Source organism: Homalodisca vitripennis, chromosome X (genome assembly GCF_021130785.1).
Source record: "Homalodisca vitripennis isolate AUS2020 chromosome X, UT_GWSS_2.1, whole genome shotgun sequence".
NCBI classification, from domain to species: domain Eukaryota; kingdom Metazoa; phylum Arthropoda; class Insecta; order Hemiptera; family Cicadellidae; genus Homalodisca; species Homalodisca vitripennis.
This window is the reverse complement of record NC_060215.1, coordinates 155,761,034-155,905,212: the sequence shown is the minus strand read 5'-3', so window position 1 is coordinate 155,905,212 and position 144,179 is coordinate 155,761,034. Positions and strand designations below refer to the sequence as shown.

The 144,179-nt window shown below is 37.4% G+C and overlaps 2 protein-coding genes across 2 annotated transcripts; one reads left to right on the top strand and one right to left on the bottom strand.

Annotated features, from left to right (window-relative positions):
* The first annotated feature begins 33,057 nt into the window (after positions 1-33,057).
* LOC124369684 (proline-rich receptor-like protein kinase PERK8) lies at positions 33,058-34,601 on the top strand. The gene is made up of 2 exons (XM_046827737.1): positions 33,058-33,127; positions 34,246-34,601. Exons 1-2 carry the CDS (start codon positions 33,058-33,060, stop codon positions 34,599-34,601), a joined length of 426 nt encoding a protein of 141 aa, XP_046683693.1.
* Positions 34,602-80,619: 46,018 nt separating this feature from the next.
* On the bottom strand, positions 80,620-123,617 carry LOC124370045 (aminopeptidase N). The gene is made up of 17 exons (XM_046828364.1): positions 123,344-123,617; positions 117,146-117,262; positions 105,527-105,762; positions 103,676-103,837; positions 102,229-102,522; positions 100,836-101,019; positions 98,795-98,951; positions 97,607-97,688; positions 96,134-96,317; positions 92,694-92,886; positions 92,196-92,279; positions 90,678-90,874; positions 89,427-89,626; positions 87,442-87,609; positions 85,955-86,098; positions 83,727-83,808; positions 80,620-81,697 (listed from the first exon to the last, which is right to left on the bottom strand). Exons 1-17 carry the CDS (start codon positions 123,602-123,604, stop codon positions 81,551-81,553), a joined length of 2,892 nt encoding a protein of 963 aa, XP_046684320.1. The 5' UTR covers positions 123,605-123,617; the 3' UTR covers positions 80,620-81,550.
* Between the last annotated feature and the right edge of the window lie 20,562 nt (positions 123,618-144,179).

The following is a 144,179-nucleotide window of genomic DNA, read 5'->3' as shown; positions in this document are numbered from 1 at the left end:
GTATGCAATGATAGTAAAGTGCATTCGAGCGTGTGTTACTGCATGTGAGCGTCGCGCGTCGCCAGTATTACTTGGTCTGCAAAGTGCTTGCAGTATACAGTAATTATAAAAAACCTGTAAACAAACTAATTATTACCTTTTGTTTAGCTGGTACAATAACTTCAAACACATTAGTTTTGGTTTAAGGAGTAATCAATTACACTTTTTTTTCTCCATCATAAATGTTATGAATATTTTCATAATATTACTATACCTCGTACGATTTTCAATATAAAAAATAGAACTAAAGAACTTAAATAAGGAATCATATCACACTGTATATTAATAAATAATAAAAATTAACGCATAAATTAATAGAACATTTATAATATTAAGTTAAACATATAACTGTTGTAAAAACGATTCTATATTATTATGTTATCAACCATACTTTTTAATGTCCAATAAAAAGGACTATAAAAGTTAAACAGTTTCAAAATTCACGCTTTATTGTTAAAAAAAATTGTTTTGAAAATTTAATACACGATAACAATATTAAGAAATAAATCTACTATATTAAAAACTATAACACATTTTTGCCTAATCGAAATATAAATATGTATAACCTCTTAAATTGTAAAAAGTATATTAAAACGTTTTAGTTGTAGGCTATAAATTTATAAAACTTATTTTTTAAAATTTGGCAGTCAAATTAGCATTACATAATGATAATTGTTTTGAAAATTTAATACAAGATAACAATATTAAGAAATAAATCTACTATATTAAAAACTATAACACATTTTTACTTTATCGAAATATAAATATGTATAACCTCTTAAAATGTAAAAAGTATATAAACACATTTTAGTTTTAGGCTATAAATTTATAAAACATATCGTTAAAAATTTGGCAGTAAAATTAGCATTGCATAATGAATATTTTTACAAATAAATTTGAACATCTGTAGTGGTCCAGTGTTTAAAAAAATAAACACGAGACAAAACAAACAATAATCTAAACTGATTATTCACGCTTTTTAATATAAAGAATTAAAACTAAAGAAATTGCTCATCTGTTTTATTTGTTCCATGTGTTAAAGGAAGAACCATCTATTTTTGAGACAGTTTTAGAGTTCTGAATCCCGTCGACTTGCAAATCGCCATATTCAGGACCATTTTGCTTATACTACTCCTTTATATAAGTGGTGGATTCCCTCGCAGGACAAAACAGTAAGGCGGCATCCTAACTGAACAGCAAGGGCGACGCGACGGACACTACTGTCGTATGTGTCCATACATAGCGGCGCTACGTCATCTGACGAAAACTCAGGGAGATGTGTTGGATACCGATCTGGCGGCGCCCCCCTTTGTTTTTGGAATATTTCATATATGAATGCCAAACAAACGCTGAACATAGCTAAAAAAAAAAACGATTAGAATATGTTTCAATGTATATTTTGAAATGGGTACTGCCAGCTTCATACAGCTGATGACTGCTCATGCCGGGGACTGTTTGGTTAATCCATTGATCGTTGGCTCAACGACCTTACTGGAAGAAATGCAATTTGTGCAACGACCTACTTTATAAATATTCAGAGGTTCGATTACTCACCTGGCTCGTTGGCCCAACGACCCTATTTGTTCCAGTTCTGTAAATTGTAAAAATATGGTCGTTGGCCCAACGAACCTTATCGTTTTTATTTACTGGCATAGGTTCGTTGGACCATGAATTGATATTAAGCAAGGAGACGGTTCGATTACTCCACTGATCGTTGGCCCAACGACTCTCCTGGAAGAAATGGTTTTTGTACAGAGGGTCGTTGGCCCAACTACCTATTTTACAGACGTATAGAGGTGTGATTACTCCACTGGTTCATTGGCCCAACGACCCTATTTGTTTCATTTCTGTAAATTGTAAATACAGGGTCGTTGGTCCAACGAACCTTATACTTTTATTTACTGGTATAGGTTCGTTGGGCCAACGATCAGTGGTGTAATTGGATTAATATGAATTAATATTAAGCAATAATAATTGAAGGGGGTCGTTGGGCCAGCGAACCTAAATTAAACGAATTCTACGATTTTCAACAGAGGGCCGATTACACCACCAGGCGTTGGCCCAACGACAGAGGGTCGATTAGTCCACTACTTAATTCTCCGTTAACCAGCCTCCTTATGCCAGGAGGCAAGGCGGGACTGCTGCGACCGGAGAGATAGGCACAGGAAATAACGGTAATAGGATTCTGATCGAACTATTCAATCTGTTTTAATAATAAATATACAGTAGAATATGTATTTATCCCTTCCATTATTGTAGATAGTATTACACACAATCAAAATTAGCTCGGAATTTCTAGCCATGGAATCAAGTAGAGCCAGTACTCTAGCACAACACGAAATTGACAAAAAAACGTCTCTTACAGTCTCAATAAACTTAACACTTGGCGGTCCATTGCAGTTTTCCCAACGAAATAAAACATTACTTATAAATGAATACATGGAATCAAGTAGAGATGGCTATCACAAAACGAAATTGACAAAAAAAACGTCTCTTACAGTCTCAATAAACTTAACACTTGGCGGTCTATTGCAGTGTTCCCAACGAAATAAAACATTACTTATAAATGAATACATGGAATCAAGTAGAGATGGCTATCACAAAACGAAATTGACAAAAAAAACGTCTCTTACAGTCTTAATAACCTTAACACTTAGCGGTCCATTGCAGTGTTCCCAACGAAATAAAACATTACTTATAAATGAATACTAATTCTAAAATACACTTAACAGTAAAACATTTACAAACCCAAGAAATTAAGTATTCTACAATACAATTAATACATTTTTGTATATAAAAAGAATTTAAGATACATTGGTACAAAATATAAAATATAGGCCTAAAAGAATAAATGCATACAGGTTTCATAAATAAACCTTTGTGTCTTCTTTTTTAGTAGCTATCTTTTACTACTGAGTAAAACATGTCATCTACGAGAAACTCACGGAGCCACTTCCTGAAGATTGTTATTGATGGTTCATTGTAAGGTGTAGTGGGAGTCTGCCCATATAGCCAGGTGATTTTTCGTAAGAAGAAGTATTATGAAGTGGAAGGATCATATTATTTCTATGTCTTGTAAGGTAGGATGATTGAGTGTGAAAGCTTTGGGGGAAACTGGGAGGGTTCTGTTTTACAAATGATAGTGTTTAAAAGATAGGTGCATGGGAGCGGAAGAACGTTTTAATTTGTAAAAAAAGAGGTTTGCATGATGATCTATTTGAGGCATTAGCAATTATACGAATTATTTTTTTTTTTTTATTTTAAAAATGTTATGACTATGGTGGGTAGATCCCAAACCATACTATCATACAAAAGAGAAGATGATAATATACATAGACGTGATAAACCATCAAAATTACGTCCAGGTCTACGATTTTTGATAATGTGAGAATAGCATAGTGGGCTCTATTTAAGGTGTTTGAAAGTCTTCTTACGTGAACTCCCCAGGTGACACTGCCCTCGATCTGGAGGCCCAGAAACTTTCCTATCGGAGTAGTGTTGAGTAGTGGCTGGAGGTAGGAATCATCCGCTCTAGCGCTTTTTTGATAGTTGGAATTAAAAAAATAAATGCGAACGTTTCTTCTGTATTTAGAAGCAAGCCATTATTGCTGAACTACTCTTTCATTTTTGTAATTTCTTATGAAAGATTATGAAGTAGTTGCATCCTAAGAGAATTCTTAATAACGCTGGTGGTATCAACAGCGTATGAAATAAGAGTACAGTTTGATAGACAGAGACATCTCAACGATCCAGTCTTTTCCAGATTTCTCTCTTATACCGGAATGAGATAGGAGGTAGGAAGGATTTTATTGAAGACCGTAATAGGGTTCGCAGTCTTACGAATTTTCTTTAGCGGGATATAAGGCAACCTCAACTATGACACTGGAAAAAGCTTAGACCTAAAGTAGATAACAAGAGTCGGAAGTAGTTAGTAGCTTTTTAGACTGAAGTAGATTTTCGAGAGCCCATACTACTAACTTACAAAACCTAGGTTGCCATCTACAAATTTATAAAAGCAGGACACTTGTACAAGGGAAATTGGTATTCCGAAAATTAACTAAACAATAAGTGAACATATAATGCGTTATAAGTGGAATTCCCAAAAACTTAGGAATCTATACAGCTGCTTGCACGAAAAGATGCTTTGTAGTTATCATGTTTATCCACTTTGGTCCTACTGAGTTATAGTGGGATTCAAAACAAAATAGGGTAGTACGACAGTGAAAGTGGCCTGGGGGGGGGGGTGGCTGCTGTTGTCTGAGTGAATGGGATCCCGCATTCCACCGGGCTGTCGACCCTTGTTGCCAAATCTCCCTTCGACCCTCAGTGTCACGGTAGCCTTGGTGGAGTGATTGTCTAGTGGTGTGTGCGTGTTGTGTTTGTTCTACTATTTCAGTTCTCCCTTCTTCCGACCAACAGTCTTTTCAAAACTCAACTCTTTTGATACGAATGTCTGAAAACGCTGCTAGTCGTAAGATAAGAGTGCGACCTTGTAAAAATTGTCCAAAACAAAACACTCCGTATCGAAAGTTCGTTGCGGGCACAATCTCGACGGCTTGTTTGTTTAGTAAAATACTATTTTGTGCGAGAGCGTGATAACAAAGTGACCTTACTTCCAGTGTATAAAGTTATGGCGAGAGCCGCTATGGCGTCGGGTATCAAAAGTACAGTTACGAAAATATGTCAAGAAAGAGATAGATCAGTTGCTAACGGTAAGTCGCCAAGGTTTCGTCCTCCTACTTAAAACATGCCAAAGGAGAAGCGTGCTGTCAGTCTAGAGGCTTTCCAGATGAGTGCTATACGACGTCATGTCATGTCTTTCATTATGTTTTAAGGAAGGAGCACCATTAAGATATCATATCATTAAGAGAGGCTGATTTATTCATAGGCAGTAAATTTGTTACAAGGTGGGTAGGTTTGTTATCTGTTACAGTAGTCCCTGCGTGATCAGTTGTCACAGTAGTGACTGAGTTTCCTGAGCTCGGAGCAGTTCTGTACTGTGTTAGATTGTTGTCATTCATTGTCACCACGAGGCAACATCGCCCATGGACAAAGTATCTGTTACAGTAGTCCCTGCGTGATCAGTTGTCACAGTAATGACTGAGTTTCCTGAGCTCTGAGCAGTTCTGTACTGTGTTAGATTGTTGTCATTCATTGTCACCACGAGGCAACATCGCCCATGGACAAGTATCTGTTACAGTAGTCTCTGCGTGATCAGTTGTCACAGTAGTGACTGAGTTTCCTGAGCTCTGAGCAGTTCTGTACTGTGTTAGATTGTTGTCATTCATTGTCACCACGAGGCAACACCGGCCATGGACAAAGTATCTGTTACAGTAGTCCCTGCGTGATCAGTTGTCACAGTAGTGACTGAGTTTCCTGAGCTCTGAGCAGTTCTGTACTGTGTTAGATTGTTGTCATTCATTGTCACCACGAGGCAACATCGCCCATGGACAAAGTATCTGTTACAGTAGTCCCTGCGTGATCAGTTGTCACAGTACTGACTGAGTTTCCTGAGCTCTGAGCAGTTCTGTACTGTGTTAGATTGTTGTCATTCATTGTCACCACGAGGCAACATCGCCCATGGACAAAGTATCTGTTACAGTAGTCCCTGCGTGATCAGTTGTCACAGTAGTGACTGAGTTTCCTGAGCTCTGAGCAGTTCTGTACTGTGTTAGATTGTTGTCATTCATTGTCACCACGAGGCAACACCGGCCATGGACAAAGTATCTGTTACAGTAGTCCCTGCGTGATCAGTTGTCACAGTAGTGACTGAGTTTCCTGAGCTCTGAGCAGTTCTGTACTGTGTTAGATTGTTGTCATTCATTGTCACCACGAGGCAACATCGCCCATGGACAAAGTATCTGTTACAGTAGATACTTGTGATCAGTTGTCACAGTACTGACTGAGTTTCCTGAGCTCTGAGCAGTTCTGTACTGTGTTAGATTGTTGTCATTCATTGTCACCACGAGGCAACATCGCCCATGGACAAGTATCTGTTACAGTAGTCCCTGCGTGATCAGTTGTCACAGTAGTGACTGAGTTTCCTGAGCTCTGAGCAGTTCTGTACTGTGTTAGATTGTTGTCATTCATTGTCACCACGAGGCAACATCGCCCATGGACAAAGTATCTGTTACAGTAGTCCCTGCGTGATCAGTTGTCACAGTACTGACTGAGTTTCCTGAGCTCTGAGCAGTTCTGTACTGTGTTAGATTGTTGTCATTCATTGTCACCACGAGGCAACACCGGCCATGGACAAGTATGTGTTACAGTAGTCCCTGCGTGATCAGTTGTCACAGTAGTGACTGAGTTTCCTGAGCTCGGAGCAGTTCTGTACTGTGTTAGATTGTTGTCATTCATTGTCACCACGAGGCAACATCGCCCATGGACAAAGTATCTGTTACAGTAGTCCCTACGTGATCAGTTGTCACAGTAGTGACTGAGTTTCCTGAGCTCTGAGCAGTTCTGTACTGTGTTAGATTGTTGTCATTCATTGTCACCACGAGGCAACATCGCCCATGGACAAAGTATCTGTTACAGTAGTTCCTGCGTGATCAGTTGTCACAGTACTGACTGAGTTTCCTGAGCTCTGAGCAGTTCTGTACTGTGTTAGATTGTTGTCATTCATTGTCACCACGAGGCAACACCGGCCATGGACAAGTATGTGTTACAGTAGTCCCTGCGTGATCAGTTGTCACAGTAGTGACTGAGTTTCCTGAGCTCTGAGCAGTTCTGTACTGTGTTAGATTGTTGTCATTCATTGTCACCACGAGGCAACACCGGCCATGGACAAGTATGTGTTACAGTAGTCCCTGCGTGATCAGTTGTCACAGTAGTGACTGAGTTTCCTGAGCTCTGAGCAGTTCTGTACTGTGTTAGATTGTTGTCATTCATTGTCACCACGAGGCAACACCGGCCATGGACAAAGTATCTGTTACTTGTCGGTGAGGCAACACCGGCCATGGACAAGTATGTGTTACAGTAGTCCCTGCGTGATCAGTTGTCACAGTAGTGACTGAGTTTCCTGAGCTCTGAGCAGTTCTGTACTGTGTTAGATTGTTGTCATTCATTGTCACCACGAGGCAACACCGGCCATGGACAAGTATGTGTTACAGTAGTCCCTGCGTGATCAGTTGTCACAGTAGTGACTGAGTTTCCTGAGCTCTGAGCAGTTCTGTACTGTGTTAGATTGTTGTCATTCATTGTCACCACGAGGCAACACCGGCCATGGACAAGTATGTGTTACAGTAGTCCCTGCGTGATCAGTTGTCACAGTAGTGACTGAGTTTCCTGAGCTCTGAGCAGTTCTGTACTGTGTTAGATTGTTGTCATTCATTGTCACCACGAGGCAACACCGGCCATGGACAAAGTATCTGTTACTTGTCGGTGAGGCAACACCGGCCATGGACAAGTATGTGTTACAGTAGTCCCTGCGTGATCAGTTGTCACAGTAGTGACTGAGTTTCCTGAGCTCGGAGCAGTTCTGTACTGTGTTAGATTGTTGTCATTCATTGTCACCACGAGGCAACACCGGCCATGGACAAGTATGTGTTACAGTAGTCCCTGCGTGATCAGTTGTCACAGTAGTGACTGAGTTTCCTGAGCTCTGAGCAGTTCTGTACTGTGTTAGATTGTTGTCATTCATTGTCACCACGAGGCAACAACGGCCATGGACAAGTATGTGTTACAGTAGTCCCTGCGTGATCAGTTGTCACAGTAGTGACTGAGTTTCCTGAGCTCTGAGCAGTTCTGTACTGTGTTAGATTGTTGTCATTCATTTGTCACCACGAGGTAACAACGGCCAGGGCGCGGTCTGGCGATTTGCGCGTTAAAACTACCAGTTACCGGTAAATTAACAAAACCTGCTCAATTTAATCTCTGATGAAAATAAAACGTTTTAAATATTAGTTTATAAAATTACTCGCTCAAAGCAAACGACTCTTTTTGACTCGCTCCATAACGTGACCAGTGCCGAATTTTGTGAACCACTCTGCAAGAATAAAATATAAGATGGCAATTTAATAACAACTTTATTTTCATACTATTACAAATTCTTGTATAAACATTTGGTCTAAATCGGATCAGAAGCTGTGTTCAAAGTCGCAGTTTGGTTGAAAAGCGCTAAAACCGATGTATTTTCATTGTTATCGATATAAAAAGTGAAAGTCATTTTTAGTGTTAAAGTTAACTCCCGGTATTGTAGCCGATTTTCTAACATATATATATATATATATATATATATATATATATATATATACTTTTTGATCCGAGAGTAGATATCAAGATTTAGCTTTGGTTTTTTTTTATTTCAACTGAAGTATTTTGTACAATATTTGGTTAATTTTTTAATTAAATTTCGTTTTAGATCAATATACTTCATATAAACTGTATTTGTCTCTGAATATTATAATTATCCCTGCACATGTGTAAACTTCATAGTGATTAGTGGGAGAGTAGTTTTTCTGTAAACTAATCACTCTACACAGATCTTTGCCCTCCTTTTTTTAAATTCAGAAGTACTATAAAATAACGATCCTAGAACCTAATATTTCAAAATTTTCTCAAGGGAGAGCCCCCGAATCCCGACTACCCGGTGTTTTGGACACCCCCCATAGAACATTAATGGGTACGCCACTGACTTATTACCCCACGATAACCACATCCACCGCTTTATACAATAGATGAAATGGCCGCATCAGAATTCCGCCATATATCTGCCATTTCAACACAATTGAATTGATTTGGGCACAAATTAAAGGATATGTAGCCGAACATAATGAAAAATTTACAATTACAGAAAACACGAAACTTACAAAAGAAGCATTAGAAAATGTTATATCAAATGATTGGGAAAACGCTGTTAAACATACAAAACCAGTTATTGAAGAAACGTGAAAAAATGAAGGCATCATGGAAGAAGTCGATGATGGCGAACACATGGACTAATGGTGGAGCGGCTTCGTGATTATGAAGATGAGTGTATAATTTTGGGATATTCTGGAGAAGTGAATGTCAGTTATAACTGCAGTGATGTTGACTTGCGTGAGGTACCAGCCTTATCCCCCTGCGAGGAACACAGAGAAATACATTTTCAGAATTTTCATATTTCTTAAAAATATGGTAAGTAAAAGCGTATTTTCATTCACTACATGAACTCGTTCTTTAAATGATAAAATGTGTTTTAAATTACCGCTATATTTAAATCGTAACCGCTAAAAACTATCCAAAATACCTTGTGCAGTTGTAGGTTTCGGACATATTTTGGATGATAACATTATATTTAGTAGCGGACACCCATGATAATAAATAATGTAAATATCAATTGTTATTTTTGTTACAAATCTGCATGTTACTACTTGCATGTAATTATTTAATTATGTGCTGTTAATTTTAAATCTAGTACAAACATTATTTACGTGTATTAAAAAAGAAATATTTAACATATTTACATACTTAACAGGTTATCTTGAATAGCTTTACTATCAAAATATAAATAAATTTAAATTTAACATATTTGGTGACAGTATATTTGGTTAATTGTATATATTGAGCTGGATGGGCAATAATACGCGTTATGTCGAGATTTGTAGATGACGAAAGTTGTTGATAAAGTGTGAATCGGTGGTCGATGTGAGGGACTTCAAAACTAAATTCATGAGGGAAAAATGAAAGTGGCGGGTATAAATTTAGACTGGTACACCGAAACATCAGAAGTTGTTATAAACACGTTGATTAATTTTTATTATTGTTACGATTTATGGAACTTAAGATGCATTGTGTGGGTTCAGCTGCTACGGATCATACATTGGTCTGAACCAGAACGATGGAGTTGTTATTTATATTGACAGTACAATATCAGTCTCTACCTGTAAACAGTTGCTCGTGGGCGGGGTAGCCACAGGTTTGGCTCTAACCTTTGACTGGGCCGGCCTGGCTTGTCTTACTCGCTGTTTACCGAAGCCCTAGAGTTCCAGTTTGCTGCAATTCGTTGAGGGGATTAGTGGATTTTGTAGTTCTAGTATACAGGATAATGTTTTTCGTATTTTGACAGGTGATACGAATTGTGATACTCTTAATCCGACTTCAGATTCTCTGGAAGAAAAGTATCATGACGTATTACATGAGGCAGGTTTCGTGAACTGCATCAATGTGGTTACGCGTCCACTTTACATCTCGTTTAGTCATTGCTCTATGAAACTCAAAAATCATATTTATATTAGTTCATGTGTCCTGGAATTAGCCGTTACTGACCACTTCACTCTTTGTCTTGATATCGCATGTACAAAACCATGGGCGTCATTTCAGCTTTTTAACTGGGGTGGCAAGATCTACTGGGGGGTATGGAATACCCCCCAGGTGGAGGGGGGTCCGGGGCCCTCCCCCGGAAAATTGTAAGAAACTGGCTTTAAATTTGTTAGTATTTTAAGCTTTTTCAAGCTATTTTTACAAAAATTTTACTGCTAACAACTTAGCCTAAAACAATAATTTTTAATGAATTGAGTTATTAACTAAACCACAAGGTCCACAAGTGAGGTAATTATTGTTCACACACAACTCAAAAGTGTGCCCAATTTTAATTTATGTGTGCCCAGCCCGTTTGTTTTTTATAAAAGGAAAAATCAAGTAAACATGATCAAACAAATTTCACTTTATTCTATGTAACCAGACTGCATCCACAAGTTAGTTTTAAACAAAATGAAGCCTTCTCTTCTGGCTTGAATTGAAGTCATCAATTACTTTTGAAATGTCTATTTCTACACTCCTTTCAATAGCCAAAAGGGCTAACGAAGACAACCTCTCCTGGCCAATAGAGTTTCTAGTATATGTCTTTAACCGCCGTAAGCATGAAAAGGATCTCTCACACGATGCCGAGTTCATTGGAATTGTATAGTACAAACGAAAAAGTTCAAAAAGCATAGGGAACACACTTTTCAAAGATGTTTGTACAAAAACGTCAGCTCTTTCTTGGATACTTTTGCTTCTTGATTCCTCCGTTCTGTTAAAACAGTTTAGTTCAGACAGAAGAATGTCATAGTCTAAACTATAGTATTTACACACATACTGTACACTGGCTGTGTCTATATCACTTCCACCTAGAACTTTGCTTAAGTGGTTAAGTACATCTAGGTTGTTTTCTTGAAGCCTGGCCTCTATCTCCTCGCTTAGGATATCAATAACTGGCCAGAGGATTGAAACTTTGTAGTACTGTTGTACAGATTCAAATGGAGCTTTACTCCCACCCCCGATTTTTGAGGGAATTTTGCCCTTTCTTGGCAACTCGGCAGCTCTAAACCCGCACGTGTCAGCAATTTCTGTGCAGTGATTGAACAACTTGGTGAAAAACTCATCTGTTCTGAAGGATTGCAAAACTTCAAGTGTGCTGTTTTTTACAGATTTCACAACTTCATAGGTCACACTGCTTGACTGAAGGGTCTTTGACAGTATGTCACATTGTGTTAGAACTCTCCTGAGTAATAGAAGGTCAAATACAAAGTTGAAGTCCTCCATATTTTTCAACAAAGCATTGGCTTGTCCACCACTGTCAGGGTCTGTTTCAGAAATCTCTCGTAGTGTCGTAAGAGTGGCATCAAAATTATCTAACAAAGAACGCACTGCTTCGACACGGCAAGCCCATCTGGTATCACTCAAAGACTTCAATGTTGCTGTTCCACCACTAAAGCTTTTTGCACTTTTTTGAATGTTTTCAAAAACAGCATGTCTTTTAGTTGATTTCTCAATGAAGTTGTAAAGACTTTGAAGCACAAAGAAGGTGTTTCTTATTGAATTCACGCTTGTGCAACAGCTTACAATGCACAAGTTCAATATATGTGCATTGCAGTGAATGTACATTGCCATGGGGGCTTCTTGTATAATTCTAGCTGCCACTCCTTTGTAGGGACCCCTCATGTTCGAAGCCCCATCATAGCACTGAGCACGCAGATGTTTAATATTCAAGTCCAGTGAAATCAAAACGTCCTTAAGTACATTTGCCAGTGTATCGCCATCAGTTCTTCTAGCACGGTAAAACCCCACAAACGACTCATGAACTTCTAGTTTATCATTAACATGTCTCAAGACAATAGCTACTTGCTCGTGCTTTGCTATGTCTTGGGTCTCATCAGCTATAATGGCAAAAACATTTGCATCTTTAACTTCTTTGGCAATGTGCAACTTAATTTGTTCCCCAATTATGGACAGAAGCTCATTCTGGAAAGTCGCTGAAGTATATTGAAAATTTTTGCGATGCTCTACAAAGAATTTGTTTACTAAACTATTATCTTTGGAACGAAGCCTCATCAGCTCCAAAAAGTTTCCTCTGTTTTTTGAATCTGTAGATTCGTCATGACCTCTTAGAGCAATAGATTGTCTCCCACAAAATATCAGGGATTCACACAAAGCCTCTAAGTACAATCTGTTTTCTTGTACTTCTTCTGAATACTTTTGATTTACTTTTTCAATAACAGTGCCACTTTTGTCGGCTTCTCTTAAAGAACTGAGTTTAGTGTTACTACTTCGATGCGAGTTACTCTTTTCATGATTCTCAAATACTTTTACAGCTTTCTTCCATTTGGAAAACCCACTGAGTGTAAATACATTTTCTGCATTTTTTTCTTCTGGGCTGTAAAACGAACGGCAGGCAAAACAGAACGCTTTGTCAGTTAGAGGACTGTATTCCAGCCAAGGATACAGTTTATACCACTCTGGCCTAAATTTCCTACCATCCGTTTTAGGGAAATTTAATTCTCGTGGTTGGAATGAGCCTTCCCTAAAAAACGCCTTAGCCAAACCTGGGCCATGAGCAGGATCACGTTTATTAATTACAGTGATTGTCAATTGGTCAGATGAACTAGAGGAACAGCTAGGACTCTGCACTTCATCTGTAGGAGTAGTTGTGGTATCTTCATTTGTAGTTGTGGTTGTTAACTGAGCCGATGACGAATCTAAAACGTCTACTACAGCCGGTTCTGGTTCATGTTCCAAAACAACTCCTTCTGGTAGTTCATCTTCTAACCGTTTCTTTTTGTTTGCTGGGCCTGAGCTAAAGTAGGACAGCAACGAACTCTGCCCTTTTTTGTTCTTCTGAGCCTGAAAAAACCCCATTAAGAATAGCAAAAGAACATTTAAATAATGGCAAAATGCTACTAGAACACAGAGTCCTAAACCTAAAATTAATACAAGTCTAATATAACATGCATAGGCTTTGCACAATTTTTTTGATTTTGGGCGCTATTGTGTGTGACACTATTTCTCATCTCTTTGTTTTGACATCGTACCATTTGATAGGGGATTGAAAGGGCAACAAAAAAGATGCCCTGACATTTGACTTCAAGTTTATGGTTTTCATACAATTTAGGTTAAGAAATTTTAAATGGCAATCATTTTGAAACTAATGATTGAATTAAATTGGTAATTCTTCTGAATATGGATATTGTATTAGATAAAAACCATGCCAAGTTTGAGTTAAATCGGTCAAAACATTCTCGAGATATAAATAAAAATTTAATAAAACAAAATGGTAGATATCTCAAAAACGGTGTTTTTAAGAAAACCATTATTCTTCATTTTTACTTTATTTTGATTTATCTACCAAAGTTTTGTTTTGTAATTTTGGGAAATTTTGTGTAAAATTTGTATCGGAATAAAACACAGCCTAACAGCCAATGAGTAAAACAGTCATACTTTTTATTTGCATACTGTAAACTGTACTTAAGAAGCTGTAGGCGTACACGAAAACCCAAGTCTGCCTACATTACCAGGTTTCGAAATAGTTTAAAATTTGCTATTAATCTGGTATTTTTATTACACATAATCTTTTTTTTGCCTAAAGATAAAGTTCATTTAGTGCCTTACTCTACGAGTTGATTGTAAAACATGTATTTTAAATAATTGCAAGACCATAAAAGATCTGGATGTTTACTAATTATTTTGTATGACCTTTTTAGTCATTGGCTCTTCGACACAAACGTCTGCAGCCTGACAGCCACGGCATTGCAAAAACAGCTGTCAAACACAGGAAGGCGGGAGTTATTTAAAATGACAGTAACATAACCTAATTAGAGGTATAAGCTGAAATTACTTAATTTCAGGTGATTGGATGGTATCGTTGTTATTTTTACATATATAGGTTAAAGTAGTGTTGCGTTAAATGTGAGGTTATATGACATCGGTAAAAGCATTTAGGTGGCCAAACAAACAAAAATAAACCTAGTATTCCATACCGTACTATAAAACAAGCTACTTCCCTTATATATGCAAAAACTTCTCCTATACCAACCAATTACACCTATAAAATGTTTAAACAACTAAAACCATAACCGTAACAATGCAGAACTAACTGGCAGAACTAATAAAGTTAGAAGTTGAGGTTATGTTTTTTGGGGGCCATTTATTGAAATCTAGTCAGTAAAAAGATTTTCTATTTTTCAGCATTAGGCCTAGTTGGATGTAAACAAAGATGGGGAAACTCCAGAAACTGACCAACACCTAAGTTTAACCTACGAAATAAGAAATAACTGAACTAAACTTACCATCTCTTAGTCCATGCAATCATACGACGGTTCACTTGAAATGTAATTCACATCGTACTGCAACTGCACTAATCGAATACATCTACTGAGGAGTAAGGTTAAAGTAGGCAGGCGACACGACAGACGTTGTCTGCTTCTAGCTGTAAAGACAATATACTACAACAGGTGCCCTGTTGCCAAATCTCCCTCGCCAACTGTGTATTACAGAGTTGCCGTTTCCAGACGGCAGACGAGAAGCAGCCTACATTGCTCATTCTCGCTCTTCACGCATTTAATGTTCCTTATTTCATTTCGTAAATTCTACTACACCAATATTTCATTTTAAGTTTATGATTTACAAGTTTTTAAAAGACGTGCTATCTTTCTGTGCTAAACTAAGCAAAATTAATGGAGAATTGATAAAGTTAAAAGGTTCCCTATTGGTAGACTTGTATTTTCCAGTTTTAAGTAAGTTATATGTAAATTATTTAGACATTTACTTCAAAATTCTGGGGTGGCAAAATACCGGGCTCCACAATTCTGGGGTGGCAACTGCCACCCCTTGCCACCCCCAAATTACGCCTATGTACAAAACGTATCAAACCTAATAGTAATGAATTATTTTGTAAATCTCATAATTGGTATAGAAGACGTAACAGTTTGATGGAACAGAATTGGGAAGAAGTTCTAAGTTCATAATGTATAAACCGATGTGCAAATAAATTTGTAGGGAAAATACAAGATATAATGCAATCTAACTCAGAAAACTTTAAAACATCAGCGAACAATTTTAGGATAAAGCCATGAGTTACTCTGGACTGTAAAATCAATTCGAAATCGGGATAAAATTTGTAAAAGACTCAAGAGAGATCCATACAATCTTCAATTAAAAAACTACTTTGTACGATATAGAAACTTTCTACATTCGCTAATAAAAAGAGCCAAATTTAATTATTATAAAAACAAAATCAATAACGCATCGGGTAACGCTAGAAAATTTTGGGATGTAGTAAACGAGGTAGCGGGAAGACCTGGAGCGGTTCCCGATCGAGGCTTTTGGTGATAGCGGCAAATATGCCGCCCCCACACATCAAAATAATCAGCCAATCTTTCAATCAGTATTTTGCTTCTGTAGGGGGGCAGCTGGCTGGTGCTATAGCACCGCGTGGGGTTACCGAAGTGGATGAAGCGGACTACGCCGTGGAATCAGTGTTCACAATGATAGTTGTTTCTCAATAGGAGGTTTTTAATGTCGTTAAATCTTTGAGAGAAAGATCTGTGCAGGGCTGGCTGATATACCAACAAAGTTACTCCAGGATTCAATTTATTATCTAGTAGAACCACTGATGCATATAATAAATATCAGTATTCGTACTGGAAAATTTCCTGATATTTTTAAAATCGCAAAAGTAATTCCAATATTCAAATCTGGAGCGAAAACAGTAATGAGTAACTTTAGGCCAATATCTTTATTAGCAAATATAGGTAACATTATGGAGAAATGTGTTTAAAATTCAAGTTTTGGAGTATTTAGAACGTGAACACTGAGTGAGTTGTACAGTTAAAAAAGTACGTGTTCAGCAAGATGATGATTACAAGGAGTCTATTTATTTTCAGACTGCAGCAGAAGAAGATATGCACGAGAACAATGCGACGTGGACGCGACAACGTGCCCTTGCTAACCGTAGTTGCTGATGGCTGCTGCTCTAACAGATCGTACCGCACTAACTACAACCCCACTATCTGGAGTGGTAAGTATTAAAATTATCTTTAATAATTAGTTAAGTTTATTCTAGTTCGTTCTTATTTTGCGACGAATGAAAACATTTTTAGGAGAATGGTGGCGCAACAGTTTCTGGTTAGATATTATTTAAATACGTGTTTTAGTTATAGCCTGAAAATGGCTTCTCTGGAGACAAGAAAACCGAAACCGTTTTATCACGAGAGGTAAACACGTATACAGTATAATATTGATTTAACAATTTTTTTCAGTTTGTTATATTTTATCAAACAAATTTCCATTTTGATCATTCGTTATAAATGAGTCCAATAATTTGTTTATACTATTTTATTTGTTCCATTGTAGGCGGCCATGTTTGTTTATCATACTAAGAAAGTACCCCTGTGCACACGCATCGAACAAGGAGACATACCACCAGCTCACACGTTTCCTGAACTGTACAGACAGCTCTAGTAGCATGGAGTCATGCAGTATCGTCGAGGGATTCATCCAAAGTGTAGAAATATATGGAGTGCAAGACTTATTGCTGATGGTGACAGCAGCGTTTACTGTAAAATAATTGAGAACCGCACATACACGGACTTGACTGTGGTTAAAGTGGACTGTCGAAATAATCTTGTACGGAGTTACTGTACAAAGGTTAGAGAAATAGCAACTACAGGTATTCGACACACAAACAATGATTTGAGGAGCCCGTATTGCTATAAGTTCTTGGTAGTAGGTTGATGAGCTGTATGATTGCCGTGACCAAAGCGGTCTCATAGAGAAGAGAACATGTAAAAAGAAACAGAAAAAATTGCATTCCTAAGAAAGGATGTAGTCAACGGACCAAGCCATGTATTTGGCGAACATGGAAATTGTGAGCCGTATTTTTGTACCGGAATGCCAAAAAAAGGAGAAAAAATCATATACCTGAGATGAGAAGAACTGGACTTTATTTCCAAATCATGGAAGCAGTAGATATTCTTATGAGATCTGCTCACCATCTCATTGTAGACGTCGACAGCAATACGGTAGAACACTATACTTCGTGTGTCGCTATGTTTACTGGTGGGAAGAGAACAAATCTTATTCAACAGAATGCAAATAAAATAAGATGTGCCACAGCTGTAGTTAGGCACAACACTGGTACTCCATTCTACAAACTCCATGAAGTCATGGTGAGCTCAAGTCCTGGTATATATGCAAAGAAATACGAGTCGTCTGTGAAAAGGGAAGCTGAACGTGGTTGTAACGGACAGACCAAACGACAAAAAGTACGAAGGTCACTGCAGCTATCTGCGCCCACGTAATCAAATTACAAGGATTACGGGCCAAATGCTACATGATAAAGGTTAAAACAATATATTTCAAAACCAAGAAAAAAATTAAGATGAAAAAAGGCATTGGAGTGAGCCACAGTGATGCAAAGAGCTAGTGATAATGAGTGGCTAGAAGAAAGAAGAGCCAGGCTTACCGCTTCAAACTTTGGACTTGTGTGCAGAAGGAGAGCTCACTCAAGCTGTATACCAGTAGTGAAACAACTTTTGTACACTGATGTCGACTGTGCGTCAACAAGGATGGTTCTGAGGCGATGCCTTCTGATAAAAACTCGACTACGAAACCGGATTCCATTGTCAAGCCTGGTCAGGCCCGATCGAGGGTGTGTTTGTTGATATTGCTGCTACGTCACATTTGAAACAATGGGACATTGACAGGTGCAAAACCACCGAGGAGCCCTTCCGTACCCTGTTCTAAAAATACAATATACTGTATTTAGCTTTCGTTTCTTGTACGTAGTCCAACACTCGCCGCACCTGTGGAGCGGGTCAGTCGACAACGAAATCTTAACTGGATGGAGTTTTCATAGTTTTGTTTCGGTCGTTGTTCTTGTTTTATTTTTTATTAGACTATTTGCATTGGTTAGTAGTTTTAATGTCTGTAATTATGTAATATGATTATACCATTGTAATTGTACAGTAATATTTATTACTGTCCTTCCCTGAATGCGTCCACTTAGCATTAAGTCCATATTGCTGAAGCATGTCTGACTGTGAAACCGATGCCTTATTAGCATTATTAGGTGTAGATGAAGCTCTGAATTCCGCTTGTCGTCCTAGAAAAATAAATGCGAGTAGACAAAAATGACAAGAATAGGTAGGGAGGAGTCAAGGTACATGCGCAGTACACGAAGCTGCTGTCCGCATGGCGCATGCTGACACCGACAGGCCTGCTACACGCTTCATGCTCATCTCGTGTGCATGTTACCAAACACTCCGTTGTTTTTCAGCATGCTTTTAGCTGCTTGCACACTACGTTTGAACCGTATTACAAGAGCAACTTCCAGCTACATGTTCATATCAGCATGTAGAGCTACAAGGTGCTACGTGTCATAACTGCCTTCACATTTCAAAATCTAATAGGTGCTAATGGCTAACCCTACGGACCAATGACTAATGGACTTAATACGGTTTTTTAATCGATGAAAACAATACACTCAAAAATTACAAAACGTATAATTGTTTTATTTCTAACGAATAAAGAACATGACATGTTTGCAACAAAATCTTTAAGGCAAATCTTTGGCTTTAGTAGAAAAATGAGACAGAGAGGACTTTCATATGGCTAAAAATTCATCCCGTTTTTTCGTAACCTCCACGAAACTGATTGGGGTCGATCCTAACACGGTGGCTTCAGTTTTGTTCTCAATTACGGACTGCACTTGGATCTCGAGTCTGGTGGTTGACGAGTCTGGACCTGAAACAAACTTAAAGTTATTTTTAAGCTGCACAAATTGTAAAGTACAATTTACAATTTTTATCTATTTAGGCCTAAGAGTTGTTAATGGCTGTGCTGATTAGGACTATGGGATTAGTTGGGACCGACACAATCAAGCTGACCATGCATGATACAATACGCACAATTGCGCGTACACACGTTGCTAAGATTTTTACTGCGATTTTTAATGGAATGAGAATTAACAATAAAACTGCTCGTTCTTATATATTCCAAAAATACTAATTGAACTTTCCCCGTATGCTTCAGCGACCAATTCACAACACAGAACACCGAATAAAAGCCACTATCATAACACCAATCCACACATCCCAAGAACCATTGGGATATAAGCAACAAAAATGGCGGTCATATCTGCGGATCAAAAGTTCTCTAGTGATCAGTTATAAGTATGAGTGCAGAGGGTTCATGACTGGTACAATTACCATCTTCTGCACGGGAAGACAGTTTGTAAGCCATTGCTCTCCTCAAAATCTCCACAAGAGTAACCTGAGTAGACGGTTACAAATCATGCACAGGTATAAATGGAAATATCCACGAGGGACTGGATGAAATGAGATTTATCTTTATATTTTCACAAAGGCTATTTATACACGTCTCATTAGCTGATCCCGCAATAAGTTCATTGATCCAGGAGGGTTACTTTGTTTATGAGTGATCTAAGCACGGGAATGAACCGATCAGAAATGTCTCTGGCCAGTATGGGCTTCGGTACTTAACACTTCTGCCGCAATAAAGAAAAATGGCCCTCGAGATAGTACCTAAATTTAAACTCAGATTAGGTAATACAAACTTAGAAATTAAAGATAATGCACTAATTGTAGAGAATTGCCATTTGTTTATTTATAGAACGCTTCCATTACCCCAATAGGATTGTAACACATATAGAGACTTTAGTATGACACCAAAGTCGTATATCTTCATCTAGAGTGTTAGTTAAAGCAGTTTTGCGTGACACTATGCACTAGACAGACCGTGTCGCTGCGACTGTGGCCCGGGGTTGGTATAATACCAAAGTTGTATATCTTCATCTAGAGTGTTAGTTAAAGCAGTTTTGCGTGACACTATGCACTAGACAGACCGTGTCGCTGCGACTGTGGCCCGGGGTTGGTATAATACCAAAGTTGTATATCTTCATCTAGAGTGTTAGTTAAAGCAGTTTTGCGTGACACTATGCACTAGACAGACCGTGTCGCTGCGACTGTGGCCCGGGGTTGGTATAATACCAAAGTTGTATATCTTCATCTAGAGTGTTAGTTAAAGCAGTTTTGCGTGACACTATGCACTAGACAGACCGTGTCGCTGCGACTGTGGCCCGGGGTTGGTATAATACCAAAGTTGTATATCTTCATCTAGAGTGTTAGTTAAAGCAGTTTTGCGTGACACTATGCACTAGACAGACCGTGTCGCTGCGACTGTGGCCCGGGGTTGGTATAATACCAAAGTTGTATATCTTCATCTAGAGTGTTAGTTAAAGCAGTTTTGCGTGACACTATGCACTAGACAGACCGTGTCGCTGCGACTGTGGCCCGGGTTGGTATAATACCAAAGTTGTATATCTTCATCTAGAGTGTTAGTTAAAGCAGTTTTGCGTGACACTATGCACTAGACAGACCGTGTCGCTGCGACTGTGGCCCGGGGTTGGTATAATACCAAAGTTGTATATCTTCATCTAGAGTGTTAGTTAAAGCAGTTTTGCGTGACACTATGCACTAGACAGACCGTGTCGCTGCGACTGTGGCCCGGGGTTGGTATAATACCAAAGTTGTATATCTTCATCTAGAGTGTTAGTTAAAGCAGTTTTGCGTGACACTATGCACTAGACAGACCGTGTCGCTGCGACTGTGGCCCGGGGTTGGTATAATACCAAAGTTGTATATCTTCATCTAGAGTGTTAGTTAAAGCAGTTTTGCGTGACACTATGCACTAGACAGACCGTGTCGCTGCGACTGTGGCCCAGGGTCCAGCCGCTTGTCAGCCGCCGGTCTGCCCGCTAGTTCTTCTCTCGCCGGCTCGGGGAGGCGATAGTACATCTCCTCGTATATCTTGCCCAGGTAGTCATCTGCGTGATATGTTACGTGACGAACTCCTCCACTGCTCGAGTGCAGCTCTGGACTGAGGACAGATTACAGATGATTAGTAACGAGCCTCCATCTGTGCTACTGCAGAGGATGTTGGATCCTCCAGTCAAAGTGCTGCCCTTCCATACTTATTCGGAGGCAGTAACAATCAGCTCACCATTGCGACGAGATGACACATTAACTTCACTCCCAGCTACAACTCAGCAAAACAACTGTCTTTTTGTAAATTACGTACAGATAATGAAAAAAATAAAATGCATTTTCCGTTGTGCATGACAATGCACAGTCTGCCACTAATAAAATTGATGAGCTAATCCTTATGGCAGAAGAGCTGCATCCTGACATATTTATTGTTCCTGAGCATAGTTTCACGGCTGATACTATCAGTATGTTTTGAATTGACAATTACGAATTGGCTAACTCCTATCACTATTATAAAAGGGATGTTGTGGCAAGTTTTGTAAAACCGTAATTGAAATTCCGACCATTTAGGGTATATTACAGCTGTGATTTGGATTTTGAAGTAGGGGGCATAAAAGTTTATGTAAATTCCGAGGACGAAATTATATTAATTGGCTTACATTTGTGTCAACAGATTAAATCCTTCAATCCGGAATGGAAACATGATTCAATATGCTGAAGACACGACTCTCTGTATTAGATCAAAAACAAAACACGATATTGATATGAAGTCGTTTATTGAGCTGAATTCATGCAATGAGCATTTTTCAAGAATCTATTTGAAAATGAACATTTCAAAATCAAACGTGATGGATTTCTGCCGTAGGCAACTAGAGGAAGAGTATCCACCCGCGGTGATGGTGGATGACGTTCTATTGGAAGAGGATGAATCCACAAAGTTCCTTGATATATGCCTTGGTCGAGGTTTTACACGGGACTATTATATATCGAAAGCATCTGCTCAAGAGTTGCTTTCGGGATTTATGCCCTGCGAAAAATTCCAGATCTTGATCTATGGATGCATTGACAACGGCCTGTTTGATATATGCTTACATGCAGACTTATCTTACGGTTTGAGATCATGGGGCAGCTGTTCTAAATATACATTTTAAAGAGTATTTAGAGCGCAAAAGAAAGCTGTCAGAATTCTTTAAAAATTGAATTTTAGAGAGTCGTAAAAATCTGTCTTCAGGGAGCTTGAAGTTTTAACTAAACCTGTCTCTATATTCTCGAGGTCGCTTTGTATTGTCGTTTCAAATGGGAATTGGTCCAGCGCAGAGACGTCCAACAATACGAGACGAGAGGCAGGGACAACTTCAGAAATGAGCAACACAGAATGACAGTGTGATACATATAAATAATCCCAAACAAATCTCGATTAAAACTACCCCTGGTGTCAAAGGCATTTTACTCCGTTGAAGAGTTCATGTTGAGTTGCTGGGAAGAAAATATTTGAATATTATAATTATTAATAGAGCTAAAAAATAATCAAAATATTATTTTGCTTGAATAGTACTGATGTTGAGAAGTAACTAGTAAGTAGGCCTATATTAGACGTAGGCCTAAAATCTATTATTTTAATAATGGTATATTCATTTCAAATTAAAAACGATAACATTCCAAGTCAAAGCGAAAATTTGTAATTTCTGGATTTGATTACAATTGGTTGTTGCCTTAAATTTGAACCGACGAATAAGTAAGTATTGCACCAAATCGATTGCGGCAGAGTGTTAGCCGCGAAGTCAGTCGCTACGTCAATCAATCCAGTCATTCAATCGTGGAGTAAATTTTACGATCAATTAACTCCAGTTTAGTTTCTTACTGTCCTCTCTATAATGTTAGTCTATAACGTTGAAGCTGTCACTGCGCTGGGAGAGCAACAGGAAGTCTCTCTCCCTCTCGCTCTCGGCGCGCTCTCTCTCTCGCTCATGCTATAATCCAAGGCAGTAGTACGCCAACGTATCGCGTAACGAGCTACACTGAGATTCAATGCAAACTTTCAGGTCTATACGCCATTTCATTATTGACAGAAAGAAGACGTGTTCCACGCTCAGCCAAATGTCATGGTTGGGCATACACCATCAGTCCATGTTTGTCCGTGTACAAATGAAATTTTATGCAAAATTTAAAGTCTACAGATGACATCTTTCTCGGGACATCTTGCCACATGATGCATTCACATTTGTGTTCATTTAACTCGGTTTGATATCGGTGTTTGAATAACAAAGAACTACACACCGAACCACCTTAACATGATGTGTGTATCAAGATAGACTACATGTATTAAAATGTCACATTAGTGTACTGAGGTTGTTTATAAATTTATTTTTAGGCTATTTCCTCGTTCCCAAAAGACCAATGTAAAACTATTGACTAAAAGGCTCAGCTAAATCCCATCAGTGACATGCATTATAATCGAACTTGGCGTTTCTCAAACTTTCAAGTCTGTTATCGAGATAGTCAAGTCCGAATATTCGTTTGTGATCAGCTAGTATCCTTTAAGTCCAGAGTCGAACAATATCCTTGCACACGGTCTGCTGTAGCGACCTGAAGAGACTGGGACGTAACAGCAGTGGGGGGGGGGGGATAGTGTACATGGAAGCAGGTACGCGGACGTGATATTGCGTTAGCGATTGAAAGCATTAGTCACGCTACCGTAAATCTTCACGCTGTTAATTTTTTATTTCTGTTTTTGCGCCGTAATGTGTTGTACACAGGCCCGCACAGACAGTACAACAGAGACTCGTGTGCGACAAACCGATGACGAAGAATTGCTCACACCCCCGAACTCCGATGTCGTGTTGGCTGAAAATGTTCACTGCTTTGAAGATACATTTTTAGAAGGCAGGAAACATGTTTTAAGCAGGTACAAAGAAAAACGGCTAAACGTATGTATATGAATTTTGTATAGTATGTATATGAAAGACGACTAAAGGAAATAAGGCTACTATTTTTATAAATACATTTTTTATAAAATATAAATCGATTAAGTAATATTTTATTTTGAACACGTATAATGTTCTCAAATCGTGTGTAATTAAAAGGATCATTTGCATTTATGTATAAACAAGCAAATAAATTACCCAAATACAAACAAAAGTAAAAAATACAAAATTACAATTTGTGTTTGTAAGGTAGTATGGAATGGTAGTAATGTTCTAGCTCGATTAATCTACATTTTCGCAACTTACAATCTGGCTATTGAATCAGTGTGTACTATGAAATGTGCTACACACGTTTTCAACACCCATATATACCTTGAGTAGTACCTTGAGTAGTACCTTGAGTAGTACCTTGAGACAAGTTGCTGTTTAACAGATTGATATCTACCTACTATAACTGATCAGCAAGTCCACTCGTCTAACATCCATAATAACGTATCAGTCAGACGATATTCGATCGACATAGAGCATAGAGAGCTGTTGATCAGGAAGTATAATATACAGGGGCGGATTAAAGTGGATTTGAGAGGGGCTCCGACTCTGCTGGGGCATGTGCAGTATTTGGATCCGTGGCTTCATGTGTACAAATGTGTAGATACACGTAGGAGCATTTTAAGGCAGTCTTGATTTCTATTGTATAATTAGTAGTTTAGAAATGTGATAGGGAAAAATGTAACTAGGAAAACACATAGTGGTTTGGCTTTACGTCAACAATATGGTCTTAAAATATTCCTCTTGGATTATAAGAAAATGAATAATTGCAGTATGCATTAAAAAATTTCTACTGCTTTGTCAATTTTTGTTATTTTTAATATTTTGGAAATCCCCCCCATATCATATATCACTCAGCGGATGTGCGATTGGCAATAAATGCCTCGCTGTATCACAATTGCAAGTTTCATCAACCGACTCTAGCAGAGGAGGGAACATATCTGTCTAAAAAAAGTCGAGTAAAATATAAAAAAAACAAGTGTTATCTAAACACCTCTAGCCCGATATTGTTTTACATCATCATTTACTTACGTTTTAATAAAAAGTGTAAAACCGGAAGTAACAGTGTTGACCACGATCGCGATTCACTAGACGGCGCACGCCCACATCCTCCACCGCAAGACAACGACGCGACGTCTCGGCCCAACGACCTGCATCGTTTGAGACTGAGGTGTCCGTAGTGAAACACCTGTTATTGTTTAAACCGCTCTAATGGGTCACACTAGAAGACATAAGAACGAACAACGTAGCGGTATCTTGTCTATATTAGACATGGCATTAAGTACTGATTGTTCATTATTGTTGTTACTTTTGTTGTAAACTGAAATACACCACAGAAACTTCGTTCCACAAAAATATATACATTTCACTATGTGTTTTTCTAGTGAAGTAGAGTGCTAAGGTTTGTTGTGCTAAGGTTAACCGTCGATTAGGGCGCCTCTTAGTTTTAGCGTTATTTAATTTCTCTGTCAATGCACTTAATTTTTAACCTCAGTTTCCATTTCCCCCGGCATGCGGACCTTTCAACGAAAGATACAGTTAAAATACTATAAAACCAGTGTAAGCACTTGCAAACCCGATGTAAAAATCTGTAAACCCGGCACAAGAGTAAACTATTTACAATGATCTGTGTTGGTATTGGGAATTCAGACGTACGCATAGGGAGTTTGCTGTAGGGAGAAGTGTGGACGAATACTCGAGGAACGTATGTTCAGTTTTAGTTTCGATAAATATTGTTTTAGTGCAATTCACAATCGGCATTCGTTCCTTTTATGGAAGAGTTAAGGTGGTTTAAGCTGGAATTATACATTCACCTCCTCATAAATTTTCCGCTCCAATTTTATTGTAATTTATCAAGTAGATCTAGTAGTTTGTAAAGTCACCCTGGCACAACGGTCTGCATAAAAATATCTTCTTTTGAAATTATGTCAGTTTAATCAATGGATTTTAACTTCCATCAATAACTTTAAAAGAAAAAAAACTTTGAGAGCAATGTGGCTGCTATGCTTACCAACTGTCTTATCTCCGCACACTCAAAATATTAAGTAGTTAGAAATAAGCTCTCAACGCAATAGCGGAGGTGGAGACGGTTCCATTACTTCCCCTAAGTATAGTTTGTTGTTCTAAAGAAGATCTCTGACGGAGCCGGGCCCCGATGGTATCTCTCTCTCTCTCCCACACTTATCATCTCACTTCAAACATCTACCACATTATTAAAACATAACCTATATTATGTCAGAAATATTATATTACTTTTGGGTTAGTATTCACCCCTTTATTAGATAAAAAAAGATAAATATTTTGTTTGTTTTTGTGGATTGTGATAACCAAAACTGTGGAGAAAAACACGGGTACCAATTACAAATTTTGAGTTTTCTCCACTTTAACTCGTCTTTAGGTAACAAATAATTACAGCAAAACAATTTGCTACCCAGCAATTGTAATGTCTCTTCCAGAAAGACTTACTAAAAATTGAGAGTTGCAAGTTGATAATTTAAGGCTCGATTAATGTTTTGTAAGCCCTTACGAAATACTCTAGTACTACATGCACGTCACTGGACACTACGGTCACCTGTCTCTGATGGAGTCGAGGTAGTCCTGTTCCGTGAACTCCACAGGCCGGTCGTCGTAGTTCTCGAACACCTCGGACTGCGGCTCCAGGTCGCTGACGTCATAGTGCTGCCTCGGACCGTGTCCCTCGTCCTCGGTGATGTTCCCGATGTAGGGGCTCGGCCTGAAAGGTCTCGTTGCACCGTCCTCGGCGGGATACAGTTTGGTCGGGAACGATCCGTAGGGGGGCTGGACGAAGCGGTCCCCTCCGCGATGCAAGGGCGGGGAGTAGTAGGGTTTGTCGCTCTGCCCTCGGTAGTCCCTTTGCCCTTGAGGCACGTACTTCTTCACTGTTGACAAGTAAGCGGGCCTCCTGTATTTCGGTCCCGCGACGTGATAAGAAATGTGTTCCTTCGGTTTCTTCACGTGGCGGTGACTCTGCGAACCTTTTGAAGGAATTATGTCATCCTGGCGGTAACCGTTGTAATTTTCGTTTCTCGGGTAGGAACCGTCTCCGGGGTAGCCTCTGTAGTTCTGGTTCCTGGTGTATTTCTTGGGATACCTGCTGTGGTGCGGCGGTTCCTCTTGAGTCCTGTACCCGTGAGGTCTGTACCGGGTCCGTACTTCCTCGGGCCTTTCTGTACGTTGTGGGGACCGTTCTTCGGGTACTGCGGTTCCTCGCGGTAAGAGTGGTAACTCCCGTCCTCGGGTCGCGGGTAAGACGGGTACGACTGCGAGTGTGACGGGTAACCTACCGGGTCCTGCTGCGTGGGTCCGGCTCGCTCCGACCCTGGAGGCACGCCCACTACTACGGGGAAGGGGATCATCAGCCTGTAGTCTTCCCCTCCGGTCTTTGCCACGACGAGGGCGTGTTGTTTACTGAGGTCCATGACAAAAGGCTTCCCGGAGTCCACATTCTTGCCGACCACTAAAGGATAGAGACTGTCCGAAAGGATAACTCCTAATGGAAAAGTAGTTAACGGTTTTATAAAATCACTGTCCTGCGTGGGTGTCCCCGGCCGAACCGGAATTTCCTCAGGAATATCATGCTCGGCTGTGGGATCTCTCACTCTGTATCTGCCTTCACTGATTCCTAAATTTTTCTTCTGGGCATTATACTTCCTTACAGGTCCCGTGCCGTCTTCGGAGACGAAGTCCTCGACGGTCTTGAACTTCCTCTTCACTTCCGGCGTGTTTCCCGACATGAACTGCTCGACGGACTTGAAGATCCTCTCGACTTCCTCCTTGACGGTGACCCCGTCCCCGGGCTCCGCCCTCGCACTCGCCGCCGCCCACGTCCACACACCGCACAACACCAGTACCCTAGCTACGGCCATCGCCAGCGCACTGAGAGTCCCCTGTCCCTGTCCCGGCTCTTCATGTTATTCCTTCACTTCCGTTTCCGGACTCCGGCTTTCACCGTCCAATCGGCTGTTCCCTTCTTGTGTAACACCGGTCACTTCTTACGGCCCGGATGGCTGGATATAATCAAACAAAAACCGGAGCACTAAATCACCGAATTAGTAACTCACTTTCTGCGTGGTTATTGCCTATTGTACTCAACGGCCATCGACCATCGGAATGGTGCCGCAGCGGTCGTTACACCCAGTTTATGGAAGAAAGCAAGGAAACTGACAAACTATTAAGTAAAGTATGTAGGAAACTAGAAAATCTCTTAGCTTTTCCACGTAGTAGCATTACTTGCCGGCCATCGGGCGGATTCAGGCAAAAACGCCTCAGTTTCTTGTAACAAAATCGATGTTAAATAAAAATACATTTACACTTATAGCGACAATAGAATCGAACTCGATAAGTAATGCTGATGTAATAGGCTTTCATTTGTACACGAATGTTTCTCAAAAACTTTGTCTTGACAGTGATTTATGAGCATTAAACAACTGATTTCATGCAACCCACAAACACAAAATATATAAAGGTCGAGGCCAGGCCCAATATTTAAAACAAGTAATCCGAAGAGAGTTCAACCTCGCTTGTACACCTTACAACCACACTAGCCTGGTCATATTTGTGAGTGATTTTGCTTCTGTTGTCGAAGTAACGGCAAAAATAAACAGACATTAAATTTAACAAAGTTTTGGTATCTACCGTATACGCTTAAATCAATCAAATGAATTATATTTTTCGATCTTACAGTGCTTACAAAATCACTTACATCAAGAATTAAACATAATGTTCTAGAATTGTATGAACTGATAGCAAATTCCTAACTATACTATTGTCAATAATTAAAAAACACACACTCCGATAGTGATTAAATTTTAATTGTTTGAAGCCTTACGTTTTCAATGAAAAAAATCACCAGACCTACATAAGAATGGAGCTTCTACAATGCAATATTATTGTCGTTTCAAATTGTCCAACAGTACGAATTTAAAACTTATAATCTGTTGTCGCCACAAACTTAATCTAAAACAAAAAGCCACAGGCAGAACTGATTACATTGGTTCCTTCAAAAACCGCAAGGTCGCTAAATTGACACAGGATTTTTAAAAGATGTTATCAAATTTCCAAGCATGTTACGTTTTTTTTTTTTAATTACGATATTCAGAATGGGCGTGTTTTTTACCCCGGTTCTTTATTTAAATCAATTCGTTAAGGTGGTGAAATCAGTTTTTAATAAAAAAATGTTTATTTTGATTTAATTTTAACTCATATTAATGTACATGACTTAGGCGTTAGGGGATGACATATTTTTTATTCAATTATGGCTCAAGGAAATATATATTTGTGTTCTAAATATAGTTAAAGAAAATTACATATTTTTAATGACGTTTCTTAAGTAAATTAGTTTTGTTGTAAAAAGATATGTCACTTCATCTAAGTATTTTTTATGTTCATACTGATAAAAGTTTGTCATTTTTATGTCCCTAATTATAAGATTTCTGATTCAAATTCCTAAGAATGTACGTGGAATAAAACAACCTATTGTCCTGTCTTCAGGAATGGTAGGTACCTTAAAGGGCGGTGGCCAAAATATTCTTTATAAATAGAAAAAAATTATTCCGAGCGAAAACCAAATTTCTAAAGTATTACAACATCAAAATACATATACCGATTTAAATTTGTGTAACGTATATTAATTTATTTTAGGGTATAAAACACAAAAGTACGTTTGTGACTTCCATGTGTACTAGGAAATATGAAAACTCCGTTTTTGGAACAGATAGGCCTGTGAAGTGAAATTAAAAAAGGACAGATTTCTGTTGTTCCAACCCCTTGTGTCTCGCCGTAGCTCAGAAGACATAGGCCAGTTGGCGTTGTATAAACATAAAATGTACTTTACCATGAAACAGGTTGATTTATTTGTTCTAAAAATGAAATCGAAAGTCAAAGGACAAGCAAGAGATGCTTAAATTCCATTTGCTGAAAGAACGTGAGAAAATTAAAATATGCAATAGCCAAGAAGCCATATAGACTGTAAACATCACGTACTAAATTGTTATGTGCTTTTTAAATAGATTGTTTTACATTGTCATTGTTAAAAAAACTATTATATAAAGAAAACCGTATCGCATTTTTTTAGTCGACACATTTAAAATCAACCGTTTCAAGCAAAGTAAATAAGTCGTTATATTACTGTCAGCCAACGAGGCTGTCAGCCAAATAGTCGATGAACATACGTTTATCGCGTAGTTATTTAACCTTTAAGTTTAATATATAATCCGATAAAAAATTTGGCGTTTGAGATTTGTAACCCTTTTGGTACTCCCATGACCTCCATCAAAACTAGCGCGGCTATCAATCGATTTCTTTCATACGAAAATTCCTCAATGGGTTTCACGAAAAACTTGGTTGTGTACTCACTCACAGGATGCAAATTTACTCTCGGATCCCGGATTCTCAGTCCTAAGAAAAAGGAAAATTAGTTAACATATAAGAGGATGTTGTAATTCCAGACTGGTGTTTCGTGTCGTGTTTTGGGCAACCTGAAGCTAACTCTTGAGCTCATACTGTAAGTTCGAGGTCTCTCAGTAGCTCACATTTGAAGGCGCCCTTAGAACGTACCTGTGTACACCAGGAAGAATTTCAATCGTATCAGTCAGGACTCTGAATGAATTGCAGAGTGTAATCCATTATTCGCATATCTTGAAAATAAAGAGGCTTGAAGTTGGTACCAAGTGTATCAAAGGTGACGGTTGATGTATCATACCATTGTTCATGGAATGAATCTTAATACGTTATCTGCGTCTTCACTAATCTTAAAATATTACACTTCAATCAAATCCAAGTTTCAAAAGTCATCACAGTACGTTTTATCCCAGATTTAAAGAAACAAAGAATATTTCTATCTTGTGAACTTGATCTCTATTGTTAATAAAGCCTTTGACCATTCCTATTGCTCCTCTTGCATTTTACAAACTAAAACCGGTTTACTTTTATATCTCGATATTCTCAATTTTATAGTCTCGATAATCGTAATCCGAAATCGAAATCAATTACAAGCAAAGATTTTTTAATGTTTCACTTACGTAAATAAATGGACCGCGTAATAAAATGTAGTGAAAGACAAAGCTGGTATTTAGAATAATCACGAATCTGCATGGTTATATCATTTTATATGTTTCGAGGTTTTATATATTGTGCAGGGTTATATCATTTTATATGTTTCAAGGTTTTATATATTGTGCAGGGTTATATCATTTTATATGTTTCGAGGTTTTATATATTGTGCAGGGTTATATCATTTTATATGTTTCGAGGTTTTATATATTGTGCAGGGTTATATCATTTTATATGTTTCGAGGTTTTATATATTGTGCAGGGTTTATATCATTTTATATGTTTCGAGGTTTTATATATTGTGCAGGGTTATATCATTTTATATGTTTCGAGGTTTTATATATTGTGCAGGGTTATATCATTTTATATGTTTCGAGGTTTTATATATTGTGCAGGGTTATATCATTTTATACGTTTCGAGGTTTTATATATTGTGCAGGGTTATATCATTTTATACGTTTCGAGGTTTTATATATTGTGCAGGGTTATACCAAAACACATGTTTCGAGGTTTTATATATTGTGCAGGGTTATATCATTTTATATGTTTCGAGGTTTTATATATTGTGCAGGGTTATACAAAAACACACGTTTCGAGGTTTTATATATTGTGCAGGGTTATACCAAAACACACGTTTCGAGGTTTTATATATTGTGCAGGGTTATACCAAAACACACGTTTCGAGGTTTTATATATTGTGCAGGGTTATACCAAAACACACGTTTCGAGGTTTTATATATTGTGCAGGGTTATACCAAAACACACGTTTCGAGGTTTTATATATTGTGCAGGGTTATACCAAAACACGTTTCGAGGTTTTATATATTGTGCAGGGTTATACCAAAACACACGTTTCAAGGTTTTATATGTTTGCGAGGTTTTATATATTGTGCAGGGTTATACCAAAACACGCGTTTCGAGGTTTTATATATTGTGCAGGGTTATACCAAAACACACGTTTCAAGGTTTTATATATTGTGCGAGGTTTTATATATTGTGCAGGGTTATACCAAAACACACGTTTCGAGGTTTTATATATTGTGCAGGGTTATACCAAAACACACGTTTCGAGGTTTTATATATTGTGCAGGGTTATACCAAAACACGCGTTTCGAGGTTTTATATATTGTGCAGGGTTATACCAAAACACGCGTTTCGAGGTTTTATACAGGGTGTCCCATGAAGAAGCGGAGAAACTGTCAGGACTTGTTCTTACGGTGAAAATAATGAAAAAGGTTCATATACACATATGTCCAGAAACGCTTAGTTAGCGAGCTATACAGGGTGAAAGATTTCGCCCAGATTTCAGTGCCGCCGTTAAAAAGGAGCCCTATTAAATTATTGTGGGCGTTACCCAGGACGTAAAATTTAATGTATATTAAGCAAATTGAACTGAACAATTGAATAAAATTGGTACCAGACCTCTAGTTGCAGTAATGTTTAAGATATCTGAAGAAATACGCCACATTCGGTGTCCAAAAAAAGTTTCATTTAAGTTTCAAGTAGATTAACTTTGTTAAATGTGTAACAAACACGTAAAATTCTTGAACAAAACTTGTAAAGAATTAATTTCTTAAGATAATGATGTAAAATAAGCCAAAAAAAATATACGTAAACTTTAAGAAAATCAATTTTTAATTAAATAAATAACTTTTAATTTGTAAATAATTTCGTGATCCTTGAATTTCTATACATAGCGTAGCTATGGTGGGAAGGGTGGATGCAAGGCAAATGTTGAGTTCAGCTCCAGTTCACCTTCGTCGCTGACGTTTTTTTGTATATCTTCAGACTGGACTCCAGATTTCTGGGATCAAATCTGTGACAGTGACTGATTTCACACACTGCACCTTCGCCTGCACTAAGCGAAAAGTGGAATGGAGCTAAACTCAATACTTAACTCAACAGAGGCTTGAATAGGCCTTGCCTTGATATGAATCACAAAGGAATGATGAATGCCAGAAATTGTACATCCCAATACAGTGAGTGAACAAAGACTTGTGGGTCCTGCCACCTACCCAGGCAGTACTTACTCGCTCGATTGCGTCAGTTATGTAGCGGCAATAGGTAGTAGCGATAGGTCAGCTGTAAACTATCCTCAACTGTTCTACACTGTCCCGTGGCGTCTACGGAAAGAATCGATTGTCCAGCTGGAAAGTGTTAACTTTCCCTGCTCTCGTGTCTTCAGATTCCACGTTCTAAAAATTACGTGTTGCTATTAATGGTCACAGTGGCGTACCTAAGCCTTAGCTGGGGGGGGGGGGGGGTTGAATCAGGATAGACACATTACATTGGTGGTATGGAATAGATCTAAATAAACAATAAACCATTGTCACGGTTGCAATAACTGTTGAATTGTCACTATATTTATTTCTCTTGAAGTTTTGTACAATCGTAGGTCGGAGGACAATGAAAGACAGACGTTTATTGTCCACCATGTTTGTTCTATAACCTTATGGGCGTGTAATTTTATTCAGTGGTATACCTAAGCAGGGTTACACTGGAAGGGGAACACATAATATCGTGGTTGGACTAGTTGGGGTACCTAGTCTCTTCTTCGAATATTATGTTTTACAGGCGCAGAATGTTTGGAATATGTGGAGAAAGGCTTCAAGAAACAACTAAGCAGACTAAACTATAATAAACGTTTCTTTAACTATATACCTTACTTGGTGTTTAACATCTGTCCTTATGTATTATAATAACCTTAACCTAAGCAGAATCACTTATCATCGATTCACAACCCTATAGAGATCCCTGCAGCCACCTCACCACACTGTCTAAAACAGTGTATCCTCTGACAAGGGTGTACTTTTATCCCTGAATCAAGCAACGTCGAGCTTTGCTGCTGCTTGGAGAGTGACCGCTGAGCGATGCTGTCCTTCATGGTTCGGGGTTCGGAAGTCAGCTTTAAGGCGTAGCTCCCCCGGTTAAGTGTTAGGAAGGGCTTCTTAGTCCTAACTTCATCTGTTGTAACAAGACATCCTCTACTTCACGTTTTTACTGATAATTTTGACTTTGGAACTAAATCAAAATGTACAATTCTTACACTTTTATTTTGAAGAAATGAAATAAAACCATTAAAAATAGTGATTAAGGAGTTGGAAAGTTGCATTATTTACTTAATAAAATTCCCATCCAAGGCCTGGACAAACCCTTATCCAAGACCTGGACAAACCCCCATCCAAGACCGGGACAAACCCCCATCCAAGACCTGGACAAACCCCCATCCAAGACCTGGACAAACCCCCATCCAAGACCGGGGCAAACCCCCATCCAAGACCGGGACAAACCCCCATCCAAGACCGAGACTAACCCTTATCCAAGACCGAGACAAACCCTTATCCAAGACCTGGACAAACCCCCATCCAAGACCGGAACAAACCCTTATCCAAGGCCTGGACAAACCCCCATCCAAGACCGGGACAAACCCCCATCCAAGACCGAGACTAACCCCCATCCAAGACCGAGACTAACCCCCATCCAAGACCGAGACTAACCCTTATCCAAGACCGAGACTAACCCTTATCCAAGACCGAGACTAACCCTTATCCAAGACCGAGACTAACCCCCATCCAAGACCTGGACAAACCCCCATCCAAGACCGGAACAAACCCTTATCCAAGGCCTGGACAAACCCCCATCCAAGACCGGGACAAACCCCCATCCAAGACCGAGACTAACCCTTATCCAAGACCGAGACTAACCCTTATCCAAGACCGAGACTAACCCCCATCCAAGACCGAGACTAACCCTTATCCAAGACCGAGACTAACCCTTATCCAAGACCTGGACAAACCCCCATCCAAGACCGGGACAAACCCTTATCCAAGGCCTGGACAAACCCCCATCCAAGGCCTGGACAAACCCCCATCCAAGACCGGGACAAACCCCCATCCAAGACCAAGACTAACCCCCATCCAAGACCGAGACTAACCCCCATCCAAGACCGGGACTAACCCCCATCCAAGACCGAGACTAACCTCCATTCGTTCAGAAGTATCGAATAGTGATACTCGAAACTGTATACGGTTAGGAATAACTAATATAGACTGTGTATTTAACTGTTAGGTGATCATACATATTTAATACGGCATTACAATGTTTTTAATATCGTATAAATCTGATAAAATTCAATAATTTTATACTATCTAGGGAGTAAATTAATATATGCTATTGCTATTCAACTCGTGTAAGAAGCAATCTTCAATTGGTTACGCTATAAACTTCCCAAGAATGTTAGCTCATTTGCATAACATGAAAACCCAATACTTGTATTAACGAATAGTGACTGCGGCTGGGGTCCAGGTAGGTTCACACCTTTACCGCGCAGACCTCATACTCACATTATCCTAAAGTAATTAGGGCACATATATATATATATATATATATATATATATATATATATATATATATATATATATAAACAATCTTAAAATTAGATTGTGGTTTACTATATGATTAGGCTATACAGGTCAATACATAATATATGAATGTATCCTCCAAATTGTTTCAATCTACAGAGGAACCACCAATACACTAATACGCATGGCCTTACTAATTTAATTTTGAAATGAAATAACTAGGATCGTTTGAGAGTTCTAAATCTGCTCCACGTTTCACTTAGAGGTGCTGATGCTGTAAGCGGGACTGTAATGGCGGACTGAGGAAACGATTGGAGGCCCGGGAAGCTGGTTACGCCGATGGCGGGGATCGGAGGAAGCTGTCCATAAATTACTTCATAGTTTTTGCTCACTTTTAGACCCAACTGGGAGGTTTTGATACTACAGCTACATTTGTTTCGGGGTGATCTGTGATTTCACACAGTTCACAGTTCAAATACGTTTATTTATTAACAATATTTTACTTTATACATGATCCCATGTGCCTCACACGGCACGAGCGGATTCTGGAAAACATGCATTATTAATACACGTTTTCAAATACTGACATATGGCTACTACACAGTGTAATACTCCTACCATGTTATCCCAGGCAAAAGTCTATTCTAGAATTAAATAGATAGAATAGAATAGAATAGAATATATTTATTTCCTCAAAATAAAATAAACATTTACAAGTTATTCATTTTACATAGAAAAATTCAAAACTAAAACTAAAACTCAAATGTCTTGTTGCCAGGTTTTTTAGGCTACATAAAGTCCTCACTTAAAAATAAACTTAAATTCAATTAAACGCCAGTTTAATTTATAGTTTTTAAACAAAATAAGAATATGATATTAATATATATGAGGAAATAAATAGGGCCTCCAAGGCTAAAGCCTGTTTGGAGGTTCCATCAATGTATTTTTTACAAATGGTTTATCCAGCTTCAGAATTACAAAAAACATAAAATTCAACTTCTCACTCATAAACAATCAAAACAAAACACGCATCTATTTTAATATGGTTAAATTGTGCCATATAATGTAAAATAAAATAACTCCTTGTAAAATATACATTCACACACATATCCATATAACCATACATACACACATACATAAATATACATATAACAATAAAATAATATTAATACAGCTACTACGAATATTGAAAATATAAGAAATCGAACAATTAAATAACAATACCCTGCTGCAATTTTTGCTACTACAACTTTAATTTATTCATCCAGGAATCTCTAGCAGTGTTTTAATCTCTTTTATACTAAATAGCCAATTTTTAAGTCTTTTTTTACGAATATATTTACATTTTTAGAAGTTTTTAATTACTCTCCGGTAATTTATTATAAATCCTAGGGGCAACGAAAATATAGGATTTCGTAAAAAAAGGTTGTACAAGGTTTTGGGACAAAAAAATGCATTCCTATTCCTAAGTCTATGCTTGTATGTATTATTATCTCGAGGCATGCTACCATTCTTTTTATAGAAAAGTTTCATTACATTGTAGACAAACAAGTACTGCAATGGAAGTATTTTTAAATGTTCAAAAAGAGGACGTGAAAACTCAGTTCTATTTTTAAAGGATATTAATCTTATGAAATGTTTTTGCAGAATGTATAATGGCTTAATGTTTGAAAAATATGTCCCTCCCCAAAAAACTATTCCATATTCTAATCTACTTTGGACCAAAGCAAAATATAACATTCGTAACAATGTTTCATTACACATTTCTCGTAAAAAATAAAAGTATCTCAAAATATTGTTTAAATTGTTTTTTAATTTATTGATATGAATTTTCCAGTTTATTCATTTCGTCAAGATGAATTCCTAAATACTTAATGTATTCCGCTCTTTTCCACAACAGCACATTTACCCGTCCCACAAAACTCCCTGGTAAATAAGACAGTTAGCACACTTATATTCCAGATTAATATCAAAAGTAATGCTCTTCTTTACATTAAAAATTTACGTACTTGGTTTTCTCTGCACTTAATAGCATATTATTATTGGTAAACCACCATTGAATTGCCTTAAGATCGTTTTGCATTGACGATTGAACCAGATCCCAACTTCTACCAACATAGCAAAGGGCAGTGGTCATCGGCAAATGATGTAACTTTTCCTTGAAATCTGGCATTACATAGATCATTTATATAAATTATGAAAAGGGTTGCTCCCAGAAACAGAGCCCTGAGGAACCCCTTGCTTTATTATACCCATTTCACTGATGATGTACGAATTTATTTTAACACACTGTTTTCTTTCTAGTAAATAACTCCTAAACCATTTAAGACTAACACCCCTTATTCCACTTTTATACAATTTGTCTAACAGAATACCATGATCAACAGTGTCGAAAGCCTTTCTTATATCTAAAAAACAACCCACTGACACATTTGTTTTTCATTGATTCCATTATAGATATCAGTTATAAAATTTGACACAGCACTTTCAGTATTCATCCCTTCCCTGAAACCAAATTGATTCATGCTAAAGAAATTGTTGTTTTCTAAAAACTTAACCAATCTTTGCTTCATAATCTTTTCGTATACTTTAGAAAAACATGAAAGCAAAGATATAGGCCTGAAGTTACTGCATTTTTTATTCGAGCCTGTTTTGTATTATGGGTATGACTACTGCAGTTTTCAGACGCCTCAGGAAAAAACCCCAGTCTGAAAAACTTAAAATTAATTAAATAAGTTAGAATTTTTAATATATTACAATAAACCTGTTTTAATAAAAAAGAACTAATTCCATCCATTCCTGGAGCTGTATTTGTTTTTTTTAGAGATTTTATTACACTTTCAACATTCTGTGGTAAGACGGGATAGATAAATATTGAACTCAGTTGATTGGGGTTTACCGGAAAATAGTCTTTCAATATCAGCGAAGAGAACCCAATAGGCGGAGTATTGCCTAAATCGAGATTGTCTACTATATTGAGAAAATAAGAATTAAATTCGTTTGCCACTATTCTACAGTCTTGTTCAATCCTATCGCCCACCTCTAAACACACTATCCTATTATTTTCTTTCTTTTGTCCAGTCACTTCATTAACAACATACCAAGTAGCTCTAGAATTACCTTACATTTATCAAATTTATTAAAATAATATTCGTTTTTTACTTTTCTAATTTCCTTTTGCAAATCATTCCTAAATCTTAAGTAATATTTATTTAATTTTTCGTTACTCGGGTGTCTTTTTAAAAATTTTAAAAAGTAAATTCCTTCTCTTTATTTTCAAGCAGAGTGAATTCATTTATCCAAGGCTTAAGTTTCTTATTCTTAGTTTGATTCTGTATAGGGATTTTACATTGAGAAATAAAACAAACGAAAGTGTGGAAAGAAACAATCGAAAGCAGATGACGCATCTGATTTGGCGATACACATCAGCCCAGTCCGCACAGACCAACAGACGATTGAGCTTATCGTAATCAGTTCTATAAGCCAGGGCGGGGCGGGGGGGAGGCAAGGCCACCGCCACCGTCTCTAGCCTCACACACTCCCACACACACGCGTACTAAAGAGTGGTCAGTTATGCCTGCATGCTCAACGTCTGCCTCCACAGACATCATGTCTACACGTGAAACCCTCGCAAAAGACATGATCGATGCATGTTGCTGTATCTGCTGTTATTCTCGTTGGATCATTTAACAGACATTCAAAACCATTTACCGCCATTACCATTTTATAACTGTCTGTTGCAACTGTGTTCTCTAAAATATTAATATTTAAATCCCTACAATTAACATGTTCTTAGTTTTACTACAATCCCTAAAAATAATATGTTAAATCAGTAATAAAAAGAGGTCCACTGATAAAAAATTGCAATCTATATAGCGCTAAAATATGGATATCTGTATTGAAGTGTGTTATAACTATACCTATTGCATCAGCTGACGTGAAATGCACCTCAGTTTGTATTGAAACTTATGCCATTCTTTACATAAATAACTACACCACCCGCTCTATAATCATTATTGCATTTCTCGCGATCATTGTAAAGTCAGGAATTTCGTATAAATTTATTTCATTAGAATTTATCCATATTTCAGATAGTATAATTATATCCGGTATGTTACCTTTAGCAATCAAGTCTACAATGAATAGGTCAAAATTTTTTCCTTATACTTCTAATGTTTTGATGAATTATATTATAGTACTTAATAACGTTAGTTTTAAATTATTTAAAAAATATGTAATGAGTAAATTAATATTTCCCAATGGCAGTATTATAGAATATTTTCAGATATTTGTGTTTTTGAAAAGAGATTAACTAATATAAGAATATTTTCATATGCATTCACATACACACACGGATAAATTATAAAGATTTATAATTATGTGTCTGGTTCAAAATTAACTACGGTGTATTATGTTTATACATCTGAGCACTAATGGACACTATTTTAACATGATAATTAAGCTGTATTAAAGATTAATAATGCAATTTTTAATACTATCTAAAACCTATCCAAGTCCGCCTGGCAAGTCACCTGAAAACACTGGCGCCTTCTCTTCCTTTCTGAGAAAAATTTTTCCACCTCGAACCCAGAGATACTTGAAGCTCTTTTCTTTCTTGACTTGTCGCGCCGCCGCTAGCAGACGCCTTCTCGCCTGTGATAGAGCCTCATTTATATAAATGGGCTGATCCATGCTGAGGTTCATGTGTCTGGTGGAGAAGTTGCTCTTGACACGGCGCTTCCTCAGCAGTTCCTCTTTGTCCAGACGTCGAACGAATTTGACCACAATTCCTGGTTGCGGACTGTTCGGGGCCAGGTCTCCTTCCCAAGCGATGACAGTTGTCAATCATCGAGTCCGTGATCTCCAAGTCGAGCGCCTTTCCAACTTCCTTTACGACCGCCACTACGTCTTCGTTCTTCTGTTGAGGGATGCCATGTATCTCCACAGAATTGACTCTAGAGTATTGTTCCAAGTCGTCAATACGCATCTCCAGACTGCTCACTTTCTCTCGAAGGCTTCTGTTTTCCGCAGCCAGCTCGTCAATCATCCTGAGGCACTTTTCAAGGGAAGCAGTTTGCTCTTTGACAGCTTTCGTGTTGTCTTCCAGTTTATCACTCAAAGCTTCATATGATGTATTAACATTTTTTTCAGCTTGTTTTTGATTTTCAAAAATTTCCGTCACCTTTTTTCATTACATCTTCCAGTGTAAGTTTTCCTTCCGTCATTTCAGAGTCGAATCTCATGCTCTTACGTCTCGTCTGAGCACAAGCCTGACACCTCCACACCAAAGCCATCGACCGATATACATTCGATGTCCGCTTTACTCATCCGGAGACAACTGCCGTGAAATTCCTTCTCACAATCACGACACTGGTAACTTTTACTTGCTTTGAAGTTATTGACTTTAGACATACTTCACAGCTTGACATCTCTAATAGTCGAATATATCGAACTGCAGTGAAAATATATATTTGCGAAAATAAAACTCCGGCAAAATGTTTACTTTTTATATCTGGCACGCACTTATGGACGCGAAATAATACTCGCGAGCGAGACCGGAGCGTTATCTACTAGATCCGTCTTATCTGAGTGCTGGCTCATCAATTACTTTTTATAACTAATAACGATAACAATAACAATCTAACACAAGTAAATACACAATTTTACTGCATCAAAACTAAATCCCAACCAAACATAATAAATACGGTTACAATTACACCAGCAAAACACCTTTTCTGACTAAAAGGTATTCCAAGTGACTCCCAGTACATGTAAGCTCTCTCATGAGTGTATGTTATTGCGTTATAAATTAAGTAAATAATGAACAACAACAACTAACAATAAACATCTAAATCCATTACAGCAATAAAGATCAACAATAATAAACTTCTAAATTTAAATAACAGGATAGTAAAACTTTAAACAAAACATCTCGTAACAGAACTCAATAAATATAGTAAAATGTATAAAACTCTTCTACAAGGTTTCTACAAAGCCATAATCAGGAATCACATCGTGGCGCATTTCATTATATTATAATTTGGCGAATATACTGTTTAGCTTTCATCTTAAATGTTGGTTTACTTTCAAACAACAACTCGTCGCTGCCTTGTAATATTTTACTCCTGCAAAATCAAACGGTTTTCTAGCCATTTCCTTGTGCAGGATTTCACTTGGCTTTATTGTTTCTTCTTTAGGTAAAAGGAATTCATACGCACTCAGAGATGGGTGTCACACTATTAGTCAATCACCTTGTGTTTCAGTCAAGGACCTGTTTACTGAGGAAAGAGTCATTGTTAAGCTTATATTCACACGTAGCTCACAAATTAAATATCGAATCTGAGAATAAATGTCGAGTTAGCAACGTCAGTTGGTTGGAATTTACTTCAGAAAAAACTATTCCTCTGAATAGGATATCCTTCCGATTATAAGAATGCTTTATGGTGACCACACACGCGGATGTTGTTTCCACGAGAACAATGGTGCGGCAGTTTAGCATCAGAGTTAGTTATTCAAGATCTAATTATCTACATAACTGCACGACTAGAAGAAAAAAATATTCAATGGGGTGTGAGCGGAGTTAACGCGTGTGCGAAATCTCCTGTCAAAATGAACTGAGAGGAGAGCGTTCAGAACAAATATTTATAATGATCAAAGACATGGTCTGATTGGAGACAATTTCCTTGTGTGTTTTGTTCACCGACACTTCTCTGTGCTTTTAGTTAGAAGCATTGAGTCTTATGCTATTTTTGTAAATAATGCGAATATTTACTAAATGACTGACAATACGATTTATAAATTTTTCACGCCTGTGTCGAATCAGAAGAAAGGTCAAAGGTCGAATTCGTCACCAATAAAAGTGCGAGTGATAACCTCAACATGGACAGTGAAAAGGTAGGAGAAGTGTCGTTAGGACAACTAATGAGTGGTTTAGAGGTTATGCTGGACAAAAAACTCGCAAATCTTGTGACCAAAGAGGACTTGGGTGTAGTTACAAACAGGTTAGTTGTGCTAGAAAGTGAAAATAAGGAGATGAAGGTAAAGTTATGCCAAATACTCGAGGAAAATAAAGTAATTCAGAATAAACTTGTGGATATGGAAGCAAGAGGAATGAGGAATAACTTAGTATTTAAAGGACTTAAGTAGAATAGCAGTTGCGATACAGACTTTAGACTCTTGGTCAAGAATTTTTATTGTGAAATGTCTGGTACAACCAACTCTTTACGGGTAAACAGGGCTCATGCCTTAGGTAGTAATGGACTGGTGATTGCGCATTTCCCCTCAGATGCAGACACAGACTACATAATGTCGCGATTAGCCAGGCTGAAAGGTACAGGTTATATCGTGTTTACCCTGTAGTTAGGCGGGAGAAGAGGTGGAAGCTAATGGCGGTAAGGCGTGAGATAGAGAGGGTAGCTGGTAGACGTCGAATGCCCCTTGTGAACGACCGTCTCATGATAGAAGGATGGCGATTTACCTGGGAGGACGGTAAGCTGGTAGCAGCAGGTGGTCGAGATGGAGCTGAGCGGCTGAGGGACATAATTCACCACGATCTCACAGATTTTCTTTTCGAGGCTTGCTAGGGAGGATGATAGAAGAAAGTGGAAGACAAGAGTTTGGAGGCTGCAAGGGCAGAACCTGCTACTAATATGGAGTCTGCGGGGATTCCAGGGTCGACACGGACTTTCGCGCAGGTGACGGGGAGTGGCTGAAGGTCAGAAGCCAACCCTCCAATATATCCTCAAACAATATATCTCAAGGGACTAAAGAATTATGAGTTACAATGTTTGTGGGTTTAAAAATGAGGTAAATGATACTTTATTTCTAGAATTTGTTTATGAATTTGATGTTACCCTTTTATTTGAAACATTTATAGATGAGAATAATAAACAGTTTTCAGAATTTTAAATAGATTTTCCAACACAAACTTCACTTTAATTTTGCAAGTAAGCAAGCTCAATTTGGGCGCAATAGTATCTCCGTATTTCAATGTACTTTATACATTTTATACACTTTTAGACAACTTCTCTTTGAAACGTGTCGATCCAAAAATATAGATTTATTTATTTATTTCCAACGGACATACTTCTCCATTTTATATTTAGGATTCGTATAATTAACTTATATATATACATTACCTGTAAATTTAAATTATAATAAGTGGGATATGGAATTTCTTAGATTAAGAAAGTTTTTGGAAACAAATAGTTTAAGGAATCTATTTCTAAAGAACAACTTACGTTTGAGGGCGTCATTGAAATTTAAAAAAAATAGTTTATCGGATTTAAGAGATTCAAGGGATTCTGTAATCAACAGTAAAGGCAAGAAAGATTGTAACGTCTCGAGACCCAGTCTGTTCCATGGGCGGGGTTGTAGTTGGCAAATTCAGTGTTATGTTACTACCAATACCAAGTGTAGGCTTAATGTATATATTATGAGGGCGCCACCCTGTGGCGGGTTACTTCCTTTAGGGACAATACGGGGACCTGTCCCTCCCGTAGTTGGTATAGCTCTCACTGGTAAGGCAGACTTAGTTTGGACGAGTAACCATTCATGCATGCAAATCTCAACAACACAACCTGTTAAGTTTTAGACCTAAATAATATTGAAAAACAATAGCTTTCTCTGTTTCAATTATCAATAACTTGAATTTATTGACCCCATTAATATCATGACGTAATTTAAAGAGCAGATTTATTTTTGTATAAACTAAATCATGTGAATCTGAGGTCAAAATTTCACCCAAAATAGTAAAATAATGAACTAGTTATCAACAAGCCTTTTATTTAATAGGTATGCTCTGAAAGTGTCAAACTTTACTTAGTTTTTTATACCAATTTTTTATACAGAACAAGCGTGTAAATACTAAAATTTTAGTTATACATTCAAACTCTTGTTCAAATATTTTATAAACGAGATGCATGAAAATTACGACGTAGGTGCCACCATGCTAGACATACAATTAATCATAGAGAATACACAGATAAATATAGATACTAATTTTAACACATAAATGTTAAGACAAAACTAAAACTAAAGAGGAAGACAAAATCCCTATCTGGTGTGAAGACACTTCACCGGCGCTCGTGTTCCGCAACCGTCCACAAGTCCACAGCTTGACTTATCTTGTCGCCCGTGACTCCACGATAGCGCACAGATTCCTCACAGGGTAGAGTCAGCGAAGCGCCCACAAGTCCACAGCTTGACTTATCTTGTCGCCCGTGACTCCACGATAGCGCACAGATTCCTCACAGGGTAGAGTCAGCGAAGCGCCCACAAGTCCACAGCTTGACTTATCTTGTCGCCCGTGACTCCACGATAGCGCACAGATTCCTCACAGGGTAGAGTCAGCGAAGCGCCCACAAGTCCACAGCTTGACTTATCTTGTCGCCCGTGACTCCACGATAGCGCACAGATTCCTCACAGGATAGAGTCAGCGAAGCGCCCAAAAGACCCCGCGTCCAGAGAAAAACCAGAACCTCTTCAAAAATATAGAAAAATCACAGAAATCCTCCCACGGAGCTGAAGAGGGTCGGTCACCTGTTTCGAACTCTGCACTCCGCTTAACAGTCCAGGAACTCCTAATCTCAAGTTCACTTCGTGACTCATCACTCCCAGCGCTAGGTGGACGAACCTTGAACTTCAGCTGTCGTCATCCGGTAGCCTACTTCATTGCAACAGATTGCAAAGTTATCTATCTGTTCAAGGTCGGGGCGGACACACTCCGTTATCTTGGTGAATGACGAATTTTGCGTTGGCGCGCTACTACGCAAATATAACTTTGTTTAGTTGATCAGGCTAAACTTTCGTCCAGTAGACCAAGAAACGAGCGTTTCAAGATCTGAAAGTGATAAGAATGGTAATTACGCATTCGTAGGAACAATGGGCAGTTCTGTGATTACCTAGCTTTTATGACGGGCCAAAGTTTTCACTTAATTCGGGACTTTGAGGTTGTCTGTCACCCGGGTTCGGATTAAAATTTTATTAAAAATGAAAGAAGTTGAAAAAATTGAAAACAGAAATAAATAATAATAATAAATCGTTGCCATTACTACCCAAATTAAAATGGGAAAACATAAATAAAAAAACCTTTATTGTACGGAAGTGGGTCCAATGAACATTGTATTTAGTGCTTAATATTTGTGCCTTACTTTGAACTAAATACATGCTAATTTGTATGTAGAATCTAGGAGCATTGGAAAAAAGGGTTTATCGTACTATCACTAGTATAAACAAATTCAACATTTTCCAATATATAATTTTTATTATGTGCAAGGCCTTTCTGAATCAAAGATTCCATCATCAGGCACTTCACAAATTATCAAATGTTTACATTTTTAAATAATAATTAATTTTATAATAACATATGGTTAACAATTTGGATGTATGGTTAGCCAGTATAAAATATTTAATCAGAATTACATTTTTAATTTCTTTATAAATTGAGATTATTAAAAGAAGTTACTAACACAATACACTTAAATGCTTGGGAAACATTTTACATTAACACAAATCAAGAAAAACTTATCAACAATGAAGACGGACCAATTCAAAATTCAGTTTTACTCTCATCTCAATTTATAAAGAAATTAAAAATGTAATTCTGATTAAATATTTTATACTGGCTAACCATACATCCAAATTGTTAACCATATGTTATTATAAAATTAATTATTATTTAAAAATGTAAACATTTGATAATTTGTGAAGTGCCTGATGATGGAATCTTTGATTCAGAAAGGCCTTGCACATAATAAAAATTATATATTGGAAAATGTTGAATTTGTTTATACTAGTGATAGTACGATAAACATGCTAATTTACTTTTAGTGAGCTAAAGCTAGTTCCTATTAAGGTTAGTGAGGGTAATATTTTGTTTTTGTTTATTGTATAAATAAAGCACTGTTTCGTCTTCTTCTAGTTGGAAGAATTCTCATTTATTGCAGTCCCACATGAACCGGACAGTCGAGGATTCTGCCATGACGTCCCATACTACTACGGCAGCATCACGTGTTTGGAAAAAATGAAATTCCGCTACAAGGCAGGTATACACCACATTTACAAATAATTAAATTAAATTATATATTTCATACATGTTTAGGTTTTACAACTCAACAACAAAAAGAAATTGATCTTAGAATGTTTCATTATTGATTATTAGGCATATAGCGTCTATAATCCGTATTGATTTCATCAAAATCATCTCCAGATTATGAAATTACACGTATTTTCTTTGTAAAGGGGCGTTCTAAGTCTAAAATAAATTAAAAAAACTCGCTAGTATCAGTCATAACTTACTCTAACGGTGAGCGAGGTTTGAAATGTTTTATTTTATTTGAAGAGTGAACTTCTAACTGGTTTATACGTGCCAATAAAGCGTATACTGGGTACAGTAAAACCTACGTGTCACTTAAATCTGGACATCCCAGTGGATGTCTGGGAGCGGTACATCACTAACAGCTAAGTTGAGATATTGAGATGCAGAAGACTACTGCGGTATGGGTTGAGCTCACTGCGGATTGCGACTATTGGAGTAGTTGGAACACCCTTAATGTTAAACATTATTTCAGCCTAAACATGAAGGAGAACTGTCTCTCCTGCCGAGGCTAGAACAGAGGTGACATGACTGAAACAGCAGTAGGAGGTAATTCCCTCCTGTCACTCCGGGAGAAGTACAAAGGTCCTTTTGAGATCTGTGCTCAATGAGGGAAGGGGTTTCCTCATTTTCTTGTTCAAAGATAATAAAAAAGAATTATTTTTTAAACATATACTTATATAGTAGTCTATGAATAGCACTACCACATTAGAATGTATGGTCGGCAAATCTAGTCCCAGTTACAAAGATACAACAAAAACCATGGTGCACGCTAAACAACAATGATCGGTGTCAATGCCCGAGCACAGCTGACTGAACAGAGACGGAAGGGCGCCAGCAAACGTAACAAGGTCACTGTGACCTTGACCTTCCCGTTTCACTACACTAGCCCACTCTGCAGTCTGCATGACACAGTACTGATAGCCAAAGGATCTACGCGCAGGCCGGCCGCCCGACTGGCAGGCGGGGTGTCTTTTCCAAGAATATTGGGCTTGCCTTTAAATTCAAATCAAATTCAAATTCAAATCAATTTTTTATTGCCAGGACATTATCACATGTATAGCAATAGTCAAGATATTCTAAAATTAATATCTAAAATTTAAAACTTTCATTTCGCCTCAAACCACATTCAAACGTACAAATCTTCAGCCACTCCACATTCATCCAGCCAATATTCCCATTTCCAGCGCCGGTAGTCAGTTTGCTAATTGTGCGGTCACCCAGTCGAATGCCATAAACTCGTCAGCACTATAAAATGCTTGCGACACTAAAAAGCGTCTTAAACGAGTTTTTAACACCTTAGGCGTTGGGGCATTTCTTAACTGATCTGGCAACTTGTTGATGAACCGACCACCTGCCTGGGAGGGCAAGTGTTCGTAAACCCCCGTCCTGTGTCTTCCAGTTCGGTAGGCATCTCTGCCTCTTGTCTCATACTCGTGTATGTCACGGCCCCGGGTTAATGCACATTTGGACAAACAAAATGAGCTTGTCTCAAGAATGTAGAGACAAGGCAGAGTCAACAGTTGCAACGTTTTGAAGGCTTCTTTGCACGATTCTCGGAATTTCATTTTTGCGATTATGCGAATCGCTTGCTTCTGAATTTTGAATGCTCGGAAGAAATGGTTGTTTGCGCTGGCTCCCCATAACACCAGACCGTAAGTGAGGTGGGGGTAGATCAAGCCATAATACGCCGTCATCAGTACCTGAGTAGGGCAGTACTTGGCTAAAGACCTCAAGACATAAATGCCTGAGGACAGTCTGGAACAAACGTGGTCAATGTGAGCATTCCAAGTCAATCCTCGATCAAGGAATATTCCCAGAAACTTTGCACATTCGACTTCATCCAGCACTGTGTCTTCCAATAGTACGGCTGCACCGTCATTGAGATTTCCTGATCGCAGTGCGAAAGTCAGGACGTTTGACTTTGAAGAATTTGCTTTGAGGTTGAGGCTATTGAAGTGCTGGACACAACTGTTGACGTCGAGAAAACTTTGTTGTTCCAGAATCATTTTGGATTTGCTGGTAAAACAAAGTGTTGTGTCATCAGCAAACTGCACAAGTTTCCCGTGCAGTAGTGATGAGTCTATGTCATTGACATAGATGAGAAAAAGAATTGGACTGAGAATTGATCCTTGAGGGACTCCATATCTCAGCTGCAACGGCTCGGAAAATTTGTTTGAGATTTGAACAAGCTGTTTTCTGCGGCTTAGAAATGAGCTAAGCCACTGAAGAGGCACGCCTCTGATGCCATGGGATTCAAGTTTGTCAAGCAGCTTCACGTGGTCGACACAGTCGAATGCTTTAGTTAAGTCGAGAAATACACTTAAAGTGAGATTTCGACTTTCTAATCCCTCTACCACCATTTCAACAAGACTCACAATTGCATCAATTGTCGACTTGCCCCTTCTGAAACCGAATTGGTGTTCAGAAAGAAGGTTGTGATTATTCAAAAACTGAAGCATTCTTTGTAAAAAGATTGTTTCAAAAATTTTGCTCAGAACAGGCAAAATAGAGACAGGCCGATAATTATTTGCAGAGCATGGGTCGTCTTTTTTGAAGATTGGGCTCACCTTTGCAATTTTTAGGAGCGAGGGAAAAACTCCTTCTTCGAATGACTGATTTATTAATTGGACTAGTGGCTTGGCAATATGCTTGGAGCATTTCTTTATAAGCCACGCCGACATCAAATTAATGTCGTTTGTTTTTTTGGGTGGGAGCTGCTGAATGATTTTCACGATCTCTTCCTCAACTACAGGAGCCAGTGCCAATGAGGAAACTGGTCCCTGTATACGCGTGGGGTTTGCTTGAGGAGGTGGCGGACAAGGATTTTGCTCACAAGCAACAGATGCGAAAAATCTGTTAAACTCGTTCGCAACCTCAGTCGAATCCTCCACAAGCCTATCCCCAATTTTAATTTTGATTGTTTTCTGTGTTTTGTTTTTATTGTTTATGATGCCCCAAACTGTTTTAGAAATATTTTTTGACGAGGTGATTGATTTTGAGACATCATATGCTTTCGCGGCTTGGATCACCTTTCTGTAATTTTTTTTTGTAATTTCGGAAAAAAAAATTTAAAATCTTCATTTGAAGTGGTTTTCTGAATTTCGGAGAAAAATTTTAATTTCTCTCTCGAAACCAAAATTCCTTTAGTGATCCATTTATTGTTAGTCCTTTTGGGACAACATTTAATTGATTTTTGAGGACAGCATACATTTAAATGATAGTTAAAACATTCCGTGAAAACTTTAAAGTTCTGTTCTAGAGGTTGAGACCAATTCAAGAATTCCCACTTTTCTTTGGAAAGAGATGCGTTGAGGAGAGCGATATTTTGTGGCCTAGTGTCTCTTATTGTTTTTAAGATTTTGGGCTCCCTTAAAATTTTTTCTCCACTAATTATAGCCTCTTGGCCATAGTGGTCTGATATTGCTGTGTTAACCACCTCAACTGCGACACTTGGTAAGTTGGTGATCACATTGTCAATTGCTGACTGTGATGTTGCTGTCACGCGAGTGGGTGTTGTGACTGACAGCATGAGGCCAAAAGACCTCAACAAATCAGACAAACGTTTTGTGGATGGGTGGCATCTGTCCAAGGCGTCAATATTGAAGTCACCCATAATGACAAATTCCTGTTTGCGATTTGTTAGGTCAGTCAGCATGGCCTCGAATTTGGAAAAACAGTTCTCTTCATTTCCACTGGGTGACCTATAAATTCCGATGACAGCCAATTTGGATTTTGTCGTGTGAAGTTTGATTCCGACTGCTTCAAAATCTTTTTCAATCGTTTCTTTGATGCAAACAGTGTCAAAAGTGAAATCCGTTTTCGCAAAAATTGCGACTCCTCCTCCTTTGGAGAGTTGTCGACAGTACGAATTTGCCAGCTTGAATTTTGAGATTTGACAACGGTCAATGTTTTTGTGGTTGAAGCCATTTTCAGTAACTACAAGTACGTCAGTCTGTAAGTCCTCGCACATGAGCTGAATTTCATCCAATTTGTTTGTCGCGAATTGCGCGTTTTGATGAAGCAGTCGTATTGAATCGTGATTTTGAAATTTTGAGCGCTTCTGTTGTTGATTTATTTCGTTTGTCAATTTAGTCCGGCGCTGGTGTCCGGGGTCCCTAAAAAAACAGCATTATTTTTATTTACACCATAGACAGTTTTTGTTGTTGGAAGGGTGGACGCTCCCGCAGGTCTTTGAGTTACAGCCTCCGCGTAGGAGTTGTGGCCTTGGGCGCTAGTTGGCGGTGGCGGTGGCGTCGGCGGCGGCAGTGGCGGTCTCAGGGCTGATTCTGCCGGCGTTCTGCTTGAAGGTTCTGGGCGGGCTGTTCAACCCCTTCACAATGAGGTCAGCCAGTATAGCCTTTCCTGCAGTGGTAAGGTGAAGGCCGTGAGCCGTGAAGTGATGACGACTCAGGTCACTAATGTCCAGGAAAGCAGCACCCTTGTAGCGCTCGCATAGTTCGCTCATGTAGTTGTTGGCGAGCGCTACCTTCTTGTGGACGGGACTGTCACGAGGCAGGTCATGTCTGGGTAGCAGCGGTGACACCAGTACCTTCGAGTTGCCGGAATATTGCTGAATGATTTCCTCCATGTGTTGGTATATGATGTCTTGTCTCCCGGTAGCCAAGTCATTCGTCCCGGCAATTAGGACGAAGCAGTGGTCTTCTGGTGGTGGGGTAGTGGTTTTGATTTGGAGAAGCCCCGCGCCTGGCTTGCAGACTCCAACGATGTTTGAAGCCGAAGTCCTCCTCCTCAAAATAGCTGATAAGTTACGAACGTGGCTGTCCCCAATCACAGTCACGTTGCGGAAGGGAACCGATGTCTTTGTGTGCGCGGTTTTCCTTTCGTTTTTATCGTACAGATATTTTTTTTTAGAGAATTTAGGGTTTTCATGCTGTTTTTTTGTGCCTTTGTTTTTCTTTTTTGATGTTACTGTAGTAAACCCTGTGGTGTCCTGATCGTTCAGGGTCTTCAGAGCCTCGTTATCTATTTTTCAGGGTTAACGAGTGCGAAGGTACCGGTATTGTATGTTTCTGCTTCAGCGATTCTACATCAATTTCAAGAGTTCTAATAGTTTCAATCAATTTTAAGATTTCTTCTTTGTATATATGGCAGTTTGTGCAATTCTGGCTTTGTGGAAGTTTATCTGGAAAATGCGTTTCTGTCTGAGTATGTTGGTGGGAATGCACTGAACTTTTTTGACTATTGGCTAAAGATGGGTGTTTAGTGGTAAAAATTTCGGTCGTGTATTCGAGCAAACGTTGATCCGACTCTATTGAATGGTTTAGTACCGTTTGCAGTTTTGTGTTGAGCTCATCAATTTTTTTCTTCAAGGCCACATTTTCATTAATTAAGTCGGAATGCTGGGCAGATGACTCCAACAAAGTTGATGCGGCGGCAGGTGTAGCGGGAGCTGAATGAGTAGGTGTGGCGGCAGTGACAGCAGGTGAAGCGGTGGCTGGCGTCGAGGCGGTGAGCGACGTATCAGTTAGGGCAGACCGCGGCGGCAGCGCAGTGGGTGTAGAGGTCGCGGAGCCGGGTGGTGTGGCGCGCGAAGGCGGCGGCAGCGCAGCTGTGGGTGTAGAGGCTGCGGAGCCGGGTGGTGTGGCGAGTGAAGGCGGCGGCGTACTGGAAGTCAACATCGAATTGCCGTACTGACCTTTGTGTCTGTGTTCCTGTTTTTCGCTTATTATTTTACTTTTTTTGTTGTCGGTTTTGACCCAACTACTGCAGTCCTTGTTAGTACATCGCCAAGATATTGTTCCGTCAGTCAATGTTCTAGTTTGTCTGAATTTAAAATTATTCACTGTTAAGTATTGTTTACCGGCACTGTTCAGCAATTTAAACGTCATTTTAAAAATACTGGTTAATAAATTACAATAGTCAATAAAATATTAAAATAATAAATAATCATACAGTTAAAAAATATTTGCAATATATACAGTTAAAAAATATTTACAATATATACAACACTCCCAATAATAAAATATATTGTCTAGCGTTTGACAAAAATATATCGGCAGAGGTCAGGATCGAACTTCTGAACTCGGCGACAGTAGGCAGAGACGCTACCGATATAGCCACTGATGCTGGAGATTGCAGTGGGTGTCTAGCAGATGAAGAAGTGCGTCTGATACTGATTCAACAAACGTGGATTAATCCACGTTTAGAACCCTTTAGAACCCATCCTTCGGTATTTTTGTGACCCAAGAGGGTTTAATAGTATCTAAACTCTAATTTATAATTGGTATACATTTTAAAGTAAAAAAACCTATGTCGCTGATGTGTTAGTGCACACCCAACTGATACATTTTATTTAATGGAATAAAATATTTTTCCATTAATCACAGAAGACGAATGACGTAAACTATTGATTTCTCACCTTAAAACACTAATCAAACCATGCTCTTCGAATTTGTTCGACCAAATCAATCACTTTAAATCAAAGTTCTATGGTTATATTTAACCCATCCTTTTTTTACTAGGTGTGTACCAGAAAACTCTTGCAGTCAACTTTGACAATTCAAATAGTTTTTACTAAAGATGATCGATAATTCAAACTTTTGACATACACATTCGTCCAATGAAGACTGCATATTTCGAAATCTTGGAGAATTTGAATACTTTTATTGCTCCATTGACTTACACAAGTTGTAGGTGGACTGCACCACATCTGCAGTTTGTACTACGTTGTGCGACCATCAAAAACCAGTGGCGTAACCAGGACTTGGCTTTTTGGGGGAGGGGGATATGAATATGAATCCGATTGAAGAGCACACCACACCTGGTATTATGGAATAAATCTGAATACATCTAAGGCATAATTCAAGGTAAAACATGTCTATGATGCATTTCAGACAAGTTGGATTGATGTTCTACCCTCTCATCTCCTTATGATCGTACCACCGCTAAGAACTAAGATAAAATGGTAAGTAGGTTATAGAATGTTTATACTTTGAAGATGTAAGTTACGTTAAAATAACTGAGTTTAGAATATTGCCAGATATATATATATATATATATATATATATATATATATATATATATATATATATATATATAGTATATATATTTGGTATTTATTGAAATTCTTTCTTGACACTCTTGTCTTTTAAAGATTAAAAAATGCATAGTTAATGTTACACCACCTTCTTAAATTACTGACAAAATTTTCCAGAAAAACTTCAAACTCAAGTATACTATAATTGGTTTCACATCGCAGAAATTTTAACTGTTGGTGGACATTTAAAGGCAAACATATTTAACACTTATTTATTAAAAAACCAAATTTCCTTTGAACTAAACTTCATGGAACCCCGGGGTAATACAGATAAATAAAAATTTGTTTAATGTGGAATGATATACAAAATTGTCCATATAGTTTGTATGCGTGCTCAGCATGAATTATGCCTTTAGATCCATGCTACTTCATTCACGCTGGAAATACATAAAGTTTTGTTTCATGCTGCTTTTATCATAGAGGGTATACATTAAGTCCTGATACACCTGCATATATTCCAAACTGATTGAGGTATCGATGTAAAATCTTCACCATACCTATTAAAATATTTTTATGAACTCTTTGAGTAACAAAAATATTTCCCTCTTTTTAAATGTGGGGTAAAGAGGGGACACTTAAAATTTTAAAATTGCAACCCCTATATTATGAAATGTTATTTGAAAAGTAAATTCAAAATAAACAATAACATGAACAAAAAATTTGTACGAAGCTCCTACAAAACGTTACGGGCAAAGAACCCCTTACATTTAAGGTGTAAATTTAGCCAAGATATGCCTGGATATATTCCAAACGGATTGAGGTATCGATGTTAAATCTTCTACATATCTATTAAAATACTTATATGAACTTTTTGAAGGATAAAAATAATTTCCACCTATTTTAAAGGAGGTTGAGGGGGATCAATTTAAATTTTTGAATTTTGAACTCCTATATTATGGCACGTTATTTGAAAAGGTAAATTCAAAAGAAACTCAATAAAAATTAACAAAAACACTTTTAAGATGATCTAGCAAAAGTTTTCGAAGTACAGTTATATTTCCGTCTTTTCAAAGGAGGGTAGAAAGGGGTCACTTTAAATTTTTAAATTTGAACTCTGTATTATGACATGTTATTTGAAAGGTAAATTCAAAAGAAACGCAATGAAATAAACATTTACACGACTTTCCATACAGTTGCACGCAGGTACACATTTATACACATACAAAAAAAAACAAAATTCATAATGCGTGGGATCAACGCCCAGGATTGCAACACCGCCGCGAATATCAATCCCAAGTGTCAGTGGCGTAGCGAAGGGGGGGGTCCAGGGGTCCGGACCCCCCCCGAAATTTTAAGACATATTAAAAAATAAAGCATGGAGCAGGAGAAAGAAGGACAGTTATCATTACTCTTGTCTACAAACATTAAATTGATTGATTTCACTGATTGAAGTGACCGTTGTTAAAAATATAATTGTCCTTTCATCATAAAGTATCAAAAACGATACTTTTGGGCTCGGCCTTTCGGATAGTGTAGTGTAATCACGGTATTTCTATACAGCGCGGTCACGTGACGTCGCAAAGTCACCTGAACCGTAACACGACGAACAGTTTTTAAATTAGCGAACCACTTCGTTCAAATTCGTCGTGGGGACGTAAAGTGACTGCTTAGAATTAAGTTACGACGTTGATTTTAGGTGTCATTAAACTGTAAACGTGTATATCATTATTGAAAAAAATCACTTACGGACGGAAAATACACTTTGAAAACTCTACTGATTAGAACTTTCAACTAATTTGAACTTCAATGATTGAGGTAAACGTGGGGTTTTCGATTGAGTTAGGACGACGATTTTGTTGTTTATCATTAAACTGTACACCGTACCTATATAATTATCGAGAAAAAAAATCACTTCCGGTCGGTAAAATACCGAAGAAAAGCTCTCTACAGATTCAAAGTTTTGACAATTTTAAATTTCATTGGTTGAGTGGTTGAGGTAAAAGTGGTACTTAGGATTATGTTAGGACGGTGATTTTAGGTATTAATTCAACGCCGACTAATATATGTATAATTATCGAGAAAAAAAACAATTAAATCACTTTAAAATTAGTGACATTTTCCTATGGAGTCCCACAGGGATCTATACTTGGACCAGTCTTGTTCCTTGTGTACATCAGCAGGCGGAACTCATCGCTCCTGAGAGGGAAAATGGTCCAGTTATGTTGACGATACAAACGCTCTGCATTAAAGCTCCAACAAAACATGAATTAGAAATCATTTCCTTTTTAGAAACTGAATTCATGTATTCAGTTTTTTTCTCAATTAAATCTGAGGACCAACAACTTCAAATCAAATGCACTAAATTTCTGTTTGCGGCAAAGAGAGATTGAGGATCGCGCTGCTGTGATGGCGGACGATGTCTTCATAGAGGAAACTGATTCCACCAAGTTCCTCGGAATGTACCTTAATCGAAGTCTGAATTGAGACAATCACATTGAAAGTACCTGCTCAAAGGTTTCTTCAGGCATTTTATGCTCTACGGAACCTTTCCAAAATTTTGCTCCCGGGATGTACTAAAAAATGGCCTACTTCGGCCTTGTACACCCCCATCTAATGTACGAGTTGAGGCTATGGGGCAGCTGTTCTAAAATACAAATTTGAGCGAGTATTTAGAAGTCAAAAGAAAGCTGTCCGCATCATTTTCAAAATTGAAATCCCGAAATTCATGCAGAGATGCCTTTAGGGAGCTTGGATTTCTAACTTTGCCCTCTTTGTCTCTACATCCTCGATGTCGCCCTGTACTGCCGATTTTAAGTGCGAGTTCGTCCGGGGCAGGGACGTCTATCAATATGGGACAAGAGGCAGGGACAACCTTCGGTTACGATCCGCACAGAACAGCCGCATTCAACGTTTGCCATCCGAGGTTGGTGTTAAGCTGATCAACAAGCTCCCTGAGGAAATCAAAAATTTGAAAATGAACAACAAAATTTAAAGCTCGATTGAGACACTTTTTGGCGTCGAGGGTGTTTTATATTCAGTGGAAGAGTTTATGATGAGCCGCTGGGATGAAATTTAAAGTAATTCGGTCATCCTCTATTTCTGGTGGTAAAAATTAGAAGATTTTAAAACGTATGGCTGTAAGTATGTATCAGTCTTAGGAATGAGTGTGTGGACTGTGTATGAACGGGTATTGAATGAGGCAATTTTAAAATAGATATACATATTTCTAAATAATTTAATTTGACGATTGTACGCAATTTTTATTATTGTTGACACAATAAAAAAGTATTATTATTATTACCTCCGGTCGGAATATACCGAGGAAAAGCTCTACTGATTCAGATTTTTGACGATTTTGGATTTCACTGGTTGAGTCGTTGAGATAAAAGTGGTACTTAGAATTATATTAGAACATTGATTTTAGGTATCAATTGAACGCCGACTAATATCTTTATAATTATGAAAGAAAAATTGAAAAAAATCGCTTTCCGGTCAGATAATACACCGGAAAAACTCTACTGATAAGAAGTTCCGACTACTTTGGATTTCACTGACTGAGGTATTTTTTTTATTTTCCTTAGTATATTCCCGATCGGAAGTGATTATTTTTGGTTTTTTTTTCTCGATAATTATATATTTATTAGTCGGGCGTTGAATTAATCTCTAAATTCAATGTCCTAACATAATTAATTATAAGTACTACTTTTACCTCAACCACTCAACCAGTGAAATCCAAAATCGTCAAAAACGAATCAGTAGAGAGCTTTTCTTCGGTATTTACCGACCGGAAGTGTTTTTTTCTCGATAATTATATAGGTAGTCGAGTACAGTTTAATGATAACAAAAAAAAATCGTCGTCCTAACTCAATCGAAAACCCCACGTTTTACCTCAATAACCAAAGTCCGAAGTAGTTGAAGTTCTAATCATTAGAGTTTTTCAGGTGTATTTCATTTCCGACCGAAAGTGATTTTTTCCGATAATTATATACTCGTCTACAGTGTAATGATACAAAAAATCGTCATTATAACTCATTCATAAATACCCCAATCAGTGAAATCCAAAGTGGCCGAACTTCTAATCAGTAGAGTTTTTTCCGGTGCATTTTCCGACCGTTGCGTTAGTTTTAGATCTGTACCCGAGCAACGCTCGAAAATCGCCCTTCTTTTCTAAAGGGTTTTCGGCCGTCAGTGGCCCCAATGTCCCCGAAATGGGTATTTTCATTTTCTCCACAGAATATAGTTGAGTTAATTATACGCTTGAGTGAAGTTCTGTTGTGTTCTTTTCTTTCTTATCACTTTGGTGCCTTCTACCCGGCCAGAATCGAACTTCGTAAAGTTTCTGTAGCTATACAAGAAAATTTGTGGTACTAGAGTTGCTGTGAGAGTTTAATTTACCTATAACATATTTCCACTTTTCTATAAGGCGTAGTTAACTAAAGCTCCATGTTTTTGGTATTTACCTTTTACTAGTGAATTCATTGGCATATAACACACAAAACGTCCCCGGATCCCCCGGTTTCGGACCCCCCCCCGAACGAAATTTCTGGCTACGCTACTGCCAAGTGTGCTCCATAAACTCGCCAACTGAGTAAAAAGCACAAGACACCAGGTAGTGTGTTTTAATTTTTTTTTTATTTGTTTCTAAATTTAGTGTTTCAGGGAGATTGTTAATGAATTTGATCCCAGCTTGAGAAAGGAGGCGTTCAAATGCTACTGTTCTATGCTGTCGGGCTCGAAAGCGCCTCCGAGCTCTTGTCTTGTATTTGTGTACATCACTGCCCTGCGTCAATATACACTGAAATCGACAGTAAAATGATGTCTCTAAAACATACAAGCTGGGTAGAGTTAGCAAGTTGAGCTCCCTGAAGGCACTTCGACATGACTCTCTGTTGTTCAATTTTGCGATGATTCGAACAGCTTTTTTTTGCAGTCTGAATACTTTTTCCAAGTTTGATATGGCACAACTTCCCCAAAGAAAAATTCCGTACAAGAGGTATGGAAATATTAATCCATAGTAAGCCATTTGTGATGAGACAAGTGTTAGAAAAGAGGTGGGAATACGGAAAAGATACAATGGTAGCGTTTATAGACCTACAGAAGGCATATGATAAGGTACTGAGAGAAAGGATATGGGAGAGTATGAGAAAGAGAGGATTGCGTGAGGGAATAGTAGAAAGAATAAAGAACCTTTACGGCATATGTAAAAACAGGGTAAGAATTGAAGAAAAATATACAGATACTTTTAAAACAGAGAGAGGAGTAAGGCAGGGAAGCATATTGTCACCTTTCCTTTTCAATATTATAATGGATGAAATTATTCTAGAAGTACAAGGAAACAGAGGAGCAGAAGAACTTAAGACAATAGCATATGCGGATGACATAATGATATGGGAAAATAGGGAAGAAGAGTTAGAACGAGAGTTAAACAAATGGGCAAAAGTGGCGAAGAAATATGGTTTAGAGATGAACATACAAAAATGTAAAGTAATGAAAGTAGAGAGAAGGGATGGAAATAACAAAGACGTGTTAGTTGAAGGAAAAAGACTTGAAAAGGTGAAGGAATTCTGTTATTTAGGAAGTATCATAACAGATAGGGGCACAATAAGAGAAGAGATAGGAAACAGAATATGGAAGAGTGGAAAGTTTTTCAATATGGTGAAGAAGATTGTGTGGAGTTGGAACATTGGGAAAGAATCAAAAGTATTGATGTATAAATCTTATTTCCAACCAATTTTATTATATGGAGCAGAGACATGGACGTGGACTAAAAATGATTTAAGCAGATTGCAAGCTGCAGAAATGAGATTTTTAAGATTTTTAAGAGGGATAGAGAAGACTACAAGAAGAGATAGAATAAGGAACGAAATAACCAGAGAAAGATTGAAGGTAGTTTCACTGCAAGAGACAATGGAAGGAAGAAGAATACAGTGGATGGGGCATGTGAAGAGGATGGGAGATAATAGAATGCCTAGAATAGCACTGGAGAAGGAGGAAGGAGGAAGAAGACCAAGAGGAAGACCGAGAGGAAGATTGGAGGACCAAGTGTGGAAAGACATAGAGAGTAGGGGACTACAGAAAATACAGGTGGATGAAGAGGAGACCTGGAAGGATAGACTAAAGTGGAGGAGGCTGTGTACGACGACCCGTGAGAACGGAAACGTCTGACGATGACGACGACGACGAGTAAGCCATCATTAAGACATCAGACGTACAAAACTTTGATAAATTTCAAAGGACAAAAATTCCAGTTACCAATGTAGCGCATACACATTCAATGTGAACTTTCGAGGTTAACCCTTTATCTAGGTGTATTCCTAGAAATTTAGCAGAATCAGTTTCTTCCAGAACAATGTTATCCATCATAACTGTTGGGGTTTCATAAGTATTCAACCCACGTAAACAGAAGTTGATGTAATTAGTCTTTTCATGATTAGTTTTGAGATTATTTACCAGAAAATTTTGAATGCAGGAATTAAGATCAATGAAGGTTTGAATCTCCAAAGAAGTCAGAGAATCAGCCCAGAAACAGAGAGTCGTGTCATCTGCGTATTGAATGATTTTCCCATATAAGGCTGACGCATGGATGTTATTCACATAAATCAAGAAAAGGACAGGACCCAAGATTGATCCCTGTGGGACTCCTTGGGTCTAATACTACTTGATACTGCATTCTGGACCTGAACACATTGACTTCTGCTGCTCAAGTATGAGTGGAGCCACTGGTGTGCTGTCCCTCGTACACCACAGCCTTCCAGCTTGTGTAGCAATATATCATGATTAACAGTATCAAACGCTTTTGAGAGATCAAGAAAGACACTGAGCGTTCTTTGGTGTGTCTCAAAGCCTTCCACAATAAAATCTACAAGTTGTGTGATTGCTCCAAAAGTTGATTTTCCTGGTCTGAAACCAAATTGTTGATCAGACAAAATGTTTGTTTGTCAAGAAAATTAAGAAGTCGGTCCAGGAACAGTTTTTAAAAAATTTTTCTAAAAACAGGTAAAATTGAAATTGGTTGATAGTTATCCGCTATCTTTGGATCACCTTTTTTGAAAACAGGTACGACTTTTGCCAATTGGAGTGCGGATGGGAATGTGCCAGTTTCGAAAGAAACATTTATGATTTTTGTCAATGGGCTTAATATGTGCTGATAACATTGTTTTATAAGCCACATTGATATGCCATTTATGTCATTGGAAGTTTTAGTTAAAAAACTTCTTACGATATGTCCAATATGTCCCACTTGTCCCCACACACAGGAGCCAGAACCATAGATGAAGCAGGGGTATGTGTGGTGACTGTATCCAGTTCCAATTCACAGTCAGCATCAAGAGAACTAGCCACTGAGGAGAAGAATTTATTAAATTACAAAGCTATTGCATTTGGATCAGTTAATTTTATCCCATCAGCAAGATGATCCTAGCAAAAGTTATAGGCAAGGAACCCCTTACATTTAAGGTGTAAATTTAGTCCCCTTTTTCCAAATTTTTGGTAGAGGGGGGATCAGTTTAAATTGTTAAATTTCAACCCCTATATATATGACGAGTTATTTGAAAGGTAAATTCAAAAGAAACATAATGACATGACCAAAACATCTCTATAGCGATCCTCGCAAAAGTTATAAGCAAACAACCCCTTACATTTAAGGTGTAAATTTAGTCGAGATACACCTGGATATATTCCAAATGGATTGAGGTACCGATGTGAACTCTTCACCATACCTATTAAACTTCTTTCTGAACTTTTCGAAGTACAGTTATATTTCCGTCTTTTCAAAGGAGAGTAAAGGGGGGTCACTTTAACATTTTAAATGCAACCCCTATATTACGACATGTTATTTGAAGAATAAATTTTAAAGAAAACCACTAACGATGAAACAAAAACATCTTTACAACGATCCTACAAAAGTTATAGCCAAATAACCCCTTACATCTAAGGGAATAAATTTAGTCTTGATACGCCTGGATATAATCTAAACGGATTGAGGTATCGATGTTAAATCTTCTACAAATCTATTAAAAATACTTATATGAACTTTTTAAGGATAAAAATAATTTCCCCCTATTTTAAAGGAGGTTGAGGGAATCAATTTTAAATTTTTTAAATTGCTACCTTATATTATGAAATGTATTTGAAGAGTTAATTCAAAAGAAACACAATAACATGAACAAAAAATCTCTGCGATGATCGTACAAAAGTTATGGCCATATCACCCTTTACATCTAAGGGTATAAATTTAGTCCAGATACACCTGGATATATAATCCAAAGGGATTGACGTATCGATGTAAAATCTTCACTGTGCCTATTTAAAATACTTTTTGAAGGATAAAAATATTTTCTAATATTTTTAAAAGGGGCTAAGGGGGGACCACCTTACATTTTTAAATTGATGTAATCTATACATCACAGTACTCAGAAAGACATGTCGAGTATTTTGATTGTAAGATACTTGAGATGTAAATTAATAAACAACTTTATAGCAAATCATAAACTTTTGTGGAAAATCATAGTCAAATATAGTGGCTGTACGATTGATGATAAGTTGATATATTACACTATTATTGTTTGGCTTTATTAATGAACTGGAATATTTATTATGAAGTTTGATATTGTTTAATTTTGTTTTCTGTAACAAGATTTTGGTATTAAAAATAATTATATTGTATATTTTTGTTACAAATTTAAAATTTCTGATTTAGCAGTGGAAAAACATATAAATTTATTACGTAAACCATCATGATTTCTGTGGTGAAAACTCCTTTTTCTTCAAATTGAAATGGTGTATAAATAAACATTTAGGATAATAATAATAATTGTTCTGGATTTTTGCAATAAAGTTCACACTATTTGGTAATTTGTTGACACTTTCAAATATGTGTTTTTGCTATTTTTTTGTAGCCTACATAATAAATGCATTGCTTGATATTTTTTTCGGGAAGGGCTTTACTTAGAATCTTAGTTCAATGACAAAAATATTTTTTTCTTCACAACCAAACATTATAAATATAAAACAATTACTTAACAGTTATTGGACAGTTAATAGTGTGCCTTAATGGTTTATACAATATTATGATATGAAAGGGCAGTTATTTTTGAACAAACTGGCATGCAACATGATAATTATATTTTTATGAATTTTTAAAATATATCTTACAAAGACGCCAAAAATGCCTTGGCAGTACAGAGGTTGGCTATTGCCAGTTCTAGTGGTAAGGTTTTAGAGATATTTCACACTCATCTCAAATGTAACAACAACAAAATTATCTTTATTGACATGACTAACACAGACATGGCATCAATAGTTTTAGATAAGGTCCATCGTCACCGATCATGATAGACTTCGTCGCTGTAGATACTCTTCAATGGAGTAGAACTCTCTCTCCAGCAGCCAGTCGAGAAGAGCTTCTTTGAAGTCCTGTTGGTTTTTTAGTTCAGGTGGAAGAGGTATTGAAAAGTTTGGCCCAAATGTAGGAAGGTATTCTCTCATAAGCAGTCAGACGATGTGCAGGAATTCTGTGGTAAATTCTGTTTCTAGTGCGGTAAGAATGTGTCTCCAAGGGTTTAAAAAACCTTTATTAAACTACAAATCATATTACCTCGCTGATGTATAAGTTGGCTAAAGTCTGCAGTTTCAGCTTTTTTGAACACTCCCCGGAACGAGTCACGGAAAGCCATTGTTCGCATCGAATCAATTCAATTCAATTCAATAATAATTCAATTCAATAATATCTTTATTCACACATTCATCAAGAATGGTTACAGAGTCAACACATGCAGTAAAAATTGATGTCATCAAGAAGTAGGTAAACTAGTTTAATGCAAAGAGAAAATATCTTTAAAATTTGATATTAAATAACATTTCTGTAAAATAAATATATATGAGGAGAAAATATATGAATGCATATACATACACATACATGTCTTAAATAATAGCATTAACAGAATTAAAAAAAAACTCATTCAAAACTATAAATTGTAGAGTTTATCAACAGGCTGTGCAGTCTTTTCTTCAGAGTTTTAGAGTTACATGTTTTGAAGTTTTTCTGGAAGCATGTTAAAGAGTCTTGCACCGCTATAGGAAGGCTTCTTGTTGTAAAGGGTTGTTCTATGCGCTGGAAGGGATATATCATTTGCCCGTCTTGTTGTGTAGCTGTTGACGTCACCAACCCTTGGTAATCTTTCTCTTGTGATTACCTCGATGATGTATATGGACACTACTGTGAGTATCTCAAAAGATTTAAAAGCCTCTCTACAAGATTCTTGTGGCTGTAGTCCTGCCATGATCCGCATAACCGCTTCTGTAATACCAGGGACACGATGAAGGTTGCTGGCAGATGAACTTCCCCACAGAGTTATTCCATATCGAACATGTGATTTGAACAGAGCGTGATATGCGGCTTTCAAAGCGATAGAGGGTACCAATGGATTTAATCCTCTTCATTGCAAAGATTGCAGAAGCTAAGCCTTGAACACAGTTGGTCGGTGTGATTGCTCCAGGAGAGGCCTTGATCCAGAGTTAGGCCTAAGTGTTTTGTGTTGTCAACTCTCTGAAGATCTGGGGGCTCAGTCAAGCATTCTTTTAATCGTCCAGAAGCGAGATATTTTGTCTTTGTCTTTGCAGCGTTAAAAACTAGGGTCGTTATTTGAGCAATATTGTTGTGCCATACTGACTGATATGAAGGTACGAATGTCCCAGGTCTTCAATGGCATTGCCACTCGTTACAAGAACGGTGTCATCAGCAAACATGACTGGGTAGCTTATATTACCCAAATACTTAGGTAGGTCTGCAGTAAAAAGAACAAACAGAACCGGGCCCAACACTGAACCCTGGGGAAACACCTCTTGTAACAGCCAAGGGCCCAGATCTTGCAGTCCTCTCTGTTCCATCCAGGTTTTGTTTTATTTCAACGACCTGTTCTCTTCCCGTTAAGTAACTCTCAAACCACTTGACTGTAGTCCCTCCAAAACCAAGAGATTTAATTTTGTTGATAATTAAACTATGGCCCAAACAGTCAAACGCCTTACTTAAATCAAGGAAAACACTTGTAACTGTGTTCCCTTCCTCCAAGTTGTCAATGATGTGTTCTATTAAATCGGTAAAAAGCACTTGTGGTTGATCTTCCAGGGATAAAACCCATGTTGTCTATCAGGCAGGAGATTGTTGAGTTTAAGGTGGTTTTGAATTCTGGTTAAAATTATTTTTTCTATGATTTTTGAAATAGTTGGGATTAGGGATATTGGCCTGAAATTTTGTAGCTCCTTTTTGCTTCCCTGCTTATGAAGGGGATAAACTTTAGATATTTTGAGTTTGCTAGGAAAAATCCCCTGAGACAAAGACTTGTTGATTATATCTGTAATGGGTAAAAATACTTCACCAATGCAAAACTTTAGCAGCTTAGAGCTCACGTCATCGATACTGAAGAAGATGTTGACTTCAGTGACATTATAGTGTTAAAAACTTCACTGAAGGAAGTGAGTCTCCATTCCATAAGTGAAGTTCCAAGAAAAGAAGTATCACTCATAACAATGGCTCTTGATTGATTGTTTTGCAGTAGAGTTTGCTCGGCTATATTGGAAAAAAAGATATTAAAGTGTTCACACAATTTGTCTGGGTCTTCTTCTACCCTTCCTCCAACATCAATCTGCCATCTTGCCCCTGCACTGTCTTTTCTTGAAATTCTCTCACTATTGATGACATTCCAGATGGCTTTAGATTTATTAACTTGACTCAGCAATAAGGCTTTCATTTTCTTTTCCCGTCTTAGAGTTTTTAGTTTTAGATCATACATTTTTTTTCTTGTTAAACGCATCCACTTTGTCTTGCTCACTTCCAGTTTTTTTATATTTGTCAAGCGCCAGGATGAACTCTTTTCTAAGGCTGTTAGCTTCTGGGTTGTGTAGGGCTAGAATTTTTCCTCTATTTTTTTCGGTATGCAAATTTTACGTGGACATGTGATGTCAAGGGCTATTGTCAGGGTATCAATAAAGTTCATGTAAGCCTCGTCTGCTGTGGCTGCCTGATGGACTCTGTCCCATGATTGAAGTGACAGGATGTCCTTGAAGTGCTGGAGGTTGTCAGGATTAAATTGTCTGTGAGTAGTTCTACAAGCTTCATTTTTCTTTATTGGGGCGTCAACGTAGCAAAGCTGTCCCATATGATCTGAAAGGCCCGTATTTTCCACTATGACTTTGACTCTGTCAGTGTTAAGATTGGTGCAGACAATGTCAATGGAAGTAGCAGAGGTATTAGTGACTCTTGTAGGAGGCAACAGTATTCTGGTTACATCGAAGGTGGCAAGTGCTTCGCATAATGCTACATTTTCTCTTGATGGAAGCAAGCAATTTACATTGATATCACCAACAATACAAATTCCACTGTTGTCACAAGGAAGTAAGCTGAGGGTATCAGTTAACAGGGCCAAGGCATTGTCAAGAGGAGCACTGGGTGGTCGATATATCCCAAGAATGTATAAACATGATTTCCTGTCGAATGTTATCCTGATTGAAGACATTTCACATACGAGTTCTTCTGAATGGTCAGCAATTTTAACACTCTCCACCTCATTAGCCATGTCAGTGTGCTTGTAGATGGCAACAGCACCTTTCCTGTGACTCTCTCTGCAAAATGCAGTTACCAGACAGTAGTCCACCAAGCATACATTTTTCAAAGTTAATTCACTTAGTCCATGTTCTGTGAGGACAACTAAATCGGGCTTGTGGATGTGTAAAAAGTGATTTAATCTATCGATTTTATTGCACAGCCAATCTATGTTCTGATGGAAGATTTGAATCTTGTCTTTAAATTTGAATTCAGGAAGATTCTGCATCGAGTTTTGCTTCTTTGAGTTGGGTCTAAAAAAGTCTGGGTTTCTGAAGAGTTTGAATTTTGGAGTGGTGATTTAATTGTTAGTACAGGTTGACGGCATAATTTTGGATCCACCGTGACATTCAGTTTTTTGGACAGGGTTTGGCTGGCTCCCTCAGTGGCGGTTTGATTCAGTTTTTTGGACAGGGTTTGGCTGGCTCCCTCAGTGGCAGTTGGATTCAGTTTTTTGGACAGGGTTTGGCTGGCTCCCTCAGTGGCAGTTTGATTCAGTTTTTTGGACAGGGTTTGGCTGGCTCCCTCAGTGTCGGTTTGATTCAGTTTTTTAGACAGGGTTTGGCTGGCTCCCTCAGTGGCGGTTTTGGTTAAGATTATCATATGTAGTCTGGTTGGATAAAACATGAAGCTTGTCGATATTATCATTAAAAAACTCCTCGTAAGTTTCTCCCTCTCTAAGCACCTGTGCAGTAAATGGAGGTGACTTCATTTCCTTGCCACGCGCTTCCGACAGATGAGTTTTGTGTTTGTTCTCTGTAGGTTTGTCTAACTCTATTAAATCATAAAGTTTGTTCACAGGATGCTTTATTTTCTCACTACCTGAGTGGGAATTTTGGGATTTTTTTATTTCAAAGTTTTTTCCACGTGACTTTTTTCTTATTTGAATCGGAAAGGTTCCATCTTCATAAGTGTGTATAATGGGAGCTACTAAGTGAGTTGTTGGATTATCACCATCATCATCAGTTGACTCAATTGCATCATGAGATATCTTGTTGATGTCAAGCGTCTGACACTTAAGTCTGGCTTCCCGATTTTTTGCTGCCTGAAGGGATATACTAAACAGATTCTTTCTTTTGGTTTTATTTTTTGAATCTGTGCTAGATTTTTTCACATGGAAGTGGGTCTTGCCAGAAGAACTGTTCTTGTGACCACTTCGGGGAATGCAAGGTGAAGAGTGTTTTGTAGGCATAATGTTTTCAAAGTTGTTACAACATTGATGGTGAATACCGTCTGACAGTTTCTGAATTGTTTGCTCCATTTGGTCTTGTCGTTTCTTTAGAAGCAGAATTTCCAAGTACACTGATGAGGATTGTGCTACTAAAGGGGAGTTGCTCTCATCAGAAGTTTGTGTGGAAGCAGATTTAGTTGACTCAAGATCGTTATTTTCAAATTTAGTACTCTTCTGAAGTGTCAAAATAGTCATTTCCAAATTTTTAATTTTTGTTAAATTCAAATCAATAAGTTTTTGAGATTTTTATGTCTTGTTCTTCAAAAAGGTTCTGCAGTTCCAGTTGAAATTCCTTTTCTTTATTAAGTTGGAGTTCAGAGTCTCTCAGTTCTTGGCTGAGTGATTCTATCTTGTTAATGTGATTCTTTTCATTTTCCTCCAATTCTTCTAACTTTTCTTCTGTCCTAGCTATTGTGGCAACCAATCTAAGATTTTTTTCCTCCAAAAGCTTAATTTTTTCCAAAAGAGTTGTTCCTATCTTGGCAGCCATTTCCAGTTTGTCCTCTTTATTTGTTATGTCTTCCAGGAAATTACTTTCAACTAGACTATTTTCTATGTCCGCTAATGAGTTGTTGAGAGAATTTGTTCTATTATGTAGGTAGGGGAAATTTTGAGGCCTGTTACTCATGTATGACTTAAGTGGAGAGTCAGCAGAACGGATTTCTTCAAGTTCACTATGTAGGCTGATTTCTTGCCTTTGTGATACCTCTTGCTGCTGCCTTGTGGAAACAGTGCAGCCATTGCAGGTCCAGACATTAGCACCCTCTGTTTTCAGTTCCTTAAGACGCTTGTCTGTAAGATTTGCACATCCCGCATGGTACCAGTTACAGCAGGGACCAGTGCATTTAATTCCAGAATATTTTACTCCGATCCCACAGAGACCACATGGGTATTTAGGGGTGCTTGCTTTGGATTTTATCATTGTGGAAAATCAGATTCAATTGTTTAAAATATAATTTTCCACATTTCCTTATGTAATGAAAATAATAAAATTGATGCTAATTAAAAAAAATATATTAGAATGGAATATTCTAAAGAGTCAAATTGTCCAAAAGTGGATTGTCAGTATTGTATAATTGTGGTTGATTAGATGGCAATCAAAGCCTTGTCAACAATGTATACAGTGCAGCCAGCCATGCATAGCTGTAGTAACAGTTGTAATATAGAGTTGAGGTAGGCTCTGTAGGAATGTGTGCCATGCAGAGTCAGCACAGGTGTTGAGTTGCTCCCTCCACAGTGCTGGTGTGATTGTCGCTGTTGCAAATGATTAAGACCTCACTGCCAGCTGTATAGCAGTTAATAATGTTGCGTTGGAAGTTTAGACGTCTTAGTTGATGAGTTGGCCTCTGACGTCACTTATGAATATTTGTGTGGCAAGTTGATAATGTAGTTATACTTAGTTGCTATATCAGTAGTGCTATAAAATAATTAAATTAGTTAGAGAAGTGCTTGAGTTTCTTATATTATGTGATATATCTTGAAAAGATTGTTGCAGTTGTTGATCTAGTTCGTGATGTTACTTAAAGTTTTCTTGGATTTTTATTGTCTTCAAGGTATTTAAATGTTCCTTAAATAGATGATACTAAACTTACAGTTTAGAAGTATTGATTGGTGTGCAGTTAAGTTGGTACTTTGTTGATTTTCCCACTTAAACTTCACTAAAATGTAGGATCACTTTCACACTAGATGATGGGTGTCGGACATGTTTGTTTGGTTATCAGCCCTTCCCACCACAGCTAAGTTATGTGCAGAAGTTCTGTTTGTTTAATTGCAGTGTCCACGTCAGAAATCTCATTACCTCTTCTTATTGACACATATTGTGTTAGCTGGAATACAGCTCGCTCACGTGCTGTAAGCTGAGCTGTGTTCCGAGTGGAGGTTTCTTTGGACGGTGGTTTAAAAAAATGTGTATATGCATAATTAATAGTAGAGCCCTACACGAAGGTTTGTTTTAGACTTTGTTATAAAAGTAAGGAGTCCACTGACTTTTAGTTTTCAAAAAAAACAAAGGTTACTGATTAAGATAAAGAATCTATTTTAATTTGGTACTCTACTCAAAATTGTTTAAAAATGTAATTGATTGGAATAAGCCTAAAACACTAAATAATGAAGAGCTTGTTTCAATGAGTGTTTTAAGGTGTCAAGTCAATGGTCCATTTGCCATCTGTGATTATACACATAAACACTAAAATTACCGAACTACTGCAATTTAAAATGTATATGATCTAAATTAGAATTATTAATATAGGCCGCTTCTGTTAAACTTGGGGACAAACAGAAGAAACAACATTTTTACTATTAAAAGTTTTATTTACGCAGTGTCCATTTTCCTTTTATACTCTCAGGTTTTTATTGTAAACAAGGTAGAAATACGCCACACCATATGTTTCGTACCAGGGTTGACTGCGGTTGTATGCAAAAGTTCAAGTCTAAAGTTACATGGTAACCCTACAGCTGGCAAGGTGTTTTTGTTAGGTATATTTTAAAAAATCATAAAAAATATAGTTCTCATACCCCATCATGTTGCATAATGTTTTATTTAAAAGGAAATGCTATTTCATACTGTACTACGATTATAATATTGCGTAGCCGTTTAAGACATGCTTTTGGTATGTAGAAAAACAAAGATTTGTTGTTCAACAACAATTCCAAGGTTATAGAATAATAAACATTTTTAAAAAGGACAAGAATAAATTAAATAATTATAAAAGCTTGTTCAAAAGAGTCACCACGAGCCTTGGAAGTTCTAGGGTTAAGCTAAAAAAACAAACAAGTTCTTAGTTAAAGTGCCACATATTTAAGGTAAAGATATTTCTTACCGACAACGTCTTGTGCTGGGTTCGGGTGAGTTGCAAGTTGTAGCTGATATCTGCTTCCATATTTCACTCGAAGATGTTCTACTTACAATGAAATGTTGGAAAGACGACAAAACATGTCATTTAATGGAGGGACAAATTGAAAAAATTCTACCTTTTGGAAAAAGTTGTCAATTTTTTTTCAAAATTTTCATTTATAGTTTGAACCATTTTGACTTAACTAAAGAAACGTTTGTAAAAATATAAAACTAAAATTACTACTGCGTCTAAAAACTTTTCCAAATGTTCAATTTGTCCTCAATATATATCATTAGAGAAAGTATTACGATGGCCCAAATATTATTTCATTAGTGGATTATAATATAAAGGGTGTGCAAAATGTCTGGAAACGCCTTAATATTTCTGGAAACTACTTTTGTATGCAATAAAAGATGCCTATTATACTAAATAGGAAATGATAGGATGAGTGTTATGGAAATGTTCAATACAAGCCTATTTCAATATGCATATAATTTAAAGGTCTTTATTATACAAAAATGGTTATGCAATTAACATAAATATTGAAACATTAAACGGCTGTCATTTTGTACATACTCACAATCTGTAAATCTATTGTTTTCTAATAATTAAATTTTATGGAATATTCTTATCAACCTACCTAATTTTTAACTTCTGGTAAAACCAATTTAATTCATACGTACTTTAGATCCTTTTCAAGTAAATTCACAGTATTGATTTTAAACACATATTAATCATTTTCAAATACAGAATGCGATAGAAAATAAGGTTCTTGGCAAAACATTCCTTGTATTTCCTATCTTGTCTTGTGACTTACATGACGAGGAACTAACAAAGTTAGTGTATCTTGAGGATTGTGAGGTGAGGTTGCCAGAGAAACCAGTAGGTTGTTAATACCACCTCGAGGTCACGGAGATAAGAATACCAAATTATTCCCAATCCTGCAGTAGAACCAGTTAGAGAAGCAAATCTGCTGTTTTCCAATTACTGTAGTATTAAACACCTTGTACACCCTTCTTTTTTATTGCAGCATTTTGGTGAAGTATTGTTTTTAAGAGCTTATTAAAACACAGCCAAATGCTTTTTAGTTTGTTGTTTTTATGGTCTCTTTTAGAAGACTATTTAAATAGTGAAATGCAAAAAAATGGATGTTTTTTTTTTTAATAACCAATAAAAATATTGAAGAAAAAACTAAAAAGCGTTTGAATTAATTATATATTTAAAATGAAACATCTCCCTTAATCCTATGACTAAAATTAAGGTTGAAAAAGTTCATGAAGTTTAACATTGTTCTAATGGCTCTTAACACTCTTTCCAGGATATATTGCTGCTTAGCGAATACCACTTCATTATAGCATGTTCCATGCGTTCATTTCATTATAGATCGAAATATCAACCCGTTTCATGAAGTACTGAAATATGTAACTTGTCCAATACCACATTCAGGCCAACATAAGCCACCATCGATACTGGTTTTACATTTTGGCCCACAAAAAAAAGCAAAATTATAATTAGTAAAATTACCTAATTGATAAAAATGGATTTGAAATAATACAAGTTTTATGCCTTAGCATGACATTTTAATGGTTTTATAAAAATTAAAATGTAAAAACTTTAAAAAAATAAAAAATTACAAAACTTATACTAGTAGCATATGCAACTCGCATAAAATAAAACTCATAACTTTTTTTAAATTTACATTGTAACTCAATGTTTAGAAAAATTTTTACACTACATTAAACAATACAAACGGACTTTCAAATGGTAGGTTTTTAAAAAATTATCAAAAATCACTCAAGTGAAAAATAAGTTTTTGTCCTTAGATAAGGTTCAATGAAGAAATAATGCACTCAGCCTGGAGGTACATGAAGTAGAAACAGAAGATGGTCGATCCCATAGTAACTGTGGAAAGGGCTCTCAGCCAGTTCTTGTAGTTGCAATCAGCTTCAGCACCAGTCTTCGATTCTTCTACGACTACTTCCATCTTCCTATTATTCATTTTTCTCCGTTTTAGGCTAATTCTTCTTCCACGGATACAGATCACTGCTGGCGCGATGGCTGGTTTCCTTCTTTGGTTTATAACTCTGTGTTTAATCTGTCTTCCGACCCTTGTTCTGGGAATAACCAAGGTTTTGCACTGAGTTATAGTTTTAAAACAGTCACTTACAAAATCTTTGATGACTTTTAACACTTTCATTGTTGAAACGTTCACTACTTTTAATTAATCACAGGCACTAAAGTGAGGCACTGAAGTGAGGCACTGAAGTGAGGCACTGAAGATTAGAGTGTGGCGCACTTAACCTAGCCGTTACGTTGATCTGTCAAAATAGTTCAAACTGTATGATACATACAGTATCAATCGGTCGTTGAACAATCGATAAAACCAGCATACAACAATACTATATTGAAGGGGTTATTCCGCATTACTGCCATAAAGGTAGAAGTAGATTAATTAGCACAGATAACCTACTGAGCGATTGTTTAAACTTCCTTTACTATAAAGTTTTCTCCTGACGAGACAATGATGACATTTATATCTACAGGGTGCCTTTAAACAATAAGTTTGCAACTAATTAACAAAGTTAACCAACCCTTTCTAAATATGACTGAATAGACAAAGTTTGCTATATCAATAGGGGCTGTATAATATATTTCTCTATTGTTGTATCCCGGCAAGTAAGGGACCGGTTCCGATTAGTTATGTTTTGTTAATCAATATTTATTTATATAAATTTAGGCTATCGCTATTTATAAAAATTAAGTAAATACTAAAAGCTGTTTGACAGGTATTTGGTGTTCCGATCGTATGTTAGTTTATCTACACATGTGTAACATATACGGCCTGTGTGAAATATAACCTGAACCATAAATGTAAGAATATGCGGTTTAGTGACAGCATGCTCTCCCGGAAAGAGAGAGATCCGGACTTGGTCGCGGCGGAGCAAATTGTATATAATTAGGCTAAATTAAAATACATAAAACATAATTATTATTTTTTTTTAAAGTGGATAACATATTAAACATAAAATATATAATATAAAATTACAGCAGCTCGGCCGGTAAAATTTAACAAAGAAATAAGTCAATTATTCAATGAACATAAATTAAGAAAAAAGAATCGGATCATCAATTCGTTCTAAAATCAAGTTATCCATATGACTTTGTTTGAAGTTTGTTTTTGACGATGGAAGGATTTTATTTATTGCAGAAAATAAGGATTTTCCGGACATTTGCTATCGTTCGGTGATAAAACCCTCCAGTAACACCATGTGACGATGACGAGTGTTCGGAAAAAATCCTGTTTTCTTCACATATCCATTAGGTCTAAATATCATAGAATTGTTATTACTATATGATCTTCAGCAGCCTTAACTGGACCGACCAATATTATTGTCAGTGTAGTTAAAAAACAGGTCTTTTGTAAATTGGTAAATAAATTGATACAAGAGTTTTTCACTTATAAAGCGCACTGAAGTTAAGTATTTACATACCTATGTATTGATTTTTAACCATGTAATTGAGGTAAAATTAGAACGTGTACAGTTATACTATGTGCAGAAAATAACAACAAACAACAGCATTTATTCCATTAACTATGTATAATAAAGTAGCAGTAAAAATAAAGTAAGCAACTGGTAATAAAAAATGAAAACCAAAATATAACGTGGAGTACGAGTCTATTTACTGGATTTGTTGTTGTTATCCAGATAGGTAACAGGTATGATAGTAAATTTTATATTACACTATAGACGACAGTCCAGTATCCAGTTTATTTAGCAGCAGCCGGCTTACGCTTCCATCCTCCGGAAACCGGGTCGATAAGAATGCCGGCCCAGGCGTAGTGCGAATGAAACGTATAACATTGCTCCCAGGTACCGTGTCCGATTTACTTTGAAGCAGCCGGCTTACGCTTCCATCCTCCGGAACCCGGGTCGATAAGAATGCCGGCCCAGGCGTAGTGTGAATGAAACGTATAACATTGCTCCCGGTACCGTGTCCGATTTACTTAGAAGCAGCCGGCTTACGCTTCCATCCTCCGGAAACCGGGTCGATAAGAATGCCGGCCCAGGCGTAGTGTGAATGAAACGTATAACATTGCTCCCGGTACCGTGTCCGATTTACTTAGAAGCAGCCGGCTTACGCTTCCATCCTCCGGAAACCGGGTCGATAAGAATGCCGGCCCAGGCGTAGTGTGAATGAAACGTATAACATTGCTCCCGGTACCGTGTCCGATTTACTTAGAAGCAGCCGGCTTACGCTTCCATCCTCCGGAAACCGGGTCGATAAGAATGCCGGCCCAGGCGTAGTGTGAATGAAACGTATAACATTGCTCCCGGTACCGTGTCCGATTTACTTAGAAGCAGCCGGCTTACGCTTCCATCCTCCGGAAACCGGGTCGATAAGAATGCCGGCCCAGGCGTAGTGTGAATGAAACGTATAACATTGCTCCCGGTACCGTGTCCGATTTACTTAGAAGCAGCCGGCTTACGCTTCCATCCTCCGGAAACCGGGTCGATAAGAATGCCGGCCCAGGCGTAGTGTGAATGAAACGTATAACATTGCTCCCAGTACCGTGTCCGATTTACTTAGAAGCAGCCGGCTTACGCTTCCATCCTCCGGAAACCGGGTCGATAAGAATGCCGGCCCAGGCGTAGTGTGAATGAAACGTATAACATTGCTCCCAGTACCGTGTCCGATTTACTTAGAAGCAGCCGGCTTACGCTTCCATCCTCCGGAAACCGGGTCGATAAGAATGCCGGCCCAGGCGTAGTGTGAATGAAACGTATAACATTGCTCCCAGTACCGTGTCCGATTTACTTAGAAGCAGCCGGCTTACGCTTCCATCCTCCGGAAACCGGGTCGATAAGAATGCCGGCCCAGGCGTAGTGTGAATGAAAACGTATAACATTGCTCCCAGTACCGTGTCCGATTTACTTAGAAGCAGCCGGCTTACGCTTCCATCCTCCGGAAACCGGGTCGATAAGAATGCCGGCCCAGGCGTAGTGTGAATGAAACGTATAACATTGCTCCCGGTACCGTGTCCGATTTACTTAGAAACAGCCGGCTTACGCTTCCATCCTCCGGAAACCGGGTCGATAAGAATGCCGGCCCAGGCGTAGTGCGAATGAAACGTATAACATTGCTCCCGGTACCGTGTCCGATTTACTTTGAAACAGCCGGCTTACGCTTCCATCCTCCGGAAACCGGGTCGATAAGAATGCCGGCCCAGGCGTAGTGCGAATGAAACGTATAACATTGCTCCCGGTACCGTGTCCGATTTACTTTGAAACAGCCGGCTTACGCTTCCATCCTCCGGAAACCGGGTCGATAAGAATGCCGGCCCAGGCGTAGTGCGAATGAAACGTATAACATTGCTCCCGGTACCGTGTCCGATTTACTTTGAAACAGCCGGCTTACGCTTCCATCCTCCGGAAACCGGGTCGATAAGAATGCCGGCCCAGGCGTAGTGTGAATGAAACGTATAACATTGCTCCCGGTACGGGATTTCGCGTGTATGTGAAGGAGCCCTCCGGATTTACATATGTGGTCCGAACTGCTCAGCTCACGGGCGATAGGCAGTGTTTCCCTGGTGAGCATGCGAAGTTTTAAACGCCCATTTGTCAATTAAAGATTAAATCTTGTGGAATCAATTGTTTACTACTCTTAGCTGTTTCAGACATTTTTTACACTAACAACCAAAGTTAGTTAGTGGTTTCTGGCGTTTATTTATGCATACAAATACAGTTATAATTAAACCATAACCATGAAAACCACTCATAGGTGTATCTAGGATGACCTAATAGGGGGGGATGCAACCACAAATTTTTCAAATCAAGCTGGGGTACGGGACCCCCCCATCCGGAATATGTTAAAAGCTAATAATATGAAAGATGTGAAGTTTGATAGCAGTATGCATTATTATTATTCTTATTTTATGCTCTACAAAATCAGTTATAAGACAAGCGACAGTTTAACTTTTTCTAGACCGCCCAATAACACAAAAGAACTTAACTGGGAAGAAATAACAGAACGACGCTGTGTTAAAGAGAATAACAGAGGCTCGGAAAATGGCTATATCTCAAGAACAAACAAGACATATCCTCTACATTTTACCTAGAATTTATACATGCTAGAGTGGCTTCCAGGATACATATATTTTACTTGAAAATATGGGCGTGTAAATAATATGTATTTTACATTTAAATGTTAAAAAAATTTGAAACCATCCCTGATACAAAATATTGGGCTATATATCAACATGTATTTTGTAGAGGATATATTTACTGTGTATACAACCACATAAGTTTTGAGACATGAAATTAGAAATTGTGTGGTTTTTACCGTGGCTGAGCGGTTGACGTCCACTGCGTGCATTGCGCAAAGTCGTGGCACACACTCGGCGATGTAGATGTAGATAACTACGTATAACGTGGTCCGACATCTGGTAGGGAAGCCCCGGTGTAGATAATATTTTTGTTAATCTTTCAAAAAATAAATTAGGCTTTTATTCAGCAGCTCCTTAGAAAGAAATACCTGAGCCTGAAAAACTCAAACTAATTTTTAAGGAAGAAAACTATCGAAAAACATTGTAACATGAGGATTGGAATAGAGTATTCAATCATCTCTTTAATGTTGAAAGACAAATTATTAATTTTTTATAGAAACTATTCAAACAAAATGTTCTCATTAATTCACCAAATAAGATCAGTTTGTAAGAAGCTGAAGTTGTTTAATTAAAAGATTGAACAGCAAAACAAGAAAACAATTTTCACAACAGAAAAGAATTTTGAGATGCTTATATTTTAGAGGCCCACCAGAATTATTAGTTATAATAAATTAAAGAAGTTTGAACATAAATCTTATTGTTAGAGTACAATTTGACCATTTGTATTATTACCCTTTGAGGGCAAATTGAAAAATTATCATAAATTCTAATTATACAACTTCAATATAATCTATAATTATACGGGTGTACATAAAGTCCTGCACGGGTATAATATTTTCTGAACGATAACAGATAAATAAACAAGATTTGGTACATCAATACTACACCTAAAAATCTACTTTTTGAAGGAACTATCAGTTTTCTGTAATATCATGGGGACGTCCCGCAAGGAGTCAGAAGGAAATCTTAAATAGGAGCATAGGTCAATATGGACATCATTTTAAAGGGCTTATCTAGCAGAGTTTAATGCCGCAAAACGCACTCAAAAAAGATTGATCCAGTACAAAATGGCGGCTGTTCAAAGATTTTACTTGGTTACATTTTATTAGTAGCCATAACCCCAGTAAAGTAAAACTGCAACCAAACAAATACTGCAGCTAACTACTACATTATGCTTGTCAGTTGTACAGAAGTGAATTATGACATTAGTTATCCTCAAGGGTTACAAATTTGGTCCTAATATATTGATAACGGGGAAAACCTGATAACAGTAACAATTAGAAATCTCTTATCTTTGGGTCGCAGTTAGGACTTTCCTATTAGCCAGTCTATTCATAGTAGGCTATTCTAGTTTTCTTGTTTTAGTAGTGCTGTCCATCCATTTTATCAGTGCGCTTTAGTACAAAAGAGTTTATCGTATTGCTTGTAGTTCTTCAACTATACTATGTCGCTTGACGAACGTGAACGTAAAAACACTTCTTATGATGGTTTGGTTGGGGAAATAACAGATGATCACACGAGGAAGCATGCCATTTATTTAATGACTACTGTCACGAGAGGCAGCCAATTTCTAGAACAACTGTTCAACACTCTATGGAAACAGGAAGTTTTTCTGAATGTCATAGGTCGCTGAGATTTCTAATTGTTACTGTTATCAGGTTTTCCCCGTTATCAATATAATAGGACCAAATTTGTAACCCTTGAAGATAACTAATGTCATAATTCACTTCTGTACAACTGACAAGCATAATGTAGTAGTCAGCTGCAGTATTTGTTTGGTTGCAGTTTTGCTTTACTGGGGTTATGGCTACTAATAAAATGTAACCAAGTAAAATCTTTGAACAGCCGCCATTTTGTACTGGATCAAACTTTTTGAGTGCGGTTTGCGGCATTAAACTCTGCTAGATAAGCCCTTTAAAATGATGTCCATGTTGACCTCTGCTCCTATTTAAGATTTCCTTCTGACTCCTTGCGGGACGTCCCCCATGATATTACAGAAAACTGATAGTTCCTTCAAAAAGTAGACTTTTAGGTGTAGTGTTGATGTACCAAATCTTGTTGATTTATCTGTTATCGTTCAGAAAATATTATACCCGTGCAGGTGTATAATCTTGTCATTTAAATGTGAGATGGGTGAATTGAAACTCAACAGGATTATCACACACTACTGAAAGAAATGTATATAGCAATACCAACTTTATCAACAACTCTGCTACATTAAAACCAAAATTGCAGGTGGCTTACAGAATATTTGAATCTAGGCTGAGATATGTTTTCTGAAATTATTTTCTCCAGAATTTAATAGAATTTCTTGCTGGTCATCTGGGGTCTCGGCCGTAAGAGTTTCAGAGAAGATTTTCCGTCAAGAAGCATCTTAACATTCACTTCTTTATTAATTTATCATTGCATTGATTTTGTTGTGAATAACAATTTGAGCAATATGTACTAAAATTAGTTAAAAAGAGAAACTACATATTTATAAAAATTCAATTTTTTACTTTAGCCATGAATTATTCAACTCCTCAAAACTAGGATGTTATCTGGTCGGAAAGGCATTTTATTGTTTGCATGATGTTCTCGAGTTTATTTTAACACGAACTAACATTTACTTTTTAACAATATTTCGGTATTACTATTTATTCCTAGAATTTATGTAAACAAAACATGTTCTACAGTGTAAAAAAATACAAACTTCAAGTCAAATATTATTTAAATGACAATATTTCTTTACTTTGATTGCAGACTTATAGTTTTGTGAACATTTGATTAAATGTTATAAAGTAAATAAAATGGGTTACACCATAACTTCCAATAATCAGAAGTTTATCACCAAAGGATTGAAAGTTCATCATTTTCTTTTTATAGGTAAGTCAAATATAAAACACGTTATGATAAGCATTTAATTTTATATATGTCTTACACAATTTTGGTTGAAACAATACCGGAGAGGTGTAAAAGTAACAGCAAGTAAACTTTAATCACTTTTAAGAAATAAAATAGTAAAGTTGGCAAACTAGAGGTTATATACTTTTTTTGTTACTATCACTATCGGTATTAATAACACAAGTCACTAATACAAGACTAACGCCCGATGAGAACTACGGTAAGACTATTACAAACCACGCGGTTCAAAGAGGCGACTGGTAGTCAGGCGTTCATGGCCATTGCTCGCTGTCTCTCTCACCCGAAGCGTGAGAAGTGAGGTATTGTTTGTCAACCCCCACAGGTCGCAAACAGACCGCCATTCCGAAACACTACAATGCATGAGTACTATGTTTATATGTCAGATGTCATAAGACCAAAACAAATAAAAATTAAACTCAACTACGTTACATTGCTTCACTTGAGTACACTTTCAGTTTCAAATATACCTTGAATATTTGTACCAATGTAACCCTCAAATCGGGTTTTTTCAAGTCGAGTTTACGATTGTTTGGTGGTTGCTGACATTTATTCAGACCTCCAACCACACTTTTTGCCACAAAACGTAAGTGCATCCATTTTTGCTCATTTGTGTACGGTTATTTAGTAGTTTCTGACGTTTGTTTCATCTACGGAAGTTCTGTCACAATTATATTGATTGATAGGGAAGTGGTGGAGATTCCTCCCAATGTAAGTAAACGATGATGAACCTGACAACAGCTCTGTGGATGCTCCCATGGCCAGAAACATGATGCAGTGCATGGGCGTTTATGACAGGAGGAAGGGTCTCCTGAAATTTTGACAGAAAACAATAAACTAGCACTCAGTAGCTTGTTTTAAGCTAGAATACATTTATGAGGTCCTTAAGCTCAACAGTTCCCCAGGGAAAGATTCCCAAGCCTCTATTTTTGGAGTATATTTTATACTTTTTTAAATCACCCATTGTGTCGGTCCCTCGGAAATAATTTCTATATACACCACTGATGCAGTGTCATGGAATAGGAAGTGTAATGGGATGGGGATTGCTCCCAAAAACAATTATGTAATAAATTCAAGAATACCAGAAAGCACCTCTCCCATCTGAGGATGGTGTCCGAGCTTCTTACTGTGGTGCAGCAAGATGAGGTGGAATAAGTGATGGCATAACGTTTCAAAATATAAATTTTCTTAACATCTGTAATTTTTTTAATACATCTGGGAACAGACACAGCTGTTGACCGTGAACACGGATTGTACAAGGTAGAGAAATAGGGATATTGTTTCAATTTAGTCGGTGGAAATGACTGAGGGTAAGAAATAAACTCAACTAATAAAAAATAGGTATAATTAAGAAGGCAGTACATACTTACTGTTTACAAAAGAGTTAAAATACTTTGAATGAAACGCTATAGTACACAGCTTAGTACAAATACTGGATAAACAAACTGAAAAATACTTATTTACTCAATAAACATAATTTGATGAATACCACTAAATAATTGACTTACCACCTTAAGTACACTCACAGTGAAGTTCGTGGAAAACAGTAAAAATGATATATACAGATCAATAATTTAATTCACTATTCACAACAATCATTCTAAGTATTTATTACAGAATTTGTTCAACTAAATAGCAAAGATATAATAATAAATAAAACTGTAATTAAGACAAATAATAGTAGTTTAAACTGTAGATAAATTTAGTGCTGTCATGTTTGACTGTTTAACCAAATCCTTACTTCTAGATTACAGAGAAGTTGTTTTTTCAATATGAAACAGAAGTTGAGTAACATTTTTCATCAAATATGTATTATTTATCTAGTTTAATACTTAAATCTAATCCTAGTTAAGAATGAATATTTACATTTACAGTACATTTAATCAATATTACATTATAGTGTTCAAGTTATAAAATAACAACCTACTGTATCTGAAGATACATCATCCACACCGATGTTCAGCAAAACACAATTTTACCGTTCCGGTTTCATTCCCTTTATTATTAAGTCTCTCCTTGTTGTTTGTTAATAATAAAGGTCACTTCAGTTTTAATTTATTACATTTTCTACTCGGAAGTGCGTTTCTCATAATGAATTTTTTCACACGACATCAACTTAGATTTAAACTGGAAGTACGATAAAGGGAGAAACCTTTTATTGCGTTCGCTCATTTGGAAACGACGGCGAGACCAGAGAAAGAGAAGAGATACAGACATTCAAATGTTCCTCGGGAAGTGATGAGTGAAGGGTGCGGTGTGTTAACTGCTTTGACTCAGCCAGTCCATGATCGGTCTGTAGTTGCGCTCCATCCACGCGACGTTTCCCTCCGTCTTCTCTATCTGCTGCAGAACCACCTTGCTGGCTCCACCGAACTCCGTGTTGTGTGCACGCGCAAATTCCTTCAACTGAAAAAAATCAGACTTGTAAAACGGTTTGTCATTATCGGAGAACTGCAATAACAAAAGATTCTTGGATCATTTGCGAATAAGTACTAAGAACTAAACCCCAGAGCCACTAACATGCATTATGCCACACATTCTTTATTGAGTTGTTACTATTACATAAAATAAGTTTTACATATTGTACCAAATCATTATGTTCAGTGAAAACAGAATTTTTATATTTATATGTAGAAATAAAATTTTATTTCCACATAAATTTGTGTTAGCAGCACTAATATTTTACAATGGCTGAACTAATATATTTAAGTAATTGCAACATTTGCATTATGAGTGTTTTAAAACTGACATTTTCTCAAGGAGAAAAGCTTTATGAGTAAAAATCACGTTTTAAAACTTTGGATTAAAGAAAATACAAGACTTTTTTGGTAAGTTTTAATTTTACAAATTATTATTCCTTGTGATCATTCCCTGAAAGTAATACGAGTGAAGTGCGTACTTCTTTCATTTTGAAATTTAAAAAGTTTGCTCTGCTTAAATGAACAGCCAGTTAGAAGCTTATGGTGAAGTTGTAACGAGTGATGGAGGTGTGGGTAAACAGTGTAGTCTTCTTAATGAAGGAAGGACAAGGGTTCATGATAATGCTTGACAACATGTTGCAACAAGAAAAGGTGTAACTGGGCAATTTTCATTAGAAATCACTGGACCATCCACAATACAGCGATGATTGGACATCTACGGATTTTAATTTTCTTCCAAAACTTACGAAATTTATAATATTGGAAAGTGTTTTGAGAGTGATGGCAGGGTGAACGCAACTATTAGTAACTGGCGTGATGGTGGTTACGCAGCAGAGTTCTCTGATGAGGCAATCACAAATCTGATGCTACTGTTTGGACATTAATGGTGACACGTTGAAAACTAAAAAGCTATTGGTGACTGATACAATACGTTCATAAAGAAAGTTTCTCTTGCTTCGTTACAAAATGGTTTTTACTTACAAGATGAACTTTGTATTTTACTTTTTACACTATTAATTGCACTATTCTACATATTACCTCTTATTTGGAAACTATAATATGCTGGTTTAAATTAAGTGTTAAAACCCAATATTGTGCAATACGAGTTGATAAAATTAATAAAGGATCATTGCCGAAGATTTACATTTTTTAAATTAACCCTAAAAGTGCTGTCAGAAAGCTGCCGGGTCAATGTTTACCGTAAACAACATAACATCCGTAATTTATGATATTTCTAAATGTATTTTATATAGTAACAAACTAGAAAAATGTACAACTTATTTATCCACAACCTGTCTTTATTTTTTCACAAATTCTGTCGCTCCACTACTACAGATGATTGTAGCTTTGCATATCGTCAGCTGGAATTGTTGGAGTCACCCTCTACACGAGTTATTTTGTTGTTATTGATTACAAAAGAAATAACTAAAGATTTTAAGCTTTTTTAAACATAATACATTATAACTATTATTTTCTTATTCCACTGAAAAAATGTTGTACTTTGTTAGTTTTTATGTACTTAATACATTCAACATAGACTTGTAAAACTCCTAAAACACATGTACCATACAGATGAATATATTCAGCACTTATAGGGTTAATGTTCTTACACACTATTGCATACTTCAACAGAGATATTATTAATTAATGGAGAAAAGTAATACAGTTGTATTTAATTTACTTATCAATTTATCAATCTTGAAATACAGTTAAAAATATCTTTCCTCACAATAACTTTAATTCTATAGGTTTTTTGTACAGGTATTTATTTTCAGAAAAGTTAGGTTTTAGTTTTTCAACTTTCATTTGCAAACTAAAAATGAGAGTTCATTCAAATTGTATTTTTAACAAGAAACGCTATTCTTGCTTTGATTAATTTCAGATACAAACCAGAAACAAACACAGAGTTATATACAATCCATAGAATTATTAGATGCAATATTTAATTTTGAAATGCTAAAAATTAAAATAAATGGTTATCTAAGGGCCAAGATGGACAGAATACAAAATCTTACCATTTCCAATTCAAACTTGACAGTCATCCGAGCAGTGGAAAACTGGATGATATTGTTGATGACAAACAGGTGACCTCCGAAACTGAAACAAATAATTTATTACAAATGAGAGGCCTTAGAGATTTGTACCGTTGATTGCAAGATAATGTGATAGAAAATAACAATGCTGTAATTGATAAGGGAAATGTTGGTAAGGTCATTATAGAACTCCTATCTCAACTGTCAAAGAACAGCAACAATCAATGATACTTATGAGAGTGATTGGACTAACTAAACTGTATACTTATTGTAAAATGTATTCTTATATACATACTTAAGTATGTAAGTTATATAGTTTTCACACAGTTTGAATCTACCCAATGTGATCCTCACGTTTGTATTAGAGTTTTGTCTTAACATTTACAATGCCTTACTTTACAATGTTCAGAAAGGGGGTTTCATTAAGAGTTTTAGAAAAGTAGTTTTCTTCCCTCAAATGTATGAAGAAATTACAAAAAAATATAAAAGCAGTTTTTGTTTAATATTTTGGTACACCCTGTAGATACGACTAACCGTAATTAAATAAATGTTGTGCTATAATAATCTTGAAGCACTCCTAAATTACAAACAAAACTCTCTACAAAATCCTACTCAAATGGTATGGTTAGATACAAAGAATAAGGTAGGATAAAATCTAGAGCTGGAATATTTCTTAAGAGATGATGTAAGAGCTTGTCGAATTCCTTTTGGAAGTTACAGTAGTATCAAGCAAACTTCATTGCTCAATCACAAATGCCACTAATAAATGAGAAGTTGTTGGTAGTCTAACGACATATCGTAAAGCCATGCTGGTGTCATAAGATCAAATTGCAAACTCTCTTCTAAAGTAAATTGTAGAAAACCTTTCCAAATACTCTTTCCGAATTGGCATGACTTTTTAATTTTTCTACATTAAAGGTAAACTCCATGCATTGTATCAACCACTGCAGGCGGAATGTCAGTGTTTAAAACATTTAACAAACTCCACACATCTAAGCAGACTTGTTCACCATCTCAGGTTCTTCATGCAAATTTCAGTATAGTACTCCTTTGTCATCAACACGGGCAAGTGGAACTGAGGAACAATTTTCCCAAAACTCGTTAACATATTTCCAAAAATTCGCTCTCAACATTTATAATATGTTACCTTCTATACATGTCAAGTTCTACTTTTGCCCCTCTTTACGGGCCAGAATACATGGCAAAATCATCTGGAACATCAAACCACTTAAATTGTCTATGAGAAGAATACTTTTGCTTAATCAATGTGATCAAGTTGGCTGGAAACCACTTAGGGTGTTTGAAACACTTATTCATTTTCATGAATTTATTATCACTCTTGCAAATTATAAATGTTGAGCTAAAATCCTCAGCAACAGTATCAAAAGAAAGTGAGAGAAAGATAACCCAATTATAAAAAGAAAGCTGGAGGTATAAAACCAAATGAGTCCTGTACAGAAAGTGACAGTATTCAAAGTAAGGAGAATTCTACAGCTAACTGACTCTATGGATGCAAATCGCAAAAGGAGGATGACCCTTTTATTCTCTGACCAGAGCAACACCAGAACCAGGGCAAAAGATGATTTGATTCTGGATCCTGAAGAAGAGATCTAGGACACTCCGATATTGGTAGAGCTGAAAGATTCAGAAAATTCATGAATCTTAAGAGGTAACAATTTTGAGCCCTAAAACTAAAGCAATCCCATGGGAAAAGGAGCTTCCATGCCAATTTGTAACCCACAGTGTTCAAGTTACCATTTTCAAACTATTACTTTTTGAGAAGTCAGTTTTCCCTACAATGTTTCGACATAAGGACATCAGGATGGACTGAAATGAAGAATTTATTACAAAACAAATAAAAAGTTCTTGCTGCCAGATATACAAACCTCAACCCGAACACTTGAAGAAAAACTTCTTGAACAAATTGCCAGAGACAAAATAGATCTTTGGTTACCGTGTACAAGACACCATCTACTTACGTAATATTTCCTTCTAACAACGTAAATATTTGAGGGGGACTGATACAAGATCGGATAGTCTTGTACAGATGGTCAGTGCTGGAGCTAATCTCCAACAAGGAAGAACATATCAGATCTGGTATGTCCGTCACGGGCATTCCAGTACAGAACTCATGATTCATGAGTATTATGAAGCTTGTATGTTACGTTGAACAAGTTAACTATTCTGGAGAGAAAAATTGATTTACTCACTAATCTTTCACTCTCTTCCACTGGTCTCGGAGGAAGGCGAAGGCAAGGGGCTGCCCGATCACATTGCTGGACACCGCAGCAAACACTGCCGCTGCATCCTGCTTGCGGATACCAGAGTTTTCAGTAACAGCTCGATCCAGATACCTATTGTTATAAAAAAAACCAATTGACACAACAAATCTCTTTGTTTTATAAAATAAAGTAGAGAAAGAGAAAGAGTATCACAATAACACACATGGCAATGATGCTACATTCAGACAAAAGTAAAACAAATGTTTTTAATATTTACAATGCACAATCACTGTACTTAGTTTGCTTAGTAACCAAGCAGAATTTTTGACTAAGTACTACTGGTCTATGTTTTTATATACAAATGTTTAATGTCTAGGTTATTTAGTTATTTATAGAGTGTTATAAGATGTAAGTAAAACAGTATCATGAACAAACATTTTTACTCTTTAACTGATTTTAGGTCAGTCATATTTATTAAGGTCAATCATGTAGATCATAAACAAAACTAGTTGTAGGACAGAGCCTTGAGGGACACCTCTCTCCATAAGCTCTTGGTGTTATAGTTCTTGTTCTCCATTTGTGGTTTCTCAAAATGTTAAGATATTTTTTCTGATTAACGAATAAAAATATCTAAAAAACTAAATATTAAAAACATTTGATTGTGTACTAATTATATCACAAAGATAAGAAATCTCTCGTGATTCTTTGATTAAAAATAAGGTTGCAACAGTGCATTAAGTTTAACATAGTTGTTATGGCCGCTAGTAGAGCTAGCTCTCAATATACACAAGATTGCAGCGGCAGATGTTATAGCTCTCATCTGTGCTGGTGACTGAAGATTGGGTCAGGGGACCCAAGGCTCCACCGAAATTGTGAAAGAAAAACATTAAAATAGCACGCAGTAGTTTTAAGCTAGAACAAGTTTATGAGGTCTTTGAGGTCTTAAAGCTTAACAATTTCCTGAGGGAACATTCTCGAGCCCCTGTTTTTGGAGGATATTTTATACCTTCTAAACCACCAGTGTGTCAGCCCCCTGGAAATAATTTTCTATATGCCACTGCACCACAGCTACGTCATGTGTATGTACGCTGTGCTTTGGGATTGTGTCTGTCTTGTGCACTCAACTGTGCACCTGATGAGACAGAACACCTCTTTATCTGAATTACTCTGGATGGCTGTTGGGAAAAACCAGACAGGTCTCTGTTTTGTAGCATATGTCTCTCTAACGTCAAAAATATGCAATTTGAACTACTTCATCGCTGATTTTTTTTGTATCCTTTCAGATGGACACGGGTTCCAACATTCCAGGTGTCAAGTCTGAGACAGTGTCGGTTTTTAGATGCTACACTAAGCGGAAGGTAAACTGGAGCTAAACTCAACATTCGTATTGAATGAATTCTTCCCACCGTAGTTATGTCATGACAAGTGTAGTAATTGCCTCAAGCGTAAAAGTTAAGAGGTGTAAAACTGGAGACCTGGCCAGAATCCATGTCTCGCGGCTACATCCCAGTGCTGCCAACAGGAGACTCTTCTCTGACCCAACATTTGTGTGGAGGTAACGGTTCCAGGCAAAATCCCACTCGGGCTGACCACCTTCCCTTATGGCCGTGCAGTACACTGTGCTCTTCAGGTTGGCACTGATTCTGCAGTAAACAGAAACAACTGTTTTATTGAATTCTAATCTATGAAACTACAAAGAACATATATAATATTGTACTTAGAAGTGTAACAAAATTTCAGTGAAAGATTACCCTTTCAAGAGTACATTGTTAAAATAATAATAATAATAATAAAATAATTTGAAAGATACATTATTAGGATAATAAGGTTTTGGACATTTGCCATCATTACATACTACAAAATATATAAAACTAAGTTTCTAAGATTTTAATCTATGGACTGCCACTCAATAAAATTTATATCATAACCATAACGATAGCAAATGTCCAAAATTCTATTATCCTTTCACACTCTTCATCGTCAGTAACAAACTTTAAACAAAGAAAAGATTGTTTGTTTGCACTTTAGACTAAAAGGACCAACTAAATATATATTTGAGGTATGGGTTTTGTTATAAACGGTTAATTATTCACTTTTATTTACTTAAATTTCGGCCTCAAACCTGTTAAAAACTTTTACACTGTTAAATATTTTTAAATTGGGTAAGTATTCAATCTACGATAGTGTGAGAAAGAAGAGACTTGTGCAGTGCTTGTTTTTGCAAATTACTTCCAGCAAGGTTTGCTTATTGTCAACAAATTCAAAAACTGTTCTTGTTGCAAATGACACCCAGAAATATATTTAAAGGGCATTAAAATGATTTTTGTTATGCACAAGCTAAATGATATGTATATTTTTTATTATTCCTTGCTTTTGGAAAGAAAAAATGAAAAACTCTTGTAATGTAAGTTCTTGTAACTCCATCAGTTTACAAGATACAATTATCGTATAGACCATAACAATTTTGGTACAAACTGGATGCCCTTCTTGGCACAAATAATTTGAAACCTTTGGTCCCAACTGGTTAACCATATTTTATTAATGTACATTGTTTTACAATGCAAGACCAAAGGTTCACCATTAAATTACAATTATAAACAATGAAACTTACATGTATAAACTAAAACTGTACACAACTAGTCAAATGTGCTGGCCTCTAATTATATGCTTTTGATGGAATGATTTTCAAAAGAACATGAGTAAGATATTATTTTACATGTTTTAACAATACCTCCATAACTGTATTTCCCTTGTCCTTTTCTTTGTTTTGATTTAAATATAAACACAAATATGGACATTTGATGGATTCTGTTAAAATTATATTATTACAAATTGTTTAAGCACATATTAAAAAAAAGTTTTAACGATTTGCAACAAACAATTTAAACTAAACGTTCATTCGACATTCATTTTACAATGTCTCATTTGAACATAGTAATTGCCCATTCATTGAATCGAGTTGTATTGCAGTTCATTAAAGCTTGATGGATATTCAAATGTAAATACATACATCGCTTTGAAATGAAAAGAACACATGCAATTTAATTATTTGAATTATAACAGTTTTATTTACCAATATTTAATTTGCTTCTGGTTTTGTTGTTGGCCTGTGAAGCATTTCTTGCAATGGTAATCCTTAATGTACCCTTGTGTATTTCAGGAGATAAGTTTGATGAAAATATTTATCACATTAAAATATAATGGCTGATTGAAAATTGTGTAGTGAAAATGAAATGTATAAATTTACATGAAGCAGAATAATAAACTTACTGAGTAAGACAAACTAAAAAATATGTAAATTGCAAAGAAACTTCAGTTTTGTCATGAAATAAAATAGTAAAAAAATATAAATAGAAACTCCTACTGCACAAGAGCGATATACCTGCCCAACCTGTGTGGGTAATTGGCAGTATACATTACCATTATATTCTAACTTTACCAGTACTCTAGTGTTACATACGGATTGTCCCGGTCCGGCTGAGGGCTGGACCTCCAGTTCTGGAACTGCTGCACCGACTTGCTGATACAGTGTTCGTGTCCGAGCTGACACGCCCACTTCAGCACCTCCACACGTGAGTATACCTTCAGCTGAGAGTCGGTGATGAGGTCCACGAACCCTGTGTCCTCGTACAAGCCCTTCATCAGGGCCAGGAGATACGACTGGAAGCCACAGACATCTGTTACTTTTCAGCGCAACACTACTACAGTACTTATACACTAGTCATGTAAACTGATCAACTACCAAATGTTGAAATGTGTTATGAAGCTAAGTTTTTAGATATCACTTTAGACAAGAACCTAATTTAGACACCTCACTTAGATAATTTTTGCATAAAACTTAGCAGCAGTCTCTTTGGAATAAGGCAGATTAAAGGGACTACAGATGATGGAACCTCTGTAACTAATCTACAGACCAGATTTCTTAAGACTTAAAAAAAAACAGTCTGAAATTTGGCAAGGAAGCACAGGAAGTGATAAAGCATGTAATAAATGAGGATTTTCCAAGGCAAAACGACGTTAATCAGTACAACCTCAGAAACCCAACAGCGTTCATCCTGCATGAACATCGTATGACTCTTTTTTATAAGAAACCATCATACATTGGCAGGAAACTAAACTACTACCTACCTGCTGAACTACAGACCAAGAAAGAAAAGGACCTCAAATCTGCACTGCAGAAATGGCTCATCAACGCCTCCTTATACTCTATAGAAGAGTTTTACAAAGTAAAAATTGTACAGAGCCTGTTTAACGTAACTACCTGTACATACTATTGGCGCTAATACTGTTCTCTAGGAATACATTGTCTATTGAAGAAACCTCTCATTGTCCTTAGTCCTAAAAGGACCTTAGAGGTACTTCAAGAGTAACAGGATATTCAGCATTGCAGCCGCCTCCTGTCAAGATCATTGGACCTCCACCTTTTTTGAATTTTCATGTTGAACTGGATTTTTGACCTTTAACTAAAACCCCGATATTTTGACATGACAGTGGTACTGTACATCATAGTGGGCAGGTCGCAGAGCGCCTAATGAAGAAGAATAAGTCTTATCCTTATTCCATCCAAGATAGCAAATTTGAGATTTATCCTTTGAATATAGGTTTGAGAAACAAATATCTTTTGTGACTTATGATCCTATCCTATGTCTGCTGCAATATCTAAAATAACAAAGTTAGTGTTCTTTCTCAACTCTTAAATTCGGTTAAGCACCTTGAAGCGATCAAAACCACCGGTCTTGATCAGCATGTTGGTCAGGTACTTGAAGCTCTGGAAAGCCGATTTCCAAGGTAAATAATCAAGTTCGTGGCTCAAGTACTTGGTGACATCCAGAGCTGTTGCGTAGTCCAGCGCACCTGCTCTTGCAAGGTTCAGGGCGTCATCTAGCAGCTGGGCGCGGTTCAGAGTCCCTACAACATTACACCTTTGGTAACAAAGTGTTATATATTCTTTGTCTGAGTATTAATTATTTCCTTATCAGAACACTAGATGCTGTTATCATCTGTGTGTTCTTCAAATTAAAACTGGACAAAATTACTTGAAAGTCTTTAAATGAAGGTTTTATAGGTACAGCTATTGTAGGTATCAGTCAGATACTTTTTTACATTACATTTTTATGTTTAAATAACAAAATTCTATTAATTAATTGTTCATTTGGATGTATATTTTTTGAAATTGATCTAATAATCAGTATTAAACAAATTTATTATATACATTTGCAAAACTTTGCTTATTTACTCTAAATAAAAAAGAGAATCTGTAAAAATTAAAATGGTTTTACTTGATGAGCAAACATCACAAAATCGAACACTTTCTAATATCACATGAAAAAGAGGTGTTACACTTTCACAACGTAACTATAATGCTCATGGACCACATGAACTGACTCCTCGAGAACAAGCTACCTAGGATTGACGTTACCTCCTGCTGACGTAACTATATTCATAATGGATCTGATGAAGGGAGTGCTGAAGTTACGTATTTCTTAAATTCCAAATTGAATAAAACCTATAATATTTTTATTGCCAATTTGTTTCTAAATTTGAAACTATACCACAGACATGGTATAATGGAATTTAGAGAATGTGAGCTTAAACTTTAAATAGCTAAATTCAAAATCCAGTTGCAGTAAAATATTCTCTATTAAGATTACTTTACTGGACTGATTACACTGAACACTTCAACGCTGAAGTATCCCAAAGATATTCATACTGGTCTTAAAATTGGAGGAAGTAATCACTCCCAGAGCAATATTAATTATTGTTGTATAATATGAAGTGTATAGTTTAATTTAATGCTAAGGTTATTATAGTACGAGACATTTCAATGCAAGCCTGGGTTGTGACAAGGAGTTGCCAGATATAACGGAAGAATAACTAGTGATTGGATAATCGATTGAATTCAACAATCGAGCGACCGTTACTGCTCGTTCTTATTCCTCATCTATCTTTCTGTGTCCTTTACCAGGACGTGAGAATATATATGTAACATGCAGAATAATTGAATACCAAATTATAAAACGGATGTAAACAACCGGAACGAAGCAATACAGCATGTCGCCTCATATTGAGAATCAGCTGACGTGGCAACTTTGCAAGGTGAGGGGGAAGTGGGTGCAGTAACTGACCATATGGCCGGGCTTGCAAAGAATATGACATGTACTATAGTAAGAGATAACCATCAACGAAAGAGAACAGGAGAAGGAGTAGCAATTTCTGTGAAGCAGCTTACCGATCTGCCTGAAACGATCCACATCCAGTAGATGTTTGATCAACAGCTTCCAGTTGTGGGCATCATAGTTCACCCTGTAAAAACCTGCAAAAGGTTAACAGTAAATTAATTAGAATAATTAGTTTTCATTTACATATATTACACACAATATGTTTACAGTAGAGAAATGTTAAGTTAAAAAAGGTAAAATGTTGTAACAAATAATGGTAAAGGAAGTAGTGCTGTAATATTTTAGTGATTGTTAACTTAAATGTTCATTAGAGGTTACTTCTAATTAACTTCTCGGTTTAATTAACTATTACATAATTTTATGTCTATTGTGTTGTTAGGAACACAATATTGTTTATTGTTTATTTTCATTTGCCAAGACAGACTGACGTCTTGGATTCACCAAAATGTTTTCAACTTTAATAATACTGTACTTATTTCACTATACGGTTTTGTGTCTCAATACACGGTCACATCAAGAATTGTACATATAAATAATCCATTGAATACCTGTTTCCTGAATATTGAACATGATGAAATGGTGGGAGTCGGCGTCCACAGGTATCTCGATGCTGGGCTCAGCCCGGAGCCAGTGGGAAGGTCTGGTAGTGTAAAAGTCGGGCTGGGGCATGTTGGTGAATGTCAGAGGAACGTACCAGAGGTTGTTGTCACTGTCTGTAGCATTTCCTAGCATGAACCTTTTCTGTAAACAGGAGAGAATTAATGAACGAGGATACATAGTGGTACTCGGTCCTCCGTCTCTGTTGAGTGCATGCAGATGTGTTGTTCAGCGTAGTGACATGCTCGGTACTTGCTTCTACTCCAAACCCTAAGTTAACCATGACTTGTGTGAGTTCATCGCCACATGCTATAGATGAGCCACTTTGAAAGCGACCTGCACGAGGATTTCTTGCACATAGGGGGAGGGAGAGCAGGAGCTCGACCACGCCTACCGCCACCTCCTCTTTCACTGCTCCATCTATTTCCTTTACAAGACACAAGTGGGAACCGAGTGCTTTGCTTCCCTGAGTTGGTGTTTTGGAGCATCACTCTCTTTTGTTGTTATGGAATAACAAATATTATTATTTATGTTGAGAATAGTCCATTGCATATATTTAATATGTCAGCATAATAAAGAAGCATTTTAACAAATGTTTATTGTTAACAGCTGTAGTTATTATTACTGAGTTTGTGAAACAGCTGTTATGTAACACATACCCTACGAGTGGTAAAGTGGCGACTGAGGAGTGGTTGGTAAGGCATGTGGAGGGGGAAGTGAGTCCGCACTTCTTTTCCCTCTCCACATCCTTCTCTCTCTCTCTCACTCCCCCCCACACTGTTCACTTAACTGGTCGCTTTCAAAGCGGCTCATCTATAATTAGTGTTTAATTTTTATGTATACTTAACCATGGTTTTGACACTTCATGAAAAGGATATCTTTCAAAACTTGTGTTGAATATAATCATCAACTCAAAAAAACCAAACCATCGTCAATGTTCTCAAAAGAATCAAGGATGACAGTAAATATAGACAGATCCACTCAAGATAGCAAATACTTTCTCTTATGTGGACACAGCAGACCCTTCATTACTGGACTCACTTCCTATTACATACAACCTCGGAGAACCAATGTAGTCTCCATTATGAGGAGTGGGAGCGCATTGTACAGGGACTTAAGGCAAAACAATCTTGTGATATAAATGGAGTATCAATGAGATTGATCAAATAATGCCTCACACATATTCTGACACCACTCATCAAGATGACTATTGATCATTATTTGAAAAAGGAATATTCGGTTGAATTTCCTTCCAAGTCAAACCTGATTTATGTGAATAACATCCATGCGTCAGCCTTATATGGGAAAATCATTCAATACGCAGATGACACGAGTCTCTGTTTCTGGGCCGATTCTCTGACTTCTTTGGAGATTCAAACCTTCATTGATCTTCATTACTGCATTCAAAATTTTCTGGTAAATAATCTCAAAACTAATCATGAACAGACAAACTACATCAACTTCTGTTTACGTGGGTTGAATACTTATGAAACCCCAACAGTAATGATGGATAACATTGTTCTGGAGGAAACTGATTCTGCTAAATTTCTAGGAATACACCTAGATAAAGGGTTAACCTGGAAAGTTCACATTGAATGTGTATGCACTAAATTGGCAACTGGAACTTTTGTCCTTCGAAATTTATCAAAGTTTTCTACGTCTGATGTTTTAATGATGGCTTACTATGGATTAATATTTCCATACCTGTCATAGGGAATTTCTCTGTGGGGAGTTGTGCCATATCAAACTTGGAAAAAGTATTCAGACTGCAAAAAAAAGCTGTTCGAATCATCGCAAAATTGAACAACAGAGAGTCATGTTGAAGTGCCTTCAGGGAGCTCAACTTGCTAACTCTACCCAGCTTGAATATTTTAGAGACTTTATTTTACTGTCGATTTCAGTGTATATTGACGCAGGGCAGTGATATACACAGATACGAGACAAGAGCTCGGGAGCGCTTTCGAGCCCGACAGCATAGAACAGCAGCATTTGAACGCCTCCATTCTCAAGCTGGGATCAGATTCATTAACAATCTCCCTGAAACACTAAATTTAGAAAACAAATCCAAGAAAAATGTAAAATGGGTGTTTTGGGTCTTGTACACCAATATACGAAAACCACTGATCCTATTGATTTCCATCAAAGCCCATCACCTTTAATTTAAGGTGGGCCCTCCAACCGGCTATACCACAGACCAGTGACTGTGGTAAGTGTACGCCAGATCGCAAAAATCCATAACGTCAGGTGTGGGAATGGAACCCACAACTCCAAGGCTAACTCCCGCGTCCTAAAGTAGCAACTTAGACCACACAGCCATCCTGACTTGATGTCTTGAGTGTGCGGATAGCTTACATAGGAATCTCGCTGTTGCTGTTCAAGTCTGCACTGAACTGTGACTGTCTTGTGAAACCATGTTGAAGAATTATGTAACTGTACCTTGAATAATTTCGAGTGATCTTAAGAATTCTTGTACAAACTCTGTTGATGATTGATAACTACGATGGTGTGTATGTCTCACCTGGGAGGCTGTGGCAGTCCTGTTGATTGATAACTACGATGGTGTGTATGTCTCACCTGGGAGGCTGTGGCAGTCCTGTTGATTGATAACTACGATGGTGCGTATGTCTCACCTGGGAGGCTGTGACAGTCCTGTTGATTGATAACTACGATGGTGCATATGTCTCACCTGGGAGGCTGTGACAGTCCTGTTGATTGATAACTACGATGGTGTGTATGTCTCACCTGGGAGGCTGTGACAGTCCTGTTGATGATTGATAACTACGATGGTGCGTATGTCTCACCTGGGAGGCTGTGACAGTCCTGTTTATGATTGACAACTACGATGGTGCGTATGTCTCACCTGGGAGGCTGTGACAGTCCTGTTTATGATTGACAACTACGATGGTGCGTATGTCTCACCTGGGAGGCTGTGACAGTCCTGTTTATGATTGACAACTACGATGGTGCGTATGTCTCACCTGGGAGGCTGTGACAGTCCTGTTTATGATTGACAACTACGATGGTGCGTATGTCTCACCTGGGAGGCTGTGACAGTCCTGTTTATGATTGACAACTACGATGGTGCGTATGTCTCACCTGGGAGGCTGTGACAGTCCTGTTTATGATTGACAACTACGATGGTGCGTATGTCTCACCTGGGAGGCTGTGACAGTCCTGTTTATGATTGATAACTACGATGGTGCGTATGTCTCACCTGGGAGGCTGTGACAGTCCTGTTGATGATTGATAACTACAATGGTGCGTATGTCTCACCTGGGAGGCTGTGACAGTCCTGTTGATGATTGATAACTACGATGGTGCGTATGTCTCACCTGGGAGGCTGTGACAGTCCTGTTGATGATTGATAACTACAATGGTGCGTATGTCTCACCTGGGAGGCTGTGACAGTCCTGTTGTCATAGTTCCTGATGACAGTCACCAGTGGAAATCCTGTCTGCAGAGTCCAGGTGTCCATCACAGCTTTGACAGTCATGTTCTGGTCAAACACAGAGTCTTCCTGGGCCTGTTCTGTCAGAGCCTGCCACAGGTCGTCTCGCGTTGCGCTCGCGTACTTCCTGTTCAACAACACACACAGTCTAGCTAACTCCATCTGCAGAGAGTCATCAAATAAACAAATAAAATATCCTTTTTTTCAAGCGTTCCTCAGTTTACACTGATTTTCAGAACAATTATTGCAAATAACTTACCTAATATTAATAAAACAGATGGAAACTTCATACATTTAACATGCTCATATTACATTTGATTTAATAAACTAGCCATATATATGACAAGGACAAAACATAATTACGCTAAACTACAAAATGTTTTAAAACTACTTTATGTATTAATCATATTTATATACTTGGAGAAATCCATTGTAAAGTTGAAGATCAAAATAAGAATAAATCCTCCTTTCCATTTCAAGTCTTAGTTTAAAGTATCCCTTATGAACAGTTTGTTCACCATTTTGTACTGGAAGGCGGCCTGTCAAAGTTTTAATTAAAACAATACGCTAAAAATCAATACTTTATTTAACAAACTATCTCTTATATAATAATATATCTTTTATGTTAATAATTAAATAACACAAAAAATTAACTTAATCGAATCTATGATTTCTGTTTTGAGATAGGGATCTCCAGGTACATTGTTATTTTTTTACGAGGGCCTTGAAATGTCCCTCGAGAATGAAACGTCACTTGATGAGGGTTTACATTTAAAAACTTTAACTTACCCCCAATACCCCATTTAGGTTTGGGGGTTGAAGTTCTCATAAAACCCCCCCAAAAAATGTTTATTTTATAACAATCCTCTCATAGATGTTGGTTCATACTCGTATATTCCTGATCAAAGGTTTAGTGAGTGAGTTGGGGGGGGGGGGGGGAGGGGGGCATCTGACAGTGACCAATTCCTGCTACTGTATGTGAGGTAGAGGAATTACCGTTGCTTCATAAAGAACTGATCAGACAAAGAACTTTGGGGTTGCCATCACATAATCATAGGCTGGGGTTCTTCTATCTTCAAGAAAGAATAGGTGTCTGACACTCGTAATAAAGGTGAGGTTGATCTGTAGGGAAAAGTAAAACTAGTGTTATTCCATCCTAATTGCTACCTTATTTGCCTACAGGCATTTCCCTTTATTATCTCATTCTTTCCTGTTCACCAAAGAATTCACCTATAGAATTTCCTAGTTCCCAAAAAAGTAAAAGGACAGCCATGTACTTTGACACCCAAGGGGTATGGATTTTAGGTAATTCACAATAACTTCGTCCTAGAACGTACCAAATCTTTGTAAAAAGTCTAACTGTCCAAGTTACTGAATTACACAATGTCTTAAATTATCATAAGACAATGTTCTTACCTCATATTTAAATATCTTGTGAGACCTTTCCTGAAAACTGGGGTCGTCAAAAAGTGGTCCATCATTCTGATTATTGATGCACCTGTAAGAATTAGTTATTTCACAAATAACAAACATACAGTTTATAGCTAATTGCCAATAAGGTAAGGTAAAATGTCATGTATTAATAGATTGAGTAGAAGTATTTTTGTACTTAAAAACTTCAACAGTCAAACATAAGATCATTCAAACAAATTTTACCATCCAAGTATTATACTAATTTGTGAAGGCATCTATGGTATTACTGTGATATTTAAACATGTTAACTTTTTAAATGAACATGCAGTCCAAATTCAAATGTTTTAGTAATATATATTTCTCAGTAAACTACACAAGTTTATCATTGGGCGTCCTGAAATAATAAAGTACAGAAAATAATTTTGTACTTTCGGAATACAGTTCTACAAAATCAATAAAAGTATTTATCATTCTAAAGCAACATTTATCATAGTGACAATACAGATAAGCAACAGCAAAATTATAGTACAATATAACCAAAATAAACAAGAGATTGTCATTTATACAGAACAATAAAATATACAATCTTTTATATCTGCTTATTAATGTTGTTTCTCATGGTTGAAATTTGAATAAAAGGTAAAATGAATTTGATTCTAAAGCCAACATATGAAGTTAACATTGAGTATTAGATGTTTTAAATAACATTAAAAATAGAAGATTATTCATTGATTTTTTTATTGATATTGTACGTCGCAAAGTGAAACATTGAGAATGAATACAATGATGGTGGCTGATGTATAGAAAAGACGTAAAGCCACAACTGGTCCTGTTGCTAAGGTGATCTGAAGGATGTAACCGCAACCAGTACTGAAAGGATACTGGAACGGTGATGCATCCTCAGTATATATTGAAAGCTTCGCCTATTTGCCAAAAACAATGGTTCCTCTCTGATAAATTGTTCAGAATTTAGCGGCTAAAAATTTTATACTTCGCTAAATTGAATTGCTAACATCTAAGAGGAATACAATTCCTTATTAAGTATTTTCCAAAAACATTTTGGATTTTAAGGGCTTCAGAATGCTAATTTTAGGAAATATTAAACCAGAAAAGGAGGAACAAATTTAGTTTTATTTTACAGAATATTTTTTAAAACATAGGCTTTTATAGTGTTTTATGAACTCTGCTTACCTTTTCCATAGGAGATGGTGTCAAATATCTCATCGATCTCATTGGGGTGATTGACTTCAACGGAAATCGGATGAGAGGAACGATAGACATCTAGTAGAAACACACTCTGCATCTCGTGAACCACAAACTGCTCAGGAATACGCCAGCTGGGCTCCACCTGTGCAATATCACAATTCCATCTATTGGTATTGGGATGAGAGGAACGATAGACATCTAGTAGAAACACACTCTGCATCTCGTGAACCACAAACTGCTCAGGAATACGCCAGCTGGGCTCCACCTGTGCAATATCACAATTCCATCTATTGGTATTGGGATGAGAGGAACGATAGACATCTAGTAGAAACACACTCTGCATCTCGTGAACCACAAACTGCTCAGGAATACGCCAGCTGGGCTCCACCTGTGCAATATCACAATTCCATCTATTGGTATTCGGGATGAGAGGAACGATAGACATCTAGTAGAAACACACTCTGCATCTCGTGAACCACAAACTGCTCAGGAATACGCCAGCTGGGCTCCACCTGTGCAATATCACAATTCCATCTATTGGTATTGGGATGAGAGGAACGATAGACATCTAGTAGAAACACACTCTGCATCTCGTGAACCACAAACTGCTCAGGAATACGCCAGCTGGGCTCCACCTGTGCAATATCACAATTCCATCTATTGGTATTGGGATGAGAGGAACGATAGACATCTAGTAGAAACACACTCTGCATCTCGTGAACCACAAACTGCTCAGGAATACGCCAGCTGGGCTCCACCTGTGCAATATCACAATTCCATCTATTGGTATTGGGATGAGAGGAACGATAGACATCTAGTAGAAACACACTCTGCATCTCGTGAACCACAAACTGCTCAGGAATACGCCAGCTGGGCTCCACCTGTGCAATATCACAATTCCATCTATTGGTATTGGGATGAGAGGAACGATAGACATCTAGTAGAAACACACTCTGCATCTCGTGAACCACAAACTGCTCAGGAATACGCCAGCTGGGCTCCACCTGTGCAATATCACAATTCCATCTATTGGTATTGGGATGAGAGGAACGATAGACATCTAGTAGAAACACACTCTGCATCTCGTGAACCACAAACTGCTCAGGAATACGCCAGCTGGGCTCCACCTGTGCAATATCACAATTCCATCTATTGGTATTGGGATGAGAGGAACGATAGACATCTAGTAGAAACACACTCTGCAACTCTGCATGCTCGATTATTCTCAAGTATTTGACTCGATTACCCGTGAAATGTTGTTGGCCAAGACGGGTTATTACGGTTTTGGTAAGGGACTGATAAGCTGGCTAGATTTCTATTTAAAAGAAAGACAGTAGATCACCAAGCTTGGTAGCGAGACCTCTAAGCCTTTCTCTAAAACGCAAGGCAGTTGTCTCGGCCCAATTCGTACACTTCTGATTTCCCTCGTTGTGTCACATATTGTACTCCTCATTTATATGTGGATGACTTCCAACTAAGTTTGTCATATGAGCCTCAGAAAATGGCAACTGCTGTTAATCAGATAAACACAGACCTTCAAACTGGCTCAACCTAGTCATTGAACAATGGTCTTAAGCTGAATGCAGACAAACGTTCAGGCTTTGATACTGCCCCACACAACCTGGTCCAGGTCCTTGGTGGCACTTCCCTAACATGAGGTTGGAAGTCGGGAGGAGGGGCTTCTCATACCTGAACACACCAGGAGTGTTGTATCTTGTTCTAGTTTTAAAACTAAGCTTAGGATATTATTAGGTACAGCATTTTCTAGATAGGATTAGACTAGTCCATGTATTGTTGTAATATGTATATAATTATTGTGTGTTTTACTGTTATTTTAGAGCTAGATCTTGATTGGACAACAGTAGATTTGCAAAACAATGATGTATTGTTGTAATATGCTCGCTGAATAAAAGGCATTTTTATTTATTGTTTATGATGTTTTATTGACTAACTCATAACATACCAGTGCTGCTTGGTATACTATTCAATACATCGTAATGATACTATAATCGATGAGTCGACTTACTGCGTCCACACCGAGACACTCGACGTAGGAAGCAAAGCCTTCGTTGAGCCACAGATCCGCCCACCAGGACGGTGTGACCAAGTTACCGAACCACTGGTGTGCAAGTTCGTGGCTGACCACGGTGGCAATACGCTGCTTGTTGCGTCGCGTAGAGACAACTTGATCATACAGCATGGCAGTCTCTCTGTAACCGATAAGTATTATAAACAAGAAATTACAATTAGAGACATGTTTTCCAAATCGTCTTAGCAAACTTCTTTCTTAAATGTCACACTTGTTCAGTTAAACTTAATGAAAATTTTGATTTTTGTTAAAGAACTACTTGATTATGAATTATATAGTAATAGTTTTCCATCTCAAATTATTCTTTCTTTTTTACTTCTGTAAGAAATTTCCAAAAATATGAGCGTTTTCTACCATAATCTGTTTGCTCAACTCTTTCTGTAAAGAAAACTTCTAAAATTGTTGCACTTATTGGAATTCAACAAAAACTCTAACAAAACTTGAGTCTTTACATAATTTGATGTTTGTTCAACAACGACATGGTAAACACCTTCCATTTTCCTAACTGATTTTCTAACTTTATAATGTAACTAGACAAGGGTATAAGAAATTCTACTGAAAATTTGTTATTTTATTTCAATTTGATCATATTTAAATAAAAGATTACTACGTTATATTTTAAAATTGTGTTGAACTATAACGATTTAACACAATAATATCAGAAATTTAGCAGCAAAACCAATTTATTGTTTTCTCTAATCTTCATATTTTTCATATCAAATTGTACTTTTCAAAGACTTTGAACTGTTGTAATAAACATTCATAAAAAGAGTATAATGAACCATTAAAATTGAGTTTAGTTTTTTTTACCTTCTTTTAAACGTTGGTGTCTTAACCATTTTTGGTTTGTTGTTCTCTAGTTTGTTTTTTTATAACAGCAATCATTCTGTGATCAATAGAGTTTATATTTAGGTTGCAGTTATAAATTTATTCCAGTAATAGATTTTTAACAGTATAACCATTATTGCTGAACTCACGCTTACATTCATTAATCCGACTTTTAAGAACTAAAACAGTGAAAGAAGTTTTACTGTTGGAGATACAATAACATTCTTGTGTGAGTCCTTTCCCAACTAAACATCAACTGTCAGCGTTCTTGAAGAGTTTTTCTGACAAGACCCATTGATTGTACATTTAGAGCAAACTACTTAAAATAGAATGTTAAATTAGAACTTAACATAGAACTTAAATTCAAATGTTACGTTAATTATGATGAAGAACTCTTCTCAAAACATTTATCCCTTTCAGAATACGATAATTTTACGACTACAAACTGTAACTGTAACAGTCTGACACATATCACCAGAGTCCAGTCTATGTGCCACATTACCTGTAGGTGATCAGACCCCAGTTCTCCATGGCGCCTGCGGAGAAGTCAGGTAGAGCCACCATGTCGATCTTGGGCAGGGGGAACTTGATGCCGAAGTAGTCCTCAAAATGATGCAGTATCTTAGGACCCACATCCAGAGCGTAACGCGCCTGTTCTAGAGCTTGCTCGCGTGCCCACACGGCGAAAGTTCCATTGGACAGGTGCTGGAAGTCGGAGACCACGAATGCGACCAGGTATGTTGACATCGGCACGGACTCCTCGAAGTGGTCCCAAACGTAGTCTGGTATTCCCTCCCTGTTAGAAAAGTCCTCCTTAGACAGCAATGCTATATGTCACCAATATTTTATAAACCGGATCAAACTTTATGCTTATCCATATTTATATACAATTTAAATAACTGAACAGAAATTATTCTACTATAGTACATAAAGACACTATATATATATAATTCGTTTTATATTTGTCATAGTATTTACAGGTTAATTCAGTACATTCACACCAAATACGAGCAAATATTCTCTTTTAATGTACAACCATTATTTCAATTAGATAATTTTTTTCTTAATTTATAAAAAAAAATACACGTGCAGGGATTATTAATTAGAAGCATTCTATTATTTGGGTATTTATCAATAAGGAAAAATGTTAAAATACTTTTACTGTCTTAGATTTTTCGGAGAGTTTGTTCCTGAACAAATATTTTATCAATTATTTGTAATTTTGCAGAGTTCTCTCTCGTACACTACAAGACGCTGCTCATATATTGTGTAATGTGTTCATCTACTATACTGTTTCAATACTCTTCAAGTATACACTTTAAAAGAAAAATTCAAAGGCGTTTGGATGTGTATTAAATGTTATATCTTTAAGATGAGACATCTCCTGTAATTCTATGACCAAAAATAAATGTGGAAAGAATTTGAATTTCACCATTGTTCTCATGGGATAAAACTCAAAATCGTTTTCTTAAATAACATAAATACATTGAAAATAATACGAGGCATTTTGATGTGTATTAATTATATCTTTAAGATCAGATATCTCCTATAATTGTACAATCAAAAACAAGGGTGTGAATGTTAAAGGTTTTACATTATTTGTATGGGACAAAAATCAAGATAAAAATGAATATGGCTCTTTATTTAATTTGCACTCCCTCATTTGCAGGCTTTTCACCACAGGATTTTCTTTAATAATTGTCTTAGATGCAAAATTGTTCCTCGTTGTTTCGTATTCTTCATTAAGAGAAATTACAATAATTATTAAATGTAGTCTATTAAATTTGTTTTGTTTGTTACAATAATTTATATTTATCTGTTTGGAGAGTAGGCCTACACGTTTCTTTTGTGACGAGAAATTTACACTAAAAAACAAGAATTATTAAGGACATAAAAAGTAAACAGAATACGTAAGCAATGACTATGTATAGTTCTGAACTGTCACCTACACAGGCTGGGAAGGTCCCGGTTTGCGAGGCATGTTGCTGATGGCCATCATGCTTGTTGGTCTGCCTATGCTGATGGTGAAGCGTGCCTTGAGGGCTGGTTCGTCCATGCATGGAAACGCTCTCCGTGCATCTGTAGACTGGAACTGAGAAGCTGCTAGCCATCTGCTCCAACACAACATTCAAACCATTTCATTCAGTAGTAGGATTTCTCCATGGAACATTGTTAGAACAGAAGTTACGGTGCCTCAAAATAAACTGTCTCTCTAAACTTAAGAGTAATTTTCCTATCATATGCATACAGTGTAAAAGAGAACATATTATGTTTTCAGTTAGTTGAAATATTTAGTTTACTTTTACACTAGTAAGACAAGTGAATTTGAAATAATATTCGTGTGAGCAAAAAGATACACCAAATTTTACCTAATCTGTGGATGTATAATTGGTAAATATGAAGAATTTTTGAAAATTTTTATATTGTTGTAGGGTTGCATGCACATACCAATATTCAAACAAAAATCCAAACTTTTCTATAACACCTTTCTAACTATTCTGTTTTTTAAATTACTACCTACTTAAAAGTTATAAGAGAATTTGGGTCAAATGTCACTTGACTGTAGAATGTGGCTGAAAGATTGACCAGCTGTAGTTCTAATTTTAGCTTTAACTTATATTTTTAACTATTGCTGTCCTATGTTATCAAATTTTACTGATCTTTTAATGGTTTTATGATCGTCACAGTCTAGTGTTACTTCTTGTTGGCTTAGTTATAATTAGAACTGTTGTCATTTATTTATACTATTTATTATTCATAATCCAAATTAAGTATTCCTAAAATGAAGGAATGGACTCATGGAGGACTGACAATTTGACATGTCTTATACATATATTGACCTGATAAAATTAACGCCATTTATTCATAAGTACATTCCATGACTTAACCAGTAGTTTACCTTGAAATCAACGGAAGGTCTTCTTCTTGTAACTATGTCTAAACATAAATATATGCATAACGTAAACATAACCCCAAAAGATAGCATAGCCAGCTAAAGAAGAGTTAAAATGGCGGGAAACCCCCAGATGTTTTGTTACTGTCAAATAAGATAAGAATGGCCAATCCGGTCACTTTGTTTTCGGATTGTTTTAAGAGCAGTATAATAATTATATACATTTCGTCTCACTCAATCAAATTGTAACAGTTCACTTGGTTTTACGGTATGGTATTGTGTATTGTTTTATTTACTTCACAGAAGTAAGCGTCACAAATAGAAAAGATAAGGTAGTCTGTAAACTTTAAATCAAAATTTAATCTTCTGTAACGATATATAGTTTTATAATAAACTAATACTTTAAAATATATTGGTACTAAAATAATAAAATATAAGTCGAGCAAAAAACAATTCCAGGAAAATCACTACATTGATGTTGAAGATTAAGTTTTAGTTAACCACACTTTTCACTACCGTATCGTATAACACCAGAATTTAAAAATCTCAATACATAAACATATGGGGAAATTAATTAAGTAAGTGTTGTTGTTCTACAAAGTAGGCTGCATAAAAATACATTATGTTCTATGACTACTGCTGATCTTGAAAAGTATCTATGTGAAAGTAACACTAAAAAGTTTCACATTATTTCTCGACATTGCCTACGTTGGATTAGGTGGGGTCGCTGCCGACTGCTGAAGAAACCACAAAGGAACGGTAGCCTATTGAAATAATAATACCCGTGGAACACGGTGGAAAACTAACGCGACGTCACCTCGCTCAAAATATCTACTTCCACAACACGCAACGGACTATATCATTTCCTTAAATACATTACAGACAAAGCAAATACCGTAGAGTGTACCTTGTGACATTGTCGGCCTTGTAGGAACTTCGGTAGAAGCCTTGTAGTACGTTGTTGAGGTTTCCGATGTACTGAATGTAGACCTTGTACTGGCCCGGCTCGAGCCAACGGCCTGTGTGCAACACCAAAAACTGTCTCTCCAGGTCTACGCTGTGAGAAGCCACCTCGACCTCGTCCTCTCTGTCGTCTATCACCGTGATACCCCTGGTATACTTCATCAACCGGTGGGACAGCACCTGTATTACAAGCAGGCTTCAATAAACTTGGCGTGGAAGTACTGGAATGCAACCAAAAACTATTCAAGGCTCGAAATGAAATAACTAAAATTCAACACGACTCTTTCATGCCTTCAAATAGTGTATGCGCTGACATCTGGAACTATGTTAGTATAATAATTTGTAACATGTTGAAACAAAAGTATGGAGAAAATGCGTTTAAAACAGTTTATTGTATTTTAACCTAAATCCGGCGATATTATCCAAATTTCTTATAATGATATGTTATAATGAAATATCATACAACCCAGTGTTCTGTGAATGTAGTTACACTTGCTGGCTAGTTTTGTTTTCTGTTTAGTGTAAATTGTATCTGTTTAATATGAGTCCTTTAAAAATATCCATCTAATACGGAGCATTATATTCAGTAAACAATACACTGTATACAACTGTTGGCATGGTGAGTCATTGAGGATAAGATTACAATAAATCATTAGTGATAAATTCATACATGTGGGAGATGTGGGCGTCAAGCTTGAGCAACCCATGTTCGGATTTTTACACAGTAAAACAAACTATACTCATATTGTTTGTTGTTATTAATGAAATATTGAAGCATTCAATATTATTAGGTCTGAAAAAGTGATTCATCTATTGGAGAACTAGGCTAAGCAAAAAAGACAACGATGCATATATATATATATATATATATATATATATATATATATATATATATATATTTGTGCTTATTTTGTACATTACTAAGTTTTATGCATCAGGAGCAACCTGAAATATTTTTAATATAACCAAGTGATCTGTTACCCTATGTACATGACGATTAATCTATTAAATAAAACTCGAAATTTTATAAGTTATGTTAGTTCTTAGATTGTTTGTACGGCCCGCACAGGAAGATTAGGAGGAAGTCGATATGTTTATAGCACTGAATTCGATCGTATGAAACTGCGGACTATAGTGATACCGATACCATAGATGTGGATGGTATTACGAATAGGTAATTCGATGGTATATAAAAAAAGTATTTTGGGGGGGGGGGAGGCTGAGACACTGGATGGTTTAGGAAATATAAAATACCCTACAAGAACAGGAGCTCGGGAATGTTGAGCTTTAAGACCTCACAAATTTGTTCAAGCTTAAAAGAAACTCTTGGATGCAATTTTAATGTTTGTCTTTCAAAACTTCGGGAGGAGAATGGCTTGAGCCACTCTTATATACGTCCATGTGATTGATTGATCGCTGGTGGTCAAGATTCAACCAATCCCTATGCAGCTACGCCTCCTTCAACTAACTGGATGTAGCGGATATGTATTATAGGAAGTTTCGGTTTAAAATATCTTAACTGTAAACAGATGTCCACAGCAAGGTCGAAGTATTTCAAAAACATAATTGCTTAATTTTAACGTTTCGACGAACTGTGAACCGAAAACTGAGATACTGGACACATAACGTTTTTCTTTTTGCCCGTTACTACTTTTATCTAATATTTACAAAAAATGAAATACAATTATTTAGGTCAATTTCCATACTACATAAATGTATTAGTGCATTTATTTCTCCGCAATCAGTGTTATAATTAATTAATTGAAACTGCTCTTTCTTGTTGGTAGTTTAAATTTTCTTGACACGCACAATGTGGATACTACTTGCGATAAGGTACATCTCTACGGGTACATTTATCGTGTAAATTTTGCTGTATGAACTTGAATCATTAAACCCTTTAATAGCAACAGGTAACTACGACTAGGCAATGGTGTATGTCAAGAGTGGCAGATCGTTTGGTCGGTGAGATAGCAGTGAAGCATCCTCGGAAGGTAAGGGACCCAGTAATGACTCTGTAAGCTATCAGCACTTCAGCAAACCTGGCCGAATTGAACGCGTCTCGCACGTCCAGCGTAGCCGGCACGAACTCAGGTTCCCACACTGAGCCAACTCATGAGAACCGAGATATATTACAGTAGGAGGTAAAAAATTGAAGAAGAAGATCGAGATAATTTGAAGAGGAAGATGTAGAAAGATACGAAGAAAATAAGTTAAGGCTGGTTGATGGACCTGAGTAGAAAAGATATATGGTTTTAATTGTCAAGCGGACCCAGTGTTAAGCGACTGGAAATTGCAAGTGACTAATATAAACCGCAATACCTTTCCCAAAACATTACCGTAAGGAATAACTTAAATATTATTTTGGACTGGACCAAAGTCACTAATAAAATACTTTCATTGGCTAATTTCAGAATTACAAATTTTGTGGAGGACTGTGAAGTTTGACTGTTTGAACTATCTATCATATGCCCATTGGAGTGGAACAACGAGCTGTCATAACTTTAGAAATCCTGCCAGAACATAAATTGAAACATATATTACAGCAAAAACACACTGGCTGTAATATAATTTGATATAGTTTGCTCAATGGTTAACTATTATTTGTTATTCGGTTAGTTTAACGGATTATGTTTGCTCAATAACGGTTTAAATTTCCTCAATTTTATATATGACACCGTTAAGCTAATGGCCTGACCTCACTTCTCCCGAGTATTGATAACACAATAACATAACGTATCTCGAACCTCCATCGGCGAAAATTCTATTTATGCAACTATAAGGACCACTTCCAGCTTGAATTCCTCTTGAAATAGTGAGAATTGTGGCAGAAGGATAAAGAATGACCGACGATTCTCCTCCATTTGATAACAAGTCAGTTATATAAAGAAGAAAAGTCAGTGATGTCAGGCCGAGGCCCTTGTTCCCGCCTCCACTCCTCGGCCCAAGTCGGAGATTTATTCGCTAGGCTTCTTTCCATTTTAAATTATTTCCTTCTTAACCTTGCACATTTTTACAAAACCCAACACATCTCTCTACCTCCCTACAGCGCCCTTAGTAGTGAATATCATCGGTTGTTTTGTATTTCATTCCTCTCTATTTCTTTCATCCTGATTTATTTAGAACATTTCATTCCTTTAAACTAAGAGTATATAATCTATGGTATCGTTTGGATTCTTTACTACTATTTCGTACACTGAGAATTTCTTCCACCCAGTATTGTGGTGATAATTTGCAGTTTCCGCAGCACATCTTTTGTTTATCTATTTTTACAACCTCTGAGGTCATCTGTCCACCACAGTGAGAGAAACTGGGCCTCATTCGATTGCAATGTTTGATACGTGTCCGAATATCTGGAACTTGTAATATAGTACCAAGTCTATATAATACCTGACCCTACAGGTTTATCATAATAGGTGGAGCCTTCCGCTCCCTTTTGGCGCATTCCTAACCCCTACAAAGCATTATACTATGAGAAGAATCTTATCTTCAGCGTTTTCTCCTCTTGCTCTTAATATTTTTCAGTTTGTGCTTGATGCCAAATTCATTTTTCAAATCAATCTCACTTATTTCATTTCGTTCAATGTTTTTGTTAAACTTGTCTTCTTCTTTCTTTTTTTTTCGTTTTTTTTGAATGATTTATCAGTTCAGAATTTAAATTGTAATCCATTATAGAAGAAAGAACAATGGATGTAACACAGATCCTTGTGCTAGTTCACGGTTAATAGATTTCCAACAATACGGTTTGTTATATGAACTATAAATATGAGGTAGAGTCCTCCATTTTATGTTCATCAGGTATGACATCAAGCATTTTTTTTGCTTCACGCAGTCAAATGCTTTATAGAGTTCATACTGCACGGATGCATATATGACCTCTCCCGTCAAAAGGCATATATATGAATATCGGACTTCATGGCGGAAAATATTGTTTTGATTATCTGTGACTCAGGGATTAATATTTTACAAATAGGCCTACCTTGGACAAAATATTGGGTACAGTGATCAATGCTGTTTGTTTTGTAGCTTTTTGTGGAGATGTTTAAGACTGGGAAGTTCGAGCTTGCAAGAAAAATACTAATTTCAAAGCATAGATTTATGACGGAGAAAAGTGACTAATAAATCACATGTACAGAAACTGTCGGGACAGTAGCAGGAGTACCACCAGATGTTCTAGTTTTTAGCCATCAAACCAGCGATCAACGAATGCTCCACTTTATTACAGTACTCTTATGGATGAAAAAACATACGATTTATATGCCATTGGAAAACTTGAATATCTCCATAACGTGATGCCGTTATTTGCTTCCGCTGACTATGACCGACAGCCAGTGACGATCGCCCAAGCGGTGTAAATAACGCTACTTTTATCGGGAGCGTTCGGTCGTTTTTACGTAGCGTTTTGAGGTAAATATATCGTGTTCATTGATTTATATTTATTTGTTAGGTACTGAAGAGTACTTTTTGATAATAAGTTATGTGTTTTATCATATACTTTTATATATTAAACGTTTTTGTTTCCATGGTAACACATTATGAGTTTAATTTACTATTTCCAAGTTTTTCTACTATAAATCATATAAACAACTTTAAATTTCGAAAACTAAAGCACATTTAGAGCGTTTTGGTTATATTTGAGTTTATTATGTTTTACAACCGGTTTTTGTAACTTTGATACAATAATTGGCATATTTATGTAATGGATTCACATTATATACGATTGTCTTATATTGTGTATTGTGAAAATATTATAAAATATTAGTGGGTTAACACTGCTAACACAGTAAACAATGATTTTTATCATTTTATAAACAAGTCTGGAATTTCTTCAAAAAAATCCTGCCAGTAAAAGGAACAAACTCCGGTTCGAGGATTAAAGAACAAAATACTCTAAAGATTTACTTATTCCAACTTATTTAATTCATCGTATAGTTAATTAAAAAAAGAGAGACTACATCTCTTATCACTAACCTGTTTTTGTCACAAAGCAAAATTTGCTCCGGAACCTAAACCAGAATACATTTTTCTTATCGCTGTCGCTCTTCTGACTCACATCCCCACACTGAACATTTCGCCTGCAGCCACTGTGCAGCAAACCGAATAACACAGAGAAAACGCCGCGCCGCAGTGTTGACTAGAAACCTGGATCTATTTGATCCGGAACCTAAACCAGAATACTTTTCTTATCCTCGTCGCTCTTCTGACTCACATCCCCACACTGAACATTTCGCCTGCAGCCACTGTGCAGCAAACCGAATAACACAGAGAAAACGCGCCGCGCCGCAGTGTTGACTAGAAACCTGGATCTATTTGATCCGGAACCTAAACCAGAATACTTTTCTTATCCTCGTCGCTCTTCTGACTCACATCCCCACACTGAACATTTCGCCTGCAGCCACTATGCAGCAAACCGAATAACACAGAGAAAACGCCGCGCCGCAGTGTTGACTAGAAACCTGGATCTATTTGATCCGGAACCTAAACCAGAATACTTTTCTTATCGCCGTCGCTCTTCTGACTCACATCTCCACACTGAACATTTCGCCTGCAGCCACTGTGCAGCAAACCGAATAACACAGAGAAAACGCCGCGCCGCAGTGTTGACTAGAAACCTGGATCTATTTGCTCCGGAACCTAAACCAGAATACTTTTCTTATCCTCGTCGCTCTTCTGACTCACATCCCCACACTGAACATTTCGCCTGCAGCCACTGTACAGCAAACCGAATAACACAGAGAAAACGCCGCGCCGCAGTGTTGACTAGAAACCTGGATCTATTTGCTCCGGAACCTAAACCAGAATACATTTCTTATCGCTCGTCGCTCTTCTGACTCACATCCCCACACTGAACATTTCGCCTGCAGCCACTATGCAGCAAACCGAATAACACAGAGAAAACGCCGCGCCGCAGTGTTGACTAGAAACCTGGATCTATTTGCTCCGGAACCTAAACCAGAATACTTTTCTTATCCTCGTCGCTCTTCTGACTCACATCCCCACACTGAACATTTCGCCTGCAGCCACTGTGCAGCAAATCGAATAACACAGAGAAAACGCCGCGCCGCAGTGTTGACTAGAAACCTGGATCTATTTGCTCCGGAACCTAAACCAGAATACATTTCTTATCGCTGTCGCTCTTCTGACTCACATCCCCACACTGAACATTTCGCCTGCAGCCACTGTACAGCAAACCGAATAACACAGAGAAAACGCCGCGCCGCAGTGTTGACTAGAAACCTGGATCTATTTGCTCCGGAACCTAAACCAGAATACATTTCTTATCGCCGTCGCTCTTCTGACTCACATCCCCACACTGAACATTTCGCCTGCAGCCACTGTGCAGCAAACCGAATAACACAGAGAAAACGCCGCGCCGCAGTGTTGACTAGAAACCTGGATCTATTTGCTCCGGAACCTAAACCAGAATACATTTCTTATCGCCGTCGCTCTTCTGACTCACATCCCCACACTGAACATTTCGCCTGCAGCCACTGTGCAGCAAATCGAATAACACAGAGAAAACGCCGCGCCGCAGTGTTGACTAGAAACCTGGATCTATTTGCTCCGGAACCTAAACCAGAATACATTTCTTATCGCTCGTCGCTCTTCTGACTCACATCCCCACACTGAACATTTCGCCTGCAGCCACTATGCAGCAAACCGAATAACACAGAGAAAACGCCGCGCCGCAGTGTTGACTAGAAACCTGGATCTATTTGCTCCGGAACCTAAACCAGAATACATTTCTTATCGCCGTCGCTCTTCTGACTCACATCCCCACACTGAACATTTCGCCTGCAGCCACTGTGCAGCAAACCGAATAACACAGAGAAAACGCCGCGCCGCAGTGTTGACTAGAAACCTGGATCTATTTGCTCCGGAACCTAAACCAGAATACATTTCTTATCGCCGTCGCTCTTCTGACTCACATCCCCACACTGAACATTTCGCCTGCAGCCACTGTGCAGCAAACCGAATAACACAGAGAAAACGCCGCGCCGCAGTGTTGACTAGAAACCTGGATCTATTTGCTCCGGAACCTAAACCAGAATACATTTCTTATCGCCGTCGCTCTTCTGACTCACATCCCCACACTGAACATTTCGCCTGCAGCCACTGTACAGCAAACCGAATAACACAGAGAAAAACGCCGCGCCGCAGTGTTGACTAGAAACCTGGATCTATTTGCTCCGGAACCTAAACCAGAATACATTTCTTATCGCCGTCGCTCTTCTGACTCACATCCCCACACTGAACATTTCGCCTGCAGCCACTGTACAGCAAACCGAATAACACAGAGAAAACGCCGCGCCGCAGTGTTGACTAGAAACCTGGATCTATTTGCTCCGGAACCTAAACCAGAATACATTTCTTATCGCTGTCGCTCTTCTGACTCACATCCCCACACTGAACATTTCGCCTGCAGCCACTGTGCAGCAAACCGAATAACACAGAGAAAACGCCGCGCCGCAGTGTTGACTAGAAACCTGGATCTATTTGCTCCGGAACCTAAACCAGAATACATTTCTTATCGCTGTCGCTCTTCTGACTCACATCCCCACACTGAACATTTCGCCTGTAGCCACTGTGCAGCAAATCGCATAACACAGAGAAAACGCCGCGCCGCAGTGTTGACTAGAAACCTGGATCTATTTGCTCCGGAACCTAAACCAGAATACATTTCTTATCGCCGTCGCTCTTCTGACTCACATCCCCACACTGAACATTTCGCCTGCAGCCACTGTGCAGCAAACCGAATAACACAGAGAAAACGCCGCGCCGCAGTGTTGACTAGAAACCTGGATCTATTTGAGTTATGAAATAGTACATAGCATTCTTTAATGAATATAATGGCTGATTCTGTAATACAATGGGATTACGGTTGCATCTAAATTAAAGAATAATAAAGAATAACTGTACATCGCTTTAAATTTTAACAGAGTTAATATAATAATATTAATATAGCCTCCAAAACTGTTCAATAAAATTAATAAAAATAAACGACGAATACGAGTAAAAATGCACATAGTATAAGTTAATATTAAAAGTATTAAAGATGTTTTACTTTTGTTGATTTAAAAATAATAACACCGAACTGCAAGTTTAGCTTATTTAGCGCATGTTTTACAACCAGAAACGTTAAATCAGATAGTGACGTTTTCAAACACCTTAACGTCTTTGGTAATTTTTAACAGATTAACGTATTTTACCGAATTCCACGCCATTGCGTCACAGGTAATTTTAATATGGTATCAGACATCCCGCTTTACAGTGCTTTTACCTAACCCATTCGGTTTCTGAGGGTGGTCAATTGTCATCGAGTCTTTTTTAAGCCAGGTGATGGACAAGAAGACGGAATCCAAAAGAATTAAAATGATTTTTCTACGTATGTAAAAGTACGAGTATCTTGGTTCAGCATTCAGAGCAAGCAAGTGGACTAGATATTGGTTTTAGATTTTTGTATTAGACGTAAAGTGTCGGAACATTATATAGATAAACGGGGGTTGACGAACTCCTGAAGGAGCTAAATGAATGCAATGCGTCAGAGGATTGAGTCATGGGCGAGCGGATGTGTGTTATCGGTGCTTTTTTCTTATCTTTTCTGTACAGTATTGTGAATAAACACGCGTGTAATACTGCGTCACGTGATACGTGGAGCACATTTGTATGTCAAATAACATTATATTCGTTCTGTAGCAAAACGGCGGAAATGTGCTTAGTAGGCCTATATGTACAACATTACTTCGTGAATCAATGAAAATGTGTGTTCAAAGATATGTATAAATTTGTTTCGCGTTTGTACAAGGAAAAAAGAGTAAATTGATAGTATAGGGTTGAATCTTGAAAGTAGAAGGTTGAATCTTAAACGTGTGCAGTTGAATCTTGAAAGTAGAAGGTTGAATCTTAAACGTGTGCGGTTGAATCTTGAAAGTATAAGGTTCCATCAAAGTACACAATATCTAAGTATTGTAATAGATAGTGAGTTGAACTGGAAGCAACTATCGAGTAGAAGGATATTTTAGTTTTTCCAGATACTAGACTAAACCGATAATCTGTACACTGAATCTTGCCTTAATATCAACATAATATTAGAATACGGGTTCATGTGAAGCAGTGGAGCTTTAAGAACGTCTTTAAATTCTATTTTCATTGTAGAGAAGCACTTCGTAAGGCCATTGTTATGGAAATGAGCTTTTGATGAATGCTATCCATCTTTTATAATATTAAAGCATTTGCTAGAACGGTCTTTTAGTGTATAATGTTCTGAGAATGTTTTATATCAGAGGTATTTTAAGAAAATGTTGAAAAACAAAACCTTAGAATTCATTTCAAATCAACAGATACTGTACCAGAACATTAAAGTGAACAAATAAGTCTTTAAGAACTTTTTAAGTTTCTATTAAGTTGTTTCGGTTTTGACATTTTGGTAAGGGCCAAATCAATCATGTTGAAAAAAATAAATGTTGCTCCTAAAAATATGAATTAGCGCAAACAGTTAGCTTAAATGTGGTTTTTATTTTAAAATAACCTTACCGGAGTTGATCGCAAATTGTTGGCAGACTCTGCTCAAAACTGTTATAAAAGTGAAGGACACCCCTGCTTGCCCTCGCTCCAAGGGTTCTGTACTTCCGTCTCTAACATGCAGATGGAGTAACAGAGTCGGATACCAGACAGTCAATGGCGTTAAATCGATAAACTGACACTTACTGAATGTTTGGTAATTTGTCAATGCAAAGTGTATGAAAGAAATAATTGAATTATTGTTATTACTAAAGTTAGAACTATTTTCTCGTCAAAAAGTAATTAAGTAAACGAAGCAACGAAAAAATAGTAAAACAGTCCAATGAACTTCGTACTTTACTTTTTCGCCTGTATGTTTTTTATACATTATTCACAACTAAATGATCTATTACATCTTTTTAATTTGATATTACTAAAACTTAACTAAATCTAATAAGCTAACAAAATTACAATTTGTTTTAAAATGGCGGCTAATTTAAAACTTATTTAACAGGCGATATACTATTTCACAGGCGAAGTACAGAAACAAATCAACATATAGTAAGTATTTATTATTAAGTAAGTATTGCCCATAATACAAAATATTTCATCATTCTAAATATAACTAGGAATATGTATTTTCAATATTGTAAATTATTAGGATATAGTAACGCATGCATTAATAACAAAAAATCCTATGTGCATTTCTCAAAATATCGTTGCACAGGCGGCTTTTTTTTGATCCTGAAACCGAGTACGAAATGTTTTACGTTTTTATGCCAACCCTCAATCACTTGGTAACCAAACCGATTTGAATCGAAAGGAGTGCCAGAGGAAAATTTGTTATGGTTCGATAATTTATTGCACAATTAAACAATGTAAATACATTTTTACATTAGATTAATTAGTTATCCATTATTTGATACATGCTGACCTTATTGTGAAGAAATTTGAGATTGGACATATATGGTCTGACTAAACTTGCAGTAAGCCCGATTTCAACAGTTAAAGTGACATTGGATGTGTGAAGAAATTTGGGATTGGACATATAAGGTCTGACTAAACTTGCAGTAAGCCCGATTTCAACAGTTAAAGTGACATTGGATGTGTGAAGAAATTGAGATTGGACATATATGGCCTGACTAAACTTGCAGTAATCCCGATTTCAACAGTTAAAGTGACATTGGATGTGTGAAGAAATTTGAGATTGGACATATATGGTCTGACTAAACTTGCAGTAAGCCCGATTTCAACAGTTAAAGTGACATTGGATGTGTGAAGAAATGTGAGATTGGACATATATGGTCTGACTAAACTTGCAGTAAGCCCGATTTCAACAGTTAAAGTGACATTGGATGTGTGAAGAAATGTGAGATTGGACATATATGGCCTGACTATAAACTTGCAGTAGGCCAGATTTCAACAGTTAAAGTGACATTGGATGTGTGAAGAAATTTGAGATTGGACATATATGGTCTGACTAAACTTGCAATAGGCCCGATTTCAACAGTTAAAGTGACATTGGATGTGTTAATAGATTGTATACTAACTATTCATTCTGTAATTTCCTTGAAAAATTTGTACTTTTAAAATATTTTAAATGTTCACCATTTTGTTATTCAATTTGAAAATTCGACCAAAGTTAATTGATAGATCCTGTTAACATAAGAAATAGTTTACTAAAGTTCGCTTATAATGGGTTAATTATCTTTATAATATGAGTTTTTAAATAAAAACCAGACAGATAGTAAACGGAATAAGATCGAGCATTAGATCTACATGTGAGTTTTTCTTTGTTTGAAGTTTATTTTTGACGATGGAAGGATTGTGAAGGAAACAGGATTTTTCCGGACATTTGCCATCGTTCAATGAAACAAAAAAATCCTGTTTCCTTCACAGAAAGTTACTGTTTTTTTGTTTCACTGCACGATGGAAAAGGTCCAGAAAAATCCTGTTTCCTTCATTTGACTTTTTGCTTCAATTCACCCAGGAATAATATCCTAAAGTTTGTGTAGAGAGTTTTGTCACACCCTGTAAATAACTAAACGAGAAACAGTAAACTCACCTTGAGGTCGTTGATGTGCAGTGTGATGTTCTCTGTGGGCTGCGTCACGTTCAGAAGGATGACAACGTTGCCATTGAAAGTGAAGTTCTTCTCCCATATAAACGGGATCAGCTCTATCTGAAATAATTTATTATTCAATATAACAACAAGGAATCGAGCTTCAGTGCCTTTGAAGATGACAGCTAAATCTATTATTTTGTTAAGTCGTTATTTAGTTATTATCAGTTTTAACTGTAATAACTTTTATTAATAGTCTCTGATATTTAAATTATATATCTTACTAATAAATATTTATGTATTTTTCATATATTTTTTTTGCATTCAGAAATAATTATAACTATTCATAGACTCAAATTTTACTGAATTGAAAAATAATGTAATTATTATCATATACAGGGCGAATAAAATAAATGTCAGGACCCCCCTCTATTTTTTCTAAAGTTTATATAAGGAGATATCCTTTGGGTAATGGTGCAATGAAGGAAGTTTCATTTGATGATTTGGAATACTTTTGTGTCGCACCAAAATTCGGGATTTTGGAGGTAACTCAAAAATTCAAACGTTAACCTGTCTCAAGTTACCCCTCATTTTGATGAGCTTGAACAAACTTAAATAATGGTGTAAACCAGAGATCGCTATCTCTTCCCCATCGAAAATATTAGGTCGTCAAAATTTTAACGAATTCTTTACACTATCATTTACAAAACACCGGTAGAAAACTTTGAAGACTTAAGAAACAGGATTGTTGAGGCCTGCAACCAAATAACACTCACACTTTTCAAAACGTGAGAGAGGAGCTCACCCTACGCTTGTACCACTGCCAGATAGTAGGAGGACTTCAGTTTGAACAATTGGTTTGACTTGGCAACTTGGTGAGTTATTTAAAGTATTGTTCTGGTAACACTAGCTATTACTTTGGATGGGAAAGAGATACCGATCTCCGGTTTTCACCACTGTTTACGTTTCTCTATGTTATTCAAAATGAGGGGTCACTTGAGAGGGGTTTACATTTGTACTCAAAATCCCGTATTTTTGGGAAACAACAAATTTTAAAAATCATCAAATGAAACATCCTTTCCACATTGCACTAATATCCAAAGGATATGTCCTTATATAAACTTTACTAAAAGGTAGAGGGGGGTGTCCTGAAATTTTATTCACCTTGTATATTCGAACGTTTGCCGCAGACGAGATTAAATGTAAAAGTGACAAAAAGTTCAAAGCTTAATTGAAACACCTTTTGGAGTCAAGGGTGTTTTACTCGGTTGATGAGTTTATGATGAGCCGCTGAGATGAAATTCAAAATTAATTGGATCATTCCTTTAGTTCTGGTGAGTAATGTGATAAGAATGAATGACAGAAGGAATGAAATGGGGATGACTGATAGATATTTTGAATACATGTAACAGTGGTAAAAAATCTGTCTGTAGAGGGTTTGTATGCAATTGTCTTAACATTTTTAGCTCAATAAAGAGTTATTATTACCATACAGCAAAATAAAAAAAACAAAAATAGGTAATATTAAAAAAGAGTTAAAAGTATAAAACGTATAAAAATACAAAAGTCAATAATGAAGTAGCTGCTCGATAAATACAGGTAAATAGACAACTGTTGATTACGCCATTTGACTCTCCACATATTTTATAAGGAGAGGTATTTGGATACAAAGCACATTGGCTAACTATTAATAATCAAATTAAAGTATACTTTTGACAGGATGAAAATAGTTTTGTGAATGAAATTTCACACACCTATCCATTTCACTAAACGAATGCCGTATGTGTTGCTCTAGATGCTCTCCAGGAAAACGACTTTATATTTTAAGCGTAACTTCAAAATAAAAACATATTCGTTATTGAAATATTTACAATTTAATACTCTACAGATAGATTCATCAGGAACTGTTTGTGTTTAGACAACCAGAGTTTAATGAGATCCTGTGAGAGTAACGTATTTTTATGACTTTCTTACAATAAGGTCCACACTTAGTTGCCTCCAGAACGTTATTAGAGAGTGAGCTCATACTTCTCTCTGAAATGCAAGTACGACTGGTGATACCTAACATCTGTTTTATAATGTTGCACTCTCAGTGGTGGCAAGGTAATATTCTCCTCTTGCTCTCATAATGGAACCCTAATGACCACCTGTAATAACTACTATCACTTGTGTCCGGGATCCTATTCAAAACCATAACTTTGAAATTCAGCTTACTTTTGCAAACTGCAGCAATAACAAAATGTGCATACTACATGAAAATTACGTCAGACTACAATTGTCATTTCTCGGTTGTCATGTTCTTTTCAAATACAAAACTGCGCTAAATCGATGCCAAATAAGTTGATCACAAAGAACGTTGAGGCATTCTAATTATTTAAACGATATGCATCGACTTCGCTATTATATTGGCCCAATATGCGGTACTGCAATTCAAAGCTTTGGTATCTCTACCTAATACTGAGGCAGCGCGGCGGTTTGATCTCCATGGCTGATGGCGAGGTCACCATTTCGGCCGTTATTGCTTCAAAATCTGCTGAACATTAGAGGGGACAAATACTGATCCACCACTATTGCATATCCTGCAAAACCATAACTTTGAAATTCAGCTTACTTTTGCAAACTGCAGCAATAACAAAATGTGCATACTACATGAAAATTCCGTCAGACTACAATTGTCATTTCTCGGTTGTCACGTTCTTTTCAAATACAAAAACTGCGCTAAATCGATACCAAATAAGTTGATCACAAAGAACGTTGAGGCATTCTAATTATTTAACGATATGCATCGACTTCGCTATTATATTGGCCCAATATGCGGTACTGCAATTCAAAGCTTTGGTATCTCTACCTAATACTGAGGCAGCGCGGCGGTTTGATCTCCATGGCTGATGGCGAGGTCACCATTTCGGCCGTTATTGCTTCAAAATCTGCTGAACATTAGAGGGGACAAATACTGATCCACCACTATTGCATATCCTGCAAAACCATAACTTTGAAATTCAGCTTACTTTTGCAAACTGCAGCAATAACAAAATGTGCATACTACATGAAAATTCCGTCAGACTACAATTGTCATTTCTCGGTTGTCACGTTCTTTTCAAATACAAAACTGCGCTAAATCGATACCAAATAAGTTGATCACAAAGAACGTTGAGGCATTCTAATTATTTAACGATATGCATCGACTTCGCTATTATATTGGCCCAATATGCGGTACTGCAATTCAAAGCTTTGGTATCTCTACCTAATACTGAGGCAGCGCGGCGGTTTGATCTCCATGGCTGATGGCGAGGTCACCATTTCGGCCGTTATTGCTTCAAAATCTGCTGAACATTAGAGGGGACAAATACTGATCCACCACTATTGCATATCCTGCAAAACCATAACTTTGAAATTCAGCTTACTTTTGCAAACTGCAGCAATAACAAAATGTGCATACTACATGAAAATTCCGTCAGACTACAATTGTCATTTCTCGGTTGTCACGTTCTTTTCAAATACAAAACTGCGCTAAATCGATACCAAATAAGTTGATCACAAAGAACGTTGAGGCATTCTAATTATTTAACGATATGCATCGACTTCGCTATTATATTGGCCCAATATGCGGTACTGCAATTCAAAGCTTTGGTATCTCTACCTAATACTGAGGCAGCGCGGCGGTTTGATCTCCATGGCTGATGGCGAGGTCATCATTTTGGCCGTTATTGCTTCAAAATCTGCTGAACATTAGAGGGGACAAATACTGATCCACCACTATTGCATATCGAGTTGATGAAATGTCACTATCTTCTGACTGGGTAAACGCAATTCTTAGTTGTAATGAAACAATACTTGAAATGAGAAATAAAGAACTAAAAGAAATACTCTTGTACTAGATAAACTGAGAATTATATTTAGCGCACTTACTACAAAAACCCTTCAGATAATCTAAACAGATTCCGTTTTTTGGAACACTCACGCCTTGGTAGACAACCTCAGCTTTGTCCTTCTGCATCAATAGTACTATAAATATAACTATAGTACTAATTAGGCCTATAATACCAACAATAAGGCTCTGGTCATCACTTGCGATACAGTAAAAGTTATAATATTCAAATATTTCCTTCCTACCGGACCATCATGAGTTCTTCAACAGAGTAAAACGCCTTTGACACCAGGAGGTGTTTTAATCGAGTTTTTATTTTATTATTTAGATGTTTAATACTCTCAGTTATTGATTAGTCTCCTGCTATTTTGAGACGGCAAGTGTTGAAACGCTGTGTTCTTTTCTGAAGTTGTCCCTGCCTCTCATCTTATATTGGTGGACGTCCCTGCCTTGGACCAGTTCGCATTTGAAACGGCAGTACAGGGCGACCTCGAGGATATAGAGACAGGTTAAAGTTAACATTTGAAGCCCCCTGAAGGCATATATTTTACGGCTCTCTAGAATTTAATTTTAAAACGATTCTGACAGCTTTCTTTTGTGATCTACATACTCTTTAAAATTTTCTATTTATAACAGCTGCTCCATTATGTCGATCCTTAAAATAAATATGGATATATCAAACCATAATAGGCCGTTTTAATACATCCATGGAACAAAATGTGCTGAGGAAATAAATGCAAGAAGCAACCTTTGAGCATACGCATTCGATATGATAGACCCATGTCAATCCTCGATCAAGGTACAGACCAAGGAACTTGGTGGATTCAGCTTCTTCCAAGAGAACATCATCAAACATCATTGTGGATATGTACTCTTGCTCCAGTTGTCTAAGGTAGAACTTCATCATGTTTGATTTTGATCTGTTTGTTTTAAAATGTATTCTTGAAAAATGTTCAATGCATGCTTCCAGCTCAATGCATAACCACTTCAAGATCGTATTTTGTTATTTTTTAACCTAATACAGAGAGTCGTGTCGTGAGCATATTGAATCATCTTTCCATTGTGGATTGAAGGATTCAACCTGTTGACATATGTGAGGAAAAGGACTGGCCCCGATATTGATCCCTGAGGGACACCATGGGGTATTTTCACTGTGCCTGACAGTGCATTCGTAATCTGCACGCATTGCTGTTATAAGATGAGAGCCACTCATGCGGTAAACACCCAATACCACATGTCCACAACTGCACACAGTCAAAAGCTTTGGAAAGGTTGAGAAATATCCTTGGCACATGTTCTCTCTTTTCCAGGCCATTGTGAACAACATTGTGAATAAGATCTGATATAGCATCGATAATCTATTTGTGTTTCCTGAACCCAAACTGTTCAGGACATAGAATTTCGAAACGACGCAGATATTTTTCAAACTGTGCGATGTAAGCTATTTTAAACAAATTACTAAAAACAGGCAGAATAGAAATTGAACGATAGTTGCTTGAGATGCAAGGATAGTTTTTTTTATTGGTGTCATTTTGATTGTATTTAATGCAGACGGGAAGACGCCTTGTGGAAATGAAAGATTTATCTATATTGTGAGTGGTGTCGAAATATGCTTGGAGCACTTTTTGATTAATCACACAGATATGCGAATGTCAAAGGACATTTTTGGTTTGACACGGGCCACTTTAATCTCAATCACAGGGAGGACCATTGATGAGAACGGCCATGTCAATGGCTCCTCGCGAGGACTGTCTATGTTATATAATTAGGTTGGTTCAGCTACAGATGAAAAAAATATTACATTCACGAGCCCCTCTAAAAGCGTCATCACAATCAACTCATATTGAATTTCAAGTTTCGGAAAAGGATATTAAGAAACAATTTGTTGTTTTGTGTTATTTGTTATGATGTTCCGCGCGCTTTTAGAAAAATGATGTGATTGTTTCAATTGACTTTCGATGTCTCGTCGTGCTTTGGAAATTTGTATTTGTTTACATATCCTAATCCACCAGATATTGGAAATGTATGCACAGTCAGCCAGCACATTGCAGTGATCTCAAAGGCTGTCCACTAAAAGAGTTCATTTCTTTTTTCACTAGTCAGGCCTTGTTAGTTGCTAGTCCATTGGTAATATCAGAAACCCAGAAGAAGCTGCAAGGAGCCTTCGGAGCAGCCATCAATAAACGCAATTCACTTCTTACAACAACAACCTTTCATGGGTCCTTTGATCTGATGCTGCACATCGACTGACACGCCACCGTTATAAAATACAATTGACTAATTATGAGAGCTACTGCTAGTAAAGTTTCATTAGGCACTGTGAGTAGACTAACCTTGTATGAGACAGGAACAACGGACGTAGGCAGTCTAACGTAAAGCCTGCTATGTGAAGGAGCACCTTGAAGAGAGAGCCGCTCGTTATTGGGGTCGAAGCGGTGGCAAGGAGCGAGGGAGTACGCGATGAGGGAGGCAGCCACAAGCGACAGCACGACAGCGGACAGCAGCAAAGCAGCGGTCAGGCGGGACAGCACGAAGCCTTGAGGCTTGATGGTGGTAGCCTCCATGACACCTAGCACCTCGGGAGTCTGGGTCATCTACCACCACATCTGTAACAGAGCGTCAACTCTCATAGATATTGATGTGTGACAACACGACAGCGGACAGCAGCAAAGCAGCGGTCAGACGGGACAGCACGAAGCCTTGAGGCTTGATGGTGGTAGCCTCCATGACACCTAGCACCTCGGGAGTCTGGGTCATCTACCACCACATCTGTAACAGAGCGTCAACTCTCATAGATATTGATGTGTGACAACACGACAGCGGACAGCAGCAAAGCAGCGGTCAGGCGGGACAGCACGAAGCCTTGAGGCTTGATGGTGGTAGCCTCCATGACACCTAGCACCTCGGGAGTCTGGGTCATCTACCACCACATCTGTAACAGAACGTCAACTCTCATAGATATTAATGTGCCAAGACCATTGGTGCCAAGTAGCATTTACTTCTTGGCTTCTATAAACTATGGACAAGAATGAACGACGTGAGTTCTGTAACAAAGAGCAAGGCCGAATCTTGTGATTTATCTGCTTTTACTATATTTGTGGTGACTAATCACTACTTATATCAGAGGATCTGATCCACAGTTGGAACCAGACTTAGCAGGTGCTGATAAGGTAGCAGTCCTAATTGTGGATCACCCGACCGGTTCTTCGGACTGATAAGGAGATCTGGGGAAGGGACCAGAACGGGAGTCGCGTGTGAGTGATGGACCCTATCATTTCGGAGGCCAAGGACACCGCAAGTCATCTTAATTATTTGCATATTAGATACAGGCAATATTATGAAATAATTTAATTAGTAGAGAGGGGGTAGGTGCCGGAAAATTTTGAGGGATGAATTGGCTTTATAAATTAAAATATGTAGGGAGGGTTTTAACATGATTGGGGATCGGCGTGGTGTTGGTATTTGTGTGTAATGTTATTTCGTCCGTTTTAATTTAATTAAGGATTTACAATCTTTTAGTTCCTTTATTTTATATAACATAATTTAATTTATCAAAGCTGGCAGGAGAATATGTGTAATTAAGAATTATGGTCGCCCCACGGCCTTATCGTGCACGGCTAACGTGTCTAACCCTGCACGATGTCTATATCACTCGCTTCTACATTATACGCCCACAATAGTAAAGTAATAAATAGACCACCACATAATTATGAGTACTCTCTCCTCCTTTTGTACAATTGTGTTATTTGTTTTAGATAGACTTTTTTGTCTGATATTGAAATAGCATAATAATCATTTGTCAGGCCTCTATAGTGAAAGGCATTGAACTATGACGAAAAATTGTGTAAATTAAGACTCGGCTAAGATGAAGTATATCTCCCACAAACAGATTTATCATCGTTGATTGGTCTAGAAATGTTTGTCAGTTTATGTCAAATCTTGCTTTTCACTATCTTTATTGTTTCCCAGTAACAAAAATTACTTTCTCTTCCTCATTACTGCCTGTTAGAGACATTTCTACCGTTCTACATGGCCTATGGGTCTGCAAGTCTTTTAATTTCAACAGAACCGTTAAAATATTCATTACTCTATCTTAAGTAACGCTCAAACGCATCATTTATACGTTGCAGAACTTTTACAGCTTTGGAAGAAGAAGAATTTGTCTACATTTTTAAGCAAATACGGTAATAGCATAAACAATTACAGTTCGATTGAGTGTTTGTAATGTACTGATAAACAGAATAAACGAGACATTAAGTTGCATTCTTAGCGTATACAAGGACAAGATATCGTTCAGAAAATAGGAAATCAATCTAAGGAAAACGGCGCTTATCGTTACTTGACTCGGTTATTTTGTGATAACCACTATGTTTACTAATATTTTATATTAAATGTTCTAGCAAGATACCACCCAAATGCAAAACACATTAAGAAAGCCATCTAATTCTTCCTAACAATTTTTGTGTTTAAATCTTCCATCTTTTTTACTCGCCTCACAAGTTATACATTATATTACTTATTAATACATGTATGTATTAAATTAATAATACATTATCTTCAGAATGAAGCAATGGTTTAATTTGGTTTTATTTCTCCACGTTTATCAAACAAAATTATTCCAAAGGAAAGTTGAACAGAATCCAAATTTGTAAGAGAAGAGACTAGTTTTTTAAGAGATTTGCGTAGCAACATTTCTGTAGTAGAATCAGTAGGCATATTACAATTATTAATATTTGTCTACTTGTTTTAGTATTAGATAAACATTTGGTTTACATAATGAGTTCATAAACAATTATGAAAACTATTCACTGTCAATAAACAAAATCCAGAAAATGTGTTTTTGAGAATCAGCATTTCATAAACGTCCCAAGATTCTTGATTGTTTCCTGTGTACAACCTTTTCATTCGGTGATACGTAACGACCGTATCGAAAATTCGAAGGTCTATATAAATGATTTATCGATTCTTCTTAAATTCTTGTTCCGCAATCTACAGCAATTCCAGCAATGAAAAAATATTATCATAGCTATACTTAGATTACTAATTTTGTAACCTCTGTTGCAGTGTATAAAGATTAGCAGACATTTCATGGCAAGTTGATCCATAAGTTAGTCTTAACATGAATTCTGGTAGATTGATTATTTTATGTAAGTTCCAAAACCTTTGAGGATTGGACTCTACTTGATAGGCTATATCTTAGTTTTTAAAATTCAGAGCGATAAATTGGACTTTTGGAAGAAAGCGTGTAATTAGAATCTAAAATTCAGTAAACTATGTCTTTCCTTACAGACATCTTTGATTCTGTTAAGGCCGACATATGACGGAGTTTCAATACTTCATTACTTCTCATTTAAAAACAAAATACTTGAATCGTAATCATACAAACATACGGGACCACCTGTCCTCTCACAGCCCCTCCTACACAAGAACAACAGGGGTGCTAGGATATACCCCTGGGGCACAACACAATACAGTTTTTGCAACCGTGCTTTAAGACTCATAAAATATGCTGTAAAATGTTGCATATACTATATGTTGCTTTTTATTTATTAAATATGTTCCATTCTACAAACTCTGCACTGTCTCTTATTCACCAACTGAAATAACAATGGCTTGAGTACAATGGTTTCCCTTTTTCTGATAAACATCGTCACATGTGCATCCAATAGTTCACTGGAATATAAATATTATAAAAGTAATAAGAACAACTGTATAAAGTATCCTGGAAGCTATGGGCGTAACTAGTTGTGAAGGTTTCTAGGATGCTGGATCTGTAACATTACATTCTTTTTAATGAATAACTTTAACATTTTCCAAAGACAAGGAAAAGTGCCATGATCAAAAGGAGAATTGTTTATATGGGCGAAAGTATTAAAATGTATGTAGTATACTTTTTTACAATAATTGACATACATCATTGTGCTCCGGAAAAAACTTAGCAACAAAATATCTTATGTAACTGATATTTAGACACAGGTTCAAATCTGAAATAAGTCCTAGCACAATTAAAATTTTCACCATTTGATAAAGGCAGACATAAAAAAATGTATAATAGGCAATAGCAATAAATCAACGTCTGTCATAAAACAATAAATACGTTTCCTTCAGCAACAGGACTAGTTAACAACTTTCCACGAATAATATATATATTTAAATTTGCATTGCATTATGTATCATTACATTATTTTCCAAATGTTTAGTTATTCTTTGTTTAAGCTTGTTATTGATGATGGAAAGTTTGAAAGGATAATATGATTTCAGAAATTTCCCGTTGTTAAATCTTACAAAGTGTATAACGTTACGTTTCGAGGATTGAAATCTAAAACTTTCTCATTTTTATAAAAGTGATCTTTGACTGTGGAAATATATTTGAATATGAATATAAATAGCAAACAATAGTTTATTACACACTTGTATATAATCTTGACAATTTTCTTGAATCAATAAGAATTCATAATTTTAAATTCTCAATTATTATTCAGGAGAATTTAGTACCCAAATTTATGTCAAATACAATTTCTAATGGTTTACAATTTTTAAAGGCTAGTCAATGAAATTATAATTCAACAGTGAATAATAAATAAATAATATAGAAATTATTATATTCGTGCCATTTGTATCACAGTTCTTCGTCTACTTATTTATTAAGTTCTTGCACGTTAATTGTTTGTTTTCATGTGGTCGTGTTTCAGATCTAAATTGCTTGTGAAGAGAAATGCAGCTCATAAACTCAAGAAGTGTTACATGGCTCTGGTTTACGACTAGTGTGGGCTGAAATCACATATTAAAATTGCAACTGGGTCAGCCGTGAAACACTAGACTAACACATTGTCTCACAGGGCGGCAGCTCACACATTCTGCGGTAGTGGAGAGGTATCGGATGTTCATAAGTGTGCACAGTGGAACACCGTCAGGAGAGGAGATTGAGTATAGAGTGTACCAGTACCTGTAGCTGATAGTTGCTAGATAGTAGTAGCTAGATACACTGTTCATACGTTATTTCCAATACATGTTTCTCTTTGATAATACTTTAAGGGCCTCACATGACACCTAATGGGTGTGGGAGGGGGGAGGGGGTTTTAACCCACAAAACCTTCCATTGGCTGCAACAGTTCTGCGGTACTCTTTTACGTCTTTAAAAGATTAATTGATCAACGAGTTCGATTTAGATCGAACTTCCAGCTTAAACAGTTTGAAGAAGACCGATGCTTACTTTCGCAGTTTACTCAGCCGAACTTTGCGACGTCCAGAATCCTTCCTCATAAACTATGGATGCCTGAGGTACAACAGGCAAGCTTCAAATGCCTTTCTCTGCTTTCTTCAGATATCAATACCTAACCGTAACCGATCATTGCTGAATTTTAATTCTTTATTTGACCTAATAACGTGTTAATTATCCGTCATTTAAAAATCACCATTCTGCAACTAACGCTTTGTAAATGCAAATGTAGTGTTGCAAAACATGATTAGGTCGACTTTTTAAGCTGGCCAAGTTCGCGTGAACAATTTTCTTTGTCCATTGTAAAAAAAAATAATCATATACCGACTTTGCCGTGTATGTAGTGATTCTAATTAAATATAAACCCATTAAATAATATTCCACAATCTTTTGCCAACTACAATCTCATTTTAAAATGCAATAATGGCTTCAACAAACATTTAACATACATCTCTTTATACTAAACTAGACGTCTTCATGTGTCATCGTTGACATCTACAGTTGGTAGCTACAAATATTAGGACTCGTGATATAAATATAATTATATAATTTAAATTTTCATAATTTATTTATTAAATAGTAAGTATTATAAAGTAACTTCGAAAATAATGCATGGCAATGTTAGGTTTAAGTGTTATTTTTGGAATTCTTAATCTATTGAAATAAACTAAAGTACAGATGTCTTATTTTACCAGGCAAAGTTAGGGCTAAGAACCACTTTAACACTTAACCTGGGGACCAACGGCTTAATGGTGACTTCCGAACCACCACCAACGGCCGGGCAGGCGGGCTGCTTGCAAGGACAGGATCTCTCAGCGGTCACCCATCCAAGCAACAGCCACGCTCGACGTTGCTTGATCTCACGATAACCGTTGTACCAAGTACACTGCGTCAATGGCAATATATTGAGAATAAACTAAAACTGTTTGTAGTAACATGTTCAGCAAATCATGTTTAATAACACCACAGTCACATTTGCAAAAACACATTTGATCCAAAATGATGTCCCCAAATTTAAACTATGTAAAAATAAAGTATCGGTAAGTCGGTATTGATATCAGACGAAATATAGAAACACAGGGGGAGGTTCCATTACTTATAATCCCATAAAATGCATGAATATTAAATTAAATATCTCATTTTAACAGCTACAGTTATTATGTGAGACATACTCAGGTTGTTCTCGTAATATTAATAGTAAACAAAAGTAAAGACACCCCAGTTTACCAGTCGAAGTTAGGGCTCAGAAGTCCTCTCTAGCACTTAACCTGGGGGTTGAATAGTAGTTCTGCTACTGCAGAAATATTTCCCAGAGGACTCCAGACAATTGTGGACTCCAGATGCCAGGAGTCAAGTCTGTGAGAGTGTCAGATCTGGAGTAATGTTCGTATCTCGAGTTCCAAAAAGTCGTTGACAACGAACTCTTTGCATCATTTATACATCAGGAACACCCGGACAGCAAGAGAGCTCTGTTTGCAGGTAAGAACACAATTGTGGACTCGAGATACCAGGAGTCAATTCTGTGAGAGTGTCAGATCTCAGGGCCTGCACCGAGCTGAACTGAACGCTTTGCTGCGTTGTTTGAGTGGAGATGCTGAGCGGTTTCGGAACTTCAACAGGAAAATGGCTCGCTACAAATTGCAGCTTCTGGGAGACATACTACTAGACCCCACTCGTACTACTAGACCCCACTCGTACTACTAGACCCCACTCGTACTACTAGACCCCACTCGTACTACTAGACCCCACTCGTACTACTAGACCCCACTCGTACTACTAGACCCCACTCGTACTAATACACCCCACTCGTACTACTAGACCCCACTCGTACTACTAGACCCCACTCGTACTACTAGACCCCACTCGTACTACTAGACCCCACTCGTACTACTAGACCCCACTCGTACTACTAGACCCCACTCGTACTAATAGACCCCACTCGTACTAATACACCCCACTCGTACTACTAGACCCCACTCGTACTAATAGACCCCACTCGTACTAATACACCCCACTCGTACTACTAGACCCCACTCGTACTACTAGACCCCACTCGTACTAATAGACCCCACTCGTACTAATACACCCCACTCGTACTACTAGACCCCACTCGTACTACTAGACCCCACTCGTACTAATAGACCCCACTCGTACTACTACACCCCACTCGTACTACTAGACCCCACTCGTACTAATACACCCCACTCGTACTACTAGACCCCACTCGTACTAATAGACCCCACTCGTACTACTAGACCCCACTCGTACTAATAGACCCCACTCGTACTAATACACCCCACTCGTACTACTAGACCCCACTCGTACTACTAGACCCCACTCGTACTACTAGACCCCACTCGTACTACTAGACCCCACTCGTACTAATACACCCCACTCGTACTACTAGACCCCACTCGTACTACTAGACCCCACTCGTACTACTAGAACCCACTCGTACTAATAGACCCCACTCGTACTAATACACCCCACTCGTACTACTAGACCCCACTCGTACTAATACACCCCACTCGTACTACTAGACCCCACTCGTACTAATAGACCCCACTCGTACTACTAGACCCCACTCGTACTACTAGACCCCACTCGTACTACTAGACCCCACTCGTACTACTAGACCCCACTCTGGCTGGGCAGCCCTTTGACCCGTGGACCCACTTTGAATGTGGATGCGGTAAGGCACTGGCAGAATCCCCTCGATGACTAGTGGAAAAGTCTTTTCGCAAACATTGCTGGTGAGTTAGGCACCGTTGGTCAGTAGTATATTAGCTTTTGACCTCACCAATATTAACTTTATACCTATACAATTACACCTTCGTACAGTGTCCCCTATGTCTCGGCTAGCAACAACAGCCATTGTGTGTCTAACACTTATCCGATAACTGTACAAAGTGCAGCTCACACGTGCTTACCGGGTTATGCCTGGCCTGACAATAAAATGAAAGCAATTTCATGTTCGAAGTTAAAAATCTCTGACATTTTGTCAGGGAACGAGTCAATGACTGACTGACACTCTGGCATAAGCTCGATATTAATATATCACACAAACAGCGTTGTTCTATTGGGTTTCATTCGCACGATAATAACTGAGGTTATCATGATTCATTCTCAAGGCGTATCCACCTGTCAGTTGACTTTTTATAAAGGGTATACAATAATGTAATATCACAAAGAGTACAGTTAACGGAACTAATTAATTAACTTTTCTTTCAGGAACTAAAGGTAGAAGCACGGTTTATAGTTGACTGTACATTAAAGTGATTGATTGAAGTATCATCTTATTCTACGAATCAATTAGTTCCAATTACGGTTAAAAGGAGAGTTACACTAAATTTTGAATTGATTGAAAGCTTTTGTAAAATGTGTTAAAAACGTATGTATTAATTATTTAAAAAGGGGTTCTGTCGTTTAATTTATTTTATTATCTGTTGTATTGAATGCTTAATTTACGACTAATTAGCATTAACTAAAGAAATTAGCTACGATGAACCAGCTGGTGTTTGCTTTTACGATATTTGAATTGATTGTAACGGTGAAATGCCTAACAGCCTTTTTGGTCCGTGAGATCATCACTCCAAAATTACCACAAATTTGCACTCTATAACAATACCTGGTTTTTGTGAAATTGGTAGACACATTTTCATTAAGAGTAGGATCGATCTTCAGCCACGCTAGATTTTGAGAAACCAGAATTGAAGATAAATATATAGAAAGTTGCTGTTTTCAACACTTTTATCGAGTTGCCAAAACTAAGAGGGTTATCCAGAAAGTAGATTACGTTTCGCTCTCTAGCCGCTTGGAGCGGGATTATAGCTGCCATTTATTATTTATATGTACATTTATTATTTACGACTCGTATTATTTGCATATTTGACAGTTCGTTTCAAGTGTATAACTAATATATAACCTGTAAAAATTGGTCGCTTAGCATATTTTAACCCCTATAATGGCATTGCAAACCTCCCATCTCGATCCCTACAGTATAATCGCGAGGAGAAATTCTTCAATGGATTTATTGATAAACTAAGTTGCGTTCTATTACAGTGCACATTGCCCCTAGCCTCTCGAAGTATCTGCTAAAGTGGAACGTTACATTTCTTGCTGAGTCTGGGTTATTAGTGAATCCGAATCGCCAGAATGAGGCACTATCACTATCACGGATATTTAGTTATCTGTGATTAGTGAGATTTCTATTTCCCTAGTTTTTAATTAACGGTATAACGATAATGAATACAATAACTATAAAAAGTTATAATATTGTCTACAAGGACGGCCTAGAAAACTATGGTATGGGAAATGCTTCGTATAAACGTAAGTACCTAACCTCTTGTACCTACATTCAAACATGTCGTTTAGTATTCATCTCCTCATATGCTCAGAATCTACAGTGTTAGAATACATTTCTCGCTAGAACCACCGTTAGTTTCGATCTGCGAATAAAACCACATCGAGGGAATATGGATCATTCCCACATTTTATATCAGTGAAAGTATCTTTTCAATCTCCAAAGGGATGTCTTGTTTGGAACGGCCAGGAACGGAAAGTTCCCGAGTGAGAGTTTATTTATGTTACAGGAGTCGGAGTAAAGCTGTAGTAAAGTTTCGTGTTAACGTAATGGATGTAGTAAAATTATAGACACCATTGGTATACATTATTTACTAAATCGGACTCCTAAATAAACAATACATTAACTCTCTGGAGTAATAAAAATGTCTTCCTTTTTTCACATCAAACAAGAAACACAAAATAATAGAGTGCAGAATTATAAGTACTTGTATGATAGTTTTACAAACAAAAATTGTTCTTGTGTTTGCAATACCGTACATTACGCAATGATTGTTATATCAGACAACTTACAAAGTATTAGTTAATAAAGTAAGTATGAGCGCATTAACTAAGTTGTTGCCACTTTGAATCTACTTTATTCTCTCTTTGAATGTGAGACGTAAATTATGTGAAACCATAACTTTGCCACCTTATCATAAATGTATGTTCAAACAATTGTTCATTAAGTGAATGTCTCTCATCGTACACTATTTACACTATACTAATCCACTTGAGTGTTACGTGTGAAGAGCAGCACTCGTTGCACGATATGTATAAATACATAAATAACACCTCGGCTACATTTTGATTTTGATTTATAAAATAACATTTCACAGTTTAACTCGAGATCAGATTTCAACTGTCGTCTCTAGTCGGAATAACTAAATGAAGACAATTTCCATTTAAAAATCTATTAAATTGCAGCTTGAGTTTAATTTTGAGTAATCCGAAACAATAGCCAGAGCTCTCTTAAATGCTGACTACTTGAAACAAAAATGAAATGCACATTTCACCAATCGTTCTTTAACATTATAATAAGCTAAAGGAGATAATCCACTGCTCTCTGTGGGCCAACATCGCTACGCTCGAGATATCTTTTCATCTGCTTCAGAAAATGGTGGTCTAGCTGCGCTTCCTCGAAGTAATATCTTGAGCACAGGCACGGTGTTTAGCTTTCTTAGTCGATAGATCTGGTTTATTATCACTTCAAGGAGGAGGGGATAATCATTACTTATGATCTTAGTTTTAACAAAAGCTACTGTCGAGTCTGAAATCCCTTTAATTCGAAATTCCACTACAAACGTAAAGAGCAACACTTGTACGTACCGCAGGTGCTGCCCAGTATGTTACATCAGTTAGGAAGTCATCTTACATTAACAGTACTTGTTTTAATTTAAATAGGTAATAAAAATAATAAAGTAATGGTAGGATGAGATACTCTTGTAACATATGGAATTGACAATCCAGAGGCTAGTAAATATAAATTTTACATAGCTCCACTTCAATCTTTCGTGGACCTCTAGGCTCAAAACACAGTTCACAAGCTCTTTACCAACAAATTTAGATTTGTTTAAAATTCAAGGTACATTTGGCTTCAGAGAACGAAAAAATAATGTGCTACCTCACTCGTGTATGTTTCAAGATGGAAACAATTTAAAAAATTGTAAACGTTATTTCCATTTTTAGGACACCCACGGCCACGACTAGTGAATGTGAAAATCCAAGAAACGTTTAAAAAAATAAATTTGTTTCCCGTGCAACCATACTCAAATTTAAACTTTCAATATCCTATATGTTAAACATCTATTTGTTTGCACCCAATGCATAAAATTATTAAGTTAGAAGTAAACAAATTAGCGTTTGATACGATACATGATAGTCGTACAAAAGCATAGTGGTATATGCGACATTTGGTGGTAGTAATCGTACAAACGAATAACGCTTATGCCATATGCCACATGGTGGTACGACTTAATCTGACGCTGTTCGGATAGCGAGTAATTTTTCGATGCCGCAAAGCCGACAGAGCACGCGAAAGAAGTGATGAGTTGTGGGTCTTAAAACTCGGTACGTGAAGCTCGAGCGCTCGTGGTTTATACGTTTCGAAGGAGGGCAATCAATCACGGAAATCACCGGTAATTAAGGTCGCCTCTGTGTCAGAAGTACAGTGTCGATATTTATCTTTTTGTGGTACACGATTACCAGGCGCGGGTTTTCTTGTCTCGGGCCCCAAAGTTGTTGTTGGGTTTGGACCCACTCTCACCTACTTAATGGGCTCGTGACTAAAATCAACGAAGCTCCAGGAATGGACAAATGGAGTAGTCCGGCATCTTTTGTAATGTTAACATTACCTTCTCTAACACATAACGATGAAAATTGTTCAGAATGTTACTATGCTTTCTTTCCGTCACCCTTATTCAACACACGTGGGTACAAGGGATCATCCGTTCCAATTAGTGTCCCACACGTGGTCAACGGCAATCATCCCTTCCACCCTTTGTCCCGCACGTGGGCAACAGGATCATCCCTTCCACCCTTTGTCCCACATGTGGGTCCCGTGGGTACTAGTTTCATCCGATCCACTTAGTGTCCCGCACTTGGGTCCCGTGGGTACTAGTTTCATCCGATCCACTTATTGTCCCACTAGTGGGTAACGGCGCAGCGATTGTCCGTTCCACCTTGCATCTCACTCATGCCTGTTTACTCACCATAATTTCCATTTATGCTGGTGGCAATGAAAGAGGGTCCCAGATCTTTTTACTTTCCTCATGAGTAATGAAAGAAAACGGTTTCGGTCTAAAATGTAACCTAAAATCAATACTTGGAAAATATATCTTGCCAGGGTAGTTTTACGAACAAATGGGTTTAATTTGGCAAAATAATGACAAAGCGTGTTTCTAATGAGTCCAAAAGTAGTGTTAAATGAAGTAGCTATTTTTTTATGTACACAATAAAGGTGACTAGAACCCTTGTTTTTAACGAAAGAAACAAGACTACAACAATTTTCACCTGTTTGGTGCGGTTTATTGCCGGGAGCTGCCTTGTGGCTGGGCGGGAAGGGGAGAGTGTCTCCGGAACAAAAACAGGTCTTCCCTCATTAGTTCGGTCGAGGCGCGTTAAGTTCCGCAAAAAGCGGGCGGCAAGAAGCAAACAAGAAACCACTAACAGGCGAGACCGGTGGAGTGACCTTGCTGTCCTCGTCTATTGTACCGGGCGAGCCGGTAGAAAGTCAATACCCTAACTCTATAACTAACCGGGTACTAACTGGTGAACCGAATACTGTAACGTACCGGTCAGGCCGGATCGGCCACTTCGTGCGGTATATTTACCGCACACGGTTGCTTTCTCACACAGTGGTCTATGATACTGTGTAAATGTACTATGTAATATTTCCGTCTTAATATTAGTATTATTATTATTACTTTGTTTTACTCCTTAAATAGATATTATGTTTAATTAAATTTAACATCAATATTCTTCCAATCTCAAACTGTTGACTAACGATTCTTTCTGCTTACATATTTTAATGTAAATGTGGAAAGTATAGTCAAAGTAAAATCATTTGTTGTTCGTAGACAAAACATTGAATATAAGTAGGTAAGGGTAAAACTCCTGATGTGTGATCAAATGCCTGTGTATTTGGTCCCATATGTTACTGTACGGGACATGTGCGTTGGCAGCGCAATACGTAATATGTCCACAGAGGTTATTTATTTTTTGCGCAATTATTTGTGTGTGCACGTACGGTACTTTACTGCGTTTTACCTGCCGCCGTGTGAAACTGGCTTTACACGTAACAAGTTCGGTAGGTCCTCTTACGTGTTCGTGACACCAATCTAATAATACACGGAGATTTCTGGCGTGCGTGCGTGCGTGTGTGTGATATTATATATATATATATATATATATATATATATATATATATATATACATTAAATTGTATAAATGGCAATAGCCTTATTTAATTTCAATAAACATTGAATCACAAAAAGTACTTGCTTTTTTCCCGGCTTTTTGTGATTAAATGTTTATTGAAATTATATATATATATATAAAATCTCTCAGAGCAGTTTTTAAAAGAAAACTGCAGTTGCTTACTGTATAATATTTCGTTTAATTACAACTTTATCAAGTACACTTGTAAAACATACACAGAATAAAATAAACCTGCATATATATATTTGTTGACGGATTTCGTTGAAAAAAGTACCGTTGATATTGTAACAAAAATTTCAAAATATTTGTTATATTGTAAATGTTTCATTACTATACTGATTTTTATTAGATTTAACAGTTTTTTTTAACAGAAACTATTTTTTATATTAAAGCAAATCACACGTTTTTTAAGTATCCTCTTATTTGTCATAACCTATGAAAACTTTTGTAACTTTAGCTTTACTAATTCTGTAGATAAGATACAAGCAGCTAAACTACACATTTCTCGACCTGTGTTTATAGACAATGTTTTGTTTGGGACCGTGGGTACTATCAGCCACAGAAGTTTGTAACACTCTGTATATATTATCCAGACATGAGGGTCATGTTTACGATCTCCATACTTCTCAACGATAACTTTCGCCCTCTTTTCCCACACATATTCTTGAATGCATTTCTTGTTATTTGACTTGAGTGAGAGACAAATTTACTGTTATTGATTTCAACCTGACAACGAGTAGTCGTTCGACCAAAGAGTAAATATCGTCAAACTCAGGATTGACATTGGAAATATCGTAGTTAATATAATTTATTGCGTTACTCGTCGTGTGATGGTAGATTGGTATTGCCAGTGGGCAATCTACCTTCCGAAACATAGCGCATTAGACTTGCTGGATATTGTCGAAACTTCCCGCATTAGGACTGTTAGACTTTTTCGAAATTTTTTACATTAGGAATATCGGGAATTGTCGAAACATCTCGCATTAGGACTGTTGGGCACTTGTCGAAACATCAAGAAACATCTCGCGTTAGGACTGCCAAACATTGTCGAAACATCTCGCGTTAGTACTGTCGGATATTGTCGAAACATCTCGCGTTAGTACTGTCGGACATTGTCGAAACATCTAGAAACATCTCGCGTTAGGACTGCCAAACATTGTCGAAACATCTCGCGTTAGTACTGTCGGATATTGTCGAAACATCTCGCGTTAGTACTGTCGGACATTGTCGAAACATCTAGAAACATCTCGCGTTAGGACTGTCGGGCATTGTCAAAACATCTAGAAACATCTCGCGTTAGGACTGTCGGACATTGTCGAAACATCTCGCGTTAGGTCTGTCGGACATTGTCGAAACATCTAGCGTTAGTACTGTCGGACATTGTCGAAACATCTCGCGTTAGGACTGTCGGACATTGTCGAAACATCTAGAATCATCTCGTGTTAGGACTGTCGGGCATTGTCGAAACATCTAGAAACATCTCGCGTTAGGACTGTCGGACATTGTCAAAACATCTCGCGTTAGTACTGTCGGACATTGTCGAAACATCTCGCGTTAGTACTGTCGGACATTGTCGAAACATCTCGCGTTAGTACTGTCGGACATTGTCAAAACATCTCGCGTTAGGACTGTCGGACATTGTCGAAACATCTCGCGTTAGTACTGTCGGACATTGTCGAAATATCTAGAAACATCTCGCGTTAGTACTGTCGGACATTGTCGAAACATCTCGCATTAGGACTGTCGGACATTGTCGAAACATCTCGCGTTAGGACTGTCGGACATTGTCAAAACATCTAGAAACATCTCGCGTTAGGACTGTCGGGCATTGTCAAAACATCTAGAAACATCTCGCGTTAGGACTGTCGGGCATTGTCAAAACATCTAGAAACATCTCGCGTTAGTACTGTCGGACATTGTCGAAACATCTCGCGTTAGGTCTGTCGGGCATTGTCGAAACATCTCGCGTTAGTACTGTCGGACATTGTCGAAAAATCTCGCGTTAGTACTGTCGGACATTGTCGAAACATCTCGCATTAGGACTGTCGGACATTGTCGAAACATCTCGCGTTAGGACTGTCGGACATTGTCGAAAAATCTCGCGTTAGGACTGTCGGGCATTGTCGAAACATCTCGCGTTAGTACTGTCGGACATTATCGAAACATCTCGCATTAGGACTGTCGGACATTGTGGAAACATCTCGCGTTAGGACTGTCGGGCATTGTCGAAATATCTAGAAACATCTCGTGTTAGGACTGTCGGACATTGTCGAAACATCTCGCGTTAGTACTGTCGGACATTCTCGAAACATCTCGCGTTAGGACTGCCGAACATTGTCGAAACATCTACAAACATCTCGCGTTAGTACTGTCGGGCATATTGTCGAAACATCTAGAAACATCTCGCGTTAGTACTGTCGGACATTGTCGAAACATCTCGCATTAGGACTGTCGGACATTGTCGAAACATCTGGCGTTAGGACTGTCGGGCATTGTCGAAATATCTAGAAACATCTCGTGTTAGGACTGTCGGACATTGTCGAAACATCTCGCGTTAGTACTGTCGGACATTCTCGAAACATCTGGCGTTAGGACTACCGAAACATCTAGAAACATCTCGGGTTAGGACTGTCGAACATTGTCGAAACATCTCGCGTCAGTACTGTCGGACATTGTCGAAAAATCTCGCATTAGGACTGTCGGACATTGTCGAAACATCTCGCGTTAGGACTGTCGGGCATTGTCGAAATATCTAGAAACATCTCGTGTTAGGACTGTCGGACATTGTCGAAACATCTCGCGTTAGTACTGTCGGACATTCTCGAAACATCTCGCGTTAGGACTGTCGAACATTGTCGAAACATCTACAAACATCTCGCGTTAGGACTGTCGGGCATTGTCGAAACATATAGAAACATCTCGCGTTAGGACTGTCGGACATTGTCGAAACATCTCGCGTTAGGACTGTCGGGCATTGTCGAAATATCTAGAAACATCTCGTGTTAGGACTGTCGGACATTGTCGAAACATCTCGCGTTAGTACTGTCGGACATTCTCGAAACATCTCGCGTTAGGACTGTCGAACATTTTCGAAACATCTACAAACATCTCGCGTTAGGACTGTCGAACATTTTCGAAACCATCTACAAACATTTCGCGTTAGGACTGTCGGGCATTGTCGAAACATCTAGAAATATCTCGCATTAGGACTGTCAGACATTGTCGAAACATCTCGCGTTAGTACTGTCGGACATTGTCGAAACATCTCGCATTAGGACTGTCAGACATTGTCGAAACATCACGCGTTAGGACTCTCGGACATTGTCGAACCATCTCGCATTAGTACTGTCGGACATTGTCGAAACATCTCGCGTTAGGACTGCCAGACATTGTCGAAACATCTCCCGTTATTACTGTCGGACATTGTTGAAAAATCTCGCATTAGGACTGTCAGACATTGTCAAAACATCTCGCATTAGGACTGTCGGACATTGTCGAAACATCTCGCATTAGGACTGTCGGACATTGTCGAAACATCTCGCATTAGGACTGTCGGACAGTGTCGATACATCTCGCATTAGTACTTCTTAATTTTTTGGTTTGGAATGTAATATCAGTTCTGATTGAAAACGTTTAACTACGTCTTCCCTTTTATTAAATCCCACTCCAAAATAGTAATAAACGAGTTTTGCACATGTGAGATGGATATTTAAATACTGTTTATAATACCAAAGGACTTTAGTTCTCCTGGTATGACCATACTGATACTGATCCTTGGAAGATTACCTACATTATTTTTTTGATTGGCTACAGATTATTTTTAGATGTAATTCAAAATCCACTCAAACTCCTGTTGTGAACTGCTAGGTTACGTTTGAACTCTCGTGGAATGTTTTGTTTCATCGTCCTACATCTAGGCCAAGTAGGTTTACTGTTTTAGACTCAGATTTCAATTTAATTTTAAAATTTTAATTAGAGAACTCCCAATACTCATGTCTTATTTTGAAATATTTATCCGGTTTTAGTCTATATGTATTTTTTTAGTTTATGATACACTTTTATGTTATATTTGGAAAACGACTGATGTTTTATTCATATTAAAGAGGACATTTAATACTAGAGTAGCCCATACGAAAATAGACCGATCTTGGCTAGCTCATCTGAATCCCCCCTGCACACACCACGCCCAACACCGTTACTAGTTTTAATGGCAAGGGAAATAATTACGTATAAACACTATATACAATACTATAAACAAACGCCATCACCTGTTATCCTAAACCAATATACTTACATCTGTTTTATTCACCTGTTTTGGAAACGACATGTAGATGCATCAGACAGTACAAGACCATAGCCGAGTCAAAGCGGGGACAGCTGGTCATCTGTCAACGTTGGTGGGGGCTACTATAGAAGTTCAATAAACGTAAAATTCTTAAATATACGAACATAGCACCACTCTGTTTAATTCCATAGATGGTATTAATAATAAAGTTAGTATCATGATCATCAGAAAAATGTATTAACTTCTATAACACGTACATCCTAGTAAAGTAAAATTATTAATGCCGTAGTTATTCATAGTAATTAGTTAGTATACGTTTAAGTGCAAAACACCTCTTGTTGAACTTCCGTACTTTAATACTTTCGTTCTATACACATTTCAGTGTATTAAATGGGACAACCTTCAAAATGTATCCCAATTGCAATAGGTTTAGACCAACATACACTTAACATAATAACATTTATAAAGGAAAAACCTTGAAATAACTGTTAAAGTTTCGTACTGTACAACAATGAGTACCAATTTGAACATTTGATTTACAAGAGGATTTACAACAGTATTCAGTGAGTACCTTTGTTGTTATTAGCAGTAGTAAAGTAGTTTGTAGACTAATAATTGTAATGTAAGAAATTACATTATTGGCTGCTGATACCAAACAGGTTGGCCGATTTCAATTTTTTACCAAAATACAGCATTTTTTATGAGCTTCAATTTGAGGTGTCACAAGGTATTAGTTTCCATTTCAAACTTTTGGATTTGGGTACGGGGGGGGATGGGGAAAATAATTTTTTTTGTTCCCCCAATCAGTACAATACACTCGCGTTTACAGAATTTTGATACTTGGGCTGTAAGTCTTTTAATACGAGTTTGAAGTTTTCAAATGAACACCCTGTATTTGTATAAGGCATTTAAGATGATGTACTGGAAATTTACACAGCCAGTTCTCATAAACGGGAAAATACAATTGAAATATTCCAGCAATCATCGCTTCTGTACACGCTTCCTTCCGCTCCACAGAGATATGTGGTATAAATGATAACGTAATATTAATTAAATACAGGACAAATGAAGGAATTAATATCAACGAGCTTGCTATAATTGAAAAACTTTCTATAATGCGACTAATATAAAATATAGCATGTTTAAAAATCAAGATAACCAAGCGATAATTTCGAGTTTTGGCAGTGATTCAGGCTTGCTCAATAAAGGCTTTGTCTATCTTCTGTCTGATTGGTTACAGCAAACTAAAGACAAAATTTGCAGTCAGCGTATGTCCTGAAAGGTTTTTGTTTTGTTTATTCCTGTCTGTCTACCTGTATCAAATATTAATAACTCAGAAATTACTTAAGTTTCAGTATTGTGGTTTTGGAACAAAAAACGAGCCACGTTAAAAGGCAAAAATACTAGCTAGGATAATAAAAATAATCCTCTAAAGAGTAATATAATATAATCCCAAAGATATATATATATATATATATATATATATATATATATATATATATATATATAAACTGCCACATTATCTTATTGTTTTAAGGACACAATGATCAATTTGAGCCAATAAAATTGTAATAAAAATACCAGGTATTCAATAGATTCCTTAAATATGTCCAACCTGAATGAGGGAATTAACATGGCGATAAATTCAACCGGATTGGAATTGATACGAAGACTAAGAAAACTGAGATTCGATTTTATTTTTTAGGTTTCACTCAACAGACAGCCTCTGTGGACCAAAATGTATTATTTTTTTTAGCTGAATTAAAGAACAGACTGTAAATAGCTGTAAATGTGGTCTCTTAGTTGTCAAGTATGACGGTTAGTTGGAAGTGAAGTCTTGCGTAGTTACTCACAGGTGGTCTGAGTTTATGGCACACTTAAGCTATCAGCTACGTACGCTCACTTATTATTTTGAGAATTGTGATCCCGACTGTTAGAAACTAATCGTGGGTCAAATGTGATGCGGGGGTACGCTCGGCAATACTACTTTCTGTACTAAGAGAAATACTAGGTAACTGTGCAACATTAAATGTCAAAGTACGGTTGAAAAGTGTCCGGGCCTCGGTCGGAATAGAGACGGTCTGAGTGTGCGAGTTATAAATTGCCGGCTAGGTCTGACCGAGAGTAGAGCCTCGAGACGGGGAGAACAGGATGTGGGGAAGTAATCGGTAAATGTTAGCAGTACATTTTCAGGTATTAGATCATGGATTTTTTTTTCTTTAATATAAGTCTCGGATATGCATCCTGTATTTTGAAAGTAGGGGCCCCGGGATGTTATGATAGAAACAGCGCCAAGTGCGAACGCCACGATGGGCACGCCTAAGTAAAAGAGTGTGAGGTACTCAGTAAATATATGGGCATTACTATGGTAAGGACAGACAGAACATATGTCTGAGTTGTGTTTAGCTAATACATATTGAATATGCGCTGTTTAAGAAAATGGGTGGACGAAATCCGGGTACGAAACTACGCGTTCTGAAGACTAGAGAAATATGATGAGGGATTTCAAAATATATGAGACGGGAATATATTGACGGCTGTAGGGCTTTGTGGATACAAATCGGCAAATTTTACGTGGTAAAACTCTGAGTATGGGTGGTACGCTCGACTAAGAACCCAAAGTACGGGAGGCAGTCGGAATGTGTGGGGCCTGGTAGGGGCCGTTACAAGTACAGGCGCAGGCCTTTAGACGCTCCGATGCTATACAAGGTGGGTGGTGGTAGGTCTATGCGTTATTCATGGCCGGTAAAGGTTAGAAAGTCAAATCAGGGTATGAGCGAAATGCTTGGCTAAGTACCTTATACACGGAAGGGCAGTACGGAGGGTCGTGCCCCGTAGGAACCATGAGATATGCCTGAGCAGCGTCAATAAACTTCGACCTGGGATATACATGTACGTGGGCAGTATATAAAGTACGAGTTGAGATAAAGAAGCGTGTGATAAACAGGAAGTCTGAAGTGGGATAAGTCGCCGGAAAGCAGGAAGCCTATGGTTAGGAAGTACCTAAATGTATCTCCTATAAGAGACGATGCTAAAATATCGTCATACGAGCCCATGTTAAAATAGCTCCATAAGAGCACATTTCCGGCCCAAGAGGGGCCATGGCTACTCTCTCCGTAATTTTCAGGAAGATTTTTGTGTCCGTTTTTAAAGTTAGGGACTACTTTGGAATGTTTCAAAGTCGATGGAAAACTTCCTCGGAAAATACATTATTGAGAACAATGTTGTGAGAGACGTGAGCAAAGTAATGGTTGACCTATTAATCAAACTTGGAGTCTTACCGTAAATATCACTTGCTGGACTGGATTTGAGCTGAGCAACAGCACGTAAAACTGCAGCGCTTGTAGCTTGTAGCGTGTAGACTAAGGGAGATTGAATCGTATTT

Excerpts from the sequence above, each read along its gene's own strand:
- LOC124369684 (XM_046827737.1), top strand. The coding sequence starts at position 33,058 with ATGCCAGAAATTGTACATCCCAATACAGTGAGTGAACAAAGACTTGTG. Across the intron at positions 33,128-34,245 it reads TCCTGCCACCTACCCAGGCA|GCCTGGACAAACCCTTATCC; the intron begins GTACTTACTCGC and ends TTCCCATCCAAG.
- LOC124370045 (XM_046828364.1), bottom strand. The coding sequence starts at position 123,604 with ATGACCCAGACTCCCGAGGTGCTAGGTGTCATGGAGGCTACCACCATC. Across the intron at positions 90,875-92,195 it reads GGATCGTTTCAGGCAGATCG|GGACTCTGAACCGCGCCCAG; the intron begins GTAAGCTGCTTC and ends GTAATGTTGTAG. Across the intron at positions 83,809-85,954 it reads TGGAAGAGAGTGAAAGATTA|TTTCGGAGGTCACCTGTTTG; the intron begins GTGAGTAAATCA and ends TATTTGTTTCAG.